The 144,179-nt window shown below is 39.6% G+C and overlaps 2 protein-coding genes across 7 annotated transcripts; both read right to left on the reverse strand.

The window, feature by feature from the left end:
• Positions 1-43,696: 43,696 nt before the first annotated feature.
• Positions 43,697-98,818, reverse strand: SLC16A9 (solute carrier family 16 member 9). 3 transcript variants are annotated; one of them, XM_019444220.2, is made up of 6 exons: positions 98,135-98,816; positions 74,243-74,475; positions 62,255-62,398; positions 49,686-49,781; positions 46,225-47,142; positions 43,697-45,825 (listed from the first exon to the last, which is right to left on the reverse strand). In XM_019444220.2, exons 2-6 carry the CDS (start codon positions 74,436-74,438, stop codon positions 45,647-45,649), a joined length of 1,533 nt encoding a protein of 510 aa, XP_019299765.1. In that variant the 5' UTR covers positions 74,439-74,475; positions 98,135-98,816; the 3' UTR covers positions 43,697-45,646. The 3 variants fall into 3 exon arrangements, with proteins under 3 accessions (XP_019299765.1, XP_019299766.1, XP_019299767.1); XM_019444221.2 differs by lacking the exon at positions 62,255-62,398; XM_019444222.2 differs by lacking the exons at positions 49,686-49,781; positions 62,255-62,398 and having other exon boundaries at positions 98,135-98,818.
• Positions 98,819-117,407: 18,589 nt separating this feature from the next.
• On the reverse strand, positions 117,408-129,101 carry MRLN (myoregulin). 4 transcript variants are annotated; one of them, XM_019444223.2, is made up of 4 exons: positions 128,734-129,057; positions 123,581-123,634; positions 119,195-119,306; positions 117,408-117,645 (listed from the first exon to the last, which is right to left on the reverse strand). In XM_019444223.2, exons 3-4 carry the CDS (start codon positions 119,271-119,273, stop codon positions 117,485-117,487), a joined length of 240 nt encoding a protein of 79 aa, XP_019299768.1. In that variant the 5' UTR covers positions 119,274-119,306; positions 123,581-123,634; positions 128,734-129,057; the 3' UTR covers positions 117,408-117,484. The 4 variants fall into 4 exon arrangements, with proteins under 4 accessions (XP_019299768.1, XP_019299770.1, XP_019299771.1 ...); XM_019444225.2 differs by lacking the exon at positions 128,734-129,057 and adding an exon at positions 126,141-126,675; XM_019444226.2 differs by lacking the exon at positions 123,581-123,634 and having other exon boundaries at positions 128,734-129,101.
• Between the last annotated feature and the right edge of the window lie 15,078 nt (positions 129,102-144,179).

Below are 144,179 nucleotides of genomic sequence, written 5' to 3' on the forward strand. Positions count from 1 at the left end.
ACCTCCAAGCACACTCCAGTGTCAGTGCCTTTTTCTTGCTGTTCCTTCTGCCATAGAAATTCCTCCAGATATCCCATTGTTCACTCTTGACCTCCTTCGGGTCTTTCCTTAAATCTCCCTGACCATACTATTTAAAAATAACAACTCACTCACTGCCATGACTCTTACCTACTTACCAGGCTTTCACCATCTCACATTCTATGTATTTGTCCATGTATTTGCCCAAAATAAATCCATGAGAGGAGGGACTTTGTTATATTCACTGCTGTGTCTTCAGCCCCAAGAACAGTACCTGCCACATTGTAGGTCATCAATAAACATTTGTAAAAATAAATTAATAAAGAGTGAATGTATGATTTAGGTTGGTGGAAAAGAGGATAAAAATTTGAAGGGAGAGTTCCAACTTAAGTTCCAACTTAAAAGTCACAGGATAGGACTGTGAGTGATATGGGGAACAGGTGAGAAAGAACATGTCTACAACGTGGTAGAAAGTTTACATTAATACACAGTTGGACCTAGTTGGGTTTAAAATAAAGCTCTAATGAGATATATTGAGGTGAACACCATCTAGATTATCAGGGAAGATTATCACAAGATACACATCTGAAACAGAAAGGATAGTGTATGATATGCATGATCATAGAAGGAGAGAGAAACCAGCAGAGTATTAATAATACTTACCTCTGGTAGGTGGAGTTATGGGTGGTTTTAGTTATCTTCCTTTACTGTCTATGTTTTTCAAATTTCCTTAATTAAGCATGAACTAATTTTACAACTAGGAAAAAAAACATTTCTAAAGTTGCTTTTGTTTTCTAAAGTACTGAAAGATAAAGTTCTCTGGAGAGTCATTATTCTATGTATGAAATATGACCATTTAGTGAATGCCACATATATTTATTAAAAGCAAAGATGGAAGAAGAATTGCAAGAAAAAAAAAGATTTCAGGATTCTCCAAGAAATGACTTTTGAGCTAGACCCCAATGGCAATATGAGTCAGCCATCAAAGGGTGAAGAATTTTCAAAATTTTTTTGGACAGAAGGAGTAACAAGTACAAGGCTCCAAGGTGGAATAATCTTGAGGTGTCTGATGCTCAGTGAGCTTACAGGATCTGATTTACATCCTTGTTCTGCTATGTGGAAAAAAAAGGTAGGGGTGGAAGTGGGAAGGGATGAGAGGCAACACTAGAAGCATGGAATGCAGCTCAAAAGGCTAAAAACCTAAAAAGATGACTTGGTCTGGGCTAATAACAGTAGGGATGGAGAGAAGTGGAGTGTTTTGGGATATATGTTAAAGGCAAAGCTAATCAGACTGGTTGCAGGAGGTAAAGAAAAAACTGAAATGAAAAAAATTACTGCCATGTCATATGGAATCTGTCCTAAGCAACCAACAGCCTCTGGAGGCATATGGAGTAATGTATGGATTAGAGCATGACATTGAAGCTCCCACATTATTCTTCCAAAGGCAGCTACATCCCAAAGAGAGAAATGTCAGTTACTCACTGTCATCACATGTCCAGGTGCTAAAGCCCTGCTGGGAGGCACAGTGAAACACAGTGTAAAAGAAATAGAATGGATGAATCTTTTTCTCTTAAAGTTTATGAATTTATAGGTGAGACATAACAAGAACAAAGATATATATAAATGTGACTTTTTCACATGCTTTAGCATTGGCATGAGCACACATTCTGACTAACCAAAGAGGCTGGTGTGCTTATGGTAATTTCATCAAGAATTATGGCTCTAGTAAATTACACTAAAAAATCCAACTGTGGTTTATAATTACGAGCTCAGGAAATGATCACAGTTAAAAATATTAATACATAAATGGAAGTCAGTTCCACATGCCCATCTTTAGCCTTCATATTTATATAATGGCATGTCACTGTGAATGACAGGATCATGAGTCTATTTTATTCTACAGCTGGATTGACTGAGCACCAAAAAGAAAAGACCATCTGAATGATGGGCTAAGTTGTCACTTGTCACACATCTGTTTTGGATTCTGTAATATAGACAGAACAGAGAAAAATATGAGAAACTTGTCTTCTAGGGAAGTTACTAAAGACAAATTTGCCATCAAAATAAATCAAAGGTAGAATTGGAAGAATTTTTGATAATTAGGTATCATCTGGAGCTAGTCACTTGTAAACATAAACTCAGAATAGAAAAAAATAAAAAAAAACCCTAGGTAATTATGGTATTGTTTCTAAATTAAGAACCATTTGATACTGATAACTCATTACATTCCTACAAAATTTCACTTGTGCCATTATAAAACCAGAGAATGAAAATAATCATCAGATCCAGCAGATTTTTTTATTCTACATAATTTACACTTACTGAATCTCAACAAGCTTCAGCAAATGACTAATCAGTTAATAACTTTTCTTTTTCTCCCTCGTGATTAAACTATGATTGCCAATTTTATTTTTCACATTTTCATGCACTACCAGGAAGAGTAAGAATTTGTCAACTTGTTCAATTGCTATAGAATACGGGCCAATGGATTAATGTCATTGGGAACATTTCCTTCCTTCCTAAAAAATGAGTGTCATATAGCCTTTGAAGTCTGGAAGATCTAAGTATGCCATTCTCTCATATGGAAGCTGCTAACAAAGGAACTGATGCAGGGCAATAGTTAAGAGCACGGGAATTGGAGTCAGATACTGAGTTTTAAGCCCAGGTACTGTGTGTACTTAGAATGGAAACATTGTCAGGTTACTTAAACTCTCAGAGGTAAAGTGGGAATTCTAAAACCCAACCCATAGAGATTAAGTGAAATAATGTATGGCATACATAGAGCAAGTGTTCTAAATTGGCTCTAGTGATTTTTCAAGAAACTCTCAAGATATATAGTTTACCATTACTACTGCCTTCTCCTGGCTACCACAGCTCTTAAAATATTCTCATCCCTGCTCCTTTGTTTATGCCTTCACTTATTCAACAAGTGTTTATTGAACAAATACTCATGGCCAGATGTTGGGCCAAGTGCTATTGACATAGCAACCAACAAGATACGTGAGTTCTCTGCCCTTATGGTTTTACAGCCTACTTAGGGTTGGGGTTAATACGATACAATATTTGCCTTAGTGTGAGAAATTTAGGCTATACTTGTATCCCCTGGCACAGGTAAGGTTGAAACCTGGACTTGAGGGCCAGGGATGATTTTCCTGTGGACAGTATAAGTTGCAAATAAAAGGGGAAGAAGGAATAAAAAGCAGAAAAGAAAGAAAATAGTATTTCAGGCAGAAAAATCAATATGAGCAAAAGCCCATGGATGAAAGACGTTAGTGCCATTCACAGAGGTAAAAGTGCAGGAAGGACAGGGCAGGTGGCTCTGGAAAGACAGCAGAGCCCAATCATGAAGGCACTCATTGTTCTTTTCTACCACCCACCTGCTCCCCACCCTACTTACATGGTTTCCCTGGGTCTGCCATGTTTTGACCAGACCCCACTCCCTGTCCACATATGATTGGTCCAGAAGTAGGCGTCTGACCTGAGTTGGGCCAGTCACCGCCTTTCCTAGGGTTTTTGGTCATGGAGGTGATCAGAGTAGTGTTATTCTTTCTCTGCTGGATGAAACAGTAAGATAGAACTTCAGGAGCCACCAGCTCGTGTTTTATGCCACGTGGAGAAAGCCTAATCCTTGGCAAGACAAAAGGAAGCGAGCAAAGGGACTCAGAGATGGAGCAGAAATGAAGGCTTGATTATGTTCTAGCCCCAGTTTCCAGCTATCACATCCTAAGGCTCAGTGGCATCTCTCTTATCCACATGGATTGCTTTTTTCATGAGTAGCCACCCCAATATCTCCCAATAAATTTCACTTTTTACTTAACATACTTTAAATTGGGCTTCCAACAGCAAACATCAGTTAAAAAAATAAATAAAAATTGATTTGAGGCCAACGACGGCTAGGACAGCCAGGGCTGTGCCAACACATGCTGCAGCCGGCTGTCCTCGTGTCCCGGGAGCACAGAGCGCCCCCTGGCGGGGCGGAGACGCCTCCCCACGGCCCGAAGACCAGAAAGCTAAATACGTATTTGTCCTCTGCCTGCTCTCCACATCCCTCTTGGGGGCACAGATCGCGTGTGGGTCCCTGGTCCCAGATGCCCAACCCCACAGAGAAGCTGTTCAGAAACGGCGCACAGGGAGCGGCAGGATCCCGAAAGTCCAGTGGAGAGCTGGTTCTTGCCTCCTCTGATTTTCCATTGTCCACTTTCTCCACCAGATTTCCCTAGTGATATGGACAATATAGAGCTTAGGCCAGCCATTTCTGCTAACCCTGGGCTCCAGAAAGGGAGCTAAGGTCTAACCTTGTGTCCCTTCCTAGGCAGTGCATCCTTCTGAGGGCAATGATTCCTGTAGTGGCTGCCGCTTTATTATGGGGCCCGATCTTCAGCCTGTACTGGCCCTTGGGCACTCAGGGTCCACTTGTTTTGTTTGGAACTTAAATGTTACTGCAGAAAATAAAACTGAGCTTCGCTTAAAAAAAATTGATGAGAATTTTTAAATCCACTCAGTTCTGTTTCAAAACAGGTCCCATTTTGTATGAAAGTCATGGATACTTCTTGTTCAATAAAGGAATGTTGGGAAATAAGCTCATGGACCCAAAGGAGGAATGGGGAGACTCGGAGCACAGTGAAGTGAGGCTTTAATCAACTTCTTGCAAGAATGGGTGTCTGATGCATAGGCACACTGGGGGAAGTTACAGCAGAGTATTTATTTCCTACATGCAAGTCCCTCCCCTGGTTCCTCATTGGCTGAGTACTACAGAGGTTACAGGCGTATCCCAATCTTGCCTATGCCCATGCAAGGCAAAAAGTAGTCTGATTGGAACAAATGTACATTCCCTGAGGTGACACACAGACTTACTGTCCCTCCTCTCTTTGTGCTTTGGCACATGCTCATGGCAAAGCCCTCGAAAATAAGCCCGCAAAATGAAGACGGGAAGAAGAATCAGGAAGTGAAGTGAGGTGAGTCCTAAGGGTTTAGGACTCCATTTTGTGCACGGTATGTTGGGGGGGGGGGGGGGGTTCGTACATAATTCCTATAGGTTGTAAACCTACTGTTCACTGGACAGCACAGCTTTTATTTGGTATTTCTGAAAATCATCTCCTCTACTTCTCAATGGAAGTATTAGACAATAAAAGGACTTTTCTCTCTAGCCTGACTTATGAAAATAATGGAGATCAGACCAATCTCCCCTTCCCATCCTCTGAAAACATTTCTCAGGGTGAAGTATGTTAGTTTGTGTAAAACCAGCTAAAACTATTTCCTTAATTATCTAAGTCTTTGATGTATGAATTCGTTATGAGAAAGGTTGCATATTGATTAAAAGATTTTCTGACAAATTGTACAGTATTGATATCAGTCATCACAAATTAACTTTGAAAAATAAATCTTGTTGGAAAAATATCAGGAAATACATTCTGAGAGTTTGAAGTTCTAATCATTTTTTTTAAGTATTCAAACTCCAATTAATGGATTTTCCTTACTTTTGTGCTTTAATTTTATAAAGATCTTTATAGACATCTGTAAAAATTAATTTTCTAAAATGCTGCAAAATCAATTGTTTCAATCCCATCAGAACTCCTTCAAAGGAAGAGGAAGGTGAACCTTTACAGATTTCCTGTCATGTGTCAGGCACCCTACTCAGGGCTCTCACAAATATTATTACACTTAATCCTAACAGCTCATTTATAGAGGAGGAAACTAAAGTTCAAAGGCATTAATCAGCTGCTGAAGGTCATTCAAGTGTTTAAATGGAGAAGATAAAATCTTTCAGATTCCAAAGCCCACACTTGAAGTAATAAAATTTTAATTCACCAATCATCATTCAAAATAAATGGGTCAGTGGTAGGCCTTGAAAATATTTAAAAATAAAAATGGTATAATATTCTTCAGTAAAATGGGAAGGCTAAAACATGCACAATTTGGGGGTGGCTTATTAAGAGCTGTAACTAATAAATCAGAATCCTCCCAAAATGAAGGAAATATTTAACTTACTTAATGATGACTCTTCTTAAAATTGAGGTATTGAGAGACAATGCTAGTGATAGCATTTTTTATCTTTATATTTTTAATCTTTTGTAGCTTGCTTTGTTTTAGGTTATGATATAAGCTTTATTAAATCTGCTTTAGGGACAAAGATTTAATCCTAACAAACCACAAAATTAAATGTGTTCATTCAGCTTCTATTTTACTTCCATCTGCTCTGTGTAAAAGCATTGCTGTCACACTGGGAAAGGTGAAACTAACATTGTTTAGAGGGAATTGAAGCCAGAGAAAGATAGAGAGACTGTAATTGGGGACTCAGGTGCTCTAAATGGATTTCCAGCTGGACAAAAATAAGTGCAGGGATTGCAGAGAGAAGTGCTGTTAGTCATCTTTGAGGAATCAGAGAGAAGGAAATTGTAATTGTAATCCCCATTCTCACAAAATAAAAGAAGTGGATTCTACAAGCTCTAAATATCCAATCAGAAATAGAAGGCTTAGTGAATCTACCAATGGTGCTAATGGATATGTGGCTGACTGGGAGGTGACAGAAGAAATCAAACCCTTTCCTCCCCCCCGCCCCCCAATTAACTTCACTTTTGTGCTTCTTGAACAAAAAGCAAGGGTTTGGAGCAAATATTCATAAAATGAGTCCCTGAAACTCTCTGGGAATTGAATGATTACAAGCATTGAGTCCCAATCCTTTATCTATAAATAAAGTACCCAGTAGATGAAACACTTGAAAAATCAGTTTTTTATTCACATGTATATCCCTTCCTGCCAGTATCCTGCTTTGGATACTGAGAATAAAGGTTAAACACTCCCAGTATACAAATCTGTCAGCATGCTGCATGGGAACATAATGGAAGGTACATTACAGGGCAGTTTGATGCAAAATACCCCTGAAAAAGAAATTTCAGGAAGAATACATTGGGTATGGATGAAATTAAGAGGAAGATATTATTGTCAAGTCACACGGCTTTTGGGTTCACTCCTCCAATAAGCGGTCCCAAGTTCCATGTGTCATTTGTGGTAGTGGGTGTAAGACATTTATAATGTGTGAGATGAATTCTATTGTGTTTCTGCTTCATGCTGGAGAACTGTCAACCCTATTTCAAGGGAGCACTGGCACATGGAATCTGACTCATGCTAAGAGAGTTGAAAATTAGAACCTTTCAGCTGCACATTAGTCTTCATTTCCCAATTTATTTGTAGCATTTTCAGACTGCAAGGCATTTTTACAGCATACATATATTACTGTAGTTACATAAAAGTCACATTTCATTCTGAAGCAAAGAAGGATGATAGATAGGCTGTCATTCTCCATTCCCCCAGAGAAAACAGATTGTGGAGTATGAACTGAACAGTATAATTTGAGATAGCAGTTGAGGTGACATAAAGGGTAGTTTAGGGAGTATCCGAATACTAAACAGGAATCAAGAGGCACGGTTGTATTCCTAAAATTCACAGTGTAACCTTCAACACGTTAATGTTTTATTATTCATCTTCTTTTGTGATGAAGTTAGAATGATATTCAAATTGTAACTCTCTCATGGGGATGTTCCGATGCTGCAGATGAAACAGAAGACAAGGGAGTCAGCAGAGATGCTCAAGGTCTCTGCCTGTTTCCTTCACTTGCTCATCAGAATAGCAATTTTCTCTTCGAGGCTCCTACGGCTCTTACTCTATGCCTTGTATTTTCTCAGCATTTTCTCAATGACCGTGCATGTTGCTTTTATGATTTTTACCAATGAGCTTTTTTTTTTTAATTTAAAGGGGAAAACATAGATCCTAGCCATGTCAGTTTATAAACAGAGTGTAAGGAAAAAAAAGTCCTGGAGTTAGCTGATGCAGAAATCCACTGAACTATAACCAAATAGTTTCTAATTAGTGGGTTTGTCAGCAGCGTGGTTGAAGGCCCATGCCCCATGATCCCTTGGTGCTTACCACTTCTGTGCATGTCTGCCCAAATTCCCACTGCCAGTGCCTGCAGCTCATTCTAAGGGCTTTTCCTGACCACAGGAACACAATCTGCTCCTGCTGTGCTGACTAGGAATACCAGGGAATTAGTGCTTCCCAGGACAGCTTCAAAAAATGACTGGCAGGAGCTGATGAATAAACACTCCACTCTGGCCAGAATCAGCTTTCACATCCAGAGACAATCAACTGAAGCCACTGAAGGCAATTTCCTGTGACACCAGAGTAAGCACATACAGGAGAGCTCCCCTAATTCTACCCCAAAAGGAACTCTAGGCATATACCCATGTAGTTGTACACTGAGGAGAAAGGGATGACCAGGACAGTTGAGGGTTATTTGGTGCAGGGTCTAAGCAAATCATTGCACAGACTCTATGAGGGTGGCAAGGGGTGAAGACGGAGCAGAAAATGGAGAACCGGCCCAAGTCTGTCCCTCAGGGGACGTTTTCTCAGTTCTTAATGCATAATTAAGATGATATTCTTACCCCAGGTGGAAGGCCTACATTGGTTTGGATCTGGAGAATAAGAATGTGGGTGGCCCTATGATGAGTGAAATGTTCTACCTGAGAAAACAGTTAAGGGTTCTGCTGAAATCTCTCACCAAGGGCAGGTCAGAAATCACGTCTCTGATACAAATAATTTTGTAGCTATATAATGGAGCAAGGAGGAGTAGGTCTGGAACCCAGAGAATTCACGGAAGCCCCTTTTCTTGATGCTTCCATGCTCTCCAGTAACTGTACATGTGTAACTGTAACCACTACAGCATGGCTAAAGTACTAACCAGGGACCCAGGCCCCATGGAGATGAAAGGGTGGGTTATCCTACTGAGTTAGCAACTTCTCCATGTGAATGTGCTAGCTGAACGTGGAGCGGGGCGGGGGGGGGGGGTATCTAAAATGGATGGAGGAGAGAAGAGGTGAAAAATATCAATTATGTCCTTGAAACCAATTACAACTGTGGGGGACTATAGCTTGTCTACTAAGGCCTTGTGACTGGACACAAGCTTGAAAAATAGTATGAAATAAAGTGAAACTGGGGCACAAGTGGATGTGTGAGGGGGCAAGGAACAGACTATAGCAGAAACTATCAGCGACTTGCCTCCATCCCCTCAACACTTACTATTTTCTTTGCTCAATTTCCACCTTTAACTGGTGGCTAAGGGCTCTTTTTGTCCTGGAGCTGAAGGGAAGTGCCAGGGAATTAATCCACCCCACCCTGGAGCACCCATCCATCAATGGCAAGGGGAACTGGTAGAGAAGTACCAGGATCCCTGCCCCCTGCAGTGAGATAACTCTGAGTCACATCTCCTACACTGTCTCCCAGACTTCTCAGAGGCATGAAACTCCTGTTGCCATAGTGGTAGTTAGTTAGTAACACATCCTTTCCTGGCTGCCTTTTCTTCCCCGTTTCATTTGCCTACTCTTGTACAGTGTTTTCTTTGACCCTATTTCAAATAAACTTGCATTGCCTCAGATTTATTTTTGAAGAGATATAACTTATTGGAGATGTGTTTTCTGCTATACAATTGCAAAGGAAGAGGTATTTACTATGTAACAACTCTCCCATAATAAGCAAAGGTGTGCTCCTCTCCCAGGCACAAACCCACTGTTTTTATGCCATTAGGGGACCAAAAACAGCCAGTGCTTTTTCCTTTAGACATTCATGTTCTCCTTAAAGAACTTGATAAGGGGAAATGGGTGGCTATGGAACTTTAAAATTCTTTGCTTTAGGTGGAAATAATATGAGAGTGAATGCATTCAGAAATGAAAAGGTTATGATATTAGCAGGTGATATTTATTCAGCATATCAGTATACCAGATCTTCTATAAAGTGCCTTGCATACACTATTTCATTTTATTTTCACAGCAACTTTATGAAACTTAGGATTGTTATCCCCATCTTCCTGTTGAGAAAATGGAACATGGAGAGTTCCTACAGCTTAGGAGATACACGTTTGGGCATGGCTGCCTTGGAATTTCATGCATGTACTTTCCTGTCTGTTATAGGAACTCCCAGCAATAAAGTAAAACAGACTTTGTACATCTCCTGGGCTTGGGGCTTAGAGTACATACCAACTAGTGCAATCCCCAAAACCAGAACCATTAAAAAGCCTGAGAAAGAATATCAATTGTGAGAACGAGGAGAAAAATGTCTTATTAAATGCGGTTTGTGCTAACCGGGACTTCCGTTATCACCTACACTGTTCAGCTGTGAAGCAAATAGTCCAAGTTCACCCTACATGAGTGAATTGCTCTAAGTATAAAAACATTGGGAACTCACAGCGGTGTTCTTCTAAAAAAAGTTTTCCTTTTAACTGCAAATATGCACACCTTGGGAAAATAGAAACGTATAAAAATAAAGTGAGACACCAAAAATATCATTCTTGAGAGAAGTAATTGATTAAAAATTTGAAAATGGACTTCATCAAAAGAAAGAAAAGAACCTAACTTTTGCTCTGTGAAATATCCTGTGAAAACCATAAAAAGGAAAGCTACAGACTAGGAGAAAATACTTAAAAACCACGTATCCAGTAAAGGATTGTACCTGGAATATACATAGAACACTCAAAACCCAACAGTAAAATAAATCAGAAACAAACAATTAGAAAATGGACAAAAAACATGAAATGATATTTCACTGAAGAGGATATATAAGTGGAAGATTAGCACTCGAAAATGTTTAACATCAGCCACAAAGGAAATGCAAGTTGAAACTTCAATGAGCTATCCATTATAGTCTTATCAAAATGACTAAAATAAAAAATAGTGATCACATCAACTGCTAGCAAAAATATGGAGAAACTGGATTGCTCATACATTACTGGTGGGAATGTAAAATTTGTATCACCACTCTGGAGAAGAGTATAAAACCTTCTTATAAAACTAATCATGCATTTACCATGTGATCCAGGGATTACTCTTGGGCATTTATCCCAGAGTAATGAAAACTTACATTCACACAAAACCTGTACACAAATATCCCAAGCAGCTTTATACATAATATCCAAAATTTAGAAGCAATCCAAATATCTTTCAATGAGTAAATAGTTAAACAAGCAATGGTACATTCATATGATGAAATAATATTCAGCAATAAAAAGGAGCAAACTATTGATACATTTAACAACTTTACTGGATGTCAAGGGAATTACGCCAAGTGAAAATAATTTCTAAATTTATGTATGGGTCCATTCATATAGCATTCTTGAAATGACAAAATTATAGAGATGAATAACAGAGTAGTAGTTGCCATGAGTTAGGAAGTGGGCAGGGAGGAAAGTGGCCATAGCTATAGAAGTGTAGCATAAGGGTTCCTTGTGATGAAACTGTTCTGCATCTTAAATATGGTGGTAGTCCCACTATGCTACACATATGATAAAATGCATGGAACTAAATCACTCATTCACACCACACACACACACACACACACACACACACACACACACACACACAGGAGTGAGTGTAAAACTGTTGAAATCTGAACATGTCAGTGGATTGTATCCATGCTAATTTCCTGGTTGCAACATGGTACTAAATTATGCAAGACGTCACCACTGGGAGAAGCTGGGGGAAGGGTTTACCAAATCTCTCTGTAATATTTCTTACAAGTACATGTGAATCTACAATTGTCTCAAAATAAAAAGTTAAAAAAATTTTAAGTACAGTGGAACTGGATTATGTAATATGGCAATTTTTATGTTTGCTTATATATTGATTAAAATGGAACTTTACTTTTACAAAATGATGGGTGCAGAGCTTATTTATGTTTTTGGTGCCAAGGCTGATCACTTATTTCTTTTACGTAAATAAAGAAAAGAGGTCCAGCAGTAAATTAAGGCATACTTGGATCACCAACAAGAACTCTTAGTTTTTTGTACTTCTCATATCAACAGAGTGGTAGAGATGTGTTCTAGGTAGTTTCACCATATGCGTCTTTGTCAAAAGCATTTTTGCTACAAACATTTTCTCCACAAAGCTAATTGACCATGAGGCAATTTTGCTGTAAAAGATAAAATTAAAAAAAAAAAAAGAGGGACATTCATTAAAAAGGACATGATGAAATAGGGGAAAAAAATGAATAACAAAATTAAAAAGATTTGATTGCAAAATACAAGATATTTGAACACATTCAAAATTTCTAGTCTAAATTCATGGCAATACTGCACAATAACTGATTTTATTTATTTTACAGATTATACCTAAGTACTCGCCCTTAATGTCTTTCATTCACAGTATTCTTTTTTTTAAATTTTGTTGTTGATTCATCTTTTCTTCCACATTGTACTTTTTCTTTCATTGCTAAATGTTTTTCCTTCATTAAAAGAGGTGTCCATTTCCATTACTAGGGTACATATTTCTAGCTGAGCTTTGTACTGCGTTGTGAAAACTGTTCTTGGCATACTGTCAGACATCTGTCGATACACATTCCAAAGTTGTATGAGAAATGTGGGTTCAAAACTCTGTGCCACTGTATAGACCATTATGAGGGCTAAGACTTATATAATATAAAGATTGAGGTACTGCATTCAGGGAGAAATGAAACAAAACTGTCAACCAGTTGATGAAACCAACAAACTGTCAAACCAAACTGTCAACCATTTATTTTTTTATCATTTATGACAAAATTGCCTTACAACCAGTTAGTTATGCAGTGAAATGTTTGCAGCAAAAATGCTTGCGGCAAAGAGACTTATGGTCAAAATACCAGACACAGTGGAAATGATCCAGTCACAGTAGTTAGGAACCCTATGCCCTAAGTCTGGTTTTGCCTCTTTCAGAGCATAAGCCAGTTTGGCCTTTAGTAATAATAAAACACAAATATAATTTCCTTTAAAACATCAGTATTTGGAATGTCTGTCCTTGCTAAAAACTCAATGATACTAAAGTATCTTAACTTCAAGCAGGCAATAACAATTTTTTTTCATATTTCTCCTACTTAACTTATATACCTTTTTTTAAACAAATGGATGAAGGACTTCGATCATATTCATAACATTTTAGACCTCTGTTCTAATAGCAAAATGTATCCAACCCAGAACCTCAGAACCTCTCAGATTTTGTGGCAGACCTCATCCCTTACACACACTGCTGATATCCTGGTGGAGCAGACTTTTCCCAATAACTCATGCCCTCCTCAGCCAAAATAAAACTTGAATTCATTCCAAATGACTGTCATTAGAAAAACATTTGTGGGGCGCCTGGGTGGCGCAGTCGGTTAAGCGTCCGACTTCAGCCAGGTCACGATCTCACGGTCCGTGAGTTCGAGCCCCGCATCAGGCTCTGGGCTGATGGCTCGGAGCCTGGAGCCTGTTTCCGATTCTGTGTCTCCCTCTCTCTCTGCCCCTCCCCTGTTCATGCTCTGTCTCTCTCTGTCCCAAAAATAAATAAAAAACGTTGAAAAAAAAATTTAAAAAAAAAAAAAAAAAAAAAAGAAAAACATTTGTTAGCTCTGTGCATTGATCTAACTCTAACTTTTGACAAGAGCACAGTGTGATTAAAATAGCCAAGGAGAAGCATACTGACATGGTCTCAGTGTGTTTTTGTCTTTGCCTTATACCTGGACAAAAAAAATACGAACTTTAAAAATGTAAATCTGTGACTTTATCTTGCAATTACTGTTGCTGTGTTCACATTCTTTTTTTAAGGTTTTTATTTAAATCCCAGGTAGTTAGCATACAGTATAATATTAGTTTCAGGTGTACAATACAGTGATTCAATACTTCCTTACCCCCAGTACTCATTACAGCAAGTGCCCTCCTTAATCCCCATCACCTATTTAACCCATGCCCCCACCCACCTCCCCTCTGGCAAACATCAGTTTGTTCTCTATAGTTACGAGTCTGTTTCTTGGCTTGTCTCTTTCTTTCTTTTTTCCCCTTTGCTTGTTTGTTTTGTTTTTTAACTTCCACATATTAGTGAAATCATATGGCATTTGTCTTTCACTGACTGATTTATTTCTCTTAGAATTATACTCTCTAGTTCCATTCATGTTGTCACAAATGGCAAGATTTTATTCTTTTTTATGTCTGAATAATGTTCCATTGTTTATATATACCACATCTTCCTTATCCATTCATTGGGAGATGGACACTTGGGCTGTTTCCATAATTTGGTTATTGTAAATAATGCTGCAGTAAACATCTGGGTGCAGGTACCCCTTTGAATTAGTACTTTTTTATTCTTTGAGTAAATACCTAGTAGTGCAATTGCTGGATCATAAGGTAGATCAATTTTAACTTTTGAGGAACTTCCATACTGTTTTCCACATGGTTGCACCAGTTTGTTTTCCCACCAACAGTGCAAGAGGGTCCTCCTTTCACCACATCCTTGCCAACATCTTGTTTCTTGTATTGTTGATTTTAACCATTTTGACTGGTGTGAGGTGATATTTCATGATAGTTTTGATTTGTATTTCCCTGATGATGAATAATGTTGAGCATCTTTTCATATGTCTGTTGGCCATATGTATGCCTTCTTCAGAAAAATGTCTATTCGTGTCTTCTGACCATTTTTAATTGGGTTATTCATTTTGGGAGTGTTGAGTTCGATCAGTTCTTTATGGATTTTGGATACTAACCCTTCACCAGATATGCCATTTGCAAATATCTTCTCCCATTCCTTAGGTTGCTTTTAGTTTTATTGATTGATTCCTTCACTGTGCAGAAGCTATTTATTTTGATGCAGTCCCAATAGTTTATCTTTGCTTTTGTTTCCCTTGCCTCAGGAGACCTAGCTAGAAAAGTTGCCACAGGTTATGTGGGAGAGATTACTGCCGGTGCTCTCTTCAAGGACTTTTATGGTTTCCAGTGCTGTGTTCATGTTCTAATATATATCTGACTGATACTATTTTTTTCTTTTAAATGTTGAGTCACAATGTTGCAATGTCAGGGAGATGCATTATAATATGGGGCCCCTATCCCCAGTACACCTCATTTATGATTTAAAATAAGGTAAACTTCAAAGAAACTTCGGAAAAAGGGATGGCAACCTCTGGCAAATATAGGCAATAAAAAGAGAATATGGTAGAAATCTCTTCAGATTATTTTTCCAAGAGAAGATATGTATTAAAATAATTTGTAGCAAATATTCTTAAAGATGAGGCAGTCTTTGAATTAAATACCATTTGAAACTTATGAGTAAAAGGTGGTGTATATATAAAGTGATCATTAAATTCTGAAGATCAAAACCAAATTTAAGATTGTGTAGAATTGTATAGACAACATTTTAAAGTTGCCATCACAAAACAAACTGAGGGTTGATGGAGGAGTGGGAAGGAGGGGAGGGTGGGTGATGGGTATTGAAGAGGGCATCTTTTGGGATGAGCACTGGTGTTGTATGGAAACCAATTTGACAATAAATTTCATATATTAAAAAAATTAACATTAAATTAAATTAAATTAAAATTAAAAAAAATAAAGTTGCCATCATAAAAGAAATCAAACTTTTAAATTATAATATGAGATCTGAAGGGTCCAAAACACAACAACAACAAATTTCTTGGTGCATTGGCCAAGAATGGGCCTAAAATTTTGAAGGAACTAATACAAAGCAAAGCAAATAAATAATTACCCAGATATTTCCATGCCACCATACCCCCCAGGTAAGTCGAGCCTGTTTCGGATTATTACTTCCCTGGTACAGGCTTCCTGGGGTTCTCAGCCCTGGGACTGAGAACCCCCTCAATCCCTGGGACTTTATGGGGTAAAGGGGCAGACATGGTCATGTCACTAGAGGAGATATTTATGTGTATATACATTTCTGGTCATTCTTATATAATCTTCTCCTCATCACTGAGGCTATCACTCCTCCCACCACCATGTCAAAATAACAACTCATAAACAACTAAAAACAGGAGATTGGGCGAAGAAGCAAAAGAAAATAGTTCCCTGGCATTGAATATATTCCATATGTTGTGTCTTTCATTCCCAGGACTTATTCATTCCATAACTAGAAGCCTGTATCTTCCACTTACCTTTGCCCACTTTGCCCACAATCCCCCTTCCTTTTGACAACCATCAGTTTGCTCTCTGTATTTATCAGTCTGTTTATGCTTTTTGTTCATTTGTTTATTCATTTGGTTTTTTTAGATTACATATAAGAGTGGAATCATACGGTATGTCTCTCTTTCAGTGTGACTTATTTCCCTTAGCATAATACCCTCTAGGTCTATCCATGTTGTTGTAAATGGCAAAAATCTCATTCTTTTTTATGGCTGTGTAACATTCCATTGTAAATATACCACATCTGACTTATCCATTTGTCTATCTGTAGACACCTAAATTGCTTCATATCTTGACTATGGTAACTAATGCTACAATAAATGTAGGGGTGCATATATCTTTTCAAATTCGTGTTTTCATTTTCTTTGGGTAAATGCCTGGTAGTGGAATTATTGGATCATATGGTATCTCTATTTTTCATTTTTTGAGGAACCTCCATGTTGTTTTCCATAGTGACCACACCAATTGACATTCCCACCAATGGTGCACAAGGGTTCTTTTTTCTCCACATCCTCACCAACACTTGTTATTTCTTGTCTCTCTGATTTTAGCCATTCTGACAGGTGTACGGTGATATCTCATTGTGGTTTTGATTTGCATTTCCCTGATAATTCGTGATGTTCAGCATGTTTTCATATGTCTGTTGGCCATTTGTATGTCTTCTTTAGAAAAAATGTCTATTCAGGTCCTTTGTTTTTAATTAGATTGCCCATTGTTTTTAATTAGATTGCTTTTTAGGTATTGAGTTGTATAAGTTCTTTATATATTCTGGATGTCCTGGCTTTATTTCTTTTTCTGGAGCTCCCACAGTTGGGAACTGCACAGAAATGCCCGCAGCTAAGCACAAGCAGGGACCGGAGCCACAGTGCTGTCTGTAGTATGTTCCCTCTTGTTATCCTCTAGACCTTAGCAAAGTCTCCTTCTGACTTCCCCAGCTGTCTTATAGGCACCGTGAGAAAAAAGGGAAGTGTCAATTGTCTAAGGTGGGCCCGAATTCTAAAGAGAAGATGGAGAGCATTGAGAGGGCAGTGCGAATTAGAAGTGATCCCAAGAGGAAAGTAAACCTTAGGGAAGAGTTGGGGTAATGTGCTGCCACACCACTCCATCTAAAATATTTGTTATCTGATCTTTATAAATATTTTTCTGCCCCCTGGTATAGACAGTAGAAATAAGAAAATAAAAAGAATGCATAATTCATCCTGAACTTTTTAAAGCTCCTTTCATACATATAGCCCTATTGAATCTATCAATATATTTGCTTTGGTTTTCCCACAATAACCTTGAGATGAGGAAAACATGGTTTTTTTAAATATCAAAATAAGAACAGGACTTTAGTACAATGTGTGATAATAATCTATTTACTATAATTTCCACACATTCCATTTGCTAGGAAGAGCAAATGCCAATCATGTAACTAGTTCCTGACCTTCTCAGGTCAGGGGTAAAACTAAGTGCAGATGATTTAACCAGCAATTGTCCCCCTGATGCTAAGGATGTGGCAACGAGAGCTAGAACTGACACCTTTTGACACACTGGTGGCTGCAGGCCATTTTGTCGACCCCCACCCTTGAGAAAAGACACATGTAGCAGCTACTTTAGATGGAAATAGTCTACGAAAGAGTTGCAGCTTCCAATCAAAAGTCTTCAATGTCTTGTGCATTGAGACTTCCTTTCTTGAGATGGCTTAAAGTTTTTCTTCTTTGGTTTTTTATATTTTTCAAATTTTTGAAGCTATCTATTACGTTTGTAACCAGAAAAAAAAAAAGCTTTTTAAAAATAAATTATACAAAACCCATTGTTTTCATGTGCAGTATTTAGATTACATATACATGATCCCACAGGGCTAATCTTCTCAAGAAATAGCCATTGAATGTGACTGTGTTGCCATATACAGTGTTCTATGGCCACCAAAGAATTTGTATCTATTCCAGAGACGTTGGCCCCACGACTCACCTATAAGGTCAAATACAAGATCTCCCAGATATCCTTGGTAAAGAATGACTTTTTTAATAATAGTTTATTTTTAGAGTAATTTTATATTACAAAAAAAAAACCCCACCCACAGTTTCCTCTACTAACATCTTACATCAGATGCTTATATTTGCTACAATTAATAAACCAAAATTGATACATTAGCCAAAGTCAAAAGTATTTCAGACTTCTGTCGTTTTCACCTAATGTCCTTTCCTGTTCCAGGATCTCATTACATTACAGCTCCTTAGCTCTTCTTGCCTATGACAGTTTCTCAGTCTTTCCTTGTTTTGATGACCTTGCTGGTTTTAAGGAGTACTAGTCAAATACATTGTAGGATGTCCCCCCACCACACACACACACACAACTGGGATTTGTCTGATGCTTTTCATATGATTCCATTAGGATTATGAATTTTTTTGGAGGAAGATCACAGGGGTAAAGTAGCATTTTCATCACATTGCTTCAAGGGTATACACTATTAACATGATATATAACTATTGATGTTGACCTTGATCAACTGGCTAACACAGATTTTGGCAGGTTTCTCCATTGTTACTCTTTTTTCCCTCTCCGTTTCCATACAGTTCACTTTGAAAAGAGGTCACTATGCACGCCCACAGTTAGGGAATGGGGTGTTTTGTTTCACCTCACTGACAGTGGGGTATTTACATAAATTATTTGGAATCCTTCTGCATAGGAGGTTTGTCTCTTCTGCCCCATTTATTTATTCAATCATTTGCTCATATCCACATGAACTCATGGATATTCATTTCATATTTGAGGCTATACGATAATGCACTTGAGAAAGCTATAAAATAGTGTTCCAGAAGAACACAGGCCCTGCCTGTGTTGCTCAAATAATTGATGCTATTTATTGGAACAATCTATTTCCAGGTCCAGCTCTGTTCCTCTGGGGATGGTTCTCCTGCTATGGAAAACAGAAAGGATTAAAAGTGAAATGCTGAGCCCAGCCATTCCTGTTCCAGCCACATCTGACTTGCGGCTTCTGCCTACAACATTCATTCAAAAAGTACTTGCAAAATGATTAATCAATGAAAGAGTGAGCCCCTAAATCTTTTAAGAGGACTATTTGAGTGTCAGAGACATTTTCTCCAGGATTCACTGTGGTTCAGACTCTTCATAGCTTCATAGAATTCTTTCTCTTTTATTTTTCCACATGTAACCATTGGATTATTGTCTTCCCAGCAAAGAGGGGAAAGACACACTTTTTCCCCTGTACTTGAAATTTGATGTTGAACTAATAATTCATATCTATCACATGAAAATTCATATAAGCACATTTGGATTTTTAGTTCGTTGCTAAAAGACAAGGGTGTCTTGAACCCAGAGGACAGCCTTCCCAGAGAAACAAAGATCTCCTGTAAGAGGAGGTCAGGACTGTGGGCAGAAACAGCACCTGTGCCTTTAATACCACATACAGTAAGTGACAAATACATATATGATGAATGAATGAATGAATGAATGAATGAACAAAAGAACAGGGGGAAGGAAATCAGGAGACCTGTGTTCCTGACCTCTAACAGGTTGTCTGTCCTTGAGGAATCACTTCCTTGCTCTGGGCCTCAGTTTTTCTCGGTCTGGGATAGGGGAGGGCTGTTTGTTCCAACTATTAAAAAGCAAAAGCATTCAATACACTTTGTACGGGAAGTTCTTAGGCTTGAAAATATATTCCAGGAACCCTACTGAGAAACTGTCTTTGCTGGTGGAAGTAGCCAGATTGATCACAATTATGTGACAGTCACAAAAATATTTAAGGCAGCCACTTCCAGCAGCTTCAACAATTGCTCCTGGGATGGAGAAGGGAGTGAGAATAAACAATACCCCTATTCTTCACAGCTGTTTCTCTGGATCAAGCCGGATTTCAGCAAAATTGAGAATTAAACACTTGGTGCTTTTTCACTCTCTCCCCACTTTGTGTGTTAGGTTTAATAATTTTTAAAACAGTCTTAAAATAACCTGTTATTGCAGAAATAGGACATATGCATTGTAGAAATGATAACATGCTAATAAATAACAGTTACAAAATAAAAACATCGCATTTGTACCATGCTAAGATCTCCATTGTGAACACCTGTGCGTGTCATTCTGGGCCATTTTCTATGTATATATGTACATATGTGTGTGGGTTTAACAGAAATGAGACTGTATACTTTTTATTATCTATTTTTCAACCAGTAATCTCTACATTATCTCTACTACTATCCAGACAATATTCATATTTTCCCAACTGGCCCCAAAATGTCCTTTAGCTGGTTTGTTCAAACCAATATCCAGCCCATGACAATGATGACATTGCATCTTTTCATTTTTTCCCTTCAGTGTCTTTTAACCTTGTTCACTGTCCCCCCCCCCACCGACTTATGAGATAGGTGCCCCCAAAGATCCTGAAGAATGCCCCTCCTTCTGGATTTGAATTTGTTGCTCCCTTGCAGTGTTGTTCAGCTGTTCTCATAGAATAGAAATTCAGTCTAAAGTCTTGGTGGATTCAAGCTGCATCACATTAGAAGACGTAATATCTTAGCACACCATTGGAATGCTCAGCCTGACCCCTGGATTAGCGTGATGAAGCACTCATACCACATTGTGCTGGAAAGTGTTCACTTTGCATCTGAGTGCGTGACTATGTGGTATACCCTGGCACTATAGGGATGTTCAGTCATCCTTCAACCATCTGACTAGTGATTTTTAACTTGTTGGTCATGCCTACTTGGATCAATATTTTCATTATGGTTTCCAAAATGAGATTTTGCTCTTTTCTTCTTTATACATTAAGGGTTCATCCCCCTCTGAGCATCACTACTGTCCCAGTCACTTGTAGATTCTCAGGATGCCACATCAATGGTCCCTGTAAGCTTCCTGCCATGATGACCATACATGAAGGTACAAGTGTCCACATCTGCACCATGCTGTTCAGCATGGGGGAGGTTACCCTAGTCATGTCTTCAAGAAATAGTGCCTGATGCTTCTCTGTTTTATAACACTACTTGAAATGACACTCACGTAAGGGCAGTTGGGATGGATCATCAACTTCCTAAGTGGGATCATGAAATAGATCTTGGAAATAAGCGCACTCTTAAGTGATTTGTACATATTAGTAGGAAGCATTTAAAAGCTGGGTTTTTTTTCCCCTTGTGAAGTTTACTCTCTCCACTTCCCTCTTCCTCATCACTGACCTGTCAGGCTCCTCTGTGAGGTCTAGTAGGAAGGAACCAACCCTATCTAAGTCAAGTTCACTTGTCCCCATCAGTTGTTCTGTCCATCCCCCATGACCCAAGAACACATGACAGTTGGGACAACATGCTCCTGAAATTCTTGAACTTTGGATCCTGGAAAGGCAATAACACAGTTTTATTGAATTCATCTTGTATACCAGGCATCCTGCTAGCGACATAGCTTAGGTTGCTACAACCAAATACCATAGTCTGAATATCTTATAAACAACAGAAATTTATTTCTCAGTTCTGGAAGCTGGAAGTCTGAGAGCAGAATGCTGGTGTGGTTGGTTTCTGGTGAAGGCCCTCTTCCGAGCTGCAGACTGCTGAATTCTCACTGTGCTCTAATAGTGGAAGGAACAAGGGAGCTCTCTGGGGCTTCTTCTGTAAGGGCAGGAATACCGCTCATAAGGGCTCTGTCCTCATGACCTAATCACCTGCAAAGGCCCCACCTCCTAATACCATCACATTGGGGTTTAAGTTTCAACATATGAATTTTGGGGGAACACAAACACTCTGTGTATAGCAGAACATAATTCTAAAATACCAATTTATGGATGAAGAAACTGGGGATAGAGATATTAAGATTCTTGCCCTGTGCTTCAGACATCTAGTTGCCTATCTGACCACATTACCCCCACTTTGTCCCTGCTAATAGAGTCTGCCATCCATTCTATAGGCTAAAAATGTCACAGCTAAGGATTGGGCATGTGACCTATCCAGCCCAGTGATACTCAGGGAATCTTTAAGGGGCTTCTGAGATAAGTTTTCCTGCCTCATAAATAGAAGTACACAAGAAGAAACTGCCCCTCTCCCCTTTTTCTCCTTTTACTTATAATAATGTGAGTTAATACCTGGAGTTATGGCAGCCACCTTGCTACCATAAGAGAATATTTCTAAAGACAAAAGCCAGCACAGTGATGATGGCAAGAGCAGAAAGATAGACAGAATTGAGTATCTGGTAGAATCACTTGAGCTGCCTTAGTAGCCTTGGAACTACCCTGGATCCCAGTCCCTGTTACATGAGATAGTAAATATCATCCATATATCTTATTCATACACCTAAGAAAGCAAGGAGTGAAGATTTGAACCCCACTCTATCTCCTATGAAGATAGAAATTTCAACTCCCTGGTTCTTCTGGTTGTTTCTAGGCCCTTGAATTCAAAGGAGACCCAGAGACTGCTTCCATGACAAGTTCCACCTAGCTACCTACAAACATGTGGCATGATGCTCAGCTCTTCACATAACTTTGGTCTCTTCCCAAACTAGGATTTATTTTCCAATGATTTCATCTGTGACCTACTGCCAACACTGGTTCCAAGTCTGCCCTTCACCAAAGATGAACATGCCCTTAGGATCCAGCTATGGGAAACGCATCTCAAGCACTAAACTTCTTCATAACTGCAAGGAGCAGCAGAGGAGCTTTGTTGCTGCCTGGTAACCCAAGCCAAATAAATGCTGGGCAAATACTCTCAGTCTTCAGTTTGTCGGCCATGTAGCTATGCTTTCTGCTCATAGACTTGTCATCTATTCTCTATCTGTATGTCACTATCTATATAATTACAAATATTTCATATGTATCAGATGAGAAGGAGTTTCCTACCCTCTGCAATATTACATTTTGTCACTTTCCTTCTAGGTGCATACTACTTACCCATCAAAACTCACCTTCCACAAAGTCCATGTAATGTACTTTTATCCTAAGGTTAAAGTGGCAGATAAAAGCTTAAATCTACTCCCATAGAAGAATTGTACTTTAAGGATTTCCACTGCCTTCACCCAAAGGAGAAATCACACAGGAACTATAGGTGCTGAGGCCACCTGGTGGGAAGGAATTTTTAGTTCTGAGGCTCTTTTCCTGTGCCACTTACATCCCTCCCACAGACACAGTTATGACTGGTTTGGCAGTCCATATGCTTTAGCAAAAAATTAAAGTGAGCCAAGAGCAAGAGTCCATGGTGTTGCCTGACTCAGGGGCACTCAAAGTCAGGAGCTATTTCTATTTTTATTTAGTATCTGGAATTGTAAGTGCCTTCTGACCCTGTTTGGTTAGGGGTAAGGGAAGGCCATATATGTTTTGTGGCCCTGTTAATTACCACCATTGTCCCTTGCCCTTGTTGGAATAGGTAGTTGGAATCCTATAGGCAGATGTGCATTTCTTAACTTGGAAGGATTTCCACCCGGGGTCATGGGACCCCCAACCCACCCGTCAGACAGGATAGGGTCAGCAAAGCAGTGCTCAGCCAGACATCAGGAATTGGAGAAGCTTGTGCCCAGGACCCTGCACTCTACCCCTTTTTGCCCTCTCTGCTCTCTGTTCCAATCCTATCTATCTATTTGAGTCTTTTGCACTGTTTTTCTCCCCAGTAGTCCTTGTTAAAACATCCTTTCAGCTAAATCCTGGGAAAATGTTAAGACAGGATAAGAGCTTAATATGTTGTTCTCCTGAAGTCTTCTCATGCTTACCTTAGGAATGAAGTCCTTAGGGTGAAATCTCAGAAGGTAAGAACAGAGATGATGGGATCAGGACTGTCCAGCTGCTCCTCAGAATGTTTTCTAGGTCCATTTTGGACACAACAACATTAACACTCTGAATAATGCTGTTATGGGCTGAATGTTTGTGTCCCCCTCCACCTGCCCAAAATTCATATGTTAAATCCTAACCCCAGTGTGAGGGCATTAGGAGGTGCAGTCTTTGGGGAATGATTAGGTCATGAGAGTGGAGCCTCCATGATAAGATTAGAGTCTATATGAGAAGAGGAAGAAAAGCCAGCTTTCCCTCTCTGCTCTCTGCTCTCTGCCAGGAGAGGATACAACAAGAAGTCAGCCATCTGCAAACCAGATGGTCCTCATTGGAACCCAAGCGTGCTGGCACCCTGATCCTGGACTTCCAGCCTCCAGAACCATGAGAAATAGATTTCTGTGTTTATAAGCCACTCACTCAGACTATGGCACTTTGGTATAGTAGTCCAAAATGAATAAGGCAAAGACCATATACGTACTAGCTTCATCATCATCATCATCATCAGGAAGGCCAGGGAGGCACTCACTTTCAGAGTCATCTTATACTATGACTTAGTCCCAGGTCTGATTACTGTCATCACTGAATACTCAGTGGGTGGCAGGCCCTGTTTAAGACCTTTATATGTTATCAATTTAGTGAATCAGAAGGGGAAAATGAGTCACAGAAATATGATCAATAAACATTCTGCCCAAGCTACACAGCTAATAAATATGAATTGTTGGATTCATAATTGGATATGGATTATTGACAATAAACAGGGTCCCTAAGGTTTCTGTCCCCTCCCCAGCTTTATTGAGATATAATTGACAAATTCCAAATTATATATATTTAAGATGTAATGTGATGATTTGATATGCATACACATTATGAAATAATTACCACAATTAAGCTAAGCTTCTGATGTTGGGAGACTGGAAGCCTTAGGATATTGACTCTATCCATCACTCTGAGTAGAAACATGTCTCTGCAAAAATCTGATGACTTATTTTTAATAGGAAATTTGTGGGATGAAGCAATCATTAAACATGGTAAGTTAATCAATAAAGTTCTGCCAGTGACTAATGGTGTGGCTGCAAGCAAATCAAACAGCCTCTCTGAACCAGTAAGGAAATTACAAACTCATGCACCTTTCCAACAGAAGCAGCTGATAAAGGGATTAAGGAGTATGGGTGCAAGATAATAGGGAGGCAAGTGAGGTTATGGGTATCAGTAAAACTTCTGCCCCATCTATCAGTTGTCACTTGTTTTCACCCTATGCTGGCCAAGCCAACATGTCTATTGATGAAATTCAGCTGAGGGTTGGGTTGCAGATCCATGAAGTGAGTGCAATTTCCAGGGTATATCACTGATGGCCAGAAGCTAATTCCTAACTTGGAGTAACTGAAGGCATTAACTCAACATTTTACAGCAACAGCTGACAGAGGTGCCAAGCTCTCTGGCTGAGCCAAGTCATCTGTGAAATGTAGACACAATACAATTTAAATAATAGAACAGTAGCTGCCTGGATTTGTGTTTCTGCATGACTCTTTGCTTAGTTCACACTGGAACCACTACACCGCCTGATTTCTTAGCAGGCAGTTTAGCCTGTGGGAGACATTCCATATCCAGCAACAAATCTCATTTCCTCTCGGCCTGAAGAAGACACAGCAAATGCCAGATGGCCTTTCCAGGCTGATAATTATGCTCATGATCTCAAGATGGATGCAGCCTACTTCTGGACTTTTTCTTCTAAACCACACGGTGGGGCTAAAGCACAGGAAATGATTCTCAAGCTGGCCCGTAGTGCCAGCTGTGAGGAGGCAAAAAGAGAAGGCAAAGATCCTTTATCTCGGGTGGCTGCATAAGAAAGAAAAACACAGGCCTAGGAAGGCCCCTGCAAGGAAGGCCTCAGTGTACAGTGAATTCCTACTTACTTCTTGTAAACCCACAGATGCCCAAGGTTCAGGAGCTCGAAGCTGCTGGTAAAACAGGTCTGAAAATTCAAAAGAGCTTAAAGAGTGATTAAGTTACATTTTGGTTTGGTAATGAAGCCAGCACTAAACAATGGGCCAGGTAATTAATATAATTGAGCTCAGAGCTGAAAAAGCCACCAAGTCTGTGTTGTAAATTCCATAGCTATTGAGGATGATGTGTGTTTGCAGGTGAGCTAAGCAGTGAAGGAAACCCCAGGAAGATCCTGAGGGAATTGTAAACAGCTATTCACCTCCCCACAAAGCCAGGGAGCAGAGAGAGAGAGAGAAAACCATCCCCACAGTCTTTCTAGAACTGCATTGTCCACTTGTGGCTGTTAGGTACTTCCTGAAGAAAGATGGGCTGAAAGTTGAAAATACACAAGGGATTTCCAAAAAATGTAATCAGTCTCATTAATGGCTTTATAAAGTGATTATATGTTGAAAAGATAACATTTTGGATCTACTGAGTGACATAAAATATTAAAATCAGTTTCCCCTGTTTCTTTTTACTTTTTTATTTGGTTCCTAGAAATGTTTTAACTATATATGTGGGGGCGCCTGGGTGGCTCAGTCGGTTAAGCGTTTGACTCTTGAGTTAAGCTCAGGTCGTAATCTCATGGTTTGTTGGGCTGCGTGCTGACAGCACACAGAGGCTGCTTGGGATTCTAGGTCTCCCTCTATCTCTGCCCCTCCCCCATTCGCTTGCTCACTCCTGCTCTCCCTCTCAAAAATAAATAAATGAACATTTTGTAAAAAAAAGATAAACTGTATACGTGGCTCACATTATTTTTATATTGGATATTGCTGCTCTAGGAGCAAGGCACTGGCACAACCATATCACTTTTAAAATGCTGCAATCCTTCCATAGCAGTGGGATGATAACACTGTCTGAGTCCCCCGCCCTTCCTGTGTCCCCACTGCCCTGGCCACTCAGCCCCTGCTGAGGCTCTGTGGTGCCCAACATCCATCACTCCACTGCTCAAAATTCTTCCATGGAATGCAAAATGAAAACCTGGGAGTTTCTTATAACAAAAAAAATGCATTTCCACCTCACAACCCAGCTATTCTACTTCTAGGTATTTCTCCCAAGAGAAATAAAAACATGTACTCTCCAAAAGACTTGTACAAGAATACCCATAAGGGCTTTATCCATAATAACAAAAAACAACCTAAATATCACCAAACTGTGCTACATTCATACTACTGAGTACTACTCAGCATTAAAAAAAAGAACTATTAAAAACAAAAATGGATCAAAGTTACCAGATTTAGCAAACAAAAATACAAATATTGCATGGGGCACACTTTTGTTAAAAATTACTTGTTCTTCTGAAGTTCAAATTTAGCTGGGCATCCTATAATTTTTCTGGCCAAGTTAACATGACTTAATCCCAAAAACATAATGTTAAGCAAATGAAGTCAGATACAAAAGAGTGGATCCTAAATGATTCCTTATATGAAATTCATAAACAGGCAAAATTAATATTTGCTCATGGGGAGCACCTGGGTGGCTCGGTCGGTTAAGCATTTGACTGCAGCTCAGGTCATGATCTCAGGTTTGTGAGTCCAAACTCCACGTTGGGCTGTGTGCTGACAGGTCAGAGCCTGGAGCCTGCTTTGCATTCTGTGTCTCCCTCTCTCTCTGCCCCTCTCCTGCTCATGCTCTGTCTCTCTCTCTCTCTAAAAAAATAAATAAACATTAAAAAAATTTAAAAACGAATTCGCTGATAGAAATTAGAACAGTGGTTTTCTCTGGGTAGTGGAAATCGAGTGGAGTGAAGCCTCAGGGATATTTCTAGGGTACTAGAAATGTTGATTGGGCTAGTAATGACACAGATGCATACATTTAGCAGAACTCATCACTTTGTATACTTCATTTTACCTCAATGAAGAAAACAACTGTCTTCCCTGGATGTCCAATACCCAAACTCCTGATAATAGTATGCGAGGTCCTTCCTTCTCTTGCCATTATTTACCCATTATCTTTCCATTATCCTTAATGAGTTCTACAGGCCAAATGTGATGAAATTTTACTCATTATTTCACCCACCATTTTGACTCTGTCTCCTAGAAGCTGAAGACTTGCTAAGAGCTGTAGACCAATATTCTTCTCTGGTACATTATACTTTGCAATCTGCCTCCATGATACCACTGCCCCATTGCATTATTGTCATTGTCTACACCACACTAACCTGTAAACTCCTGGAGGGCAGGAACCTTTCCTCTTTGCATTTATGTGGCACAAGGTGAAGCATTTAGTACCAACCATAAGTGAAAGAATCTATCATCCCGTCTAACCTCTCTCCTTAAGTCCCTACCTAGAAGCACAGTATTTTCATGTCAACATTTTTTTTCAAACACAATATTAAATGCATATGCACATATAAAAAATATTCAAATGGTCAAGAGAGAATGAAGGGCACAGTTTCCCTAACCAGAAGCAACCACAGGTTTTATTCTAAATCATTCCATAAATGTTCTATGCATAAGCAAATGTATATTATTTGTGCATATATGTATATATTCCTCCCATTTATATAAGTGGAAGATACTGTGTCACTTATTCCCCATTTGGTACTCCCATTCCCTATTTTTTGTCCTATTCTTTGCCCACCAAGAGGTGGTCCCTGTATACCTCATTACCTAGATTCCCTTGCTGACTGGTTTCCAACTGGGTTTATCCAGTGAGAAACAATGGAAGGGGTTGGAGGGTGGGAGAGAAGTTTGGGTATCTCTTCTTCCTCTGCTTTGGCCCCATATCTCTGGTGGTAGCTGCACTCTTCAACACCTACAGCTCCTGTGTGCAGCCCCTACTCCAGGCTCCAGCACCTTCAGCCTCTTCAGGTCTAGAGATGTACCTTCGACTAGGTTTCCTGGAAACACACTGAGATGGAGAGATGAATGCAGATGGCTTATTGAGGAATGCTCTTTGGATACACACCTATAAGGAAAGGAGGAAAGCAGGAATGGCTAGGAGAAGCTAACATGAAATGCAGTTCAATGAGATCCCAGATGATGCTACAAAGAGCTCTGGAGCTGGGATGGCCCTCCAGAATTGTTCCAAATTGGAAGAGAGGCTGGGCTTTCATGTCCGTATGTCAGATAGTCATGGGCCATGGCCACTCCCAAGAGGGAATATAACCTGAATGAACCCATCCCATATAGAGGGTGAGGGCAGCCAAGTGAAGGACCATTTGTAAGCCAACAACCGCTGATATTTTCAGTCTCTGTGAATGGGTGCATCAGCCCTAAAAAGGAGACCTGGGTGGAGAACCTCAGTTTCCACTGTAGGATGGTAGTGATTTCCCACTGGTACTAGTGTCTAAATGCCTCTGACCACACTTCGGTACATGACCCATTCATTTGCCCATCTGGGACAAATTCTGTTCCTTGATGGGATCCTAACACATATACAATATATACATACCACACACACAGACACACACCCTTATCCCCACACTTAATGTGTTCTGAAACACATTCCATCTCAGTCGGTTATTGTCTTTATTGGCTGCAGGGTAACTCACTATATCAATATAATATAATGTAATTAAGTTCCCTTCTTAGACACTGAGGTAGTTTCCTGCTTTGCTCTTACAAACAATACAGCAATGAGCATTTGTGTACATTTTTGCACACATCTACAAGACGAGGATAAATTGTTAATAGGGAAATTGCTGGATCAAAGAGTACATACATTTTAATTTTGATGGATGTTGCCAAATTATTTATGAATATCTGTCATGGTGAGTATGTGAGAGTGCTATATCAGCACTTAGGCATTTTTTTCCTTTTTTTTTAATATGAAATTTATTGTCAAATTGGTTTCCATGCAACATTCAGTGCTCATCCCAACAGGTGCCCTCTTCAATGGCCATCACCCACTTTCCCCTCCCTCCCACCCCCTATCAACCCTCAGATTGTTCTCAGTTTTTAAGATTCTCTTATGGTTTGGCTCCCTCCCTCTCTAACTTTTTTTTCCCCTTCCCCTCCCCCATGGTCTTCTGTTAAGTTTCTCAGGATCCACATAAGAGTGAAACCATATGGTATCTGTCTTTCTCTGTATGACTTATTTCACTTAGCATAACACTCTCCAGTTCCATCCACATCGCTACAAAAGGCCATATTTCATTCTTTCTCATTGCCACGTAGTATTCCATTATGTATATAAACCACAATTTCTTTATACATTCATCATTTGATGGACATTTAGGCTCTTTCCATAATTTGGCTATTGTTGAAAGTTCTGCTATAAACATTGTAATACAAGTGCCCCTATGCATCAGCACTTAGGCATTTATGCCTGTTAACTGGATTCATGTTTAGTACTTTCAAAGCAGCCTGTTTGATTTAAGGTCTCCCTAGCACATGCAGTTCTCTTACCCTTCTCTTCCACCTCCCCCCACCCCATCCCATGTGCATGCGCGCGCGCACACACACACACACACACACATATACATACACACGCTTTTCTGGATACAAATTTATTGCTGGACTGGAGGAAGACCTCTCTTAGACTATGTGTGGCTTCACCACCTTATTTTCCTTCTGGTCTTTTTGCCTTTCCTTCACGTAGATTGTCTTATGATACTTGGCCCTCAGGGCTACAGTGGCAGTTGTGATTAGTGGGGGATTTTCTATCTGTTCACTCTCCCTCCTGAGTTCAGGATGTCCTAAGTAATTCCATGAAGTGTCTAGAACTAGAAAACTAGAAGTTAAACCTGTTGTATGTGAATGTTCTTTACTGTGTAATCAGTACTCAGGCCAGTGCCCCCCATTCTGCAGATGTTCAGACACTCATGTGTTTGCTGCTTGAGGATACTAGCAATTTCACCTTGACACCTTTTTAAAGCAATTACAACATCTCAAAGGAGGACCAATCAGCTTTCAGACAAAACTCAGCTTCCTCAATTCTGCCACCTCGGTTCCAAATTTCCCCTTTAATGCCCTCCCATCCAAGCATAACATATAGATATATTTCATTTGTTTTGACTAAGAACATTAGTATGTGGACCACACTTTCTAAAATTAGTTCTGGAACATTCTTGGAAATGGAAGAGAAGTTATATAATTTCAAGAACATAAAATGAAGGCACACCTGTCATTTCATCTAATGCTTTAATCTCTTGGTTTTAAAAGGAGCTGCATTTGATTTTAATAGAAGTGGAGGCCATCCAGCACAATCTTCTAGGCTTGTCACCTCCCATCAAACTGAGTCACAACCTGTGAAAAACAGTCCAAAAGGGCCCAAGAGAGGAGAGCAGAAGTCAGGCCAGAGTCAACTTCCAGAAACTGAGGTGGGGCTGGGCGCTTCTGGCTGTAGAAGTACCATGATGAGGGCTACATGCCATCCTTCTTTCCCTTCCTGTTACCAGGAAGACATGACCCAGGGCAGCAGACCAGCTGCTGCTCACTGGAGCCAAGTGCGGTAGGGCTGAGTTAGCAGCAGAATCTAACTGAATAGGAGATAGGTGGTCAGAAGTTTTATATGTCCATCCCAGCGCTATCCCCTGAAGCAGTCCCTCAGCCAATGGAATCCTCAGTTTCCTCCTCTGTAAAATGGTGATAGCATCATTGTCTGGCCTACAGCATATGGTTGTTATGAGGATCAGATGAGATAGTGGATAAAAATCACTTTGTAAGCCAAGCAGTGCTGTAGAATCAAAAGGGGGTTATTCTGTTCCACACTCACCTATAGCACCTGCCACCCCACAGGCCCAATGGGAATGGCTTGTCCCAATTTGCTCAATGCAGTAGAAATAACTTTTATAGGAAATAAAGCCAGGGATCATCTGTTAGACAAACATTTCAAGTTGTTTTTCCAGGACTGTGGATGAGTTTGTAGTGATCTGTCCACTCTCTCTCAGGCCATCCTCAGGGGTGATTATCCTAGATAATCAAAGTCAGTATTTCATTTTTGGCCAGGAGACAAAGCAAAACTAATTGTCCCTGTATTTAAACTTCCCACAGTAACATAAATAATGATTTGGGGCTAATTAGCACCGTCCCAAGTCAGTCAACACAGTTAACAATATTTTCATCACACATAAGAATAAAACTCCTCAGGAGTGATTTGCATTCCTGATCCCCCTCATGTTTCCCCATTCCCTGTTGAACCACTTGAGCAAGACACTCATGTACTGACTGCTCCTCCAGACCACTTATCAAGATCACCAGATGGTGTCCACACTGGGGAAGACGATAACATTTGTGGCCCTCCCCTTACTTGTTACCTCCCCTTACCTGTTACCATCAGTTAGCACAGGTGACTGTCCTTCTTTCCTGAATCACTTTCTCCACTGGGCTTCAGAGATGCCATTCTTTTTCCTCCTATTTATTCACTTGCTTGTTCCTTTTTGGCCTTTTTTCTTGGTTCCATCTTATCTTCCAAATTCCTAAATGATGGAATGCCCAGACCCAGTCTCTGCTCCTCTTCTTTTCTCTCTCTCTACAATGACTTCCTAGTGATCTCACCAGACTTGAGGTTTTACTTTCTATAGGACTGATAATTCCTAAATGCATGGACAGTGACCTTGAACTCCATTCCTGTGTATCAACCATCTGCCCAATATGTCCACTTGGATGTGGAATAGATATCTCAAACAACATTCCGTAGCAGAACTTTGATCTTACAACCTGCAAAATTTCGCTGATTTCAGCAAATGGCAAATCCATCCTTTCAGTTGCTGAAATCAAAAACCTTGGAATCATCCCTGCCTCTCTCTTTAATTCCCCATGTCAAACCTGTCAACAGATCTTCCTGCTCTACCTTCAAAGTATATCCAGAGTATGGTTACTTGTCACCACCCTTGATCAGTTCCAGGTCACCCTCATTTCCCAACTAAATTACTACAATAGCTTCCTGCCTTGTCTCTCTGCTGTTCCTCTAGTCTTCCTATAGTCCATGCTCAACACAAAACCCAGAATAATCCTCTTAAAACATTAATCAGATATCCCTTCCTTGCTACACTCCTTCTTTCCTTCACTCTTTCCTTTCTTTCCTCCTTCTTCCCTTTGTTCCTTCCTTCCTTCCTCCCTCCCTCCCTCATCCTCTCTCCTTCTCTCTGCCTCATCACTAGGTGCTGTCAACCTCATTTAGAGAAGAGCCAACATCCTTGCAATGGCATATAAAGTCCCATATGAAAGCCTATAAGCACCTTCACTCTCTGCTTTCTGGTCTCATGTTCTCACACACTCTACTCCATCCACCAGTGCCAAGCACACTCCTGCCTAAAGGTCTTGGCACTTTGTTCCCTGCCTGGACTGATTTCTCTTAGCCACATAGCTCCCTCTCTTGTTCTCACTATGACTCTATTCACAAGTCACCTAATCAGGGAATACTTTCCAACAATCATATTTTAAAGTTTATTTATTTTTGAGAGAGAGTGAGCAAGCACAAGTGGGGGAGTGGCAGAGAGAGAGGAGACAGAGAATCCCAAGCAGGTTTGCATTGTCAGTGCAGAGCCTATGTGGGGCTCAAACTCACAAACTTGCAAGATCATGACCTGAGCCAAGATCAAGAGCTAGATGCTTGACCGACTGAGCCACCCAGGCAACCCAAACAATCATTTTAAAAACTCCTCATACCCTGGCACTTGCATCCCTCTTAACTGCCTTTCATCCATTGTATGCATGCATATATGTACATGTGCACACACACACACACACACATATGCAGGTAGACATACACATGTGTGCGCATGTGTACCACATGTACCTACACATGTGTACACATATGTACCTACACGTATGTACACATATACATATACACACATATTTACACACAAGATATTTGCTTTTGTCTCTCATCCTTACTTAAAATCTATGCTTCTAAAGGATACTATGTGCCTGGAAGATAGTTGGCATTTGGTTATTTTTATAACAAATAAGACACAAGTATATTTAAGCATTCAATTTTCAACACACAAAAAAAACTGCTAGCATTTCTCACGACTTCTCAGCATTAGATTCATGATTTTTAAGTTGTATTCCATAGTGTTGTCTAGGCTTCAGATGGAAAGAGAAATCACATCTCAGGCTCTCACATGTGGACTTGGTAGGTGTGAGCAATCCAATTTCAAAGTGCCACCTCGCAGGAGTTTACATGAGATCATGAACTTTAAAGACTTGATCAAAAATTCCCATGAGATCAGCAGATTTTTTTCCTCAGTGTTTTCTTTTAGGAACTCTCATAAGAGAGCTGATTAAAAAGATATATTATTTAATAAATAGGACAGTTATTTAGCTGTCCTAGCTGTCCTAATAGCTAGTTATTTAGGAAAAAATAATAAGCTTGATCCCTAGCTCACTGCTTACATCAACATAAATTTTAGGTAGATCAAAGATTTATGTGTAAAAAAAAGAAAAGAAACTGCAAAATTACACACTAGTGATTTCTTCTTTCTCTCTTGCTCACAAAATCCAGAGGATGCTCAGATATGTTGTGATCATTTGCTTCAGGCCCTTCCCAAGTCCCAGGGTTAAATCTTCATTAGTCACTCCTACAGATTTGAGCTCCAAGGCCAGTCATTGCATTGGAAATGAGCGTAAGAGACTGTTCAGACTTGAGACTCACCCTGGGACTTCTGAGAAGTATTTTCCGTATTCTCAAAACCTGAAGTGTGAGGAGGGACCTCCAATGCCTACATCTGTAGTTGTTTGAATGTGATACCTGAAACAGGGGCGACCCTCTGAAGCCAGCCTGAAAGGTCAACTGTTATGATTGGGAAACAAAATGGTAAAAAGATTCTGTGTTTTTGATGACATTCTCGAGCCACAAAATTAATGAATGCTGGGATTTTCATACCTCCAGATTTTTTGCTATGCAAAATAATAAATATTCTTAATATACTCACAACTTTTAGTTTGATATTCTATAGCTTATAGCCAAAAACATCCTGATGCATTTTTCTATCCTCTTGGAGTTGTGAAAGCCTTCCTAAGCATGACACAAAACTCACAAATCAAAGTATTCATTAAGTTCACTCCATAACATAAAACTTTATATTATAATTATAAGAAGTTAATACATGTTTAAAAGCATGCACATAGCTAATATCTAAAATGTACAAATTTGTATTTAAAATAAGTTTGGGGCACCTGGGTGGTTTAGTTGGTAAGGTGTCCAATTTCAGTTAAGGTCATGATCGCAGTTTATGAGTTTGAGCCCTGTATCGGGTTCTGTGCTGACAGCTCGGAGCCTGGGGCCTTCTTCAAATTCTGTGTCTCCCTCTCTCTCTCTGCCCCTCCCCTGCTCATGCTTTGTCTTTCTGTCTCTTTCAAAAATAAATAAACATCTAAAAAATTTTAAAAATCAATTTGAAAACATTCAATAAAAAAATCTGTCAAATACAAACATAAAAAACTTTCAACAGGACAAAAGATATCATAAAGTACAAAGGCAAATGACAAACTGGGAAAAATCACTTTAAACTTATAGTACAAAGGGCAAAAATCCCTAATATATAAAGAGTTTCTAAAAAATAGAGAATAAAAACACCAATACCCTATAAAAAAACAGTTTACAAAAAAGAAATTTAAATATCCCTTAAATACATGAAAAGATGTTTAACCTCACTCATAATAGGAAGGATGCAAATTAGAATGGCAGAAATAAACCCAACTGAGTAGCAAGTTGGTGACTTCACACAGAGAGGAACTATTTCTTTCTTTTTTTTTTAACATTTATTTATTTTTGAGAGAGAGCGCACAAGCTGGAGAGGGGCAGAGAGAGAAAGGGAGACACAGAATCTTAAGCAAGCTCCAGGCTCTGAACTGTCAGCACAGAGCCCCTCATGGGGCTCGAACTCACAAACCGTGAGATCATGACCTGAGCCAAAGTTGGACACTTAACCAACTGAGCCACCCAGGCACCCTGAGGAACTATTTCAAAGGACTAAAATATAATAATCTGAGCACACATCTTGAATAGGTTACTTTAGGATGAAATGAACTGAAAAGCAATTTTAAAGTGTTTCAGTAATCATGTTACTAGTAATAATAGTAACATCATTATTTTGAAAATGTTATACACATGATAGGATAGAGCAAATACTATCATTAGAAAATCAGGGTTGTCAACATCAAAGAAAAGAGTTTAAGTATAAAATCAATGAAGTTAGGTAAAAAAAAAAAGTGATCCTCAATTTAAATTAGAATTATCAGTATTAACACATGATCCATTTCTGTTGAAAAAACAAAAAAATATCTATTTTGTAGAAACAATCCCCAACCCACTAGCGATGAGAATCCCAAGTGCCCAGATTGTGGTCTAAAAACCATCCCCTTGCTGTCCTTGGAGGAATGGCTAATTCCAGATCTGGGGTAGAAAATGTATGAGTGTGGGGTGCCTGGGTGGCTCAGTCGGTTGGGCGTCCGACTTCAGCTCAGGTCACGATCTCGCGGTCCATGAGTTTGAGCCCTGCGTCGGGCTCTGGGCTGACAGCTCAGAGCCTGGAGCCTGCTTCCGATTCTGTGTCTCCCTCTCTCTCTGTCCCTCCCCTGTTCATGCTCTGTCTCTCTCTGTCTCAAAAATAAATAAACGTTAAAAAAAATTTTTTTAAAAAAGAAAATGTATGAGTGAGCCTAAAACATTTTGTCATATCAGAGGGTAAAGAAACTGGCAAAGACTACTGAGCTTGTGTTGTTAGTGCTTGTCAACTTGATGGGAAAATCTAGGCATCAAAAAACCTCTGTAATTGCTGAAACCTCCCCCTGACACCCCAAAATTTAAAATCCATAAGTTCATAATGATATATTCTCCCAAAGCAGGGAGGGGACTCATTGGTGACATTTGGGGGATGCCAGAAAAAAAACAACTTATTTTTCTGAAACTAATAAAGAGAAAGAATTAAATCAGTAAAATAAGTATCTTGCTCTTCTTGTATCCACTATTCCTTGGGGAAAGTGATAGTTGACAAGAGGAACCTTGTCTTTATAGAAGTAGGTCAGTTAATGAGTGAAGGAATGATGGAATTAGAATATCACCATTTGCAACCTCTAAGTACTAATGGACATAGGTAATGCTAATAACTAGCTACAAAAGTCATTAAATGAAGAAAACATGGGGAAATTTATAATGGATAATCACCCTGCTCAATCTTAACACCAAAAAAAAGAAAGAAAGAAAGACAACCAGACATCTAGTGTGTCTTGATGGAATTACACATCCACCAATTACTTTTTCTTTCCAAAACAATAAAACCTAAATGTGATCAAGCTCTAGATATAACTACTACTTTCCAGGTAATACAGGGTAAATATATTAAATGATACCAGGTGGTTGTAATAAACCAGAATAACTCTGCAGGACAAATAATCTGATTTTTTTCAACAAATAAATCAAAAGAAAATCTTTAAAAGAGACTCAAGATTTATATCAACTAAGTATAATGTGTGTAAAAATGTTTAAATGTGTTTTTGGATAGCAATATCTACAATTGCACTGCCCAATAAATATATAATATGATATATAATCTTAAATTTTCTTATAGCCACATTAAAAAAGTAAAAGAAACAGAGAAAGTTAATTTCATTAATATATTTAACCTAATATATCCCTATTATCATCTAATCATAAAATAATCATTAAATATATAATCAATATTTAAAATTATTCAGTTATTTTACTTTCTTTGTACTAAGGCTGAAATCCAGTATACTGTGTATTTTATACTTAAAACACATCTCAATTCAGACAAATCACAGTTCAAGTACTCAGTAGCCCCACACGTTTTTAGTGCCTACCCCATTGGTAGAAAAAAAAGAAGGTTCTTGCTAATAATAAAGTTCTGGTTACATATGAAATGAATGTTCTAAAGGGACAGGAGTGGTGTCATGAATTTCTGGGTTTAAATAGTGATGCAGAAGAGCTCTGTTCTGGACCCTGGCCCACAGTGTTTTCTTCTGTGAGGTCATGGGGTTGGATCGGATAATTTCCATATGCACAGTCACTTCCCCATCTCCATAAATAGACAGGATCTGGGCCTGGGCCTGAGACACTGGCTGGGTCACCTTGAGCATATTGCTTAGTGTGTTTGATTCCTTGGTTTCCTCATCTGTCTCATGGTGATGGTGACTCCCTCAGCAAAAACCTGCCCATGTAGACTGCCTTCTGAGCAATGTCATTTGCAGCAAGCCTCTGAGCAGACGTTTGCCAGTGGCTCTGACCAGTAGCATGTAGCTGTAGCCTGATTAAATTTAGTAACATATTGGGGAGAGAACAGGGTCACTGTGGTCAGCCACAGTGCATTTGTATGAGGATTGCCATGGGGGCAAATATTGTCTGTGCCCAACTATGCACTGTCTAGAGGCAGTTCCTTAGAGTGGCAAAGTTTGAATGAAGCTGTCTTCTCATGATGCTGTTAAAAACTCATACCACTGAGTGAGCCACCACAGCCTCATCCCAGGAACCTCAAACACCTTCCAATTAGTGGTATTTGGCTTCCTGTGACCTTACCTACAAGGAAAGGGATATGACCAGGTGAACTGGAAAGTCAGGTACTCCTGGCTATTGTATTGCTCATATAAATCAAAATAATTGGCATTTTGGCTTCTATATTCATTCTTTTGGGAATTTTAGCATGAGTCAGAGGTAACAACTCAATTGTGACAACGCTGAAGGGCCATCCCAGCTCCAGAGCTTCCCATAGGAGCTGAGGCTTCTGTTGCAACTAGCTTCAGGCCCCAACAAGCTCCAGGAGGACAGGAACCTTGTCTATCTTATACACAGTTACATATTTGGTGCCTGAGAGAGTGCCCAACACATACTAGGTGCTTGGTTAATGTATGATGGATGAATAAGAAATGAAGTACCTGGACTTCCCACAGGAGAGCCATACCTGAAATGTCCCAAGATAAAATACAGCTTTGTGCCATTTTTGATAGTCAAGCAGCCAGCCTCACCTGATGACATCCAATCTTTGACAGAGTCTGGAAGTTAAATAGGACAATATATAGTTGCGAAGTACCTGAAAGAATACCAGGTATATATACAAGCCCTCAAGAATCATGTCTCTGAGGCCCCCATGTGCAGGGCATTATCCCACTGTATTGAAATTACAGGTGTTTTCAGTCAAGTTTCCTGATTAAAAAAAAAAACAAAAAACAAACTATGCAATGGAGTTTGCATGCAGCAAGTTTACTGGGGAGTATTTTCCAGAAAAACACCTGTAAGGAAGTAGGGGAAGTAGCATGGGACAGAGGGAAAAATTGAGATCCTACAGGAAGTTCTAGAGCTGGGATGGCACTCTGGAGTTGTCCTCATTGAGTCAAAGAAGCCATTCATCAGCCAATGAGGCCAGAGTCACTGAAGTCTAGCTTTCCTAGAGGGGGTAGAATAATACCTTCACCTGAAGGCAGTTCCCAGAGCAGGACTCAGCTGTGAGCCCTCAGCAGCCAATCCCAGCCCATGGAGGACAGAGTACCCAGGTCCTGAAGGGCATCTGGGTGGCACGCTACAGTATCTACTATAACAGCAAGCATACATGTATACCTTTTCCTCCCCTAGGACAATCTCATAGAGAGAACTGACCTTAAAGCACAAATACTAGAGTACCATGGGATCTATTTTTTGCTTTAAGAAATCATTGTGGGAACACCTGAGTAGCTCACTTTGTTGATCATCTGACTCTTGATTTCAGCTAAGGTCATGATCCCAGGGTTATGGGATCAAGCCCCACACTGGGCTCTGTGTTGAGTATGGAGCCTGCTTGAGATTCTCTCTCTCTCTCTCTCTCTCTCTCTCTCTCTCTCTCTCCCTCTGCTCATACCCTCTCTGTAAAATAAAAAAAGAAATTGAAAAAAAAGAAATCATTGTGAACAAAAGGACCACATTTGTCTTTCATATCACCATTACCTCAATACCTGTGTATCTGCCACATGGTGTGTGCTAAATGAAAATTTGTTGAATGAATACATAAATTAACAAGCAAATATTTAAAAGTGAGTTCTGCATTTATACTTACTTCAATATCAGTTGGTCCTACTGAACTGTGAGCTTCTCAGGGTAAGAGACTTTCTTATTTATTCTTGTATTTCTGGAATTTAGGACAGCTCCTAGGAGTGATACACTGTTGCCTACCACACCACCACTATGCACACAAATTATTTGCAGAATAGTTTGACAACATGCCCACAACATATACCAGTGAGATTAGAATCCAATCTACCATATATGTTGTGTATCTACTATTTTACCATATGGGATTCACTTTATGGGAGCAGAGGTTAAAAATAATTTCCATTTTTTTTAGAAACACTGGACATTTTGCATCTATTATTTCTAAACCTTCCAGCAATATAGTTCACCAATAACAAAATTGAAGCTCAGAGAATTTAACAAATAAAACTAAGTTTACTCACCTAGTAAGACAGTAGCTAGAGAATCTAGGAAGCCAAGCCTGCTTTGTTGGACTCCAGATCCCATGCTTTCTCCTCTGTGCTGGGCTATTTTCTTGTTAACATCCATCCCTGATGTTCAGCTTATCAGGCCCCAGATAGTTACAACAACCCTTGGTTCTCCACAGATTTCCTGGGGGTATGCTCCTTCTCCCAGAACTGTTCTAGCTGACTAAGCACTGAACTGCTGTCTCCTCCATCACTGAGTCCCAACCCTTCCTGAAGATTTCTCAAGGAGGGTGGAGTTGGGCAAGTTCCCCTAAGGCAAAGTCAAGAACCCACAAAGGAAGTTTACCTCTAGCTTCCTGATGAAGCCCAGCTGAAAGGAGGCTTCCTCTTGCCTAAAAGCAACCTGAAGCTTTTCAATTTTCTGGAAAGACTCGGATGCTTCACATCCTGAAACAGGGCTTCCTGAGATGTTTCATAGCTGTTGCGTCAATGGGTTGTAGGTTGAGGTAATAGGAGAATCTCTCTCTCTGTCTCTCTCTCTCTCTCTCTCTCTCTCTCTCTCTGGAACACCCACAGTTTTAGAACTCTCTGTCTCTCTCTCTGTGTCTCTCTCTGTCTCTGTCTCTCTCTCTCTCTCTCTCTCTCTCACACACACACACACACACACACACACAAATGCACACAGTTTCTCTCAGGTTTCTCTGGGGCATCCATTCCCAGTCCCAGCTGCCTCCTGGGGTTCCTTGATGCTTCTGTTGTCACCTTTCCTTGGTTCACACCACTTCCCAGGGCTTTGAGAACAAAGCCCAGGCCCAGCTCTTGTCCCTGCTTATGCCTCTCAGCTAGTGACTGCTAAAATGCCCCTTGGAAATTAGAACTGTTTCCAGTCTTGAGCAGAGGAAAGTCCCATATATTATCCCATTTTATCTGACAGTCTATAGTTCCGTCCAGGGACCTGAGCTCATCCTGACTCTGTTTCTCACTGGCAGTCTCAACTGTGCAGCTCAGTCTCAGTGCAGCCCTTGTTCATACTTGAACTTCAGGGAAAATTTCCTTCAGGAGGGGATCCTGCCCAGGAGTTCTCAAAATGGCACCCTCCCAGCAGCCATAGAGACTATATGAAAATGGACTGTTGAGCCTGGCCTGTCATCTTTTAGAGGTTGATATAGCCAGTCGCATCTGTTCTTTGTTGTTACGGTCCTAGAGTCATTTGAGCTACTAAAGCTGTAGGTGGTGAGGGGTTTTCAGATCTAAGCTGGAGGAAAAACAACTTGCCTTAGCACATTAGGCATTTTCCAGGAAGGAAAAACAGTCATGTCCCTGTGACTTTGTAGTTTTAATGTGACCTACAGCAGGACAGCACGTTGACCACAGTTAATTATTCTTTATTGAGAATATGCCATTTACCAATGTTTGTAGACTATCTCTTAGAAAAAAACTATAAAAATTATATATTTTTTTAATTTTTGCAAGGAGAGAGAATAAAAGTAAATGACTCCTTAAAACAAGGAATCCATACAGTAAGAAGCAACTAATGTGACAGACCTACTAGGAACAGAATCCCAGATGAACTGGAATCACACTCTCCCAAGAGTAAGTCTGAAGGATGTCCTGGGAAGGCAGAGGGATGTAAGGGCCCTGAGCCGAGGCCAATTAGCTCTCAGTAAACAAATGAGAGCACTTTGCTTTCTGCCTAATTTTAGGCCCGCCTTCCAAACAGCTCGGGTGATGAGTTCTTAAGGAAATAAATAAAAGTCCAAATTCCCATAGCAATTCAATTTACAAAGTGAGTTCTATTTGATTTGTGGAGGAACAGCTTGTGTTTTGTTTTGTGTCAGAGCCTCTGAATGGCAATTCCAGAAAAAATGTGCTGAGTCATGAATCCCTAAGGATAAAAGATTTTGACAAGAACATGCCTGGGGGAGGGTAATAGCTGTGACAGCTGTACAAGTTAGGGATAACAGAAAGCTCATTCTTCTTCTTCTAAATAAGGCCCTTCAACACAAACATTTAACCCACACCTGTGCCCAGGAACACTTGACACGTCCTTCGGATACTGAGAGGGAGGTGTCACACACTAAGGAACAATGATAACAACAAAAATCATAATAGTTAATATTTACTGAACAGGTGCCAGTAACGTGTATGGGGTTATCTTATTTAATTCCCATAACAGCCCTATGACATGTTTGACAAATGAGGAAACTAAGGCTTTGAGAGGCTAAATGACATGTTCACAATCACCTAGCCACAGGAACTGAGCTAGGATTTGAACCCAGAAACCATAACCTTAACAAGTATATATACTGTATCTCTGAATATTATCCATGTATTTGTACATCTCCGATCACCTTTACTGATTGTGCAAAGGGGCATTTTATTTACCAGCATCCTTCAGCCACAACTGACAGCAGAGCAAAAGGTCCCAGGATTGTTATTAATGAAGGAGAAATTGTGTGGCACTGCTAATGTAAACTGTGTATTTTATGTGTTTAAAATAATACTCCTAAGTAAAAGAAAAAATGAGACATTCTTTCCTTCAAAACAGAGCTCTCCTTTATTTTCCAGAACGTCCTGAGTTAAGATAATCTTAGATTGATTGCTAGAAGTTGAGGCTATCTGAGATCAGAGGACTTTCCAGCCAGCACAACACAACTGACCTACCATGTGGTCATGACCTCCCAGTGCTGCAGCTGCAGGTTCTTGGAAATTGTTCCTCATGGGGCCTTTAAAAGTTGGTGGCTGAAACTTCTCTCTTGATGACATAGTCACCCTCGAGAAAATGAGTTCACCAACTGGCTCCTAGGAGGCTCATCAGAGAGAGAGAGAGAGTGAGGCACGAGGGCTGAAAGGAAGAAAGAGGGTCCCTAACAAAGTTTCTTTCCCCAACTCAGCTCCAGCTGCTTGGAGGATCAAGAAATGTCTTTTGAGTCACAAAAGAAAGATTATGTCCTAATCAGTATAATTTCATTATTAAGGATGCTTTTAAAATGCTAATTCTTGGGGCACCTGACAGGCTCAGTGGGAAGAACCTGTGTCTCTTGATGCTGGGATCATGAGTTCGGCCCCTCATGTAAATAAATAAATAAATAAATAAATAAATAAATAAATAAATAAATAAAGTTTAAAAAATGCTAATTCTTAGGAAATGGGCAAGCCTTGAATAATTATTCACATACACGTGACTTCTCTATTCACTAAAGGATTGACTCTATAGCAACACATCCTCCTGAGCCCCATTTCCCAGCCATGTTAGAAACCAAAGCATTCACTAGACACTTTTTCATTCGGCTTTTGGAAGTTGCTTATATATTTTGTCCATATCATGACAATTATGTTTTGTACCATACAATGAAGATTAGCATCCTCACCTCACAGAGCTATTATGAAGGATAAATAATATAATGTGCCTAAGAGCATAGTAAGAATTCCACCAATGATTGACAAGATCATCATTAAGGTTTGCAGAGGAATCTGTCCCCTTTTTCCTCAAAAGGATTCTGTAGGATTGACATGTTAGCTTTTTGGGAGCCAATAGTCAAAATAGTTTAGCAAATTTGACTTTTGAATATGCTGAGGTCCAATCACCAATTCGGGGGTCTGAAGTGAACATGTGATCATTTTTTTTACATTCAAGTGAAATTCACTGTAATTCAGAGAAGGAGGACTCGTTAAGAGAAAAAGCAGCCAAACCAATGCAAAACAAACAAAAAAATATTTTATTGCAACTTAAAATTCATTCCCTAGACAATTGAAAATGCACACGCTGGATGGTATTAGTAGACACGGTGAAGATGCATTTGGACAATTATCAACGTTGATGAACATGGGGATGTCAGGAAAGTTACTTTTTCAGGTTATTGGACTTCCTGAATATAATGTTGGCAAAAAGGAACTTTCAACATAAAAACACTTAGTTTAGCTTTTTAAAATGTCACTTCTTATATTTATTAACCTTGACAGTGACTGAAGAATGAGGTACAGAAAACTTTCCAGAAGTCTGAGTATGGAGAAGTCCAAGGCACTTTGAAGCCCCATTATTGCATTATTAAGTAGGATTAACTCAGTTATGAAATTCCCCCACACTCCAGGTTTATTGCATACAAAAGATCTATTTACGGACCTCACTGAGGTGTTGTGGGGCTTCATGCTTATAAAGTGCTTCAGGCGCCTTTGAAGAAAGGCAACATACAAGTATAAAATCATATATTTCAAAAGAAATGAAGAGACAATTTTGGCACAATAGGAAGAGTGCGTCCTATTTAAAGAACCACAGTTGGCTATTTATAAAAACCCCTCACCTCAATGGTTTATTGTTTTTTTGTTTTTTACTTAAGAGAATGAATGTTTTCTGTTGCCAGTCTTGTAACCCTCATTTTCGACCTGGCTGTGTCGTCAGAATTCCTTGAAGAGTTCGCTAAAAATACAGATGCTTGGCCCATAGCCAAACCTACAGAATTAAAATCTCTAAGAGTAGTACTCAGGCAACCATATTTTTAAAAGGATCTAGAGGATTCTGACACACAGCAAAATTCAAAAAATATTTCTTCAGAAAGATGCCCATTTATTAAACAGTGATTTTCTTTCAAAACATTTTTCTTAAGATTGAATACAGTTGGATCAGAGTATCAATTTCTTATTGCTTTTTTGTCTTCCCATGTCCCACACAGACTCGGAGTTCATCACACACACACGCACGCACGCACGGGCACACACACACACATTTTAGTTCTGCCCTTGAATTAAAATCTGATAGTGGTAAAATCTCATAGTAGCAAATAAATGCTTCATCAAGAAGACACACAGGGACTTGCAATTCATCCCCACTGTGCCCAATGCAAATGGATGTTTCCCATTTGCCAGAACGGAATGGTTTACGCATTTCCAATTTGGAAACAGGTAAAATCAGCACTTCCTGGGAAACATCAGCTGAGTGGATGCTGACAGAGAAGAGTGAGTGTGCTTTTGGCAGCCAACCGTGAAGCAAGTCTGTGGTGAGTGCTCCAGTTTGGAGACTGCCTGCCTCTAGGCAAACACCTTAGGAATTGAAACGATTTAAGCGCAGTGGATACCAAACATGGGGTGCTGCCTCAAGGTAAATAAAATCAAATAGTGAAAACCAGTGACTGTAATTTAAAATATCTTTGAGGAAAAAAAAAAAAGATCAGCTTGCTCCACTGCAATTCTTAACGCCATTTTAGTAACCACTTTCATCTCCTGACTGGCCTGAAGTCTTCAACATACTAGCTAGTCTAACATAGAGAAGAGAGTGATTTCGCCCCTGGTGGCCTTCACATATATCTCATCATGCTGCCTACATCAGGTTTAAAATAGAAGAGCTCCCTCTGGGTGCCTTTCAGTGGAACTAATGGATCCTACAGAGAAATTATATTTCTTTACACAGAGAAAGCCTTTCGGGGCTGGCCAAAATGTTTACAATGTCAGGAACTCACGAATAAGGGTAAAACAGAATAGTCCCACTTCTTGGAAAAAGAAAAAAAGGGGGGGGGTTGGTAAATACAGGCGATAGAAGCTACATATACAGTACAAAGAGAATAGGATTTGTAACAAACAAAAAATTCATTCAGAGTCAGCCACAGTGAAATTTCCTATGAGAAAACAGTCTGTAGTTCCTTCCAGTATCCTCTAAACATTAGAGGTAACTTTGTACAGAAAGGTTGTTGGAGCTGGCTTGGGCAGCAGCCTGCTGCATGTATGCCAGGAGGGTAAGGCGGCCAGAAGCAAGATAAAACCTCCCAGCAGGACACAGAAGCCACTGAAATAAAATGCAATGTCATAGGTCTGGGTCCAGTCATAAAACCAACCTGAAAAGAGAGAAAGAAAAAAGTGAATTTGATAGAAATAGTAAGACTTGGAAGCCATCCTCTAATTTTACCAATTTTATATACAGTAAGGATTAGGATAGATAAAACCCCATGTACTCTATAGCAGACTCTTAGGAGTTAGCAGAGGAGACTCTCCCAAATAATCTGGACAAGAATAAGCAGGCATTTTGAGTTTCTCCTGAACACAAAATGAACATAAATCCCTGAGCAAGTATACTGGCCTTTTTATCAAACTGATTATGAGTAAATCATTACCATCAGACATCTATGCAGATTTACTTTGTGCTAATCTGTGCTACTATTGTAATCTGGATTTCTATACCTGGAGATGTTACAAAGAAGAACAGTAAAAATGGGTTGCTTTAAGAAATATCTTACCAACAATTGGTGGTCCAAGGCTATTCCCAAGTCCAGCAAAGAACATTAATATCCCATAGGCATGGGCTAATTTTTCAATTCCCACAGTCTTTGTGGTCACATATGGGAAGATGGACCAGTTACCAGTAAGAAACCCTAGAATCCCAGAAAGTATTGCCAATGTGACATAACTTTTGGCAAATGGAATTGCACACAAGGCCAGGCCCATGATTATTAAGGTAGCTACGTAAAGATATAAGGTATTAATCCACTTGAAGTCAGCCAGTATCCCTAGAAGGAGTTTACCAACTGCTGTCATAATGCCAATAATGGAAATAAGAGGCATAATGAGTTCTTCTTCTTTCACATTTGAACTTCTTGCCACATCTTCCATAAGTAATGAAGGTGGAAATCCTCCAATGTCAAAAAGAAAGATAGCAATGAAAAGTGCTAAAAATACTTTGTTTTTAAAAAGAGCCACAGTCTCTCCACAGTAGTTTTTATATAATTGCCACTTCCTCTTGGCAAGCTGTTTGCAAAAATATGTCTGTTCTGCAACTTTCTTTTTGTACGTTTCAGTCTCTTTTGAATGTGCTATTGTTGTTGGGCTTTTATGAAGTAGGCTCTCCTGTTTCCGGCCACCACTGCCAAAGGTGCTCTTGCATGTTTCCTCAGCACTGTAGCTCTTTCCAAGAATGTTTGTGTTTTCTTCCAGGTCCTTCTCTTTTTCACTGTAAATGGAGTATCTATCTGGTGCACTTTCCAGAGCTGTTTTTTCAGGCAAAGGGCAATCAGAGGGCTGGAGGGGTCTCATCAGGCTGCCACAGGCTAATATATTTAAAGCTAAGGCACCCACAATCAGCAGGCATCCATCCAGCCCATAGAACTCAATCAGCAACCTCTGCAGAGCAGCATATATAAAAAGTCCAACACTTGAACCTAAAAAGAAATGGGAGATGTTCAATCTTAATCTCTTATAATTCAGGGTTCTCAGAACAACCATTATTGATATCAGCCAAAGAAGAATTGCAAAGGAAGGAGCATGGTTATATTCCAATTAACTTTTATTTATGGACATAGAAATTTTTATTTCACATAATTTTCAGATGCCCTGAAATATCCTTTTGATTTTTTTAACTGTACAAAAATGTAAAAATCATCCTTAGCTCATGAGCTCTCTAAAAACAGGCAGTAGACCAGATCTGACCCATGGACCTTAGTTCACCAACCCCTGTTAACCATGGAACAAAATTGCTTCCCCCAAAACCTTTGTTTCATGCTCACGTTCCTTTTTTTTTTTCCAGCAATGTCAGAATATTTCATGTGGGTTTTTTTGTTATTTCTTTTCAATTTTTAAAAAATTCTACTGTGAGGTTTTTTGTTTTTTTTTTTTGCTTGTCCTCTTTTTCACTGAAGGTGGATGCTATAGGCTGAATGTTCATGTCCTCCCAAATTCACAGGTTGAAATTCTAACCCCCAATATGATGGCATGAGGAAGTGGGGCCTTTGAGAGGCAATTAGGTCATGAGCCCACTGAGCACTCATGAATGGGATTAGCACCCATATCAAAGAGACCCCTGAGAGCTTCCTTTCCCCTTCCACCATGCACACATGCCACACAGCAAGAAAATGGCAGTCTGCAGCTTGGAAGAAGTCTGTCACCAGAACCGAAGCATGCTGGCATCCTGATATCAGACTTCCAGCCTCCAGAACTGAGAAATACATTTATGTTTTGTGGAAGTCACCTAGTCTATGGTATCTTGTTACAGCAACCCAGAAGGACTAAGTAGATCCACAATTGTCCTTAATTTTGCTTCACCTAGCTCCCTGTGAGTTGAAACTGAAAATTCCTTAATTCTGCCAAATCTTAACTGTCCAGAGTCGATCCATTTTTATTTCAGTGTGCCATGATCCAGTCTCTTATGCCCTCCTTTCTAGGCAGAGTGAAAGCATGTAGCATACAACTTCTGGCATCTTTGGCACACATACAAATTTGGACATTAAGGGAAACCCTAGTTCATAATGATAATATCTCATGCTTTTAGTACCCTGCTATGTGCCTTACATGTATGCTTCTTTAAGATTCCCAATAACTTGATGTGATGAGTACTATTATTATCCCCATTTTACAGTTCAGAAAACTGAGGCTTAACTCAATAGTTAACAGGACTGTTAGAAAGTCTGTCTATTTCCAGACAGCAAGTGAGTGACACAGGCAGGATTCAGACCTAGGTGGTCTGGCTCTGGCGTCTGTGCTTGTTGCTACATTACAATGCCTCTACAAAAATGTAGTGTAGGCAAGACCTATTGTCCTTCAAGCTCATGCCTACCTTCACACTAATGCCTACCTTCGCACTCCATCACACTCACACACCTGTGGGAGATCCTGTAAGGTTCTTTGAACTGCATTCCAACTGCTTTGGATTCTCTATCTCCTGTTTTTGCTATTTCTTCTTCAGTTCTGCCTTAGCCCAGCTGTGTCCTCAAGACTCTGGCCCCATCTCCTCTTAGATCATGATTCCTATTTCCCCCCTGCCAATACTTCCTTAAACCACCTTTGGGAAATATCCAGTTCAACTTAATTCAATCTGGAATCACTTTGTTGCCACTAGATTGATCTCAGGAATAAACATTAGTTTGGCTCCTGCTGCCAGACAAATCATTGTATTTACTCCATTTACCTCAAAGTCTGACCTCCCAGGAACACCGGCTCATTAACAAGTAGCATATGTAAATGTGCCACTTTCACTAAACTTGGCAGCTCTATTTCCTAAGCAAACTGGTAAAATACTGGCCACAGAAAATTTTGATAAGTTCTCTAAGGAAAAGTTTGATAAGTTTGATAAGTTCTCTTAGGAAACAAATCCATCTGAAAAGTGAAATGACACTTTAAAACATCAGAGGAAGTCCAGAAGGCTTTTATATTTACATTTCCCTCAGTGATCATCTCTTGATTATTAAAGGAATAACAAGAGTGAAGAGTCTGTCGTTTAGATATGCACATGGCCAGGGGAATGCATTCATAAATAAGTACTTTAGAAAAATTGTACATTCCACAGTAAATGGAGATGGCAAGATGCCAACAGCAGGCTTTTCAACAGAGCCCTGGAGTCTCCATTTTCCTGGCATTTCTCCTACCTTTCTCAGGGAGAAGGCGCCTTACATAAGTACAGGCTGCTTCTTTTACTGAAGCTCTCACCAACTTGTGACTCTCAATGTACGGGTCCCAAAAGCTTTTCTTTCCTTTGGTATATTGGCCATTGAATGCCCCAGATTTTTTATGTATGCATCCTAGGGTTTTCTGGAAGCACTACTCTTATTTACTGTGGAAAATAAAATTTCCTTCTCAGGCTAGAGTAAAAAAATATGCTACCTAAGTGGTAGCTGGGAAGTGGTTGGTTAAACATATCTGTGTTCAGTAACTTTTAACTTTAATTAGAAAACTGAATAGTGACAATGCTGTACTTATTTTGAAAATGTACCTGTTGAAATTAGGCCAAGAGCAAGGCCTCGGTGGCTGTCAAAATACTGGCACGTAATGGTCACTGTTGCAGTATATAATAAACCACATCCGAGTCCTAAACATAAGAAGACATTACATAAATCAAGACAGATTATACTACTTCAATGCAAAAAAAAAAAAAGAAAGAAAGAAAAAGAAAAAATAACATCTCCAGTAGGTTGTTCTGTTACTGATTGGCTATAACTCTTCAGAGTATGGACTCGTAGGTTCTTTGATGTCACTCGTACAGCTCCAATGGACATATCTGTGCAGGCTCAGTTTTCACTCCACACCCATAGGGTTGGAATCAAGTGAAAAAAAAGTCCAATTTCTGAAGCATGAATGAATAATGCAAATTTAAATCGCGACATTACAGGGAGATAGAGATAATGGTTAAGTCACCAAATAACACCAAATAGTAAAATTTAATCAAACTTTCCCATTCAGTCTCACTTCCAAGTTCTTGCCCTCAGTTCAGTGTCCTTCCTCCTCAAAGTGCTCTAAATAATTTTAGAAAGTTCCCTTCATTATTCCATGCTATTTTGTGAGAGCTTATAGCTTGCACACCCCCAGTCTGCAAAACAAAGGCCTCTGGGGTTCTCAGGTCATCGCATCACAGTAAAATATATATTTGTAAGTTTCCTCCTTCAGAGATGCAAACTACCTTATTTACAGTAAAATGTATTTGATTTAGTTTGAAATATGTTTGCAAAAAAAAGGAAGCAAATACACTAAAATCTTAACAACTGTTAAATTTAAGTGGTGAGCATACAGTTGTTTGCTATACTATCCTCTACTTTTCTGTAGATTTGAAATTCTTTTATAACCCAAAAGAATACCTTACTAAATTTCCTTTTTTTTAAAAAAATTTTTAACATTTATTTATTTTTGAGAGACACAGAGAGATAGACCATGAGTAGGGGCGGAGCAGAGAGAGAGAGACAAAGAATCTGAAGCAGGCTCCATGATTTGAGCTGTCAGCACAGAGCCCGACGTGGGGCTAGAACTCAAGGACTGAGAGATCATGACCTGAGCTGAAGTTGGACGCTTAACCGACTGAGCCACCCAGGCGCCCCTAAATTTACCTTTCTTGAGACCCAAGGACTATATTCATCTCCAGATCTTCTCCAAGGCTTTTGTTTGTTAGCTTAATCTTTTCTTCCCTATTTAGCACCTATTAAAGCCAGTTGGTTTTTCATAAAATTTTCCTCTAGCTTCTAACTCATGACTTTTTGCCTTTCTTCTGCAATATCATCTGTTCTTGAGGATCATTCTATAAACAACACATAAGCCATAGTCTAAAAACTGGATTTGAAACCACAGCCCATTAAATGAGTTAAGATCATTGTCATTGCCTTTCATTGGCACCTAAACTATGATTAGAAAGAATACATGGGCTTAACAAATATATTACATAAGTGTTTTAGTAAATTAATAATTTAAACAACCTAAGACTCTGAGGATTATGTGTGATTCCATAAAAAGTCTTCTTAAAGAAATGAGATAGACTAAAACAATTATATTTTAAGTAAAAAGATTTTTTTCTCCTTTAAAAAAATTTTTTTTTAATTTTTTTTCAACGTTTTTTATTTATTTTTGGGACAGAGAGAGACAGAGCATGAACGGGGGAGGGGCAGAGAGAGAGGGAGACACAGAATCGGAAACAGGCTCCAGGCTCCGAGCCATCAGCCCAGAGCCTGACACGGGGCTCGAACTCACGGACCGCGAGATCGTGACCTGGCTGAAGTCGGACGCTTAACCGACTGCGCCACCCAGGCGCCCCTAAAAATTTTTTTTTTAATTTTAGAGAGAGAGAGAGAGCATGAACAGGGGAGAGGGGCAGAGTAAGAGAAAGAGAGAGAATTCTAAGCAAGCTCCATGCTCAGCATGGAACTCAACCCAGGGCTCAATCCCACAACTCTGGGATCATGACCTGAACCAAAATCAAGACTTGGATATTCAACTTACTGAGCCACTCAGGCACCCCTAAATAAAATGCCCTTCATGTTTGATTTAAGGGAAAAAATATTATCTCATGAACTAAAACATGAGTTGCACTGATTTATACAGTTGTCATTACTATTCATATATAGGACTCTTCAAGATATGAAACAAAACTGTTTCTGGGGCACCTGGGTGGCTCAGTTGGTTAAGTGTCCAATTTCAGCTCAGGTCACGATCTCATGGGTTCAAGCCCGGCATGGGGGACTGTGCTGACGGCGCAGAGCCTGGAGCCTGCTTCAGATTCTGTGTCTCCCTCTCTCTCTGTTCCTCTTCATGCTCTTTCTCTCTCTCAAAAATAAATGAACATTAAAAAAATTTTTTTAAATGTTTCTGAATAATCAATTTTGAAACCAAAAAATGTCACCCTTGACTAAGACTGTATACCTCAGAAAGCCTTTGGAGGCAGAATGAATTTACTTTTCTGTGATTTGGTTGTCAGGACTCCGTAAAATGTTAGGCATGAGAGACAAAGGGGGAAAAGACATTTCTGATTACTAAATGTCAATGTCAGAAAAGTTGAAACAGCAACTTTTAAATTTTTAGCCTGAAACCAAAAAAAAAAAAAGACATTTTAAAAAATTATTTCAAGGCCCTTCGTTTAATAGTTAATGTTATTTCACTTGTTTTTTTTTTTAATGTAGCAGAAATTTGAAATGCTTTCTCCTTAAACTTTTCAAAAAGGTACTACATCTGCATCAGGACAACCTTAAACTGGAAGTTATTAGAGAGGGGTCCCTTGAATCCCCACGATCTCTCACAGAGTCTGTAAATTCAAAACTATTTTCATAATACACTAGTCCCCCACTTTTCTGCAGTTTTGCTTTCCATGGTTTCAGTTACCTGCAATCAACCACGGTCCAGAATGCTCAGATGATCCTCCTCCTGACATATCATCAGAAGGTCAGTAGTAGCCTAATGCTACGTCACATGCCTATGTCATCCATTTTGCTTCATCTTATCACTCAGGCATTCTACCATCTCACATCATCACAGAAGAAGGGTGAGTACAGCACAATAAGATATTTTGAAAGAGAGAGACTACTTTCACATAACTTTTATTGTAGTATGTTATTACTGTTCTATTTGATTATTTGTTATTGTTGCTGATTTATTATTGTGCCTAATTTATAAATTAAACTTTATAACAAGTGTGTACATATACATAGGGGGTGTACATATACATAGGGTTCACTATTATGAATGCTTTCAGACATTCATTGGTGGTCTTGAATGGTATCTCCTGTGGATAAGTATCCCATGGATACTAATATGTTCTCTGCTTTTTTCACTGTGTTTACAATTATGCTGATGGAGCAAAAGAGATGGTGATAAAACCAGAAGTGCCTTAGCACAAATCAAGGTATTGGTACCAAATTTTGGTATCAAATTATGCTACATAATCATACACTCATAATAAAAACAAACAAAAATATTTTAAAAATTCTTCATTTGGATTACAACAGTTGCTGCAAGGAAAACCCTTTACACAATTATTTTAGTAGCCAGCTAAAAGAGCCCCCTTTTTATCTTGTGACCTTATTTTTATTTGAAAGAATATCTGACAGACAAACTAGGGTTACCCAGACTTGGGTATTTGGTAGACACTTTTTTGAAAACAAACTAAGAAGGGAGAAAACTGGCAGTAATTGTTAACAATAATAAAATCCAAAGTTTCCAGAAAAAGAATTTTTGAAAACTGATATCCATTACTATGATTTTGACAGCTTTCCAATAAATAAAGATTTTCTGATGAGTCTGCTGGTGAAAGTAACAAAAGTGATTTTTTGATGTTGTATAATGAAATTTGCCAACATTTAGAATTCTTTCATAACTTAGTGAATCAGTATTTTTCAAATAACCAATTCATGATATTACAAAATTAGGTTTGAATGAAGATCCATTCAAAGTGCAGAATAAACAAATATAAGAGTATGAAAAGTATATTGATGTAGTACCAAGTTCCATATTACAATTAACTTTGGAAAATCATCACTCATCAAGTTTTTGTAAAGTATCGAAGAAGAATATCTACAATTACCTGAAAAGGCTATTAAAACTCCTTTCTTTTCCAACTACATCTTTATGTGTGACAAGATTTACTTCATACATTTCAATTAAAAAAAAAAAACAGATTGCAACAGATTGTGTACAGAGCAGATACGAGAATCCAGATGTCTTCTATGAAGCCAAACATTAAAGAGATTAGCAAAACTGTAAAATAATGCAACTCTTCTCACAAAAGTTTGTTTTCCTTTTGGAAAGTAGAGCTATTTTTCATAATAAGTACATTATTTATGTTAACATATATTAGGTTTGTTATTATCTTTAAATGAATTACTCAAATATTTTCAAATTTCTTAGCTTTTAATAGTTAAACTTAACAGAACAAATATCAGTAAGTATAATCCATATATTCAAAAGCTCCTCGGGGTCCTAAACAAAAGAGTGTAAAGGGTCCCAAGGCTGTAAAGTTGGAAACCACTATCTTTTTTTTTTTTTTTTTTTAATTGTCAAATTGGTTTCCATACAACACCCAGTGCTCATCCCAAAAGGTGCCCTCCTCAATACCCATCACCCACCCTGCCCTCCCTCCCACCCTGCCCTCCCTCCCCCCCCCCCCCATCAACCCTCAGTTTGTTCTCAGTTTTTAACAGTCTCTAATGCTTTGGCTCTCTCCCACTCTAACCTCTTTTTTTTTTTTTTTTTTTTTTTTTCCTTCCCCTCCCCCATGGGTTTCTGTTATGTTTCTCAGGATCCACATAAGAGTGAAACCATATGGTATCTGTCTTTCTCTGTATGGCTTATTTCACTTAGCATCACACTCTCCAGTTCCATCCATGTTGCTACAAAAGGCCATATTTCATTTTTTCTCATTGCCACGTAGTATTCCATTGTGTATATAAACCACAATTTCTTTATCCATTCATCAGTTGATGGACATTTAGGCTCTTTCCATAATTTGGCTATTGTTGAGAGTGCCGCTATAAACATTGGGGTACAGGTGCCCCTATGCATCAGTACTCCTGTATCCCTTGGATAAATTCCTAGCAGTGCTATTGCTGGGTCATAGGGTAGGTCTATTTTTAATTTTCTGAGGAACCTCCACACTGCTTTCCAGAGCGGCTGCACCAATTTGCATTCCCACCAACAGTGCAAGAGGGTTCCTGGGAAACCACTATCTTAAAGCATCCCTTGACCAAGGGATTTGACCAATCATTTTTGACCATTTTTTTGACCAATCACTTTTTATCAAACACCTATCAGTGGAAAAAATTCTGACCATCAGCCTGCAGTATAAGCATAATGATTATTAAACTAAATACCTATATTACTAACAATTCAAAGCATAAACATTAGTATAATATTATTGTTTCCCTTTACTTAAATAAGTAAAAACTAAATATTTTTACATGTTCTAACATTTCCTTTCCACATCTTATGTTCCATTTCACACATCTCTGGGCAAGATCACAACTTCAGAGGCCACTATTCCCTCATCTCTGCCCATCAAACCAGGCAGAAGCTCTTTATCATACCAACTGCCTAAATTATCAACCTCCCTCCGTCTTTGCACCACCACTGCCTCAGTTCATCTCATGTTTTCTGAGCTGAACTCTGGCTTCCTGATCACTGTCTCAGCTTCCAGTACTTTTTCCAAAAATCTATCTTCTAAGCTGCTGCCATACAATTCTCATCACATCATGCTCCTACAGTAAAGTCCATATAAAAACATTTTGTCATCTGGCCTCTGTTGCATGCCAATCTTTGATGTATTTGCACCTATTCACATGACTTCCTCAGTCCTTAAACAAATACCTATAAAAATACTGTTATCAGGGCATCTGCATGTTCAGTGAGTTAGTGTCCAACTCTTGGTTTTGGCTCAGGTCATGATCTCACGGTTCATGAGTTTGAGCCCTGCATCAGGCTCCGTGCTGACAGCACTGTTATCCATGGCACCTCACACCTCAGAGCATTTGAGCTCCCACAATGTCCCCCTCCCACCCACTCAACTCCCCTTCAAAACCCATTCCCATCTGACCACATCCTACCTGTCCTTCCAGACTCAGCTCAAGCATGAATTCCTGCATGAAGCCTGCTTCAGCACCCCTCTTCCCACAGATATGTGGTATATCAGCACAGGATGTTGGTCTCATTTTATCAATGCATTTATTTTGCTGTGTTACGTGTTATAAATTTACACGTTTATTCCTCCAACTAAACAGCGAGCTCTGAGGGCAGGTGGCGTCTTATTCATCCAAGTATCCTGGTTCCAGGTCTGAGCCTGGCACAGAGTGAGTGTTCTTAAAAGTCTGTTGAATGAACCTCCCCACAGAAGTTATCCTACTGCCATTCCCCGTAAATCTCATTTGAGTTCTTGCATTTTTCTCTTCCTGTCTATGTCTCTATTCATATAACAAACACACTTATATGTATGTATGCGTGTGTGTATATATATTTTTAATAATATCTTTATACCTACTCCCCACTTAAATGATGCTAATTTTTTTACTTTTTACTTTAGCCAGAAACTAAATCTTAGCTTTAAAAATATTAAAGATTTTTTAATTTCGTAATAATTTACGAAGATAACATCATTAGAAAGACAGAATTAGAATTATATGGTTTGAAAAAAGATACAACTAATTTACAAATTCTATGCATTATAGGAGGATGCTTTGGGCAAATCACACTAAACTTCCTCATTTTCTCATTTTTTCTCAATCTTTACCGATAAATCAAAAATGCGTAGATCAATTAAACTGGTAAGACAGTTATAAGGAGAAAATGTAACTGAAGTAAAACACTCTGCTATTAAAAAATGCTTCTAATTTAGAATACATAAAGCAAGCATCTCTAAAGAACTAGCATGTGAATAAAAGCATGCAAAGTGGAACTTTGATTTATTTTAGGAAGACAAGCATTAAAACATTTGAAATCGTATACATATTTTTAGATGTCTATGAATTCTTTTAAAATACCCTTTATTATATACATATATTTGTGTGTAAGTGAATAGATATCTATCAAGCTCCTACATCTGTATATGAAACTTCTCCCTGAATATTATTTTTAGGAAAAGGAAACATTTAGTAACAGTGCATCTTAGCATGGCAATCTTAAAAAGCAATATGGGTGAAGCTATAGAATCCAGATTCTGTGTGGGGTGGGGATAGGGTACTGCCCAGGACATTCCCGGTTTGGCCACTAAAAGTATCAGATCCTGGGAAACCTGTTAGCCCTGGGAAAACGAAGACAGTGGTCACTGTAGTGTGGGGACCTGTCTGTCAGTCATTTGGGAGAATTCCCCTTATGTATGTTTTAAAGCAAGTATTTGAATCACCTCTTAGAATAGTTGAGTCAATATGGTTTTTTAACCTAAACTTGGGTTAGGATAAGCAATTACATATAGTATTCCAGAAATATCTACTTCTAGAAATGAAATTGTGGGAAGGTAACTTAGGATGCCAAAAAAAGGTAAGTAACTTTAGCATATCCAAATGCAGTTACTTTTATGTTTCTAGCTTCAAACATCTGCGTGGAGAGTTAAGAAGTGCAAGCAATTGGCTAGCTTTTTTAATAAACTGGCTCTGACTTTTGTATGCTTAGCATGAGTACTCATGAGTACTCTGAACATGACATTGACTAGTTAAGAGCACAGGCTTGGAAATCAGGCTTGGATTCAAATCCCAGCTCTATCAGTTACTGGCTAGATGACTTTGGGGATTAGAGAGTTTACTGAAAGTCTCTAATTCTTAGTTTCTTTATCTTTAAAACAATCTCACAAGACAATTGTAAAGATTAAGAGACATAAGTGTGCCTGGGTGGCTCAGTCGGCTAAACGTCCAAGTCTTGATTTTGGCTCAGGTCATGATCCCAAAGTCATTGGATCAAGCCCTGGGTCAGGCTCCATGCTGAGTGTGGAGTCTGCTTGGAATTCTCTCCCTCTCCCTCTCCCCCACTCACTCTCCCTCCCTCTCTCTCTCAGAAAAAAAAAAAAAAAAAAAAAAAGATTAAGAGACATAAAAAATGTAAAAGATTTAGTATCTGTGCCTGGAATATAATAAGTACTAAAAAAAAATAACGATTATATTGATATATGTTTTCACTTTTCACCTGAGTATTATGACATTATGTCGATAATAGCTTCAGACTAATTAGAAAATCATAGTTCCTTATTACAATTGAACATCTATGAGAGAAAAAAGACTTTCTTTAATGATATAACCATTAAAAACAAAACAAAACAAAAAGGCTTATAAAACTCTAACTGCTAAAATGAATGCCAGGAAATGACCTTTATCTCATTTGCCATAATTGCAGTAGGAGAATCAGACTCTGCAAATGTGTTTTTTTTCCTCCCAGTCTCAATACACTGTGCAGATTCAGTCCATAGGCAGATATTACCATGAAAACAAAGTTAGAGAAAATTGAACTTTTCCAAAATCCAAAAGGGAATAGCAAGCAAACACTAACCAGGTAGCTAAAGAATAAAGTCTGAAGAAAAGAAAATGTAAGACATTGATCTTGAGTTGTGCTTTCCAGAAAAGCAAAAGGAAATTATTGGGGAGAAGCCTGAGCTCATTAAGCACTGATTTCCTGCTGGCCCCCCTGCACTCCAGCCTCCCACATCATACTTTCTTTTTCCTGATTTGGTAAAGTAGTTGAGAAAATAGAAGCCTGAATTACCAGGATTGGCAGTGTGGCTTACAGTCCCTTGAAAAAGGGGAAACTTCCATTTTATGTTAGCTACAAAAACTGAACAAGATAACATCGTATTTTCAAGATGATACTTTTTAAAATATCAATTAAGGGGTAAAACAGAATTATGCCAATTAATAAACTTTAGTATTCTTTTTGATATTGTGTATTATAACTAAACATACTAAAAAGCTTTAATTTCTCTTTCTATCTTCCCAATCTGTTATACAAATATTGCTGATTCAATAAAGCTTCCTCATTAGCAAAAAACTGCTGCTGTGGTCTTGAACTAAGTGGTCAGCAAGGAATTTAAGGGAAGGGAAAAACATGTATGAAACACCTCTTTGTGCCTCTGTAGATACATTTGCTCATGAATGGGCATGATAGCTCTGTGAAGTCATATTAGTCCCATTTGATAAAAAATAAAAACAGAAGCTCAGAGAGAATAAATAATTTTCCAAGGACACAAAACTAATAATAATGGTAATGCTAGCTAATATTATTGCATTACTTCATCAATGCACAAAATCCCAAGGTGGATGTCATTATTATATGTAGTTTTAAAAATGAGAAAACAGAGGGGCACCTGGGCGGCTCAGTGAGGTAAGCTATGGGCTCTTGATTTCAGCTCAGGTGATGATCTCACGGTTTGTGAGTTTGAGCCCAGCATCAGGCTCCACAATGAGAGTGCAGAGCCTGCTTGGGATTCTCTCTCTCTCCCTCTCTCCCCCTCCCCCACTCGCACTTTTTCTCTCTCTCTCAAAATAAATAAATAAACTTAAAAAAAAAGGGAAACAGAAGTTAAATAACTTGTCCCTCTGCATATTGTCTATCTTAAGACACCATCTAGTTCATTCTAGACAAATGAAAATGCTTAGTATACAATTCAGCACAGAAGTGGTGCTCAGTGAATGTTATCATCAGACTGAATCTTTCTTGCTATTTCTAAGAAATTCAATACTAAAGAGGAAAATGAGTTTAGACAGTAATAATTTCCTGTCACTTCCTTTTCAACTGGATACTCTAAAATGGTGACAGAATGGAAATATCATTGTTCACTATTATCTCACTTATTTATCCCACAGATATTGTGAGCCTTGTATTATAAGCCGAAAGAAAGATGAGAGAAGAAAGAAAGAAAGAAAGAAAGAAAGAAAGAAAGAAAGAAAAAGAAAGAAAGATGACGTCAACCATGGTAATAAGTATTAATTGTCTGCTGGCTAGGAGTAGCTCATGGGGCCCCAATAGATACCAGAGAGAGTGATTTTTTTATTAACTGAAATCCAACTCAACTCTTTTTACTTATTTTTTTTTTTTTATTTTGCTTGACTTCATTTTGTCCTCACAAAACCTGTGTGAGGTAGGTTTCCCAGCCTGCTTTCATAGATGAAGGAACACCATTTGTGATCAAGTGTACTCAGGCTCATAGAATCTATGTCTTCTGACCGTAAGCCCAGCACTCTCCCTTTGAGCTCACAATTTCTTCTCAGCTGCAGGGATTCAGAACCTATGACCAAATCAAAGTCTTCAAGAGCTGAGTCTGTTTTCTGACCTACAATCCACTAAGTGAAGGAGAGGCTGGGATTCCAGGAGGAAGGACAAACACTATGACAAGTATATGGATAACAGTACCCTAAACATTTCCCCAAAGACAACTATGGCCACTTATTTAGGGAAAGTGGGATACCTTTAGAGCACTATTGGACACAGAACATGAGCTGGCATTATTAACTAAGGGCCTGAAGCATTTACATGCCCTTCCCTTAGAGTGGTCATATGGGGGCCAGGTAATATATAGGATCATGCCTCAGGTCTGGCTTACAATGGATCCACTGAGTCCATGGATGCATCCAAGTTCCTGATATTTCATTGGCTCACATATACATGGTGGTTGGTATAACTCCCTACATTGTTCCTTGGCCAGGGTGAGAGTTATCATAGTGGGGAAAGCCAAGTGGAAGGCCTGTAACACCACCACCATCACCACCACCACCACGAGCCAAAAGGGTAAGTCAGACCAATCTCAAATCCTATCTGATTAATTAAAGATCATGGATTCAGGAGGTCAGGAGTCATGGTTAGTTATCAAAAGGTTCCAACAACATAAATCAAATCAAAATTAACTTCACAAGTTGATAAAGCTCCCTCCATTGATACAGAAATTTTGAAACTTAGTTTTGGGAGTTAGTTAATATTGTCTTTTTTTTCTATACATCCTTATTCTTCCAACACAGTCAATTGTATATAAATCCTAGACATTGCAAGCCAAATTTTTCTTCCTAAAAATTCATTTTTATATATAGGTAATGCAAATGCTATATATCACTCACTGCTCATCAATTTTTAAGTCGGTAAAAATTTTGTATGTCTAGATTAACCTTGAAACCAGGTGAAGCAGTAAAATCTTATGCAATTTTAAACATGTAGTCCAGAGTTTGAACTAGATCATATCAATGGCATAATGATTCAATTTTCTATGTAAAAAGGGATTTGTCCTAAAGGGAATAATCCAATATTCATGCATAAACACAGATACCTACATTTTTATTTTTATGATTTTAGACAAGAATGCAAAATGATTATCAAATGAAAACTCTCAAGTTTACACCAGAGATTAATGTGTTTGTACCCACAGGTCCAAAACTGTATTAAGCACCACAGGGAATATAAAATATCAAACATACACTACATGCTCTCAAGGAACTAACATGGGGCTTGCTTATTTAGATTCAGGTCTCAGCAGTATTAGGGTATGTTGTTGCATTTAACAAGACACTTTAAGGGTTCTAAAAGCACCAAAAATAACTACAAAAATGTGAAAGAGGTTGGGATCTGACTCAGGTCAGGTCAGACTGCTCTGACTCAGGATCTGGTGTCAGACTAAGTGCATTCAACCCCAAATCTCCTTTGTAGCTTCAATCCTCTGAGCTTCACTTTCCCCCTCTGTAATATGGGTTCTTGTGAAGATTAAATAAGGTCAGATAAAGCATTTAGCATAGAACCAAGCACATGGTTAAGTATTCAGTGCATATTAGCCACTATTATTTCCATTAGGTATTATTCTGGAAATAGTCCCAAGCGAAAAAGAGGAATATTAATAGCCAACAAAATTAGGTTCTTCCAGACGCTAAGAAAAACTTGGAAAGCTGGAATCATCTGTTTCAAATTCCCCACCAACCGCCCCTAAGAATAGTCTGATCATGTCGAACACCAAACACAATTAGTACAACACATCACAAAGGCCACAAAGGCATCTACCCAGAGCCGTCGGTGCTGTCAGTCACCCTCTACTTTTCCTCTCGTGTAACCAGGATCACCATCAATTATCCCCACCACTCAGTTTTCTTCACCTGTGCCTTATCTTAAAAAAAAAAAATAATGATTGTGTGTTTTAAAATCTACTTTTTAATTCTGCTGTAATTTTGTGATGTGGGCCCTAGAAGCACAGGATGTTTAGAACACAAACAACCCAACAGAGCCCTGCTTAGCCAGCCAGAATGAAAAGGACCACTTCTTAAGTCAGAGAGAAGTGACATCAGCCTCAGACTCCCTCCTCTTTCTTTTCCTTTGTGTGCATTAGAGACCAGCACTGAAATGAAAACCCTTCTTATGCCTTGTCGGAGAACTCAGTGTGTGTTGATAAAACATGTTTATCCTTTCAAATATGTTGATTCGCTGGGCAGACATGTTACTAAGGCAATAATTTTTGGTGAAGTGGTCATTGAAAGCAAATTATTTTTTATCATTTTCACACCTTATATTAACTGAATAATAAACCTGACATTGATAAAATGATGTTTAACTCTTGAAGCTTAGAAGAATTATAGTGACCAGATTTCTTACCTACAACAATGCCATAGGAAAAAAACAGAAAGTAGATATTGGGGGCAAAACTGCTCAACATCAGGCCTCCAGCTACCATGAAGCCACTGAAGATTGTCACAGGTCTTGCTCCAAAAGAGGAGACACAGAGGCTGCAGACAGGACCTAAAATAATAAATGAAACCTTCACTTATTTAACAGTAACCTCCTTCCCACAGTCCTAGGATCCATCCCATCATAAATTTAAAATGATTCTTTCCATCATACAATAACAACACTAACAGTAAACATCTACTGTGTATTTACTATGTGCCAGACACTCTATGAGATACTTCATAGAAACAATCTCATTTCATTTTAATCTCCCTGCAGCCCTGAAAGGGCTATTAACCTCACTTTTTGATAAGGAAATCAAGGTTTCAGGATGGTAAGGCCATGTAGGTAAGAAACAGGCATTCTGGAGTCAGGCTTTATTCAAATTCAAGTTCTACCACTTGCTGGCAGTTCGATCTTAGGCAGCTTATCTGATGTCTCTGGGCTTCAGTTTCCTCATCTGCAGATTGGAATAATAATCATACCACCTTGTGGTGCTACAGGCAGGACAAATGAGAGCACAGGTGTCAAGCTGATCACAAGGCCTGGGACAAGGAAGTCTCTGATCGGGTCCAGCACCTCAGTGACAAGAGCAGCAACAGCAGCCACCAGAGTGGTAACAGAGAGAGAAGTAACAACCCAGGCAGTCTGACTCCTGAGCCCAGCGTCTTAACCACCATACTATTCTGAGGACTTTTCCTCCTGCATGTTCCATGCATATTTCCTCCCCAGCGCTCCTTCTCAGCACGGAGCCGGTCAGGTAATTGATGAGGAAAATAAACTTGATGACTGACTGACCACAACCAGTCGCCACCCTGTAGAGTGATGATGTGGGGGTGGGGTGGGACCAATGGAGGTGGGACCAATGGAGAAGCACCCTACCCATTCCAGCACGGGTCTGTCAGTACCACTGTCCTACATCCTACATGTAATCTGGAATTTGGGGGGTGAAGTGCACTGTTGAGTGGCAGGCTACAGTGACCACTACCTGGATCTGTTCTATGCATACGTGGGCAACTGCCCATGTAACGGGATTTAAGTCATAGTGAAATTCTCTTCCACTAGCAGTGTACCTACAAAGCATGTAACTACAAAGCATGCATATCAGAAACAAAAGGACATTGGGGATTATTCAGCACATTAGTCTCATTTACACGAAGGAAACTGAAGCTCACAGAGGTTGTCCATGCCCACGGTAGAAGGAAGAGCCCAGGTTTCAAAAGCAAAGAGAAACCCTAGTTAAGTTGACAACCTTAAGTTGACAACAACCTTTCAAGGTACAGATTATTATTCCCAATTTTTAAAAAGTATAATCACCAAGATGGCTAAAGGCAGACAACAGTGAGTGTTAGCAAGGATATGGAGCAATCAGAAGTCTCCTAAACTGCTGGTGTTTTCTCCTAAAGCTGAACACAGCACATGGTTCAGAAATTCTGCTTCCATGTATACACTCAATAGAAATACCTGTACCAAAAGTACATAAATGTTCGCAGCAGAACTACTCATGGTAGCCTAGAACCCCAGACGTTCATCAGCAATACAATGTGTAAGTGAATTCTGGTGTAGTCACACAGTGGACTATTGAGAATGAAGGATCTATTGCTACACATATAGAAGTGTCTCATAAACCTACGTGGAGTGAAAGACAACATGAGAAAGTATACATTACATAATTGCAATTATAAAAAGTAAAAAAACAGGCAAAATTAATCTATGATTAGAAGTCAGAATAATGGTTATCTTTAGTAATGGGTAGGGAGTTGTAACCAGAGGGAGCCCAGCCCAACTTCCTAGGTAGTGCCAATGTTCTGTTTCTTGATGTGAGTGTGCTTAGTACATGGGTATAATCTGGTTTGTGAAAAATTCATCAAGTAATACTCATGATATGTACACTTTTATGTATATATCTTTTTTAATGTTTATTTTTGAGAGTGAGGGAATGAGCACACACATGCGTGAGTGGGGGTGGACAGGGGCGGGGTGGGGGGGAAGAGGATCCCAAAGTAGGGCTCAAACTCACGAACCATGAGATCATGTCCTGAGCTGAAACCAGAAGCTCAACTGACTGAGCCACCCAGGCACTACTGTATATATCTTTTATTTAGATTTTAAAACATTTTAAGTAACCTCAAACTGGGAAATTAGTTAGTAAGTGATAGAACCAGGATCTAACCACCCAAGTCCAACATTCCTGCCAGGACCAGAGAAACTCTCAAGTGCATTCTTAAGACCAGGTTATGACCACTAAGATACTACATAGCTCTCAACATGCACAACTCTCCCACATTTCTCCCTGGTCATGAACTGGCCCCTGACATTTCAGGCCTTCTATGTGAGCCAATACAGAAGAGCAGGCTGATATATTTACACGATAAACAGAGGGGAATATTCTGTGCCAGTGTTTTAAAAGGAAAATAAATTTGAAAGACCAAACTTATCATCCAAATGTTGAGCTGCCTATATACCCAATTAGAAATACTTAGATACTTCAAAAATATAAGTGATTTTAAGGGCCAAATTTCATAAATGGATATCTGACATCATAAAGGCATGACCCTTCTGTGTTGTTTACCAAACTGCACTGACAGAGAATCAGCGTCAACAAATTTAACAGGCACAATAGAATTAAAACAGAGATTATTGCTGGCATACCTGAAAAGTTTCAAGTTTCACCCTCAAAGTAGGACTTTAAATTTATGCTCCTTAATGTATAATTATTCCACAAGGAGACGCAGAGTTTGGGAAGCTAGGGGTAGGGATGGAGGGTCATAATTTTCATAGCATGTACAATAACACTGTAACTATTACATGCTAAAAAGTACATAATTATTATCAATTACATGATAAGTTCATAAATTATTTTGTGTAATACACAATTCACAGAAAACAATCAAGCTTAAAGAAGAAATGAGCAGAAATTCTTTGACCAATAAAAACAGTAAATTGAAAACTCTTTTTAAAAAATTCTCTACTTTCATACTGCCATCTGCTGCTTACTTAGAGAAAAATATCTTGATGTCAGAGATTGAAAACAAAGAATTTTAGAGGAAAGAGGCCTTGGAGAGGGTCCAAACACCTCATTTTAAAAAGATAAAACTGGAAGTCAGAAAGATCCTACTATTTGACCAAACATTCATAGCCAATCAATGACAGGGCTAAGGCCAAAGTCAGCTTAGCATTCTTCCGAATAAGAACTATTTCAATTGATGCCTTAATTTTTTCCTAAAAATCAAAATATTAGTAAAGAACACCAATGTACTTTTGTTAATATGTTACAACTTAAGCAGTTTTATGAATTGATAGCAAATGAAAGTATAACATTCAAGCTCATCTTCATGTTTAAAAGTTTAGGGCAAATAATTTTTTTCCCATCCTCGGAACCAGAGTATTTCCAGATTGTATTTACATAGATTCAAACCACATTAGCCCCATATTTCATCAATAACAATTACGGCAAAGTATAACTGGAATTGACCATTAAGTCACATTCGTAAAACGTGACACATTCACATGTTTAGCTCTTTGTAATAACAGGCAAGTTTTCCAAGATGATAAACCATGGAGTACTGGACTAGTTTCAAGAGATAAATTCAATAAAAAGACTGCTCTCAGAGGAGATTTCATATAATGCTTCAGGTCTTATGCTTTGCAGAAGGGGCTTTTGGAACAAACATTAGTTAACTCATAATAAGCCAGTGATTCCACTTCTTGAAAGCTGTAAAATTTTAGAAAAAAAAAGCAGAGGGAAAGCTTCACCATCTGGTTGCCAGGTTTTTGTTTTAACAAGTAAGGTCATTCTTTGAATGTAACAACTCTACAATATCGCTGCCGTTTCATTAAAGAGCAAGAAGGAATATTTTAATAAGGAAGTAATGAGCAAGATATAATTTCAGAATAAAATGTAAGATAGTAAGAAGATAGTGGGAACTTTATACACACACACACACACACACACACACACAGTATCATTGCCTTTATATTAATTTCGCCTTTAGTGAAAACTTTTCTTGAAATTACAGTTGTAAGTATATTGGTGTTTGGGAGCCATTATTACTATTACTACATTCTGTTGAGAGATTAATATTGACTGGTTGGTTGAACTGAAAGTCCTCAGCTGAGTGTTAAGTAGCAAAGCTTGCAATAAGCACAGAAGAAAGCTCTAAGGATGGTTAGATGGCAATGTGGGGCACTAATTGCTGAACAGCTCTACCCTTTCCAGGTTATGGTATGCAGACCTCTTAAGAGATATTCTGTTCTCTTGCACGGGGGCCCTGGCAACATTTTTGGCACAATGGGGACACATTCACTCAAAAAATGTAAGAACCTGTGTGTTAGGGAATAACTCTACAAACCAAAAGAAGGAGCAAAGAAAGAAAGGAAGATAAGAATACGATTTTGAGAACTGCAACCTCTTAAATACAAAATGAAACAAAAATATGAAATAGTTTCTTAATAATCATCTGCACATCAGACTGATTGGGGTAATTTTCATCCAATGAAGGGAATAAAAAGGGAAATGAAAATGAACATTCTAACTGAAAAAGTGTTTTGTTATGATCATGGGTAAATTTAAAAAATGAGAAGAATGAGTTGTTACAAGGAAGTCAGAATGATCCACAAGTAAGTGATGAAATTGTTTCCTTGAGCCCTCAGGGTACTGTAGGAAGAAACAACAGAACTAAATTGTTGCTGGCTCTTGAAATTAGCATGGAGGAAGAATATACTTCTTAAAATTTAGAATTTGTTAGTAACGTTCTCTTTAGGTCTGCATTAAACAAAAAACAAAATATTTGATCACTGTCATTCCTTCACTATTGACCAAGTGTCCAGTAAAGCAACACTCCACAATAGAAAATACAAGGAGTTACACATGTGATCCACATATGGAATTCTAAACTCTCTAGTAGGCACATTAGAAGAATAAAACAGGTAAAATTAATTTCAGTGATACATTTTATCTGACTCAATAAGCCCAAACATTATCATTTCAATATCATTAATGAGATATTTTACATTCTTTTGTGAATGAATCCAGTATGAATTTGTTGCACTTCTAGCATGCCTGAACTTGAACTAGCCACACTTCAAGTGCTCAATAACCACATGTGACTGGTGGCTGTTGGTGGGACAGCATAGCACTAGAGTCTCACTCATATCATGGTAGAAGACAGAGGGCACACAATCCAATACCTAAATCGCAAGGCAAAATAAACACACAAGAGTTAAATTAAAACCCAAGAGGCACCAAAAGAAAGGTTCAAATCATATGTTGCCTCACGGGCAAGAGGCACCAAAAGAAAGGTTCAAATCATATGTTTTGAGATTTCAGAAAAGGGAGAGCACCACGGGTCAAGAAACTGCACCTTGACCTGATGGACCATAAAGGGTGGTTATATCAGTGAAAGGAATGGAAATACATTCTAAATGGAAACAGAAACATAATGTGGTTTTCCCCAATTTATAATTATTATAAGATAGCTTTGGGTAATTATTATAAGATAGCTTTGGGTAAGAAATGATGGAAGGGGCATGCCCCTTCATGCACTTATGTCCCCTAAAAAGTTTCAGAATCCCAAGAGTGGTAGGATGGCCAGGCCTACTGCACTGAAACCATAAATAGGCTGACAGTACAGTGAGAAATAAAATATAGCAGTAACCAGGTTGTATGCCTGCAGCACAGCAAGAATTTCCTAATAGAGCAGATGATGGGGCCCATGAGAGTCTTAACTCTCTACCCACAATGCATGGAGCCCAGCGAACCCTTGTAGATTCCTCACTCCTTGCTCTTGCTGAGACCAGAATTTTAAGTTCATCTCCCTACGGGAAGAGAAAGGCCACACCCACTCAGTCCTTGATCTCATGAATATTGACTAGCTTGCTTGTTGGTTGGTTTGGTGAGATATAGAGAGTAGGGAAAGCTTAACCAAAACCCAGAGTTATTCTCACCAATCCTGGAAAAGCCTACCACACTGGGAACTGGCCAATATGCAACAGAATCCTTGTAGGAGGCAGAAATTCAGTCCTACTTGCAGGAGTTAACAGGACTTGAGAGTAAAATTGTACAGATATCCTCAAATACAATTCTGCCAGCACTCACAACTCACCCAGCAAGCCCAACTGGCTATAGTGACCTACTCCATCAGCCTGGGGATAGATTTATTGACTCATTATCAATTTGAAGAACTTTGGAGGAATTAAGGAGAAGGGGGGCACTGTTAAGTCTGCTTATAGTACAAAAATATAGAACAAAGGGTCTGCTTGTTTCAGCAACTCTGTTATCTGAAAAAAACAGCCCCACCTTTCTTGAATTTGAAGAATGACATCTAACTGTGCTTTAGCTCAGCTGAAAACAATGCAAGGCCACGACAGCCCGTGAGTTCACTTAAGTTCCATCCCTCCTGTATCAGTCACATTTCAACCAGAGAAACAGACCCAGAAGTTTTGTGTTAAAAGATTTATTGCAAGGAATTGGCTTCTGCGATTATGAGACCTGGCTAGGCAAGTATAAAACCCACAATGCAGCCTATCAGGAAGGGCAGGTTGAAACTCTCTGGCACAGGCTGACCATACAGCCAAAACATGGAATTTCTTCTGGGAAAGCTCAGTTCTGCTCTTACGGCATTTTAAAGGATTGAATAAAGTTCACCCAAATTGTCTAGGATAATCTCCCTTATTTAAAGTCAGTTGATTATGGACCTTGAGCACATCTATAAAATATCTTTACAGCAACACCTACACTAGTGTTTGACTAACTGGGGAACATAGCCTAGCCAGGTTGACACTGACCATCACATCTCCCAAAGCAATGCCTCCTTCTCCAGCCAGATATACTCTTCCAGAATGCAACCCTGTGGTGCAGGCGCCAGGCCTTTGCATGGTGCCTGTTCCCTGATGGTCTACCTTGCACAGCCCATCCTCCCATCTAGCCCACCTCACAACCTATCTCTATAAAACTCCAGACATTGCTTTCCCCTTGCCTTTGTGAAGTCTCAAATTATCAGTAAGTCTTTCTGTCTCTTCCCTGAAACTAAAATCCCTTGTAAGCACAGATGATGTCTTCTGTGTTGGAATCCCAAGCACAAAGGACACTCTATGGATGTATGTAATGTTAACTTATATAATGATAGTGAGCTTGTATAACCCAAATTCCCAGCTTTATTCATCCCAAAGATCAGCTGTATAAGCAAATAATTCAGACAGAGGAAGAAGTATTTTCTCTTCAATTATTCCAGTTTCAAAGAGAAGGAATGAAGAATTAAGATTATGAAGACTATAAAGTGAACATATGCATGTCTTGCATTGTTTGCACGTTACTGTGAGCTACCATTCAAATCTCAGTTTGCCAGAGACCAGGGGTGTGCCTTTAAATTCGAGATGCTTAGGCACAATCTCAGTAAAGTTCTAGTTTTCCCTCCAGCCCATCCCCCTAGAAGTATCTTTGTCTTTCATTCTGAAAGGTCTCATTTTTTTGTGGATTCCACAGTTTGGTTGCAACTGCTTGGGAAAGTAATTTTATTTGTGGGTGATTCTTGTTCTTTAATAGCTAAGGTTTGTTGAGCACCTACCATATAGCAAACACCATCTCAATTACTTTATACAACAATCATATAAGGTAGTACTTTTATTGTCTCCAATTTAAAGATGAAGAAACAGGCTTCTCAGGTTAGAGAAACTGGAGCTTGGGTGCCACTTCTCCTCTTAGAGAATGTGCTTTATCTTGGGCTGCGTCTTCATGTGGGCATCCTGGGCACTAAACTTGAGGACAGTAATGCCTACCTCAGTGCACTGTTGTAAGGACCATACAATCTGTATGCTGCTTGGAAAATAGACTTACTCTTCCATGCCTTGCTCAGTTATAAAGCTCCAGAGTTTGGATCACAGAACTGAGACTCCTACTACATCTTCTGTGAACAAAACTGGGTAAAGACAATAACTCATGTTTCTCAGATATAATACAGCCTACCTGCATCATAGTCATCTGGGCAGCCAGTTAAAATGAAGACCCCCCCCCATCCCCACCCCACTGCACTGATAGGTAGGAAATTGTCTTTTTAGACAACCTTGAGTAATTCGTATATAGTCCTGAATGTAAGAGCAAATACACACATGCACACACACATGCACATATACATCTATATGTGTATATACGTATGTATAGGGTATATACATATGTATATATTTATATATGTATGTATGTATACATATAAAGCTCATCTTTATCAAAAAGATGTATGAATATAGATATATATACACATATGTATAAACTATATTTTATCAAAAAGATGCAAAGATGTCCACTTATGTGGTTTTTTTCCACCAGAATCAGAGTCACTGGACACTATTTTTCATGTTTTACATGGCATGAGCAGTGCTACAACCAAGCCAAAAAAACCTACAGCAGTCCCTTTTACAAGTGAGTCAAAGCAAATCACACATTGGAGAATTATCGACAAGTGCAAGATTAAAATCTAAGTCAAGAGGTAAGCCAGTGGTGGTTCCCAACTGAAAATCACTTTTTGGGCTTTAAAAAAATTTACATATGTGGGCCTCTTCATAGACCAACTGAATTAGAATGCCTGGGGTCAAATAGAGGCCTTTAGATGCTGAACTGTTTCTATAGATGATTCTAACTATCTTCCCAGTTAAGAATTGCTGATAACCATTTGGGTCACCAACATGAGACCTACTTTTCCCATTTCCAAGGTAATATTAATCTGTTTATTTCTCTGCAGAACAAAGTTGTCAACAAAGGGCTGATGTGGCTCACACATGCTAGACACATCTTGCGAATACTTCATTACCATTGTTTTCAGGATCTGTCTTTTAATTTATGCTATGAAGAGCATAGCATATGGGAGGCCAACATCACACGTGTTCAGCACACACATGCACGCGCACACACACACACACAAACACCTATAAGTGGTAGCTGTTCAGCCATCATTTCTTTCCTATCACTTTCTCCTTGTTTAGCCCTCTGTCTCTTTATTCTATGGTCATCTTCACAAAGGGTTTCATTAGCTGGGTGCAAGAGCCTCCTCGTCTAGCAGATGAAACTGAAGTTAAGTGACTTATACAAGGTAACTCAGCTAACTAATCTTGATGCCAGGACTTAAATTAGCCTCTAACTTCAACCCAATGCTCCCCCCTCCCCCAGTACTTGTTCTCCCCCTCTGAACTTTGGTGAGATGCTCTATTTTCCCAGCCCCTGCAAGCAGAGCTGGTTTCAGGGCTTGAGTGCCACACACTTGATTTACTGCTCTGCTGTCTCTGTCTTAAAATTCTTAAGTTTTAACAAGGGTCCTTGCATTTTTATTTTGCATTGGGACCTGCAAATTATGTAGCTGGTCCTGCTACAAGTTAAGGGGGAAGCTCCTGGTCCTTGAAGCAGTGGGAACTTGGAGAAAGTGCAAGCTGCTGTTCAGACCACCAATGTCCCATCCATCCCGAAGGAGCTCTCAGCTTCTCTGAACCCTCAATGCCCACCTGGACGGACTTAGTGATAAAGTTTGTTCTCTGAATATGTGCTATCATTTCAAATGTCCTTTGACTCTTGCTGGAAGACAGGGTAATTACCTTTCTGTTTAAGTATTTGCTAATAGAAATGGTGACTAATTGGAGGACATTTAAAAAGATTCTGTCTTCTTTGTACCACATCATTTTGTAGAAATCAATGCTTGCAAACTCCTATATTAACATATCAATTATCCATTTGTACTTTGACAGCTTTGGAAACAATCCACATTTTGAAACACTCTTTGAAATAAGCCTTGAGCAAACTTTTCCTGTTTCTCCTGAGTTCCTAATGACAGTATTATTTTCATTTGTTTAGTTATGTTACTTATCTTATCTGACATGGCCACAGTATCCACTATTGTGTTTTCAAGTCTTGCTTTTAATTCAGCAAGATAATACATCAATTGCACATGAAAAGATGCTCAACATCGCTCCTCATCAGGGAAATACAAATCAAAACCACACTCAGATATCACCTCACGCCAGTCAGAGTGACCAAAATGAACAAATCAGGAGACTATAGATGCTGGCGAGGATGTGGAGAAACGGGAACCCTCTTGCACTGTTGGTGGGAATGCAAATTGGTGCAGCCACTCTGGAAAGCAGTGTGGAGGTTCCTCAGAAAATTAAAAATAGACCTACCCTATGACCCAGAAATAGCACTGCTAGGAATTTACCCAAGGGATACAGGAGTACTGATGCATAGGGGCACTTGTATCCCAATGTTTATAGCAGCACTCTCAACAATAGCCAAATTATGGAAAGAGCCTAAATGTCCATCAACTGATGAATGGATAAAGAAATTGTGGTTTATATACACAATGGAGTACTACATGGCAATGAGAAAGAACGAAATATGGCCCTTTGTAGCAACATGGATGGAACTGGAGAGTGTGATGCTAAGTGAAATAAGCCATACAGAGAAAGACAGATACCATATGTTTTCACTCTTATGTGGATCCTGAGAAACTTAACAGAAACCCATGGAGGAGGGGAAGGAAAAAAAAAAAAAAAAGAGGTTAGAGTGGGAGAGAGCCAAAGCATAAGAGACTCTTAAAAACTGAGAACAAACTGAGGGTTGATGCGGGGTGGGAGGGAGGGGAGGGTGCGTGATGGGTATTGAGGAGGGCACCTTTTGGGATGAGCACTGGGTGTTGTATGGAAACCAATTTGACAACAAATTTCATATATTGAAAAAAAAAAAGATAATACATCAATTGGAAACAAATGATTTTGTTTTGTCTTAAGAAGTCCCCTTTAGATATCAAGAAAAGACAGCATACTTAAAAGAAGGAACAGCTAATGTATTTGTGTTCATGAAATCATTTCAGAGCTGAAAATTACCTTTCAAATCATCACATTCAATGTCCTTATTTTCTCCTTATGTTCCTACGATGTCTGTATATCCCCACAGAATAGAGATTGTGATTTTCTCAATGAAGCAAGCCAACCTCATAGCATACAGGAAAAGACCCCAGGGATACTGACCCTAAGAAGTCACCATCTTAGCACACCTGTGCTTAAATAGTTTCAAGTAAATCAGATTGATGGTCACTAAACATTACTGCAGATTTCAAACTATTACTCCAGAAACTGAAGTGCCATAATGATTTTCATCCTTTAAAGGTAAATGAAAACCCCTCTACTCTTCTTTCTAAAGATGAATCTAAGATTTCATTCTAGATTCATTCTAAAGATTCTTTCTAAAGAATGAATTCCTACTCCATCATATGTAAACATTTATCAAGAATATTACTTATGGAGATATTATACAAAGGCCACACAAAATTCATCACATCTATACTATACATAACACTGCATTAAAATTCTAAATAGTGTCATCATTGTGAGATGGGACTACCTTTGCCATGTCAAATTTTCCCCATGAAGGTGACACAAATGTAGTTCATGCAATTTGATCACAGTGGACCTGAATCAAAGAGGAGTAATTTCGAATCGAATAGGAACTGCTTACAGGACAGTGAACATCGTGTGGTCCTTTGCTCACCAGCATACACTGGACATGCCTGGTTGGATGCCTTCATCTCCCTGTATCAGTCTTACTCATGGAAGCATGGGTGTCTCTCACTAGACTGAGTCTCTTAAGGCAGGTACAGCGTGTTTACTGCTCATCTTTTTATATCTAGCATCTAGCACACTGCCTGGCACACAATGGCAAATAAATGCATCAAGAAATGAATGCGTATCTTATGGAACCCTGTATTTTCACATAGATTTATTATAATCTCAAGGAAGGCAGGAAAATATGTGCTAGTTAAAAAAAAAAACAAAAAACAAAAAAAAAAACAATAGCCTCCTATGCCTTGCACAGTGTTGGCAATGCAACAAATCTAATTTAATGATAAAGGAATTAGGAGAAGCATAGATTTATCCACTTACTTGCAAGCAAGCCAACTCCACTTGCAAGGGACCCGACCCAGGCTGTTTTTCCTTTTCCTTCACCAAAGGCATCCAGCCATTCTATGTACAAGACTCCAACAGCCAACGGTGATCCGTAACACAAAAACTGAGTGAAAAAGGAGACAAGCACGATCACCCAGCCCCATCCACCATCAGGTGACTTTTTAAATTCCATCGTAAGGTGAGATCAAGGAGGTGTTCCTCTGTCGGGCCTAAGCAAAAACAAAAGGAAAAGAAAAGCATATTTAGAGTGTGGTGGGGCACATTATTTTGGATTAAAAATATCTTCTAAATTAAATCAAAAAGCTTCTCTAAAAATATACATGGAGAAGCATAAAAATCACTGACATATCAAGTTAACTTTAAATTTTGTGCTGATGATTTGAGTAAGTAATATTTCCACATGGATCAAAAAAAATTTTTTTAATTATAAAAAGGCACAGAGTGAAAACCTTGTCCCCATTCACTAGGTCTGGTTTCTTGTCACATGTTGGGTTCCCCGGGAGGCAGACTATTAGTAAGAAGGAGGTTTATTAGGACTGTTCTCTTCCTATGGAAGGTAATAGGGGAGAGAAAAAGTAAGCTGCCACGTGGTATTAAGGAAGGGGACTTCTAAAGCTGGGATGGCCCTTCAGAGTTGCCCTGAGTTGGGCATGAAGAGTTGCCCTGTCTTCCCCCAAGTTGCTCTTTCACTGGATTTGGACCATCCAAGAAGAGTGCATGACCTTAGGTGAGGCTGTCATTCCTGTAGGACAGTCAGCTGAAGCCCCAGCACCCCCCACCCCACCACCTGCCTTGGCCAGCACTCTCAACAGCTGGGGCAAGGAATCTCTCATTCCCAAAGGGGTCTGGGGGGGAATTGGCAGCACATCACCATGTCCACCAACTTAAGTATCCTCCCAGACTTTGTTCATGAAGGTACAAGCAAAACCAAGCAAATAGTCTTAGATTTCCCTCTTTCTTAAAAAAAAATTTTTTTTTGACATTAATTTATTTTTGACAGAGTGAGACAGAGCACAAGTGGGGGAGGGGCAGAGAGAGAAGGAGACACAGAATCTGAAGTAGGCTCCAGGCTCCGAGCAAGCATTCAACACAGAGCCCAACATGGGGCTCGAACCCACGAACCATGAGATCATGACCTGAGCTGAAGTCGGTCACTTAACCAACTGAGCCACCCAGGCGCCCCTAGATTTCCCTCTTTTTAGACAGAAAGTAGCATATTGTACAATCTATTCCAAACCTTGTCTCATGCATTTAATACCCCCAAGATTTTTCCCTGTCAATACACAGCTTCCTTAGTCTTTTTTTTCTCAATAAGCACAAAGTAGCTCACCATATGGCTGCACACATGTTCGTTTATTCATTTATTAAATAGGCAAAATATTTACATGGTTCAAAACTGAAAAAGAAGGACCAAAGGTATACAGTCCATACCTATTTCCCACCTAACTCCCATATCCTCCACAGAAAACCAATACTTCTTGTTTCTTTTATATCTTTCTAGAGTTGGTTTATGTATACATTGTTCACTCAAATATAGATTTCCTCTTATTTTTTACACAGAAAAATATTCTGAATGCATAGCGACCTTCCTCATTCTCTTGTTTGTGCTGCATTGTGTTTCATTATAGGGCTTTCTCTTAATTCAACCAGTTCCCTGTGACTTACAGTGAAAAACAATGCTACGATGAATAATCTTACATATCCATAGACCTTTTTGCACATATGCATATCTGTTAGATAAAACCCAAACGAGGAATTGCTGAGTCAAAAGGTAAGAACATTGTATCTGTAACTAGTATTATGAAATTGGCATCAAAGGATTAAACCAATTCATATTATCCCCAGCAATTTGGGGTGTGTCATAAAGCTTTTGCATTTTTGCCAATTTGGTAACGGTAAAACAGTATTTCATTATAGATTTAACTTGCATTTCTCAGCTTTCCCTGAAAGTTGTGTGTCATTACATAGATAAAAAGCCATTTGTAATTCCTATCTAATTCTTGGGTATATATGTGTGTATTTCTGTAATTTCCATTCTGTTCCATTGATCTGCCTTTCACTCAACATTACAATAGCTTAATTACTAAGTCTGAATTATATTTGTAAGTTGACTTAAGGAAAATTGATCCTTTTGTGATGCTGAGTCTTGCCATTGAAGAACATGGTGTGCTTCTCCGTTTGTTCAAGTCTACTATTCTTAATAGAAGATATTAAGTGTTCTTTATGTTTAAAGTTTTCCCTAACATTTCTTTTTATTTTAAGTATTCTATCCTTTTTGTTAATATTAAAATCAGGGTTATTTCTTTGTTTTGTTTGTATGTGTAAAAGTTATTGATGTCTATAAGTTAATTTTGTATCCAATTACCCTACTACATTCTCTTGTTTGCAGTAGATTTTTGGATGATTCTCTTGAGTATATAAAATATATAATACAATAAAGTTACACAATCATCTACAAACAGGGATAATTTTACGTTCTTATTTTGAATTTTTATACTTCAAAATGCTTTCTTTTGTATTTGCATCTAACAAGGCATACAGAATAATGTCAAATAATAAGAGTATATGTCTTTGGTTCCTAACTTAGAATACCTTCAAATGCCAACGTGCTGCCTCTGGAGCTTAGATAGATTTCTTTCACAAAGAAAACATTCACATTACTCTATCTTGAGTGTTACCATAAAAAAAATGCTTACTACATTTTAAAAGAATTTGAAAATATTACTTTTTTTGAAGATCTGAAACAGTTTACATGGCAATAGATTTAGAGGCCCAAGCCTTGACCTTCCTGCCCCCAACAGGGCCATCCACTTAATGTATGCTTTTTATATCACTACATCATGTCAGGTGTACAATCAGTTTTAACTGAGTCTTCTTTGACCTCAGATTTTTCCAAGCCATTCCCTTGGCTGTGGTTTTATCAAATAATAGGTAAAGACAGTAGAAAATGTCATTCATCTGTTCATGCACATCTCTAATTAGATGACGGAGCACTTGGCTACCTTAAGAGAGTCATAGTTACACCCATCAATTTATATGGGCTTCACTGAATTTCTTCACTTTGACATTCAGAACGCTAAGGCAAAATCATGTCATGACCTGCCACGGGCCTTTAAAGTGTATAAATTAGCTTTCAGTATTTCATAACTGACAATTGAAAGAGGTTACAATTTGTACACAGAACTATAGAGTCTAAAAGCCAGTCTTTCAGACCAAATGATTGTGTTAGCAGACAGAATACTCCAAATTTCCAAATATCTAAGTCCTTTGAAATAATCAGCTATGTCTCTTCTTTAGAAGTCAACTCTCTCCAGTACCTACCCTAATGTAAAAGTAAACAATATCATTTTGGTCCTTCGAATGACAATTTAGTCCTTTGCAAATTTCTTGTTCAAAATCCCTTTTAAAGAAAATATAGTCTTAATTCCCTAAACTAGATTACTATACGATAGCAACAGCCAAACATCTAAAGAGACTAAAAGGCTGTATAAGAACAAATGCATATAAGATTGTCCTTCAACTAAATCTTCAAATTATCGCACTTCAGGAAAAGTACACATTTATATAGGCAAAGCACCAGAATCATGAAGAAAGCCAGTATTTTCTGAAGGGTCAGGGGAGGAAAAGGGTGAGGAGTATCTCCCTTGCCAGTTTGCAGACCTAAGTAGACAGAAGTGCTTTTATACACAAAATACCTTGGCCTTGTTTCACTTTGCCTTGCCTTGGGTGACATTTCAACACACAGGACAGGAGCCAGAGAAATTCTTCTCACAGTAAATATTTGGGAGAACAAACCTTTGAAATACAAAGTTCCCATATATATCAACTCTGACTAGAAAGACAAGTTTTTATAAAGAGTTGGCTAATAGCTTCTAACTTTTAATTGTCTCACAGTTTGATGTACATGTAGTATACATAGAACATGGTGGAAAATACCATTTAGTGATGTCTTGTTTTCTGTCAGGGTAACTAATACCTTTCCCCTATAGTTTCTTCTATTCCTTGTTTCTCACCTGCTATTTCTCTGACATTATATATTCTCCAAGGTGATTTCACAAATAGACTAATCTTCATTTTCCCCCTTTTGTAATGGTACCCAATTTCCTTTGGGGGACTTGGGTCTTCTCTATGAGTGGATAGGTGGTAGGACTGTTGATCAAGTTTCTTTAATCTTGACCCATAGAGTAGTATGTGATACAAGCAAAGCCAGCAGGACCTCTTTCCCAGGACTCTGAATTTTGACTGAAATGCTATAAGGAAATATATATTTGAAGTTTACTGATTTCAATGGTAGTACATTGAAGAGACCACCTTGACTACCTTGGGGTATACCCAAGATGGGTTTCTCCAGCCTTTCATTTCACAAACCTGTTTGTTCCTGTGAACAAACCCAGGAAATTATTTTGTTAATTTGTTTTTGTTTCTTGTACTTGGAACAGAATAAAATTTGAGTGTGAAGTAATTTAAAGTTGATTATTTTACCTTTCTATACCCCACTTGGTCCCATTTGGGCCAAAAAGGTAGGTTTAGGAGCACAGTCTATGACTGCACAATATGGGAAATATAGAATATGCCATATCTCTTTTTCTTGAAATTTCTTATTATCCCTCCTTCTTCACATCTTATGATTCAATATGATAAAATCTCTTCTCTGGCATTCTTTTAACTAAAAACTTCAAATTAACTGAAATTTCCACTAAGTCCACTTATACTAATATTTAGAGAAATACAGCATTATAAAAGTGATCTTTATTCAAGTTTTATGATCACTTACAAATTAAAATATATTGACTAGATACCAAGAAGAAGAAGAAATAGCAGAAGAAATAGAAAGCATGGCTTTTGCTCCCTAGGAGCTTATAACCCAGTTAAGATGTAAGATAGCATGCGAATGAGTGCCAAAGAGGTGGCTGGATGTGAAACGTTTGAGAGTCAGAGGGAAAGGAAAGCAGGAGTGGAAGGCCCTGTGAAGTAGGTTGGTCCTAATGAACAATGGAGAGATTCAGGAAAGCATGGCTCTAGTAAGAGAAACAACATGAACATGGGTGTGGAATCAGGATAGGCCTGCTAAATTTGGTGAAAGTAAAGAAGGCAAGTCTTAGAGGGATCACAGAGGAAAACAAGATTGGAAAGATGGTACTCTCAGTTGAAATTTAAGAAGAAAATGTCTCAAGAATCCTATACTTACAACGCCAAGATATATTATCTAAGTGATGGATTTTTCTTGTCCTAAAAAATAACAAAATCTGTAAGTATCAGAAAGTGTTGTTTTGTTTGGACTAGTGTTCCATGAGTATACTCAAAATTGGGGGCTCTTAATCATATAACTGTATAAAAATATGCTTTTAGGAAACATACACATTCTGGTATATTCTGGTACATTCTTTGAAATTTTGGAAACTTAAAAAAAAATTTTAACATTTATTTATTTTTGAGAGAGAAAGAGAGACAGAGCATGAGCAGGGAAGGGGCAGAGAGAGAGTCACAGAACCTGAAGCAGGTCAGGCTTTAAGCTGTCATCACAGAGCCTGATGCAGGGCTTGAACTCATGAACTGTGAGATCGTGACCTGAGCTGAAGCTAGCTGCTCAACCGACTGAGCCACCCAGGCACCCTGGAATCTTTTTTAATCAGAGTGTTCACAAACCCAGACTTTGCATAATGAGACATCTTATCAAACTCAAAATTGCAAGCCATTTTGAGAGACCATTTGAAGAGCCCTATAATTTAAGGGCAGTTCTGTCACAGCACAGGATCTAATGGAACATTACAAAATTAACTTTAACTTATAATTTAAGTGCATATCTTATTTTTAACCTAAACATTAAATATGTTCTACATATTATAAACCTCCCTTGGAGTGGGGAGAGATATCATTACTCAAGCAAATGAGATTATCACAGTATGAAGGATAGCAGATCTCTTAAAGCTAGCATTTGTTTTGTGAAAGGACAAATTACAAGACACTTTCTTTGGAAATGTTGATAGAAGTCTACATTTTACTGTTGATTTACAAAGTGATTAGACTCCAATAGTCTATGCATTTACTTCTGCTCAAATAATGCCAATCCTCTGTTATTTTCTCAAATCTACACTGGCTAAAAATGTCTATTCTCCACACATAGAATGCTAGAATTACATATTTGACGTTTATGAACATTCAGTGTTGACACAGAAGTTTTCTGTCTCTGAGGTGTATACATACATATTACACTATTTTTTGCCAAATTGGGAGTGATTTACAGTTTACCTTCCTTTCAGTTGATGGTTCCTCTTGCCTTTTCCCCCCAATAACAATCATTCTCTAATAACCCTTTTTGACTGTTACCTATATCTCACTAAAGATTCCTAGGTGCATTTTTCACTTGAATCATAGGAGGTAAAAACAGAACTCTTTTTTTTTTTTTTTTTTTGAATCTCAGTCACTGCCAAATTATCTGGTGCTTAAGCACTTTATTTTTATGTCTTCTCTTTTTTGTGTGTTTTTATTGAAACTCTAATTAGTTAACATACAGTGTAATATTAGTTTCCGGTGTATAATATAGTGATTCAACACTTGCATACACCACCCCGTGCTCATTACAAGTGCCCTCCTTCATCCCCATCACCTATTTAAACCCTCCCCCCACCCACTGCCCCTCTGGTGACCATCAGTTTGTTCTTTATAGTGGAGAGTCAGCTTCTAAGTTTGTCTCTTTTTTTTTTAACCTTTGCTCACTTGTTTCTTAAATTTCACATATAAGTGAAATCATCTGGTATTTGTCTTTCTCTGATTGACTTATTTCACTTAGCATAATACTCTCTAGTTCCATCCATGTCATTGTAAATGGCAAGATTCCATGCTTTTTTCTTAATTTTTTTTAAAGTTTATTTATTTTTGAGAGATAGAGACAGAGTATGAGCAGGGAAGGGGCAGAGAGAGAGGGAGACACAGAACTCAAAGCAGGTTCCAGGCTCTAAGCTGTCAGCACAGAGCCCGATGTGGGGCTTGAACCCACAAACTGTGAGATCATGACCTGAGGTGAAGTTGGATGCTCAGCCAACTGAACCACCCAGGTGCCCCAAGATTCCATTCTTTTTTTTCTTCTGAGCAATATCCCATCAAAGCACTTTATTTTAACTAAGGGCCTAGGATCATGTGATTACATCCTGGGGAGGTGGGGGCAGGAAATGGTTGATTCCGTGTTGATTTTGTCTTGACCTGGTCATCCACCAGGTGTGTCAAAAGTCAAAATCATCCTGGGCTTTGTGAACTTCCTTCAGTTACATTTATGTATCCTGTTAAATGGAAGGTTCCAAACCAGAGGCCAAGCTGAAGAAAGCTGGAACGCTTGTGTGCTGCTGGTGGGGATGAAAACGTGGCAGCCACTCTGGAAAACAGTTTGATAGGTGGGCATGAATACGCACAAGGTTTTTGTTGAGGTAACAAAAAGGTTTTTAAGTTATTTTTTATGGTACAGTTTGCACAACTCATGAAAAAAAAAATCCACTAAACCGTTCAGATTAAATAGGTGAGCTCCAGGGGCACCTGGGTGGTTCAGTCGATCAAGCGTTGGACTTCAGCTCAGGTCATGATCTCGTAGTTCGTGGTTTCAAGGCCCGCGTCAGGCTCTGTGCTGACAACCCAGAGCCTGGATCCTGGTTTGGATTCTGTGTCTCCCTCTCTCTCTGCCCTCCCCCTGCTTGTGTTCTGTCTCTCTCTCTCAAAAATAAATAGACTTAAAAAAAAAGTTTTTTAATAAAAATAAATAGGTGAACTTCACCACATCTGATTTATATCTCCAAAAAGTTGTTAAAGTAAAATGCATTCAAAAGCTACTGGAAATTATGTTTTGGTTCTGACTCTAACATGGGTAACAAGTTTTATAAACTACAGAGCTGACCCATTCTGCCAGAAGCAGTTCTAGCACTGATACTGCTCTTTCCCTCCTGTGACACTTGCCCTTCCAAACATGTATCATGCATCCTCCACCGCTGACTGCGGTTTGGGTCAAGGGATGCTAGGAATTGAGAAAAAACTGGGAGGAATTCTCATTTAAAAATGTAAGTAAACAAATCATTCTTTGTGAAAATAAAAAATAAGCAAATAAGTATTTGGGAATTCTAATAAAATACAGGTAAAAAAATACCCTTTAATACACACAGAGACTCATGATTCAAATATAAGTTAATTAGATTGCATTTAATGGGAGACAAGCAGCATAGAGGCCGTTCTGATGTACAAGTAGCCACAGCTGTTGCGGGGGCTGGAGTCCGCCTCTACCACGCTACCACTCAGCTGGTACTTTCACTTTCCTATGTCTGGAGGAGCTGCGTTCCACAGCGCGCGCCAAGTAAAAAGTGCAACACGTGCGGTCACTTGCCAAAGAGTCAGCATGGCTGTTTGTTGACCATTTACGGGTAGCTTAAAGCTTTATAACAGTGTCAGTTCTCTCTGGGTCAAAGATACAAACTTCCAAGTGAATCTGCTCCATTTGTTGTTTCGGATATTGGAAAACACACTCACATGAACACCAGTGTTACTCCTTTAAAAGTTATAGACACTGGATTAATTTTGTCCTTTTCCAGTGATATTATTTCATAATGAGTAGAGTTTATGATTTCTCTTCTGAAGCAAAATAAATTTTGGTATAGATCAATGTCATTTTTAAAGGAAAAGAAGAAGAACCCAGCCCCTGTCCTTCTTATAAACTATTAAAACTCTTCACAAAATCACACAAAGAAATCCTTGTTTTATATGTATACACACACACACACACACACACACACACACACACACACATATATACGTATACACATATACGTGTGTATATATATATATATTTTTTTTTTTTTAAACCAGTTTTTGTTTTAGAGAGAGAGTGTGTGCACACAGCATGGGAGGGACAGAGGGAAAGAGAGTCTTAAGCAGGCTTCACACCCAGCGTGGAGCCAATCTCACAACTGTGAGATTATGATGATCAATAATCATCATAATTCTAAAACATTTTCATCATCCCCAAAAGAAACCGAATACCTATTAGTAGTCACTTTCCATTTCCTCCCAAACCTCCTAGCCCTAGGCAACCACTGATCTACTTCCTGTCTCTATAGATGATCTATTCTGGAAGTTTCATATAAATGAGAATCATATAATATGTAGTCTTTTGTGTTTGACCACTTTAATTTAGCATAATGTTTTTAAGGTTCATCATGTTGTAACATGTATTTGTATTTCATTCCTTTTTTTTAATGCTTATTTATTTTGAGAGAGGTTGAGGTCACCATGTGATCACCATGTGATTTTGAGCCAATTACTTAATGTCTCTAAACCACACTTTTCTTGTCTTAATATGGGATAACAGTGAATTTCAAGTGCAAAGCTCAGTGCCTTGCACACAGTAAAAAGCTTTAATAAATGTTAGTGGGGCACCTGGGTGGCTCAGCTGGTTAAGCATTGGACTCTTGATTTCAGCTGAGGTCATGATCTCACAGTTGTGAGATTGGCTCCACGCTGGGCATGAAGCCTGCTTAAGACTCTCTTTCCCTCTGTCCCTCCCATGCTGTGTGCACACACTCTCTCTCTAAAACAAAAACTGGTTTAAAAAAAATAAATGTTAGTTATTACTTTAAAAACCATAAAGGATTTCTGGTAACTTGATAGCCTCTTTAAGAAGTAGTTACTACTCACACCAGAGTTCTACAGCAACTAGTTACTGAATTATATATAAACCTAGGGTTTCTAAAACCTTTTAATCTTTAGTTATTTCTTAATATTTAGAAAATGTAAACCAAGATCTGGATATTTCCAGATTCTAGTTTGGAATAACTCAAAACTCATGTTTACTGCTAGATTTGGTTTCCTTTTATTTTGGGTTCAAGGCTTATGTATTTTTAGTGTGTTAGGAATCACAGAAATCGGATTTTTTAAGAATCACCCTGTGATTCTGACCAAGGTCATCCACAGATACACTCAAAATGGTTGCCCAACCACAATGGTTCTCCAGCCTGAATGCGCTCTGGGGAGCTTAAAACATCTCTGATCGAGGTCCCACCCCAGACTGCTCTGGGGTACAGCCTGACCCTTCCTGTCACTCGAATGTGCAGCCAAGGCTGAGAATCACTGTCCTACAGGAGAGAAGGACCACCTCTGACTAACTGTCACATCCTCTTTCCCAGTGGAGAAGGGACACAGGTGAGGAAAGGAAGAGGCTAAGAGTTGGGGATGAAGTGGGGACTGGAGCATGTGGGAACTCATCGCCCTGAGCCCACCCACCCCAGTGCAGCTGCCAGCACTGTGCTGTCCTTTTAACTCAACCCTGTCATCTATAATATGGTCAAGGACAAAGCTTATTACCCCTAAATCTCCACTGATCAAAGCAAAAATTCCTATAGGAGTGATAACCATGACAAAAGCTATTTTCTTGATCTTCTATAAAATGAGAAAATGCAAAGGGGATCATTGCCTGTGATACAAAATTTAAAAGATGATTATTACATCAATTTATCTGAAGATTTGCAAAAGTTGTTTTTAATGCAAATAGGAGAAAATGGTGTCAGAAAGTGTATTAACTCAAAAAACAACTTGCAACATGGTAATGTGCCCTAGTGAATTGGAAGCCTATAGAAAAGTAAGCATCTCTCTCCAAAGAATCCTAACTTTACAAAACAAGAGGGCAGAATAAATGGACCTTCTCAGAAGAGCATGACTTTTATTTTTCTAAGCACCCTGGAGCGCAGACAGAAAACAAAGGAATGGACGGTTGCCTGCTCCCTCTTCATTTGTGACATTTGGCTATATCCCCACTGGTGGTGGCAATGCTATTAACCCCACACTTTGATGTGGCAACCCCCCAGAATCTGTTGGCTGGTTTCCAGCTGGAGAAGGAGCCCAGTTCCACCCCTGTGGCTCCAGAGAGAGCAAGTACACACCATTGCCAGCCAGAGGAGAGAAAAATCTTTCCCTGTCTCTTTTCCATTGTCCCTAATGGCCAAGCCTAGGCGCTCTACTTCTAGAGAATCATCCAATCGCCCATAATGTCATCCTTCTGCTGTACAGCAGCCCAGGAAAAACCTGGGGAGAAGCAGCTCCAAAAATCTCCAGATAGTCAATGCTAAAATGGTCACTTCACCTCTCCAGATCTAGGTCACATGCCCCAGCCAGCCTCCATAGTCCCCAGTGGAGCAGGCATGCAGCTGGCAGGTAAAACTCTAAGAAGATTTTCATGATCATGATAATGCTGCTGCTGATGGTGATAATTATAATTATAATAAAGCTGTCAATATAATGATGGAGCCACCTATTAATTTGTTCAAACTAGCCAAACAATCTCTGAGTTTGGGAAAGGTAGTGAAAGAGAAGTCAGGATTTTCTAGTAATGGTATTATGTGGTCCCAAAGAATGGTTGATAGGGTTTCCACTTTTTTGTTATGTCAAAAGCTATAGTTTCATACAAGTACATACACAGATATTTATATCTATAAATATGTGAAGATATCTGTTCTAAAAAACTGAGCATAAGGAATAAGAGTATGAGCTTGGGTCCTAGATAACCTGAGTACACGTCCCACTTCTGATACTAGCCAAGCATGTGACCTTCAGCAAATTACTGCAATATCTCTGGGCCTCACTTTCTTCATCCAAAAAGTGAGGGAAATGATATTACTTACCTCGTCAGACTATTGTGCTATTAGTACAGTGCCTGGCACACAGTAATTTCAGTGTAAATTATTTCTTATCCTTTTAAACATAATTGTCATAAAAATATTCTTTTTATCTTGGCAGAGATCCTCTCAAAATCTCAAACTACCCTCCCTACAAATACAGCTGGCCAGAACATCCACGACCCCCCTCCCTCCCTGCCACAACAGTGTGCACACGCACACACACCTACACACACACATACTCTGCTATGAAATTCCTCCCTCCAAAAAAAAAGGGGTGATATGGAAGTGACATTTTTCAAATCTCAGATAATTTCCTGATAGTAAGAAAAAGTAAATGGGAAGAGGGAAGTCTCAGTGAGGAAAGAACATAAGGACAAGGACAGTCTACTCTTAGGTCACCAACAGTCAAGAGAAGACAAATCCAAACGAGGGTTGCTTTCATCTTGCTTTGAGGGTTGCTTTGTTCTCTTTCTCCCTTTCATTGCCATCCTTCCTTTTCTTCCCAACTCAGGAAACCACACAGCTTTCCAGCACCTTCCTAGCCACCGGATGGTTCATAGGGTGCCCGTGGGTAGAACGGTGGTGAGCATTGATCATCAGAGTTAACAAGGGCTACAAGTGTCCTTAAAAATCAACTACTTTGTCTCTTAAAGTGCTACATGAACTCAAGCTTCTTTCTCTTTGTATTTTTCACACCCCAGTTTTCTAATCTTCCCAGTTCAAAGAACCCCTTTCTTATTCCAAAATCCCCGAAGATCTTCCTTTCTAAACCAGTTCTCAAGAAAAGGTGGTAACTCAATGTGCATCAGAAGGGCAAATGAAAAACCCCGTTTTAAGGTTGTATCTCCACATGAGCTTGTTTCTAATCATCAGAGCATATGAAGCACGCTTCCTAAGCACATACTTCTATACTAAGCACTTAGCACACTAAGACTTGCAGGGGATTGCAAAGTGGATTACACGGTAGAATCAATCACTTTGGGAGGTTAAAAAATCCCTGATGTCTGGGTCTACCCTACAGCAATGAAAGCAGGATGTTTGGAGGGGAGGCCAGGCTATTAGAGCACTCCAGATGATTTTAACATGTGGTTACTGAGCAGAAGGGGACAACAGCACTACAGGTCATCTTAAACAACTTCACATCCTAATATACAGTCATAAATTGAAAGACTTGGCTGCCCTTAGTTATTTAAATTAATTCTCTTTTTTTTTACCCACTCCAATCATGGCTATAGAAAAATATTTCAAGTGTCCTTAAACCCCAATAATGATGTCATGTTTTCTTAGGAATTCCCTAAACAGTAGAATTAAGAAAATTTTCTAAGGTTTAAATGTACTGTTATTTAGCCATATCATGAATAACTTCTAATTACCATTTTTTATGAACACTTTCTGTATATCAGACACAATGCCAAGGACTTTCAAATGTTATCTTTTTAATCTATGTACAACTCTACATAAAACCTAGGTAGGTATTGATAATTCTCATTCTATCCCTGTGTCCCTAGGCTTTTTGTTAGATTCTACTTCAAACTCTCTCCATGTAACCCAAGGAGTGACCACCTAATGCAGGTTCTTTCTTAAGTGGTCTGTATAGTTGCATTGCTTTACTTTGGGAAGTTGATGGTAAATTTTTTTAATGGATACCCTTTCATTTTAAAACTTTTTTTTAAATGTTTTAAATGTTTTTATTTACTTTTGAGACAGAGAGAGACAGAGCATGAGCAGGGGAGGGGCAAAGAGAGAGGGAGACACAGAATCCAAACCAGGCTCCAGGCTCCAGGCTCCAAGCTGTCAGCACAGAGCCCAACACGGGGCTCGAACTCACGGACTGTGAGATCATGACCTGAGCCGAAGTCAGACACTCAACCGACTGAGCCACCCAGGCACCCCCATTTTAAAACTTTTTAATGGATATACTTTAAAATGACTGAACTTGCTGACGTCACCCAAGGGCTTATACTAAACAAACTGATATCTAAGTAATAATATTTTGACCACCTCAGGACCTTTGAGAAAAATACACAGAATATCATGGTCTTAAATCTCCTTTGACCTTTATTCTTTTTTTAATTTATTTAAATTTTAGTTAATTAACATCCAGTGCAATATTGGTTTCAGCAGTAAAATTCAGTGATTCATCACTTAAATACAACACCCAATGCTCATCACAAGTGCCCTCCTTAATATCCATCACCCATCTAGCCCATCTTCCACCCACCTCCCTCCATCAACCTTTGGTTTGTTCTCTATCATTAAGAGTGTCTTGTGGTGTGTTTCCCTCTCTCCTCTTCCCCTCTTCCCATACGTTCATCTCTTTGTTTCTTAAATGCCATATATGAGTGAAATTATATGGTGTTTGTCCTTCTCCGATTGACTTATTTCACTTAGCATAATACATTCTAGCTTCATCCACACAGTTGCAAATGTCAAGATTTCATTCTTTTTTATGGCTGAGTAATACTCCATTGTGTGTGTCTGTGTGACACAACACACATAAACACACACCACATTGTATATATATATATCCATTCATTAGTTGATGGACATTTGCACTCTCTCTATAGTTTGGGGCCTTTATTCTTAAAAGTCTTTGCCAAATACATTTCTATTAATTTCATAAAAGTTTTTTAATGTTGTCAAAGCACAAAAACACTAAACACTACTAGTCAAATCAATATACATTTAGAGCCAGCATTAATCACTCTATGCACCCATGATATATTGCTTATACCTCTCTTTTCTTATTTCATTCTAGTATGCATTATAATTAGGCATTTACTTGCTTTCTTCCCATCCTCTTCACTAACAGAAAATTCCTGGGATCAAGGCACATCTTATATTCTTTATGTTCTTTCCACATCCATGCATATAGTGGGCACTCAAAAAATGTTTTGTTGAATGTAATAGAAAAGAGTATTAAGCTCTAGTTTGGGAAGCAATGCAAAGCAGTGGGCTAGAGCAGTGTTGTTCAAACTCCAATGTATCATGGGTCATGAAATCAACTGTGGATTATGAGTAACATTTTTTAAAATTGGAATTTAGAATAGAATAAATTAGATAAGCACCAAAAATATAAGAATACTTCCTGCATGGTCATAAGGCTTCAGTACCATTGTGTGAATCTGTGCTTCAGTGTTTGTATGTGTGCCTGTGTGTGTGTGCACGGCCAGGTTCACAAACACATATTACTGCACGTCATATTCTAAAACACTGAAAGTCCCTGGTCTACAACATGAACCCTGGAGTCATTTCTCCTGGGTTCATGATCGAACTCTGCCATCAGCCGTGTGCCTTTCAGTGAGTTAACAACCTTCTCAGTTTCTTCATCTATAGAATGGAAATAGTAAGAACTCCTTCCTCTTAGGATTTTTAGGAGGAATATAGGAAATCATCTCTATGAAACACTGGGCATGGTGCTCAGCCTAGAGTAAATGCTTGCAGCTGCTGTTACTGTTGTTGCATCTTTCAAAGGTCTTAGAAAAACTTGCAAGAACACTCTCCCTGCCTCTGTTTTCTCACATCCTGACGATTCCTCAACTGTTCTCTGGTTTCCATGCATCCAACAAGAGAAATGTTCTTATTGTGGAGCCCCCACTGCCTTATCACTGAGTCAGTTCAGGCCTGCATTCAACCGCCATCTTGACACTGTTCACCTCTCTCTTCTCTGCAAACCAATGGCCCCCCGTGACATTCCTGAGCCCACTCCCACAGGACCCCACCAGCTGTCTCTAGCCTCACCAAGTGATTGCATGCATGCAAAGGAACGAGTCCCAAGTCTCCATCCGCAGGCCTGACCTCCCCTCAGAACTCCAGACCCATATGTCCAACCAATTTCTTACTAATTTTTATGTCAAGATCCCACCTGGCTGTGCTCAAGACCCTCACAATTAACACATCCATAATTCCTCCTCCTAAATTTCATCTGGAGAACAAACACAACCAGACCTGCAATTGCCCAAGCAGAAAGCCCCTCTCTCCATCCCCTCCCTGTTCCTTCTTCCCAACACCCATGTCAGCCAGGACCAGGGTCCTGACAATGAGCTCTGCAGTCTGACTCTTCCTCTACCTCTTCTTTGCAAATCTTTGCACTATCACAGCCACCTACTCATGGACCCCTCTGCTTATGCTCTCTTCCTGCTGCCATTCATCTGGCAGGCTGCTGCCAAACCATGCTTCTCATCTTCTCCAATTCCACCTCCATTTTTCAAATCTCTCAGTGGTTCCTCACCACCCACAGTGTATCCACTAGCAGAGGGGAAGTTTAATTCATTATTATAAGCGTATAAGAAAACCAAAGATAATTTTTCCTGCCTCATGGAGCTTATAGTTCCCCATCAATAATGTTATTCAAAAATTATAAATGAAAATGAAAAATTGGTTTTACACAACCATGTTTTGTCTATATATTCAATATTTAGATCTTTAAATACCCAGCAAGTTATTGAATTCTGTTTTTTTCTCTAAAGATCTGCAACAATCCAGCCCGCAACTACACCTCTGTAGGATGTCCCAGCAAACCTGTGGTCCCCAAGCCACTGTTGCAAGTCAACACGTGAGCCTAGGGAGAGATTGTAATGCCTGTCTCCAACTTGCCTACCGACAAACTCCTGCTTTTCCTTTAAGACTTAGCCTAAAATGTCTCCTCTTACTTGATGCCATCTTGACTCTCCAATGGTCAGTCATTCCTCCTCTAAGATCTTACATCAGTTTGGGCAATCTTGCTATTATAACATTCATCACAATATATTGCTACTCCTTGTTAAGGTGTCTAACCTCCAAGCCCATCTCACATCCCTAACACTAAGAATTGTGTTTGGTGCATAATAAGAGCTCAATAAATCTTTATGAAATTAATGAATATTGGAAAAGCTACTTACCTAACTCTCCTGTATATTAAAATGATTAATCAAACATCTCTCATTCAACCAAATGAATTAAGTGCATTTAGAAGGCATCGTGCATTTTTTTTAGAAGAAAATGAATGGAATGCACTTAGAAGACAATGCGGTCCCTACATTCGCGGAGCTTGGAGCCTGTTTTCATCATTGAATCGGAAGGACTAGCCAAATACATGGGTAAAAATACAGAAGTAGAGTTTTTTTATTCAAATTTTTTACCAGTATAACATCAAATGGTATGTCTTTAATGGTCAGACAGTAACCTGGCTCTCTCAGATTTGGTTCTAAATGTTAAACATCCAGAGATGCTTCACACACTCTCTGAAGTGCGGGGAGGTGGGGGGAGGCAGGAGGTTGACTCACTACTGGAGCCAGAACAAGGACAAACTGTGGCTGAGAATTGTCATCCAGAGCCTTCTGTTCATTCTCTTGAAATCAGCTCAGTCTCAAGAAGATATGTGGTTTCTCTAAACATGACATTCTTGTTTTATATATTCAGACACTTCCTTCTCATTGTCAACATCTGCTCTGAACTTTTCAGTTAGAGTCAGACTCACCTGTTTGTAAAACAGCTCATTGACATAAAGTGAGGAACACATCTTAGCAAGTCAAATTCAATAAATGGAGCTTTTAAAAAAATTATACTAAAGAATTTCACTGCGAAAGAACCAGTGTTATTAAAAATAATCTGGGGTTGGGATCATATGCAAATCTGTTACTTTGGGGCCCATATAAGTATGCTTTCTTAAAAAGAAACCTAAAGTCCTGTATTAACACAACTCAAAAGCCAAACCCTTAATTCAGTTTGCAGTTCAAGAATGTTTTTCCCAGACACTTCCAAGTTTAAAAAGAGAGAGAGACTCCATGGTGAAATCTTGGCAGGGTAAAGACGATGAAGATTTCTTTGAGCACCATAAGTCAGGCTACAAATATACCTTGTCCAATTGGGAACCAGGATCGATTTCCCAACTGGTTATTATCTCCTACTGGGGTGAGAAGGAAGAGCAGAAAGGAAAGTGTTTAGAGAAATAATTCTGGGCTCTGGAATTGAATCACATTAATTGTCCCTGAAAGGGATAATTAACACAAGTACTTAATTGCTACAGCCTATGAATTATGAAACCAGCATGGCCATCAAAAAAGGACATCCTTTGACCAATTAAGGCCTTACAGATCTATCATAGTTCAGCGCTTGCCAAAGAACTCCTCCAAAGCTAAGTTATCCCCAAAGCATAACTTAGATATGGTGAGTACCAGGCTATGGTTTAGCAAAGTAGAAGAAATAGGTTAGAGATAAAATGGATTCAGTGTAGGATCATAGAAGCCTGAAGCCAGAAGGAGGCTTGGAAATCATTCAGCAAATTGACAGCTCTCAGGCCAGATCTGATCTTTAGATCAGTAGTATTCTGTTCGGCCTGCACAATTTTTATTTTATTTTATTTTATTTTATTTTACTTTTGGCAATTTTGAATGAATTGCCACTGATTTAACACTGAAAGATTTCACATAAAAATCTGAATTTTTTGATTCTTTTAAAAAAATCAGAATCTGGTGACACTGGGCTCTTGTTCTTACACAACAATTGGCTGGAACTGAGTAACATTCACCCTCATCGAATGGACATGTTCTCTCCAGTTCCTTCTACTCCCTAAAATCTCCCTGACACAGGACCAAGGTTGACCTGCATTTAGAGTTTCACCTGTGCTCTCCCTTCCCACCACCCCTTATTACTTATTTATGATGCCTGTCTCCCCCGGGTGAACCCTGTGAACTTGCACCACTGATCTCATCAATGACTCAGTTGCTTCGTCTATATGAAGACACTGAGGTTTAGAGATGTCACTCTAGAGGAAAGACCAGTACCAAGGTCCCTCACTGACCAATCCAGTGAAAGGTCATTTATTTCTAGTCCTGTTCTCAGGCTCAGAAGAGAAAAATAGCAGAATTTGTAAACCACTCAGAGCCTGAAAAAAGATGAAAACATCTAGGTTTAACAATTAAATATAGGCAAAATGAGGGCCAGACACTTCAATACAAGTTGGTATAATCATTTCCCTGCATCCATCCCATACTCTTGCCACGTTCCCTATGCTGCTGGGCTCTTGCTTCAGCTATTCTCTCTTCCACACAAACCATATCACTCACAGCCTGGCCCAAGTAGTAGTGTTCTGAAAGAAATCTATGATGATGCCATCTACACTGGTGTGTTCTTTTGCTTAGTATATGTTTTGCATAATTTGTACATGATTATGTGGAGTCTAGTTTGTTGTCTGAACACACACGAGTATATTGTGTCCAAGCTAGTATATTGCTATATTACTTTCAGAATAAAAAGACACAAGGCAACATTTCCAGGATGCTGGAATACAAAAAGATCTAGTGCATTTGGGGGTGGGGGTTACTGGGAATAATGACAAGAATATTTGAAATTGACACCCTTCCAGAGAATCTGGAAGATCTAGCCTTTGTATTTGATGCTGTCTCTCTCGCTAGAGTTTTTCTCATCCATATCCCATCCCTTCTCAAAAAGCTGAAGAGTTTCTTTTGAGTGGATACTAAAAGCACAAGATCATATAATAGTTTAAAGATGTGTTAAAACATTTACACGTCTCATTGTTGATTTGTAGTGTGAAATTAATCAGAATGATGGGTAATGTACAATATGAGGACTATAGTTAACATATTATATCTTATATTTGAAAGTTGCTGAGAAAGTAGACCTTAAAAGTTCTCAATACCAAAAAACAAACAAACAAACAAACAAAAGCCTGTGTAGTGATGGATATTAAGTAAACTTATTGTGGTAATCACTGCACAATATATACATATATCAAATCATTACATTGTACATGTAAAGGTAATACAAAGCTATATGTCAATATTAACTCAATAAAAAAAATAAAATAAAACTGGGGCACCTGGGTGGCTCACTGAGTTAAACATCAGACTCTTGATTTCAGCTCAGGTCATGATCTCATGGTCTTAAGATCTAGCCCCATGTCAGCCTCCTATCTGGGCATGGAGCCTGCTTAGGATTCTCTCTCTCCCTCTCTCTCTGCCCCTCCCCTGCTTGCACCCTCTCTAAATAAAGAAACAAACAAAATCAAAATAATGGGAATGAAGGTGAAAATTTAAAAACAGAGAAACACTTCTACAGTTAGCAGGCTCAATTTCTAACTTCTTTTACTTTTTTAAAGTTTATTTATTTTGAGAGAGAGAGAAAGCAGGAGTGGGAGAGGGGCAGAGAGAGACGGAGAGAGAGAGAATCCCAAGCCCAATGTAAGGCTCAAACTCACAAACTGTAAGATCATGACCTGAGTCGAAGTCAGATGCTTAACCAACTGAGCCGGGTGCCCCTATAACTTCTTTTAATTTTTTTTAATGTTTATTTATTTTTGAGACAGAGAGAGAGAGAGCACAAGCAGGGCAGGGGCAGAGACAGAGGGAGACACAGAATCCTAAGCAGGCTCCAGGCTGCAAGCTTCAGCACAGAGCCTGATGCAGGGCTGGAACTCAGGAGCCATGAGATCATGACCTGAGCCAAGGTTGGACACTCAACAAACTGAGCCACCCAGGCACCCAGCCCCTCTAAGTTCTTTTAATAAGTTGTCATGTATTATGCCCTTGTTACATGATAGCACAATAGTTCAAAGAATAAGCTTTTGAGAGACACTTCTTGGCTTCACATCCTGGTTCCATCATTTACTCAGCTGAGTGACCTCATTAAAATCATCAGCCTAAGATCAAAATGATGCCTCCCTAGATGAAATAAGGCATGTGGCTTATATGACATATCACATTTAATAAACAATAATAATAGTCATTATTATTATTGGCAATTGAAACAGAAGACAGTGGCTCTACTCTGCATATTGCCCAGGAATGTGGAGGTGTTTTCCTATACAAAGTTTTCATCAAACTAAGAGTTGGTATACCATAAGACTAGTATACCTTAAGTCCATAACACTGCAGACTTGGGGGGAAAAAAACTGTTGGACTTAAAGCATTAAAGGCTATTTGAAATACATTACTCTTTTACAGTAATGTTTACAGGAAGCAAATACCATTGAGATTTTATCCATTTATTTATTCTAGGATATAAACAGGGGCATCTGGGTGGCTCAGTTGGTTAAGCATCTGACTTCGGCTCAGGTCATAATCTCACTGTCCGTGAGTTTGAGCCCCGTGTCAGGCTCTGTGCTGACAGTTCAGAGCCTGGAGCCTGCTTTGGTTTCTGTGTCTCCCTCTCTCCCTGCCCCTCCCCCACTCACACTCTGTCTCTCTTTCTCTCTCAAAAAAAATATTATTTTTCTTATTTTAGTGTATAAACAAAATTGAACTTTAAGGTATAAACTACAGTTAAAGATGCTGTAACATTGGTAGTATAAATACAATAATAACGTTCAAGCACATTTTTAATTTCTTCACGTGGCTTGTTATATTCTCCACAATCTAGCCCCATCCTACCTCCCAGCCTTATCTATCTTAAATTCCAGGCTCTAGCCACTCCAAACTATTTTGCTTCCTTTGGACACATCAGACTTCCAGGACTCTGTGCTGTTTGCTTCTTCCAGTGAGGAGCCTTTCCACGGAGGAAATCTCTTCCTTCTTCAGATCCCAGGTCAAATGCTCCACCTGCCACATAACTTTTTTTAGTTCTTAACCTTGAATGAACCTCTCCTTTTCTCTGCCATTCAATAGCACGCTATTGGTGTTACTGCCATATGACTCCATCTATATATACTATCTTGTACTGTAGATATTTGTAAACATACCTATCTTTCCCACCAGACTAAACTCTTTAAAAAAATTTTTAAGGTTTATTCATTTTTCAGAGACAGAGAGAGACAGAGCATGAGCAGGGGAGGGGCAGGGAGACAGAGGGAGATACAGAATCTGTAACAGGCTCTGTTACACTGAGCTGTCCACAAGAGCCTGACGCGGGGCCCAAACTCATGGACTGGAAGATCATGACCTGAGCCAAAGTCAGATGCTTAACCAACTGAGCTACTCAGGTGCCCCTAACTAGACTAAACTCTTTAAAGGTGGGGACCATGTGTTCTTTGCTTGAACTCACTTGTAAATTCTAGTTCAATCTCATTATCTACAAGGAATACTTCGGTATCTGCAAAGAACCCCCCAAAGAAAAAGCCAACTAGCTCAAAATATATGCATTCTTTCAATCTTTAATTAAAAGTGAAGTCACTAGGCAAACTTTCTTGAAAAACTATAGTTATACAAGCAAGTCATTGTGGCTTTTTGCACTTCCCACGGTTTTTTATACTCAATTTCTTTCTATAAATTAAATTGAAGAGATATCTCACTTGAGAAAAAGACCACAAAAATTAGGGGTCAAAATATTGGAGTGAGGAAATAAAACTTGAAAATCTGGGAGCACCCGGGGAAGGTTCAGTCTGTTAAGCCTCCAACTCTGGATTTGGGCTCAGGTCATGATTCAGGAGATCAGGCTCCTCCTGGGGCTCTGCCCTGACATCACCACACCTGCTTATGATTCTCTCTCTCTCTCTCTCTCTCTCTCTCTCTGCCACTCCCATGCTCTCTCTTCCTCTCTCTCTCAAAATAAACAAACATTAAAAAAAAAAAAACCAAGAAAATCAGACCACATGTTTCTAACTGTCATCATCCTCTAGCTCCAGTTTCATGACCAGATCCAGCCCAAAAGCACTGTATCAGTCTGCTCTGACACAGATTCAGCCACCACCCAACACACACCATCACCTCCATCTCTTTAGAGTCACAGCCAGGAGCTGGAAGAGGTTTTCTAGTGTCCTGATGCACTTCCCCATGTCACCTGTCCTTCCCTGTATTCATCCTATACATAGGAAAGGTCCTGGTTCCCCTTAAACACAAACGGGAAGCAACAGAGAAGGATGTTCTCAGTCAGTGGTGCTAAAATTATGAGTTGTTGCAAAATGGCAGGTTAAACTATTTTATTATGTAATTTCCATTTTCTAGGGTCTTGAAACAAAAAACTTTTTTTAGCGATGGTATGGATACTAACCCTGTTATCTGCATTCACATGTTAATTAAAAGAAGGTGTGATCGGTCAATGAATATGGGTACTCTCACCTCAGAATCTTCTCTGGCCAGAACAATTTCCCAGAGCTAAAGCCAACCAGAATCAAAGAAACTGTTAGGACTACCACCTGAACACAATGTGATGGAACAACTAAATATCCTACTCCGGGAGTATAAATCCATCTATAGTCTGAACTACTATCCAGATAATCCAAGATTTAAACAAAATAAACTACTATCCGGATAATCTATCTGATAACAGAAAAAAGAAAAAAATACACTACTATCCAGATAATCCAAGATGTTAAAAAATACACCCAAATTGTAAGCCAGGAAATTGGCCCAAAAAACTGTTATATCAAATAACTTACTGTGTAAGTAACATATTTAGTGTAAAGCCTGCCTAAACCTGCAGGATGGATTGACCTGTGCTGAATTAGACATGGGACCCCGAGAAGCATTGCTTTGTTTTTTTGATGGTCGAGCTTTTAAATAGTTGTCAGCTCTTTCCAAAGCCTCTGGGTGCTGCTGAAGCCAGAGTCGGCTACCTGGGACGAGCCACAGCTGCAGCGTTAAGCACCAAGTTCTCCCGAGGTCCTGCTCGGCGTCCAGGCGGCCCAGGTGCCCGTGCCTCCAGAAGCGGTCGCCCGGACTGACCCGGTGGTGCTGAACCTGGCGCCGCGGCTCAGAGGCCTCTAGCTCCGCGCGCCGCCTTCCTCCCAGCCCTGCAGCAGCGGGGCGCCCCAGCCGCGACTCTCCCAGGGCAGCTGCGCGCACCGGCTCCCCACCCGGGCACCTGGAGGCCTCGCCGCCCTCTGAGGAACAGGGGCCCACCTGGTCGCACTCCCCACAGCCCCGCTCTGCCACCAGCAGCCCCAGAAGCTGTCTTGGGAGTTCCAGGACAGACCACTGCCCCGAGCCCAGCCCGTGGGTACCGTCCTCCCTCTAGGATCTCCTTTCTCTCTCTGTATCTTTGTCTCTCTTTGCGCTCCGTGCAAAATGCCTCCCTCGGATTCCTGGGGAAACTTGCCCACCGCGGAGAGGCACCCCATCAAAAGGGGAGGGGGGTGTCCAGGGATGGGAGCACCGAGGACGCTCTCGGCTCCCGGTACACAGCCCAAACCAGAAACCCGTTCCAAAGTGCTGGCCGCCAGTGACAGCGTCGTCGCCGCCGCCGTCTCCCGCTGCTCCGAGCCCAAGGAGTCACTTCTCGCCTCCGGGAGGCGAGGCAGCGCGGGTGGCCGCCCAGCGTCGGCGCCCTCCCGCGAGCTCCAGCCCTTTACCTGGGTAGCGGCCTCGGCTGGGGGCTCCGGGGCGCAGCACCGGGCGCAGTGCCCCGGGCAAAGCCGGGCGGGTGGTGCGGGGAGGACCGCGGCCGCAGCTCTCCCCTGCTCCTCGGGGCCCGCCGGGCTGTATTTATCCGGGGCCCGGACCTGGCCCCGGCCCCTGCCGGAGTATTGGGCAATCGGTCCCGCTACGCGCGACCCCGGGAGCCGCCGCCCTCTGCCCCCGCCGAGCCCCGCGGCGGCGGCGGCGGCGGCGGCGGCGGCGGCCGCGTGCAGGGAGAGGGGGATCCGGCCCCCTCCTCTGGGCTCCACCTTCTCTCCCTCCTCCTCCTTCCCGGGAAGTTCTTCCCCGCGGTCTGGCCCCTCTCTCTAACTCCTTTGCGGGGCACCCTGGCCAGTCTGAACCGGTTGTGACTGCGCGGGTGGCTGGGGGGAAGGAGGAGGAGGCGGAGGAGATGGAGGCGGAAAAGCGAGCGGTAGGGGCGCTGCTCCCGCTCTCGAGGCTCGGGCCGGGCTCCGGCCGGCGGGGCGGAGGGAGGGCACTGCCGGGGCCGCGGTCCCCGCCCGGCCCGGGGCCACCGAGGCCTCAGGAGAGCTGGGCACCGCCGGCCAGGCGCCCTGTTGGTGCGCACACGCGCGCGTCCCCCGGCGCCGCCGCGCCCCTGCCGCCCACCGCGTGCCCGCACCAGCTCGCCAAAGACCCAGCGCACTTGGTTGGGAGCCGGGGTGTAGAGATGAGTGCGAGTCGCCCCCGGTCTCCCAGGCTCCTGGGGCCGCCGGGCGCCCTCCTGGCCGGAGCTGTATACCCAGCTGGCAATGATCCCAGAGAAACAGGCACCAGAACTTTGTGTAGCCGGTGCTCCTGGGCTACAGGAGTGAGGATGCCAAGTGCTGTCCTTTGTGACAGCTCCATGGGAAAGGAGGGCGCTCCGCAGTGCAACACAGCGGGCCGAGAGGGAGGGCGCATCTAAACACAAGTTCACACTGTCGGGCATGGGAGCTGAACTGGACGTGTGCTGTAACCCCACAGAGGGTCACCTCGGCAGACTGGGGACAGTTTGTAGGTACCAGAGGCTCACTGGGTGAGGGGACGCTTAAAGTGATATGCACTTTTGGTGTTCCCATGTCTGTACATGTTTCTGGGAAGGGGCACCGTAGCTGGTACTAACTTTTCAAACAGGCATAAGGCCATCCAACACTGGAATGAGAATTCCGTTTATAAACCGAGGCCTCTGGTGCTGACCTAGACAAAGACTCTACACCGTGCATACAGTTGCTTTCTGAAGTCCAAATTAAGCTAACCTTCCTGAACCTCTGTTTTCTCATCTTGCCTGCATGGTAGAGTCGATGTGAAATGAGAGTTCCAAAAATCTTAAGGAGCCTGATCACGCATGTCAAGTTTTCTTACAGATATGAAAACTGTGGTTCATCCCCTTCTACCCAATTTACTGACTTTCAGGTTATGGGAAAGGGAATGGCCAGAGCTAGTTGATATTACATATTTTGTTTTGTGTTAAGAGGAAGAAAGATTTCGGGGTGGGGGGTTGGTGGGGATGAAGGTACAGTAAGAATGAGAGGGAGGTGTTCCCAGGAAAGGTTTCTGGAAGGAAAAATGGAGGGGTGATGCTGTCCACGCCATCAAAAATTTACTTCTGAGAAGGACAGAAGATAAAAAAGGAGGTTCTCATTATGTTCTATTTTTGAGCTAGTTTGTGGTTACTCGAGTGTATTCGCTTTGTAATGATTCATTGACCTGTACACTGATAACTTGTGTTTGATAAGAGATATTTTAGAAAGTTTTTTCTTTGATTCAAATACTCTCTAACCACCAAAGCAAGTGTCATCTTGTCAGTTAGTTTGGTCAAACCAATCCATGCATGTAAAATTATATTTTGAGGACAAGGAATCCCTGCTTGAAAACTACTTGTGTTCACGAACTGGTTTCTGAAGGTGCCTTGTTCCTGTTCTCGTCTCCACCAAGTTTCCCCAGATTTCCTTTACAGATGGTATATGACCAACACTCCCGTGTCTGCTCAGGCCAGTTCACACCTATCAGTTAAGAACAAAATGAGTTCATTCTTAAACACTAGGGTATGGTCCCAATTTTAGTGTAGGACTAGAGCCCAGGGGTCAAAAACTCAAATGGCTAGGGGTCCAGACTCATAGTGTAATGAATGAAGTGGGCAGAAGGCAGCCTGGAGAACTTAAGGAGTGTGTAAGGTGACTCTGGGAGCAGTGGCCACCTGGCTTAGGGAATTGCTTCCTTGCTAGAATGTGAGAATTGCCCCTACCCCCTTGTGAAGTTTCATTTATCAGTCACACCTCAGCAGAGAAATTAGACATGTGAGAGAACTCAGAAATCTAATCCAGCTCTGACACTTTACCTATGAATGGAATTTGACCTAGAGAAGCTAGGGATGTTCTGATCACCTGGCTCCCACACCACCCAGCCCACAGCACAGAATGGGGTAGAGAGCAGGTTGACAGAGACAGTATTAAAACCACCTTGCTACCATCCAGAGTTTTCATCCCCAATGACAGGAAGAAGCAAGATTTGCTAGCAAAGTGAGGATCAGATAGTTTAATATTGCTGGCCTTATAGCTCTGTGTAACCCGTGCCCTTTGGGTCTCTCTTGGGCCCAAAAGTATATGTACTTTCAAGAGAGAAAGAAAAAAGTCATTAAATAAGCTGGATTTAGGGGTGCCTGGGTGGCTCGGTCAGTTGAACATCTGACTTCAGCTCAGGTCATGATCTTGTGTCCATGGGTACAAACCCCACATAGGGGGTCAGAGCCTGGAGCCTGCTTAGGATTCTGTGTCTCCCTCACTCTCTGCTCTTTCCCTGCTTGTGCTCTGTCTCTCTCTGTCTCTCTAAATAAACAAACAACTGTTAATTTTTTTTTTAAAAAAATTAAGCTGGATTTAATGAGACTCCCTTGGGAAGAAAGAAAACTGAATGTGCATTTAAAGGAAAATTGATGCAGAAGTGATGCCTTGGCCGAAGAACTTCATTCCTTGCCTTGTATTATTATTATTGTTATGGAGCATTTATTAAGAACTTTGTGATTTGTGAAATAGCTTAAGGTCCACCCCTTCTTAGGCCATTTGCTGACTCAATCCTTTAGAGAAAAGACAGAGAAGTTAACCTAAAATTGCTCTGAGGACCTCATCCTAGCCAGGAGGCCAGAAATGAGGAGGGCAGGTGAAGGCATCAGTTGGTCAGGGGAGGGTAAGACATTTCCACAGCACCTGAGTCACCACTCCAGTGCCTGCCCAGCTGAGCAGACTTTCCTCCCTTACTACACCAGGACAGATTTCTTTCCTTTCCACATGCTGTTCTTCCCCTCTTTATGAGTGACAGCATAGCTACGTGGACACTACATTTTAAAATAAAAATAAAGAAAATAGACATTAGAGTTTTTATAGCAGTTGGCTCAAATCTAAAGCCATTAATTCCATTTCATTCATTTATACTCTAACAGATAAAAGACCAAAAAATACTAGAAGTGGATAAATCGTTCTCTCTTATACTTACAGAGATATGTTTAAAGAGACAAATTTTCAAATGTTAGACATGAACTTAAAGACATACTATATCATATTTTTGCTTGTAATTCTCCAGAATGTTGTTTCATCTTTTTCTTCCCTTTACTTTTGTCATGTTATTGGGCTGAGATGTTTTTAATCTTAGGAGATTATTTAACCCTCTTAGGGTTAAGAGGGATAAATGCTGTTCTCTGAGTGTCTGGTAATTGCCAAGAACTATGCTATCTCCTGGCGTTTGGTATTGTTATCTTCATTTCACAGATCAGAAAACTGGAATTCGGTTACTTGCTTAGTGGGTAAGTGATGGAGTAGGGCTCAGGCTCTGGTCTGACTGATTGCTAAGTCTGTGCCCTTCCCACTCTACCTTAGAAAAAGGATTCAAGGCTGGTAAGAGCTAACACTACCAGCTCACTAAGCTCACTATGACCCATAATAAACCTAAGAAGCAGGTGCTATGATTATCATCCACATTGGCTGCTGATGAAAATGAACTAGAGAGAAATTAAATAACTTGCCCCCAGTCACACAGTTCACAACAGGTAGGCTAGAGTTCAAATCCAGACATCCAGGGTACAGAGAACCATGCTCTGCACTAACATTTTATATTCTTAAGAAAGTGGAAATAAGAAACATAAAACTACATGGAATGTGTGTGTCCTTCTGTGGTGTGTGTGTGTGTGTGTGTGTGTACACATATATATATATACTTTCCACCTTGTATCCTTCTGGCTAGCATTGCACAGTTCCAAGGCCATAACCAAAAATAACTTGCATTTTTATATGTACCAATTTCCAAAGCACCCAGCATATATCCACGTGTAGGACTCCCAACGTCTATAATGTACTCATTATTTGTTTGCACAGAGAAACTATAAAATCTTGGTAGCAGGTACTTGGTTGGCCTATCCTGTTCATCACTACTCCCTAGAGTACAGTGGCAACAATAGAGTAGAAGTTTGTTTAATGAACTTTTGTTGAATGAATAAGTCACCAAAGGAGCAATGAATGCATGAATGCATGCTCAAACATTTTTTTGTGAAAAGTAAGTGACTTGCTGCATCAGACCATTAATACTCTTCAATTGCCTTACTCTGCCAAGCTTTATTTTATTCTATTTTTTTAACTGGAGACAATTGACGTATAATATTGTATTAGTTTCAGGTGTACAACATAGTGATTCAATATTTATGTACATTATGTAATTGGCACACAATAAGTCTAGTTACCCTCTGTCACTATACAAAGTTGTTACAATATTGTAATAACTGTGCTGTATACAACATCCCTCGTGTCTTATTTATTTTATAACTGGAAGATTGTACCTCTTAATCCCCTTCACCTATGTCATCTATCTCCCACCCTCTTCCCCTCTGCCAACCACTGGTTTGTTCTCTGAATCTATGAGTCTGTTGCTATTTTGGCTTTTCTGTTGTTTTTTTAGATTCCACATATAAATGAAATCATTTAGTATTTGTATTTTTCCGTCTGACCTATTTCCGTTAGCATAATACCCTCTAGGTTCATCCATGTTGTCACAAATGACAAGATCTCATTCTTTTTTATGGCTCGGTAATATTCCATTATGTATATATGCCACATCTTTACCCATTCATCTATCGATAGACATTTAGTTTACTTCTATACGTTGTAAATAATGCTGTGATGAACACAGGGGTGCGTATATATCTACCTTTTCAAATTAGAGTTTCCATTTTATAGATGGTAAACTAAGGCCCCATGAGGTTCAGTGAGCTGCCCAAAGTCGGAGGGCAACAAAGCAGCAAAGATGGAAGTAAACAGGCAGCATGAGTGCAGGGGCCATGCTTATGAGACTAGGCCATACGTCTGCCTATAGTGTATTGAAGGAGGGAAGAGAAAATCCCCTCCTATGTCCAGGACAGTTTCAGACCATTTCTTACATTTTAATCCACTCATGGAATTGTTTATGTTGCAAATTCAGCTCATATCATCTAGGATGTAATCAAATTGGATAATAGATCACCAGAGAAGGGTTTAATCCCAAAGGCAGGCTATCAAGTTCAAAGGTACCAGTGAATTCAATTTCTTTTTTTTTTAATACAGGTGGAATTGATTATTATTTTAAAATAAACATAAGACCATTGAATTGAATATTTTTTGTGAGACAGTGCCAATTTTTTTAATGTGCCTCTGCCTGAGTGTCTGACTTATGTGCAGTATATAACAACATTTCAGACAACCCCAAACAATATTTCAATTCCAAATGTTAAGTTTTAGCCTTCTTCTCTTCTCTGTTACATGATGTAAGTGAAAAAAGCCTGACTTCTACATTGTGCACAGGATCTATACAGTCCAAAATCTGTGGACAGTCCAAATAGTTTGTCCCATGGTTTCAGCGAGTAAACATTTTTGTTTTTCTTTCTTTTTTTTAAAAAAACATGGTCACCTTAGAACTAATCAGCATGCTGCAACCTTGGCTTATTGAGCACAATTTTGAAGATGATACCTAACCCATGAAACTAGAAGTTATAAAGAAAAAAATCCAGTTTGGACATGGACTGGGGCCACTGCAGACAGAATAAGCCCAACAGTGCTAGTATATTTTCCCCCATCGACCAACCCCAGGCTGTGCTCACATAAAAAGGTGCTCAGCTCTCTCCCTCCCCCCTGCACACTGTACAGCTTCTTTAATTTTCCATCCAAGTACTCAACAGTAATTCCAAACCACAAGCAAAACAACCAGCTATAGAATTGAAATGTGTTGGAGGTCCTCTGCTTTCCTTTAAAGATGTATGTGAACCCTGCTTTGACTCAATAGCCATAAGTGTTTTCATATCATAACAATATTCAGTAGCAATAATTATCTATTTTATTTAATTTAAATATTTCCACTAATAAAATTTAATATTAATTTTTTAATTTAATAATTAAACAGTTAACAGAGCCAGGAGCCTGCCTCAGATTCTGTGTCTCCCTCTCTTTCTGCCCCTGCCCCCCATCTCTCTCTCTCTCTCTCAAAAATAAATAAACATTAAAAAGTTAAAAAATAATACTAATTAAACATTTAATATTTATAATTTACTATAATAATGGCTCACATTTCTTTGGATTGTTTTAAGTTTATTTATTTATTTTGAGAGAGAGTGCACAAGTAGGGAAGGGGCAGAGAGAGAATCCCAAACAGGGTCTGCACTGTCAGCACAGAGCCCAATACAGGGCTCAAACTCATGAACCGTGAGATCATGACCTGAGCCGAAGTCAAGAGTCAGATACTTAACTGACTGAGCCACTCAGGCACCCCAATAGCTCGCATTTTTAAGCAATTTATATATATAGTGTATTAGTCAAGGTCCAGGCAGGAAACAGAATAGGCCCAACCAAGATAGTCTTAAGGGAAAAAATAATTATAGCAATGTGGGTAGGATTAAAGGAATAAACAAGAAGCAACCAGAGACTAGACAGTGGGAAGTGATTACTACCTCTGGGCTTTAATAAGGGAAGACGTAGTATTACCAGCACCTAGGACAGCAGAACGTGCAAAGGAGGGACCCCCTGAGGGGAGATGGGATTGGGAAGAGATACAGTTTAATTGCCAGACACAAAGTGCCAAAATGAGTGTGGAGAGAAGTCCCCTGCCTCTCTTTCTGCTCTCCAGTCTTTTGATGGTGCTTACCATTGGCCAAGGCCAAGCAGAATCCAGGCACTGAGGGAGCCCAAGAGGTGTTGCCCACAAGAAGTCAGCCTCCCAGGCACAGAGCAGGACAAAGATGGGCAGAAATTGAATTGGGTTGGAGAGAGTGGCAAACGGAGATGACCAGAACCTCTAGGCACTGTGCTAAGCACTTAAGGAGTAGATACCGTTTTACAGATGAAAAAAACAAAGATATGGAATTCAAATCCAGCCTGATTCTGGAGTCTGTGCTCTTAAGTACACACTATTTAACCAAGCTGTATTTAAAATGATGTTTTAAAATTACTTACTTAGTTAAAAAAAAAAAAAACACAAAAAACACTTCACTAGTTAAACAAATGTCCTGTGTTTGTCACAAAACTTAGTGATCACCACAACCCTTAGTCTCATAAATTTGCCTTAATCTCATCAGCAATTTATCTTATGGTTAGTCTCACGCAATTTATGTTGATTTTATGATCTACAATTTGCAACCCATTTCTTGAAGTCTGTTGTCTATAACATAAATCCCCATGCATGAACTACAAAATATACTGTCAATTGTTATTTATTCTTATTTACTAATTCATCTAATATTTCTTAGTCATTTATTTTGAGCCAGACATTATATGAAAACAAAGGGTCTCACCATCTATGAAGGAATACTGACAGGTAAATAGTTACTGGAATGTGCCAAGTACCTTAGTCAAGGTACTCATGCCACTTTAACAGAACACAGAAATAGAAACAGCTTGGGTTGAGAAGGAGGCATCCCAAGACAGAGTAAAGAGCATTTGCAAAGCTTTAATGTCATGAAAGCTTCTTATGTTAGGCTAGGGAACTACAATGGATAACTACACAGGATTAAAGATAAGGGTATTTGTGAGAAATAGAAAGTAAAAAAGAATAGGGCCTTTGATTGCAAGCAATGGTTCCCATCTCTGGACAGGATTGCATAAATGGACAACCCAAGAGGACATGGGTCCACTTAGAGATCAAGTTGGCAGGGACTCATAGTCTTATCAGCAAATGAATGGGCTCTATTTTCTCCATTCTTACAGGCTTTTGTTCAAGATTCAGAGTCCCAAAGGAAAGAGTTAGTGATCTGGCTTGGGCACTATAACCATTTCCCAAGGGAACATGGGGCACTTTGAGAGCACTCAATGAAGGAGAGGTAATTCTCCAAAAGCAAATTGGGATGCTAACTAGCCAAAACACACACACACAAAATGTCTTCTCCAGTGGGTTAGACCATGTGAGTTCTTATCTCTGTATGAAGGCTTTAGCAATGAAGCATTGAAAGGTTGAAGGAAGCATTGAAGGATTCCAAACAGCGGGATGACATGGTAGGATTTGTCACAATGATCACTCTTCAAAACCACATTGGAGGGTACACTGGGAGGAAAACTAGTTAGAAGGCTGATCAAATAGCCAAGGAAAAAACTTATAAAAATGTAAAACCTCTAAAATTATTTAAAAATTAGGGGGACCAATTTGAGAGATTACAAAGTACCATACAAGGAAAAGAAAGGTTGGTAAAAAGAAAGGTTTGTGATGGCGTCCAGGTTTCCCATAACGGCTTTATAGGGAATGGTGGGAAAATTAGGGAAGTGTGCCTCTACACTGCAGGATCCTCCACAATAGTCCAAATTTCAAATACTTTATTCATTGTTCCAATAAGACCCCCAAAATTCAAAAAAAACTCCAAATCTAAAGTAGATCTCCAAGATTTATTTCACAATTTGAAACGGTACAAAATTCTTTTGTCAGATTCAAATTTTCAGATTTGTGGTCTGGATAACATGACGACAAATGAGTGAGCACATGCAACAGAAACAGAAACTGAGGAGTCTATTCAGTACCAGTACCGTGAGTAGTGCTGTCTGCAAAGTAAATACTAAAGTTTCACTAGAAATAGAACTGACTTGAGCAAGAAGAATCAGGGTTGATTATTAGGCTAAAGAGACCATAGTGGCAAGCCAGATCCTTTGTCAGTAACAGGCAAACATCAAGCAAACACCAGGTGTACAGCTGGCTCAGACAGAGGCATGCCAACAGCCCCATTACCCACAAATCCAGCATTCTGTACTTAGAGAAAAGTCATTACATCTCTAACCTGAGAGTGGTATGACCCACAGTACAAATACTTGGATTCATCACATAGACTCTGGCACCCACCAAGGAAAAGCTGAATTAATTAACTCTCAACACTATGTACAATGATAATGATGGGCATTTCCTTCCCCTGAACCTGGTCCTTCAAACATCCTTGGAGGCTTGAAGTGGCTGCTTTTGAGTATTTTAGCATTCCCAGGCTACTTCACGGCTTGATAATTTCTCTTAGCCACCCATGGTCATGAATGCTCCTTTTGGGACTGCTGGATCTGAACAAGAGTCTTAGAACTGGAATGGACCTTGGAGATTAGCAGGTACAACCTCACACTCAATGTAACACTTACTCTACTAATTTTTCAGATGAAGAAACAGAAGCTCCAAGGGGTTGAATGATAAAAGGCAGAGGGAATAGAGGGTAAGAGCACGAGCCAAGACTCCCTGTTACTTTGTAACCTTGATGACACTCTTTATCCTTTCGTGCTTGTTTCCTCATCTACAAAATGAAGAGAATAATTTCATATGGTAGTTGTGAAGGTTCAGTGAATGAAACCAAATTAAATGCTTAGAATAAGCCTAGTACATAGTAAGTGCTATTTGAGTACTTGTTCTCATGTGTACACCAAAGAAACCCAACAAGAGTTCAGATCCCACGTCTCCTGCACAGAGTTAGAAGAGGAAACTTCTATCCATTAACAAATTTACAATGGTTATGAATGGTTGTCATATATAATATCTTTTAAGGTGCCTCATCAAAAAACCTGCATCTCAGCTCTTGAAATTCATTTAAGAAGAGTTTCTCTAGTGGCAGTCAGGTATGATAACCACTCCAGGGAATCAACAAAGTCCAGCGACTAAGTCTGAAAATTAGCCTTTTAACCAAGAAGACTTGAGTCATTCCTCAGGTGTCAAGATGGGTCCATTCTCTGTCAACTGTGGTCTTAATGAACTCAAGGGCTGGATTCTGGCTTAGATGTAATTCTTGGAAAGGCTGTTAGCTCAACTTTTCTTTGGAAGGTCAAGATTGTTTTTCAACAGATTCTTTAGCCAATAGTGTTACAATATACCACCAAAAGAAATGAAGATTGCCATGGGGTGGATAAAGAAACACCTATTAGAACTCTTGTCACGCTGGAAACTATAATCTGCAGTCAGTTTGACTCACTAAGTGCAGCCCAAATAGTATATTTTATAAAAAGCATGCAGCCAATGAATACTGAAAGCCAAGAATTCAGTCTGCAAAGGGTCTGCTTATGGAAAATGAACGATAAGAATAATTTGTACTACACAGTATTCCTCCAACCACACAACTAATAAAGTGAGGCTTCTGAAATAGAAAACAGCAAGGAAAATATCCAGCACCGTGAACGTGACTGGCTTGAAGTAAGTGTCCAAGGAATAGTAGTCAAATAAATCTAATCTCCATCAGTGAAAAAGTGTCTCATGTTAACTTGGATATTTTTTATCAGACCTAACGTACTCAAAGGAAATGTGAGGAATTTTTTACATAATTAACTTCTTGAGATGAAATGAGTAATAAAGAACCCAAACAATAAGCTGTAATTGCCAGAGGGATAAAATAGAGATTTAAAGAAAATACTTGAGGGTTTTGAAACTCAAATTAAGAGGAAGGGGAAAATGGTTTCATCTTTAGCCTTTATTTTGTAATCTACCTAGTTCATATTTGAAATCCTGAGGATTATTAAGGTGACAAAAATGTTCTTTTTCCCCCTACATATCAAGACAAAACTTTTTCAAAAATGGTAGATGTGGGGCAGCTGCTTTGTTAAATAGTCTGGCAGTTCCTCAAAAGTGTAAAAAAAGTAAGAAAGTAAGAAAAGTAAAGAAAATTAAAAGAAATGAGAAAAATTTAAAGTAAGAAAAAATTAAAAGTAGAGTTATCATATAACCCAATAATTCCACTAACTGATATATACCCAAGATAACTAAAAACATATGCCCTCACAATAAATGTATACAATTATAATTGCCAAAAAGTGGAAACAATCCAAACAACCATCAACTGATGAATAAACTGTGATGTATCCATATTATGGAGTATTATCTGGCCAATAAAGAAGCCAAATACAAAAATACTATATATTTTATGATTCTATTTATATTAAATGCCCAGAATAAGAGATCTACAGAAATAGAAAGTCTATTAGAGGGGCACCTGGGTGGCTCAGTCGGTTAAGCCCCCGACTTTGGCTCAGGTCATGATCTCAGGGTTCATGGGTTCCAGCCCCGAATCGGGCTCTGTGCTGACAGCTCAGAGCCTGGAGCCTGCTTCAGATTCTGTGTCTCCTTCTCTCTCTGCCCCTCCCTCCCTCTCTCTCTCTCTCTAGCTCTCAAAAATAAACGTCAAACAAAATTTAAAAAGAAAGTCGATTAGAATTAAGCTGTTATTAAAAAAAACTACAGTAGATGCAATTTTTGCTCTGCTTATGTTTTTTTTAATGTTTATTTTATTTTTGAGAGAGAGAGACAGAGTATGAGTGGGGGAGGGTCTGGGAGAGGGGGACAAAGCATCTGAAGCAGGCTCTGCACTGTCAGCACAGAGCCTAATTCCGGGCTTGAACCCACAAACCACAAGATTGTGACCTTGGACACTCAACCCACTAAGCCACACAGATGCCCCTGCTTATAGTTTTTAAAAGCTGTCTGGGGCACCTAGGTGGCTCAGTTGGTTAAGTGTCTGACTCTTGATTTTGGCTCAAGTCGTGATCTTGTGAGTTTAAGCACCTTGTAGGGCTCTGCACTGATAGCAGGAAGCCTGCTTGGGATTCGGTCTCTGCCCCTCCTCCCACTGCTTGTGCATGCTCTCTCTCTCTCTCAAAATAAATAAATAAACTTAAAAAAAAAAAAGCCATCCTAAAAACACAGCTTTTAAAATTAATGAGTAGAGCAATGAAGCTGCTTAATGTTGTGACAAGTTAAGAGCAGACACAATCAGCCTAGAATAACCATGGAAAAATGGCAATCCCCACAGAAGGAAGGATTGTTGTTTAATGTACACTGTGATGTGTACCAGTACAAAGAATGCAGAATATGACATATGCTCACATTCTTTCTATAGTTTGCCATGAGAAAATTTCACTAACCATCTAGGTTGTGCGACAAATATCAGAGAATTTAGGTAGAAGCTGATTTTTATCAATGCTGGAAAACTAACTCCCTACTTCGTCTCTAATCTGTAGTCACACTGGCCTTCCTGACTTCTACCTGCCTCAGGGCCTTTGTACCTACTGTTGTCTATACCTGAAGTCTTTACTCCCAGCTCTCCATCTAGCTTGTTTCTCATTAACCAAGACTCTGCCCCAATGTTGCTTTTTTTTTTTAAGTTTTATTTATTTTGAGAGAGACAGAGAGAGCCAGTAGGGAGGGGCAGAGAGAAAGGGAGAGAGAGAATCTGAAGCAGGCTCCACACTGTCAGTGCTGAGCCTGATGCAGGGCTCAAACTCATGAACCTGTGAGATCATGACCTGAGCTGAAATCAGGAGTGGGTTACTTAACTGAGTCACCCAGGTGCCCCTCCAATGTTGCTTTCTCAGGAAACATTTCTTAGATCCTCGTAGCTAAAGTACTTTTACCCCACATAAACCCTCTTTCTCATTGCTTTGTTTTCTTCACAACACTTAGTACTACCTGAGATTCTCATGACTTTATCAGATTGTTGCCTCCCTCCCCCACCCACCAGAAGGCATGCTCCATGAGGACACGGCCCACAGTCTTTCCCTGTGCCTACACCACCACCAGATAGGCAATGAGTGCTTGCTAAATTTTTATTGAGCAGATGCTCTCCATGGTGCAAGTCATAACCAACTTTGTAAACAACACCCAAAAGGTCAGTTCCTGTACCTTGAGGTCATACCAGTCCAGGGACACTGACCATCCAGAAAACAGTCTGTAACAAGCTCTTGGCTGAAACAGCAAATGGTTCAGGCTGGAAACCCAGTTGGCCATCAAGGACTTCCCGTGCTCTTTCACTAATCTTCTCTCGCCATGGTCCCAGGTCAGAAGGCAGGAGCACACTCAAAGGGCCTTTCCTGTGGGTTTATAAATAAGTCTGGGCTCGTTGCTGATCCTAGACTGACCTACATGGCAACTTGCCTTCCGCCTGCTCAGCTCAGTTAGTAGGACTGCTCCCAGGAAGCTTAGCAAATAACAGTCATGCAGAGAGCAGCCCAGAACAAAAACCTGGTCTATGTGGTCACACAAACACCACACAGTTAGAAAAAAATTTTTTAATGTTTATTTATTTTTGACAGAGAGAAAGAGACAGAGCATGAGTGAGGGAGGGCAGAGAGAGAGGGATACACAGAATCTAAAGCAGGCTCCAGGCTACAAGCTGTCAGCATAGAGCCTGATGTGGGGCCTGAACCCACAAACCATGAGATCGTGACCTGAGCCCAAGTCAGACAACTAATCGACTGAGCAACCCAGACGCCCCACAAACACCACACATTTAAGATCTTCTCTCAAATCTTCACCCCAGGCTCTACAGAAGCAGATCAGCCCAATCCTACCTCAGAGTTAGCAACTGTCCACTCAAATTCAGAATGGCCATCTGGCTTATTTTGTGTGTGTGTGTGTGAGCCATCATTCAAGTGAACATTTAAGTGCTGCATACACTGTAGACTGCTTGTTACTCAAAAGATGCTATTATTAAGCCCCAGAAAATGGCACATTTATCAAGATATCACTTTTGTGAGTTCTTTGGGAACAAATTGCTCAAAATGGCATTTGAGACTTGTCAGTCATTACAAAATTCACATTAAGTGATTTTATGGACACAACTTAAATTTCTTTGTATGTTGAATGCAGAACAATGATCCGAGACTCCCTTTTATAAAGACTGACTTCATATTTGGTACCATCAAACAGTGGAGTTCAACCACTGGAGAGTGAGCACATGTGCCATTTTACTACAGAAGCCTTAGGAAAGAGAGTTACCTGTAAGATGGATAGTCATTGCAACACAATAGCTTATATGCAACAGGTCGTATTTTACTTGTATGATTGGGACACTTCATTTAGTGCACACCTCTTGCCCTTCCAAATGAAGAGCCAGTGAGGTAATTAAATTCTTTTGTTTGACCTGAGGCATATAACCAAATGGTCAAAGCAGGGTTCTAGCGGCAGATAGTTTTCAGTGGAGGGTCGTGTTTCTTTCACTTTTAGCTCTATCACCACAATCACGATATCCTATGCGAACTTGGGCCTTTAATTCCTCTGAGTATGTATCTCCTCATCTGCAAAATGGAAATACCTCATTGATCTGTTAGTGCAGACAAAATTACATAATGTATGCAAAACACTCAGCACAGTGCATTCCAACTCCAGGTATTGGCATTTATAAATTATGAGGACCCCAGCAGGCAACTTCTGAACTCTCCACTCAAATTCTTCAAGGGCCACAGAACTGGGAAGGATGCAAGGCCATTTGCATTGATATCAAGAGAGATTATAAAATTAACAGCATGGAGGCACCTGAGTTCATGTATGGCCAGAAAATTCATATGTGTTAATGGCAAGTTAAAAAAAAAATCCAGTTCAGCAGGAGGGTTGATTATAACAGTGCTTGTGGACCTTAAGTTCTATGAAACTCCACAGAAATGCATCCAGGAAAAAGCATGTTACCTAATCCAGGCTACAGAACACATCCATGCTGTGGATACTGTTGCCATTGATGAGAACCATCCTTTTCCAGTTCTCCTGAAGGGAGTTACAGATCCCTTACCTCACAGAGCGCCTCCTGTCTTCTGGGTGCTTATAACAACATCTTAGATTTATATAACTATTTTCTGTTATGCATTTCTACGTGTTTCAGTTCAGTTCGCTTAAAGTTCACAAAATTTCTATGTGATATGCAAAGTCGTAGTGTTAATGCCATTTTTGGGTTTTCTTCATTCTGTTCTATTTTAATGCAGGAGGAGTATGAGACCCAGAGAGTTTAAGCAACTTGCCCAGAGGTCACATGTCTTTCCAGTAGCCAAACAGTAGGAACACTTAGTCCAGTGGGCCTCCCTCCACATAAGTGCTTGTCAACCTGTAGTGTGCATATGAATCACCAGGGATCTGATTACAATGCAGCTTCTGAATTCAGTAGGTCTGGGGGAAGCTAGGGTTCTGCATGTCTAACAGGACCCCAGGACTTGCTGTTCCTGGCAGTCCCCAGAACATACTCTGCCACACCTTTCATAACAGCCCAGGCATGTCCTCCTGCTTCCTCCAATTTGGAGTCCCATCATCTGGGTATCTACTCATTCCCCCCTCCACCACCACGACTGGACTATGAACTCCCTCAGAGCAGAAACTATGTTTTGGTCGTTATTTTGACATGACTGTTCAGGACCACACCTGGCAAAAAGGAAATGAATGAATATTTTTGAAGAGTGAAAAAGAATGTGTTGTATTTCCAATTAAAAAACCCCAACTCTTGCATATTAAGGCTGTGATTACTTATTGCAAAAAGATATTTATCAATTTCCTTCATTGTCTCCAGTTGTATTATATCTAACTGTATTTGCCAGGTCCCAAATAACATAACCAGAAGGAGCCCTGCAGGGTCTACCAGTTAGACCTACACCTTGGGCAGAACTATGCTAGGGTCCAGTGGAAAACCATCACAGTTTCTGGCTAAGGGAATGGGTCCATGTGAGGTCATTCCAAGGGCAAGGGGGAAGTGTAGTACAGGCAGGTGACTGAGATCCACTAGCCTTCAGCTTGAGGAAGCCATGTCATCTGTGATCCCAACTGAGGATGCTGATAACACCAAGTTACGGTTGCAGGTTTTCCATATGGCAAGCACTGTGCTTAGCACTTTATAGCAGTCATCTTTCATCCTCTCTACAAACCTACGACATAGGCACTTACTTTGTAGGTAAGGAAGGGGACACATAGGATTATTGAACTGTAAGAGGTGAAGCCAAGATTTGGACCAAGCCAGTCTGGCTTCAGAGTCAGTGCTTCCAACCATGTCCTAAACTGGCTGGAACCAAACGGCGGGAGGCGGGGACCAATTTTCAGAAGATGGAGTGATTTTACTTTCTTGCCAGAAACCTGATAATAGACCCTAACAAATCCCAAATAGAAGTGGGGAGAAACACATCACATCAACAGGACGTGACCCTTATATCCAAAAGGAAGGGTGTGAATATAATGTAGAAACAAACAAACAAAAAAACCCCAGGATTTTCTGTTACAGCAAATGTTCAAATAGTTTGACTCTATTTGGCTTATGGTTAAATATACAACTCCACTGAAAGGTTAAGTAAGAGTCAGTTAAGTAATAAGTCTCAAAGGTCCCAGATTCCTTTCACACTTCATTAGGCCTCTTATGAAATCTTGCATTAATGATTGGGCCAAATCTGAGAAAATTGTCATCACATGAAAGAAATCAGAATTTTCTGAAGCATCTGTGTCCAATGTAAAAAGTCAGAAAGTCTAAAGGACAGAGTGACCTTTGCTTTTCAGAAGCTTAAGAAGCAGAAATCCAACAGTTATATTTTAACACTGTCAGAAAATGAGGAAATCAAAGAAACAAGTGAAGAGAATGCATTGTCAAACAGGGTAAATGAGCTGTCTCTTCTTTCATCAAAGATTTTTAAATGTGGAATAAGAAAACAAACAGGGGCAATGCTCAAATACAGCCCTAGGGTCTTGAATAAAACATTTCCATGAAAAAAAGTGGAGCCTTACAGATTGCTTTTTAACCACACTTGTCTTATTATTGACCTTGGGATGGCAACATGACATGGATTGCCAAGGTCCAAGACCTGGTTCTGCTGCTTCCTGGTTTTGGCCTCAAGCAAGCATATTTCTCCCAAGATTCTCTTTTCTCTTCTGTAAAATAAGGGCAACAAACCCTCCTCCTAGGATTGTTGTGAGCTTTATGTTGAATGACACACTGGGAGAGTTTAGACCCAAATAGAAAACCAATGTACATTGCACCTGTTTTCTCTCCTCCCTTATGAGTTCTATTTTCTTAAAACAATCTCCTTTAAATATTTTTATTCTTAAGTTTTTGTTTATAGAAACATAAAATTGTCCAAGGTTAATAATACCATATCTACACCTCCATGCAGATGCAATATGTGTATAAGAAAATGAGTATAAAGTGTTGGGATATCGTATGGAAAGCTTATCATATGTTAAGCTTGGTGTGTTAAAAATAGAACCATATAAAATTCCACATAGGCATGCATCCTGAAAAAGATCACTCGCAATTACACCTACAAATTTTGGTCAATCTACGAAATTACAATCATATTAAAAAATCAAGAAGTTTTAACTTGTATGGAACCGCAAAAGACCCCGAATGGCCAAAGTAATTTTGAAGAAGACCAAAGCAGGAGGCATCACAATCCCAGACTTTAGCCTCCACTACAAAGCTGTAATCATCAAGACAGCATGGTATTGGCACAAAAACAGACGCATAGACCAATGGAATAGAACAGAAACCCCAGAATTAGACCCACAAAAGTATGGCCAACTAATCTTTGACAAAGCAGAAAAGAATATCCAATGGAAAAAAGACAGTCTCTTTAACAAATGGTGCTGGGAGAACAGGACATCAACATGCAGAAGAATGAAACTGACCACTTTCTTACACCATTCACAAAAATAAACGCAAAATGGATAAAGGACCCGAATGTGAGACAGGAAACTATCAAAACCCTAGAGGAGAAAGCAGGAAAAGACCTCTCTGACCTCAGCTACAGCAATTTCTTACTTGACACATCTCCAAAGGCAAGGGAATTAAAAGCAAAAATGAACTATTGGGACCTCATCAAAGTAAAATCTTCTGCACTGCAAAGGAAACAACCAACAAAACTAAAAGGCAACCAATGGAATGGGAAAAGATACTTGCAAATGACATATTGGACAAAGGGCTAGTATTCAAAATCTATAAAGAGCTCACCAAACTGCACACCCTATAAACAAATAACCCAGTAAAGAAATGGCAGAAGACATGAATAGACACTTCTCTAAAGAAGACATCCAGATGGCCAACAGGCACATGAAAAAATGCTCAACGTCGCTCCTCATCAGGGAAATACAAATCAAAACCACACTGAGATACCACACCTCACGCCAGTCAGAGTGGCTAAAATGAACAAATCAGGAGACTATAGATGCTGGTGAGGATGTGGAGAAACGGGAACCCTCTTGCACTGTTGGTGGGAATGCAAACTGTTGCAGCTGCTCTGGAAAACAGTAGGGAGGTTCCTCAAAAAATTAAAAATAGACCTACCCTATGACCCAGCAATAGCACTACTAGGAATTTACCCAAGGGATACAGGAGTGCTGATGCATAGGGGCACTTGTACTCTAATGTTTATAGCAGCGCTTTCAACAATAGTCAAATTATGAAAAGAGCCTAAATGTCCATCAACTGATAAATGAAGAAATTGTGGTTTATATACACAATGGAATACTACTTGGCAATGAGAAAGAATGAAATATGGCCTTTTGTAGCAACGTGGATGGAACTGGAAGGTGTTATACTAAGTGAAATAAGTCATACAGAGAAAGATACCATATGTTTTCACTCTTACGTGGATCCTGAGAAACTTAACAGAAGACCATGCGGGAGGGGAAGTAAAAAAAATAAAGGTTAGAGAGGGAAGGAGCCAAACCATAAGAGACTATTAAAAACTGAGGACAATCTGAGGGTTGATGGGGAGTGGGAGGGAGAGGAAGGTGGGTGATGGGTATTGAGGAAGGCACCTTTTGGGATGAGCACTGGGTGTTGTATGGAAACCAATTTGGCAATAAATTTCATATTTAAAAAAAATCAAGAAGTTTTATGACTCAGTAATATAGCTTTTTAGAAACAAAATACCTCCATGTCAATTTTTATGATGTTTTATAAATCTTAAGGTAGTAAACAATACACAGTATTATTTTTATTGTAATGTCCTATTGGCTTCTAAAACAATTGGAGATCAAAATCACTCAACATATTAAACTCCAAATTTTTATTCACTAGAATTAATGTGAAATTTACATGTAAAGTAAGGAAAGTAGGCTCTCTAGGAAGTTATAGCAACATATATAATAGACATACAGTCAACAAAGATAACAAATAAAATTTTTAGGAGTCTTCCAACAATTTCATTCTCCAGACTTGTGGGAGGAGTAGTAGACATTAATATCCAGTTTTTACACGTCATATCCAGGCTGCTCTTGCTCCCTAGGGGAAAGAAAGAGAAAAATATCCTCCAATAAATATATTTATAATCTTGATCCTTTAAACTCAATTGAATATTTGCACTGTAAAAAAAAAATAGTAATGAGGAAACATCCATACACATCTGTAACCCACTAATAAATTAAAATACTTTGCTCCCTAATGAATTAAAATATTTTCCATCCATTCATTTTGGCCATTTTATATCATAATCATACATTTCTCTACATGGCAAACATGCCTTTCTTTCTAAAAAGAAACAGCTCAAGGAGCTATCAGAATGACCACTTTCTTATCATGTTATCAGTAGTCTAGTCATGAAATCTTCTCTGCAAAGTTATTTACAATCATTTATATTGGCATTGGTGAAATTGCCATTCTTCCAACTTGTATGGACAGTATTAAAGGGAAATGAGAATTTGGACACATGGAAAAAGGTAGATGATAAATTTTTTTTTAATTAAACAGCAAAAGGTCTTTTTAATTTTCTTGATCTTTCCTCAAGATCCTCTCTCTCATTATTTTGGTCACTTAATAAAACATCAAACATTTAATTTCCTCCACATTTCTGTGTTAACCAAATAATTTTTAAAAATAAAGTATTTTACTTTAAAATGCTTTCTAAAAAGTATTATGGAATTTTAAAAGGTATTAGCATGCTCTCTGTTTAGCACACTGTTAGAACATCTTACCAAATGCCTGTCAAGTAGGGAGTTTAGAACCATTCTGAACTCCTTTTTCAGGAATGCAAGGTCAAATAAATGAAGTGATTTTCAAAGCCTTGCATCAAAGTTCCTTTTATATACTCGACTTAAAAGGAGCATCAGTACTTTTTAAAAGTGGCAATATTGGGGAGGCGCCTGGGCGGTTCAGTTGGTTAAGCATCCCACTCTTGGTTCCTGCTCAGGTCATGTTCTCACTGTTCGTGAGTTCAAGTCCTGCATCCGGCTCTATGCTGACGGCGTGGAGCCTGCTTGGGACTTCTCTCTCCCTCTCGCTTCTCTCCTCCCTAACTCATGCTGTCTCTGTCTCTCTCAAAATAAATAAATAAACTTTAAAAAAAAAATTTAAAGTGGCAATATTGGGGTAGGAAAATATTTTTTGCTATTTTTACTAAAAAAACAAAAGGCAGGTTGAGTTGCAAGAGAGAATGAGGGGGGGCGGTGGATAAATGAGGTTTGTGCAGTGTTACCTTCTTCCATCCTAGCAGCCTTGGTTAATTTCTGTAGTAACCAGCCCCATTCCTGGAGGAGGGAATGGCATGCTCCAAATTACACAGCAGTCACTAGCAAAGTAAACACCTAGAATTTCCCCGACATTCAACAATTCCTTTTGCCTATGTTTCAGAAACAAAGGGTGAGAATAATATATGGATTTACAAAATGCCTTTCCTTCCCTCCTATAGCCATGGCCCCAAGCTTGTACTTCTTTAATCTGTGTTCTGAGGGGCACCTTGAATTTCCTTCAACAACAGCAAGAGACCAAAATAGGAAGTGAGAAAAAGACCAGACAGCTGGTGGGGACTGAAGAGTGAGTAGAAACCTTTTCTCACCTGATTTAATCCCGGGTAGTGGTAGATAACACGGCTCCTTGGTTTTCTCTCTGTAAGCTTTTGCTAGAACAAAGTGCATTCAGCACAGGTGGTCTCTTAGCAACCTTGGTTCCTGTGTCAAAGCACATTAAAAGGTTTTATTGGATAGTGAGGTTGTGTATGAAGTGGAGGACCAGGGAGCCTACTTGGAGAAACTCTAAAATTACTCTCAAAGAAGTCAGAAAGGGGAGCTCAAAGAGTGGACTTTGGAAAATATGACAGTTAAAGTCTAATTTATCACAGAATTGTACAGCAATTCTGTACAGGAATTGGCAAACATTCACCATACTTTTTAAACAACAATTCTCAGGGGGTGGCAGAATGGCAGAGATGTTTAAAGATAAATACTTGGAACTACTAAGTAAGTTCGGAAACCTAAAACACAGTACAGTGATTATGGACAATAAAACTATATTATAAACATTAAACTTGCTAAGAGACCAGGTTTTAATTGTTTTCAATACTAGAAGAAATGATAATTATGTGATGTGATAAAGGTGTTAGCTATTACTACTATGGCAATCATACTGCAATTTAAATGTATCAAATCAATATGTCGTACACCTCAAACTTATGCAGTGTTATAAGTCAAACACCACTCAATTAAAAACTTCCCTAAAAATTATTCTAAATATATTTGTTTCAGTATCTTCTATGACAACTCTTTATGTAAGACCATAACCCATGCACTTGTGTGTCTGCTATAAATTCTATAAGTTTTCAGACTTTGTATTACTTTTATGAACAAGTTAGAAAGTGGAGGAGTACATTTATTACAAAAGACCAGGCTGTAAAATTTAGGCACAAATGAAAGATTATGTATCCAATGAAATGATGGTTATTGCAACTATGAGATAATAAAAATGCTACTTAGAAAATTATGTTTAAATATTTAAATAACATTAAAAGCCATCCCTTATGACCACCCATTACACTCCTAGACATATACCCTAGGCATGGATATCCTGCACCAGGACACAGATCCAAATATTGTTCACAATATTCTCCACTTAGAAACAACCCAAACGCCCATTAGTACATAAATAGATAAATTCATATAATGGAATATTATTCAATAATGAAAATTAAGCTACAACTAACACAACAGCAGGGGTAATTTTACAATCACAATATTGAAGTTTTAAAAAGCAAGGCACCAAAGAAATACACAGTGTACAGATACATAAAGCAAAGAAACAGCTAAAAGTGCACAGTTTAGGGGTGCATATGCAGATGGCAACAGTGTTGGAGGTAAATTTATCAAGAAAAGCAAGGGATTGGCTACCATAAGTCAGGATAGTGGTCAGTGAGTGGGGGGAAGTTGTGGCCGGTTGAGACACATCCAGCACCGTTTCATTTCTTGCCCTGTGTGGCGGTTACACTGGCAATCACTTTTTAACCACTTGACAAACAGTACATGTAAGTTTTATGTGCTTTTCTATATGTATGTTAGACTTCACAAGTGAAATAATTAAAAAGAAAAGAAAACCGAGAAAGATCTATAAATGATCACAGAGCCTGAGTTTGGAAGGAAGGACTCTGTGATTTTTTATCCGTGCTTTTTCCATTTCTCACATTTTCGTTTAAAAGGATGTTGCTTCCCTTAGAAAATAAGGAAAGTAGTTTCAAAACTGCCAGTCTTCTTCCTTTTCCATATAATGAAAAGTAATGTATACTGATTTTTTGTCAAAACAATCACTTAAACAAGTATGAACTTGGGAAAATTAGATCTATCAGTGAAACATTTTAATGACAATATGCAACTTATGTGAAAAAGTACAAATAACATATTTTTAATTAAAATGTTTCACTGACAAATTTAATTTTCCTTGAGTTCATTCTAAGTCTGTGGCTAAAGAACATGTTCTTGTCTCAAAGTGCTCATGATAAACAGGAATATGGGCATTTCCTGTTTGGTTCTTCTGCTTGATGATAGATCTGTTTCAAGATCTAAATCAGTGGAAGGATGCAGATTTGTAACATCGCAAGTTTACTGATGCACTCAGATTTTACTGTGGATTAAAACTATGAGTGTAACTACTCTTTGATTTACATTTTGCCTAATTGGTTCTTACTTACCTAGAAGCTTCATAATCAGATGTTTTTTTTCTCCAGGATTGGAGGGACATTCCTTTTGGGGGAAAAACTATTTAACAGCAACTTTCAGGGGGAAAAAAGTGATTGCTAGTGTTTTTTATTGGCTATAACATGCACCCAAAATACAAATTTCAAACAAATTAGGACACTTCTAGAAGTATGCTATAACATATTGAATGTGACTATCTCAAGACCATGGTCTTATCTTGAACGTGGTATTTAAAAATCATAATTAAAATAATATCACCTCCAATTTCTGATGTAAGACATCCAAGATTATCCTGGGCCAAATATATTTCATGTTGAAATTTCAGATGACTCCAAATTATTTATCATCTCATTTGAATGCCTCTACCTACCTTTCTTTTCCCTATTTCCAGAAGGAAGTGGGAATCAATTTATTATTTTATAGAATGTTGTACTGAAAATACTCTGTTATCTAGTTTTTTAAACTTGTATTTATTTTATCTTCTGACCCCACTAATAGTTCAAATAATCTAATTCAAATTGACCTGTTCATTGTTTACTGAATGGTTGAAAAGTGGTATCCCACAAAGTAAGTTAGACAAATGAAGAGTAACAACAAACTTTGGTCTCTGGAAGTTGAATTTCACTGTATTCCTTGTTCTTCACCCTGCCATCAGCTTGTACGCTCTTGCCTTTAAAACCTTTACAGTCTTGTTTTTAAATAAAATGGGGCTTCTCAAATCAACTCTGACTTCTATGACCACAAGAAGAATGCATTTGCTAAATGGCTTGGCCCTCCAGTAAGGCTCACCATTTTTTCAACTTCTTTCAACCTCTACTATTTCCCCTTATTAGGCACGGATTCTTGGTCAAGACAAAGAACAGAACATACTTTGGAAAGTCTCATTTTCAATCAAAAGAAAAACACTTTTCATTGGATTAAAGTTTATAGTCTTAAACTCTTGAGTCATGTTTCAAAAATATTTCCTTTTTTGACAAGAATTTGCTAATCCTACTCATGTTTCCATCAGTATCTAATGGTCAAGATAATATTGACCAAAGTTCCCTGGAGATACATGTTGAAAAATGACAAATAATGGAAATCTGTCCATTTTTATTTAATAGGTCACTTAAGTAAAATACAATAATTACTATTTATTGAGGGTCTAGCATGTGCCAGGCTGTGATTATGTGCTATTAGGAGATGTAGCAACTATCCAAGGCCACGCAGTATTGTGTGCTGGATCCTAGATTCTACTAAGCCAGGACTCTAGTCCCCAGATGGCACCATCTTTCAACTACACAGATTTGTTAGTGTTTTCAAATGAAAAGTTACTTTTGAGGGGCACAAGGTGGCTCAGTCAGTTGAGCAGCCAACTTTTCATTTCAACTCAGGTCACAATCTCACAGTTCGTGGGTTTGAGCCTTGCATCCAGGCTCTGTGCTGACAGCTTGGAGCCTGCCTGGGATTCTCTCTCTCCCCCTCTCTCTCTGCCCCTCTCCTGCTCATACTGTCTTTGTCTCTCTCTTTCAAAATAAATAAATAAATAAACATTAAAAAATAAAAAAGAAAGACAAGTTACTTTCGAAAAGATATGTATTACAATGGAAATTGACCATACTGAAACGGAAATACCCACACGTAATTATTAATGACTACTCTTCCTCTTTGGTCCTGGCTCCTTTCTGTGTATAAACTGCTGGTCGAATAATGGGCTAGACAGTCTTGCAATTCTGAGAATGAGAACCCTGAACTTGCCAAGATATCTATACAACAGCCAGTTGTTCATTTATTCACATCAAAATAATCTGGTCTTTGTAAGCACTCACAGACTACCAATGTGAGCTTACTGTCTAGCAACCAGGTTTGCTGAAAGCAGAGGTTTTGAAACCTATTTTATTAGCTCTCTTATTTGCAATTTTATTCTTGTTTATTATTACTTTGCTATCTACACACTGATCAACTTGTGACTGACAAGCGTTTCCCCATGACCTCCTTAACATTAGCTATACAAAGAAATAACAAGAATGTTTTCAGCCCATAGTGGTTGAGAGACGGGTCTGAAATCACACTGATGAGGTTTCATTCAAATCTGCTACTTACCATGAGACCTTGGACAAATTATATGAACTCTGTGCCTTAGCCCTTCTATAAAAAGGGGATGAAAATAATAGTACTTATTTCTTAGGGCAGTATGAGAATGAAATGAGATGATACTTATGCCTGGCAAGTACACATAACAAGCAGCGATAACTATTATTAATTATATTCTAGCATATTACCTCCTAGATGGTATCCCTTGAATGAATCATTCTTCTCAGGTTCTCCTTAAACACCTAAACACACAAAACCATGGCACGTTTACTCATCCTTTGAAACCCAGCATAACCCCCTCTGTGATCCATCCTGACTTCCTCAGGCAGAATTTAAGACAGGTCGTCTATGACATTGCACTTCACTACCTAGTATTATATTCATTTGTTTGCATAGACCACCCCATAGGCTGTTGCTGGCTTCCTAGCAAGTGAAGATGACGTTACCCACCCTGGATCCCAGTGCCTTGTAGTATATGACACCAATTCATCTTCAACAAATAACGATTTAATAACTGCACGTAAAGTAGAGGCTTTTTCAGAAGACTGAAAATTCACTTTGTTTAAATGACAATTACAATAAGAAAAACACATATATTAAGTGTACCTTTCCAGAAAATATTTTAAAAATAAAATCTCAAAGTTGGGTGTCTTCTGTTTGTCTCTAAATGGAAAATATCTTTCTCATAAAACTTATGTTCAATAAAATTATCTTTTAGAAACTTGATAAGTCATATGGGAGCTATGTCTTGCTAGTGTTTTTGCTTCTGTATTTGTTTTTTGCTTGTAATTAGGGAACCAAGTCAAGTTGTTGGAAGGCAACAAAAATGTGGCACCAGCAATATGGGATTTTAGGATAGGAATGACTTGTTGGGATGGCTACCATTTCTACAGCATAATGGAGATTTGCCCCTTTAAGACTCCAGAAATGGATGCTGGTGTGGCAAGCAACTCTTCAAATTTGAGTCTTTCAGAAGTTAACTAAAAACTCAGGCCTAGTCAAATGGATTTTGTGTGTTAGGTAAGTTTCTAAAATTTGTGTTCAAGTTGCATTTTCTGAACTAGGTAAGGCTCAATTAGATTCTGCCCAAAGCTGAATCATGTAAGAAAGGAAATTGAACACAAATCTGAGAAATTAATTCAGCAATGATGAGTCTTGTATGAGACAAAGCTTGTTGAATGAGAATCATAATAAGCAGCATATGGATTTACACTTAAATGTTTGCAGGCACAATTGTTGTTCCTTGTTTCCTGATTAAGACAGGATTTCCAACAGATTTTTCTCTTTCCAGCTAAGAAAAACAATAGTAGATAAAGGCCTGAAATATGCGTGGAAATGTTGGCACTGGAAGAGATTTCTGAAATTCCGTAAACTTCCCCTTGGACAAACGAGGCCCAGAGAAGTACAGGAAGTACAGCAGCTTGCCTGAGGCTCCACAGATACTTTTGTTAAGAAGTACTATCATAATTGTCTCAGCAGTTTTCTGACATTTGAGATAAATTGGATTCTGCATTTCACCAGACTTGGCCACTTAGAGAGGTTCTACCTTCATTACCTCCGAAATTCTTTGATACAGGCCAAGGTAAGACCAGAGAGTCTAAAACAAAGTAAGTCACAAGTGAAAACTGGAACACTTGGCAGGTCAGACTCATGAGGCCAGAACTTGACAAAGTGGACTTCAATTGAAAAAAAAAAAAAAGTACATTTTGTCACAGATGGTCAGTCAACAGAGGAGAGCGAAGACAGAGCATAGGTTTTAGAGCCAGACGGAACTGGTTTTAGATCCTGGTTCTGGCTAGTATTACCCTGTAGCCTTGGACCTGGCATTAACCTCATCTGCTACCTTATCTGGAGAGCAAAGATAACATCTGTCTTGCAGGGAGTTGAAAGGATTTTATTTGTAACTATCTAACTATTGTTAGGAAGGGCCTGCAAATGCTTTGATTTAAATCTCATAAAACCTTATATCGTGAGTAATTAGCACTCCTATTACCTTAGTTAGGGAAACTGAAGAGCAGAGAGGTTAAATAAACTACTCAAGGTCACACACCAGGGACAACCAGATATTTGGATGAAGGTCTGTCTGGCTCCAAAGCTTTAGCCACTGCAGTATCTCAGGACTGGTAAAAAGGTAAGCCAAGAGCCCAGCATGCCACCTCGCACTTGATACAGTAGAGGTTATTACAGTGAAGCAGCAGAATCAGAAAAATGGCCACTTCCCCACAGCCCAACTACAGGGAAGAGAAGAGTGACTCAGATGAATGAGAGGAAACCAAAGGACCTAGACAGGAAAGGCCCAGGAAGTTGAGGCAGGTGTGCAGACATGTGGGCAGCAGGGTGCTGGCTTGCCTGGCAGCACTCACGATGGTCCACCTGATCCCCAGTGGGGTGGGGGCAGGTGGGATTCCCAGATCTGTGAAGTTTGGGCCTTCCTGGGCAATCCATGACCATTCCTCAAATGTTTTAAGTACATATCTTGGCCCTAAAATGAGCTATTTTTCTACACACGAACCAACATCTCTTGCTAATCATCCATTACAAGACTTCTGAAGGTTGAGATTTCCCACTGCCACATTCCTGCCCCAAATAGGAGTTTGTGCATGGCCCCTAAGAAGACATAAATTGCCCAGTTACAGGCATTTAATATGAAGAAATCTTCTGGAACCAAAATAATCAAAATGTTATCAACCTTCTCCCTGCCAAATTCCCCAACCCTCTTCATGAATCACTGCTGTAGAGCACACTTACCAGGCCCGATGAACTGCCCAGAGCCTGGCTGGGGGCCAGCCCTGCACCGTTTCAGCAGGAAGCCCCAGCACAGCAGTGCATCCAATGTGTGTCCTGCCATGATGTGAGGAAGCAGGAGTGAGACCGGGGATGTCTGTTAGGTCTGTGTTTTTCACCTGCAGAATTCATAGAGCCAAAGCAGTGCCGCTCCGAGTCGGGGGCTGGCAAGTGGAGGAGAGTGGAGAATGTCTGCGCCTGTGGGAGTTCTAAAAAGCATCTGGCAAAACCTTTCAAACTACTTTCTTGGCCTGCAACACACACTCTGCATAAATTCACTGGTGGCAATTTTTTATTCATTAAGGTACAGATTTGATTTCAGAAACCAGCTAAGTGCTTTTCGGAGTCCAGTTTAGCTGAGAAGGTAAATGGCTAGGTTGGAGAACAGAATTTCAAGTTAAATGAAAGTCTGTGGCCTTTTTTAAGGCAGAATTATATTTCCAGCATTTAGCACAGACCTGAGAGAAAAATAGGTGCTGAGTTAAGAAATGATCAGGGAGTGGGGCGCCTGGGTGGCGCAGTCGGTTGAGCGTCCGACTTCAGCCAGGTCACGATCTCACGGTCTGTGAGTTCGAGCCCCACGTCAGGCTCTGGGCTGATGGCTCAGAGCCTGGAGCCTGTTTCCGATTCTGTGTCTCCCTCTCTCTCTGTCCCTCCCCCGTTCATGCTCTGTCTCTCTCTGTCCCAAAAATAAATAAACGTTGAAAAAAAAAAAAAAAAAGAAATGATCAGGGAGGTGGGGGGGTAGAGGGGTGAGGATGAAATGCAACTTTAAGGTGCGACTCTTCTATGCCTTTCCAGCTCATTACTTAGAAGTTGAACACAAAGAGGAGCCCTGAAAGCCTCTGAATCGCTTTCCAAGAATGTACAGCCTTCCAAGGCGATGTGCAACCAATAATGTCTGTTTTTGGTGAATCAGTTTTGCATGTGAAGGCCCTGTGGAGTCTGGGCCCTGTCTGTATTCTGCGTGTACTTCTCATGTCCCATGAAACAAGCCCATTCTGACTGGTAGCAAAATCACTCGTGAAATGACTTCTTTCTTCTAGTACCATCAGAGCTCATTGAAGCATTGTAACCTGGCTCTATGTCTTGCACACAATAGGAATGAAATAAACTTGTGCATAATGAAAGTCCGTAGAGGAAAGAAGAAACCTCATACCCTGAGTTACAAGGGAACACTTTGGGAAGCAGGTACTCTTTGAGACAACCTTTCTTTCTGTCTCATCTAGTCACAGAATCGATCTAGCAATGGGGAAGAACTGGTCCCTTCAGACCACAGAAGTACATAACCAAAGGAAAAATTTTAGAATGCTGGTTAACGTAGATCAGGTAAGTTTATGGAAATAATAGCCTACATGTGAGGTTGTTTGGGGAAGTTTGTTGCCATCATTGATCTTAGCTAGAGCCTAATGTCCCTAACAGCTAACCATATGCCATCTTCAACATTCACATGGCTTACCCATCCTAAAGATGAAGTTCTTAAAAACAGTAAAAACAAATTATTGTCTCTACCATTTAGATTAGTATTTCCCACCAAAGACCACACTGGGGGCCCTAGACCTGAATTTGAAACAAACAAGAGATATAAAGAAGATTCAGGACAAATTCAAATGAGGGATTTCATAAATAATGTTATAATACTTGGCCATTTATATACATTACGAGTAAACCCCACTCCCTTATAAAAGAAGTTATGACTCTCATTTTATGAATGAGGAAACTGAGGCTCAGAGAGGTTGAGTACTTGCTTAAGCTCACACAATTTGTCAGCGATCCAAGCCAGGGTTCAACACCAGGCCATCATCTGCCTCCTTCCAATTCACTCTTGTGTCTTCTTTACACATTTTATTTAGAAGCCTGATACACATGTTAAAGGACACTGAAAATATGTAGCCAAAACAAGAAACTATATTAGTCCGTGGTCCTGAAGAATGACTGGATTGTCCAGTTTCAGGTCGGCACACAAGGACTGAGAAGGGCATTGGCCTTTCTGAGCTTCAAGGTCCTCCTTTTCCAGACAGAAAACACCGTGACCTACTTTTCAGGACTCTCAGAAGCAACCATTATAAAGGAGGCTGCAAAGACAAAGCATTTGGCTAAAACAAGAAGGCAATGAATCGCTGGAACAAGACAGGTGCCGTGTCTGAACCAAATCTGAAACATGGGAAAATGACAAGACCCATGTCTCCCGTCCAGCTCTCCCTTGCACACACTTCCCATATGTGAGGTTCCACTTCGAAACCACCAGAGCTATAGGAATACCAAACATATCACAAGGTGTGGTTGAATAATTTAGGAATTATTAATCCCTTTCTTCTTGCCCTGCCTTTTTTTAGCCAGAAGGAAATGAAAGGAATACAATTCTAATTCATTAATCTACAACAAGCTGTCCAAAAATTGGAGAGCTGTTGAAACAAAGTGAGGGGAAATGGTCTTTAGGAATCCCAGTTTTAGCTTTCTGTATTGTCCCCCTACGAGAAGCAAACAGGGGTTACACTAAACTTCCCTCCTACATCAACATTTTCCAATGCCGTATATTTTAAAAACCAAAACTTACTGTACAGGGTCTCAATAGGTGAAGTCCAAAGTCAAGGAGATGATCTCTCTTTTGTGAAAAACACCATATGCTCTTAGGTGGATCAGAAGGCTCACTGGGCTGTTATTAATAACTGGCTTAGAGCTTTATGAAGAAACATGAGCCAAACTGTCACGGGAGGAGGCAAATGGGAAGGAACTGACAGGCACAGGTGGATAACTTATAACAAAAATACACTTAGGCCCACATAAGAGCCGGAACAAACCATTAGAGGGGAGAAGCTCCCCGACCCCAGCAATCAATAGACCCTTATGTCAAATGTTCTATGAATTAAACAATAACTAACAAAAATAACGTCTTACTCTCTTGGAAAGCACAATGACTCATTTAATGTTACGCTGTCCTTTGTTCTTCTGAGCTATTCTTTTCCATGGATATCTGAATGCCCTTTCAAATTTCTACGTTTTGCCTTGTTTACTTTGACTTCCCCCTGTTTTGAAAATACATAAACAAATGGATTTTCAAATGCACATTATCATTATGAGATTTGCTTATCTGTAAGCATATCAGTCTCTCCCCCTTAGGAACCCAAAACAATTCCTGAAAAAGTGTATGTATGTGTGTGCCTTGTGGGGGAGGGGCGGAATGGATCTTGGAATAGTATCATAAAAGTGAACTCATAGATTGAGAGTCTGAAGAATGAAAGCACAATCACAGCCTGGTCACTGGTTTGTAGGGGTTCTCCTCTTGAAAAACTATATTTCAAAACAGGCCAAAAAAGATATGTCTCCCCCACCCCTAGCAATGGATGTTAAATTCTCGGGATCATTAACAGCATGCCTTCAGACCTAAAATATATTAAACACTGGCTCTGCCTATCTGTCTGAAGTTTTAAAAGAAAACTCATCATTGGACAAAGTTATTGAAATATTGAAGAATACAAATTAAAGGGAAAAAATCTTGTCAAATTGCCTTATAAGTGTTCTAGGGGCCTGTCATCTTGGCTCAAGCCTGGTAACTGTTCTTTTTTCAAACTAAACCTTTCTCAACTAAATTCTGGGGATGGGAAATCAAAATACCTCACTACAATTAGTGGAGTGTTATTTTGCTGAGGTAACTGCTGAGAGAAGAAGTAGTATATGGGTAAAGGGAGTACAGAAAGCACAGGGCCTTAATTTTTTTTCCTGTACTGATCAGTTACAATTCTGGAGTGCCCACTGAATATATGTATCTTTATAGAACACATTCATGTACTATTGTAAATACGTTATGCACATCATAAAACACAAGTGAGAATCTTTAAAAGATGAAATTTTGAAATAGACATTCTAATATTCCCTTAACACACCTAAAGGGTCACTTTTACTGATCCCTGGGGCATGAAGATCCCCCTCTGCAGATGACTAGGGAGTGGTACAGAGCCCCAGCTTCATTGCTTATTAACTGGTGTGGGTTGAATTGTGTCCCTCAAAAAGATACGTTCAAGTCCTAACTCTCAGCATCTGTGAATGTGGCCTTATTCAGAAATAGGACCTTGCTCATATAATCAATTTATTTTTTTAAGTTTTTTCTAATGTTTATTTTTGAGAGAGAGACAGAGAGTGAGTGGGGGAGGTGCAGAGAGAGACAGAGACACAGAATCTGAAGCAGGATCCAGGCTCTGAGCTGTCAGCACAGAGCCTGATGTAGGGCTCGAACTTATGAGCCATGAGATCATGACTGAGCCGAAGTCGGGCGCTTAACCGACTGAGCCACCCAGGCCCACCTCATATAATCAATTTAAGATGAGGTCATACTGGATTAAGGTTGATAATACTGGGCCCTAACCCAATGACTGGTGTCCTAGGCAGAAAGGGAAATTCAGACACAGACACACAGTGATAACACCGTGTGACAAAGGAAGCAGGCACTGGAATGATCTGTTTGCAAGCAGCAGAACACCAGGAATGGCTGATGACCACTAGAAACTATGAAAAAACAAGGAAGGATCCTCCCCTAGTGACTTCAGAGAAAGGATAGCCTTGCAGACACTTGGATTTCGGACAAAACTGAGACATAAATTTCTGTTGTTTTAAGCCCCCAAGTTTGTGGTCATTTGCTCTGCAGCCCTAGGAAACAAATATATTAATTATGTGCTATTAGCAATGTGACATTAGTAGTGTCATTTACTCTTCTTGTGCCTCAGTTTCTTCCTCTTTGAAATGGTAACTAAAACCTCTGCTCACGCAATCAGGTTATTTTGAGAAATAAGTGACATAAGGCATATCGTGTCCTCAGCGTGGTGCCAGGAACATGCAAACAATAGCTCACACTTATCGAAGCTTTATGAATGACGATGGGGCTAGCCAGCTTTGGTGGAGCACTCCTTTAAACACTCACAACTCAGAAACTTGTGTCAGGTGGAAGAGCGAGAGCAGGTACAGGGCGTGATAATGTTGAGTTCCACCTGAATCCTGTGCTCCTGAAAAACAGAAATTACTCACCATTCTGTGCTCCAGGAAAAGGTTTACTGCAAAAAACCAGCCTTGTTCAAACAAGACTTAGCTGAGACTGTTGGGTAACTCCCTTGTTCACCTACAACAGGGCCAGACACAGACCTCTAAATTCCCATTCCGTGTCTCATAAATGGTCAGCTGAACTGTTTGTTACCACTGATTAATCTGGAGAAAATACCAATGTGTCTTAACCAAACTCTATTCAGGCTTCTCCTCTCCAGACAAGCCCCTGAACTTTGACCCGTCTGAATGAGAACACAAGCCCTTCCTTCATGAATTCTTCCGAAAATGAGCTGACCACAGACTTTCTCTGATCAATTGTCCAATGACACACCCTCTCACCCAATTGTGGACATGCAGTCCTTTTAGCTTTGTTTACTCCTCTTTATAAAAGAAAGCCATTTTCCGCCTGACCTTTGAGATGCTTGTAGATCTTGTGGTGAGAGTGTTTTCTGAATTGCAACAGGACCCCTCCCCATTTATGCCTTTCCTCTTCTTTTTAACAATTTTCAGAATTTTCAAAATTGTGGTCAAATCTGTACATCATAAACTTCACCATCTTAATTATTTTAAGTGTGCAGTTCAGCAATGTTAAGTATATTTACATTGTTGGGCAACAGACATCCAGAACGTTTTCATCTTGCAAAACTGAAACTCCATACCCCTTAAACAGCAACTCTCCACTCTCCCTTTCCCCCAGCCCCAGCCCCTGGCAACCACTTACAACAGTCTTTTCAAATATAGTCTCTCCTTACCTGAATCTGGATTTGTTTTTCTTTGATAGTTTTCTGGTGCCATATCTCATATGGAGTGCTGACAATCCCTCTTGGACCCAACTGTCTTCACCCCACTACTTGTGCTGACTTCTCAGACCCTCTGTGTCCTGGGGATATGGGATCCACAATAGTGAGTGGATCCTGTGCTCTAGATCCATGTCTTTTGTAACACGTTAAGGCATCACACTGATTATTTCAGGCAAAGAGAGCTTTCTGGCTTTTCTTCACGGCTTCTGTTTTTCCTGTTTCTCTGGTGGTTTATTTTGCAAGGCAGTTCCCTCTGTTCTTCCACTGAAAATTGAATGAGGGAGGATTGGGATTGCACAAGGAGAATTGGAGGAATAACACAAGGAGTAGTGTCTTTTCTGCCTTCTTTGTCTCAGACATGGAGGCTGGAAGTCTGAAATCAACCTGTCTGTGGCTCTAAGAAAAGATTCCTCCTTGTCCCATCCTGGCATGGCGTGATTGCTGGTGATCCTTGGCATTTCCTGGCTTGTAGCTGCAACACATCAATCTCTGCCTCTGTCACCACATGGTCACCTTCTGCCTGTGTGTCTCTATCTTCTCCTCTTATAAGGACCCCAGTCATTGGATTAGGGCCCACCCCAATGACCTCATCTTAACTTGATTACACCTGCTCCTGTAATCTACATAAGGCCACATTCACAGGTCCTGGGGTCAGGACATCAACATACCTTTAGAGGGGACACAATTTGATCCAGAACAATAATTCTCTATCTGGCACTCCCCTCCTCTTCTCCCTCTCTCTATATGCTTTGCCACTATGGCAATAATTCAGTTCAATTTCTTCAGTAATGGCCACATTCTCCTAAAGACCACTTGGAACTTCAGTAGCCTGTTGGGGAAATGAGACAAGTCCTCAGTCTGGCTCTCACCTAGAATCTTCCTTCCTATCATTTCCTGTCCCTCACAGCTCCTTCTTTCACCTTTTTGCTAAGTCTGACACTCCCTTAAACTCCCTTGAGTTGTTTGACCCATTCCCCTTCAAAACCTTTCCCTCCTCCACCCCTCTGTCTACCCTGCCTCACCTCCCCCTTCCCACTCTGGCCCCTTAACCCCTGTAGTCACTGGAGCCTTAGGTGGCTCTCCCCTTGTCAGGGTTCTCAAGGGACTCAACAACCCCAAAAGCAACACCTGAGTCTGAAAAAAACTAATTGGAAACTGATTAGATATTTAATCCACTTTAATGGGCTTTGAAGACATCCAGAGGGCCACTTGGATGCCCTTTGCCCAAATTTACTCCACAGCACAGAAGATCACTTATCAGGGTAAAGGAAATCTTAAAAAATCTCCTCCACAAATATTGGTGGGTACGCTTTCCTCCTTCATGTTGAGCAGATAATCTCAACTTGCCCCATCTGCCAGAAACTCAATCCCTGTAAAAATGTAACAGTGGGATAAAGATAAAAGCCAGCTCTCTTATGTGAACCAGTGAGTTGAAATTTTATAACTGAAGCTACAAGCCTTCTATTTTTGTACCTATCTGTGTATATGTATGTATGTTATGTAGGTGTAATGTTTTCCTACTTCCAGATGATATTATCAAATTAGATTCTAAGATCCTTTAAAGGAGCTTTATTTTGATTGGTTTAAAACTAAATAAGCCCTTACATAAAGTAAATATTCCTAAAATTTCCAGAAATTAAGAAAATTGTATTTATGATACTTTGTTTTTTTAATGTTTACTTATTTTTGAGAGCGAGTAGGGGAAGAACAGAGAGAGGGGAACAGAGAATACGAAGCAGGCTCCATGCTGACAGCACAGAGCCCAATGTGGGGCTCAAACTCATACTGTGAGATCATGACCTGAGCCAAAATTGGATGCTTAACTGACTGAGCCATCCAGGATCCTGTCCCTTGTATTTCTAATATTTTAAAAAGGATTCTAATAAAAACAAGACAAAATGTTTTAAGAATTCAAGTTTACAAAATTTAGGTAAATATTTGGAAAATAAGACTAGTTTAATAATGTTGGTTTAATAAAAAAGAGCCATCCTCTGAGTTATTAGAGCTAAGTATAATACAAGCACACATCTTATTCTATTTGGGCATATTCTTCCTGAATGTATACAGGTTTACTGATCAAATAAATTGCATTATATCTACTAGATGTTCAGGATTATAAAAACTATAGATTTGTGTTTAACCAAATTACATCATTCAGACAAACTTTATTTCAACAGTAACTATGTTTTCTAGTATGGGTTAGCTTGAAGAGAGTCTCTAAGATCTTCATTATTAAGCATAATTTTAAGGTTCTCTATATTTTGGTCTGTTAATGAATGTGTTAATTTTTGCCCACATTGAGAAGTTGTACTGTAAGGATGTATATGGCTATAAAAGGTTATGAGGTATATGTTCATAAGCTTTGCTACAAAATGTTGGTGTATAGAATGCTGATTCATAGGGGCACATGTAACCCAATGTTTATAGCAGCACTATCAACAATAGCCAAATTATGGAAAGGTCCCAAATGTCCATCAACTGATGAATGGATACAGAAGATGTGGTGTATATATATATATATATATATATATATATGTATATATATATATATATATACATATATATATATATGATGGAATACTACTCAGTGATGAAAAACAATAAAATCTTGTCATTTGCAACAACATGGATAGAACTGGAGGGTATTATGCTAAGTGAAATAAGTCAGTCAGAAAATGACAGATATCATATGTTTCAGTCATATGTGGATCTTGAGAAACTTAACAGAAGACCATGGGGAAAGGGAAGGGGAAAAAAATAGTTACAAACAGAGAGGGAGGGAGGCAAACCATAAGAGACTTTTAAATACAGAGAACAAACTGAGGGTTGATGGGGGTGGGGGGTGGGGGTGCAGGGAAAATGGGTGATGGGCATTGAGGAGGGCGCTTGTTGGGATCAGCACTAGGTCTTACATGTAAATGATGAATTTTGGGGATCGGATTCCTGAAGCCAAGACTACACTCTATACACTTTATGTTAGCTAACTTCACAATAAATTATTTAAAAAAGAAAAAAAATGTAAATGTTAATGAATGACAGAGAATTCACAATTATCTACCTCACAGTTATCTCTGTGAAATAGGAGTCCCTGTGGTTGAGAGTTTTGGTCAATATATGTGAGTGAGTCTCTGGGAGGAACAATTGCAGAGAGAAATAAATTTATATGCAAGGTATTCAGGATGTGCATTTGTTAAGGGAAAGGAGATTTGTCCTAAAGTAATGACTGGTCGTTTAAGAATGAGGAAGAGGAATGTGTAAGACAAAATCTGAATGAATACAGAATGTTGTAGAAGTTTCACGGAAAGGGAATTTTATTTGTCACGGTAAATGTTGGCTAAAGTTTAATGGGTTTATTTATAAGTTTTTCTTTAAAAGTGATTTAGCATCAATTATTATACTGATGATGGGGTGCCTGGGTGGCAGTGTCAGTTAAGCCTCTGACTCTTGATTTTGGCTCAGGTCATGATCTCACTGCTTGTGAGATTGAGCCCTGCATCAGGCTCTGCGCTGACAGCATGGAGCCTGCTTGAGGTTCTGTCTCTCCCTCTCTCTCTCTGCACACCTCCCAACTCACACACTGCATGCTCTTTCTCAAAGTAAATAAATAAGCATTTTTAAAAATATTATACTGATGCAAAACTGAACTTTTATTTTGTCTCTGTTAAATGAAAAAAGTGTTCCTACTTTAGGAATAGCCAAGTTTCTTTATGATCATATTACCTCCCTTTATTATTTTTTAATCCTTTTTTTATCACTTTGATTTTAGACTGATTTTGTTTTGTTTTGCCTGTCACTGGAACTACCAAATTTCCTTGTCAATTTGCATTACTTTTTTTTAATGAACTCTTATCAGATGTTCTGCTTTTGAAAGTTATCATTAATAAGCTAACCACAACCATTTTAAGTCTTTTGTGACCTACAGATATTTCGTTGTTTTACTCTGATGCTTCTCTGAACATGTTTGCAAGTTGCAAATCATCTACAGGCCAGAGTGCCTTTTCTTTTTCTTTTTTTTTAAGTTTATTTCTTTATTTTGAGACAGAGAGAGAGGTAGCATACCCATGAGTAGGGAAGGGGCAGAGAGAGAGAGAGAGAGAGAGAGAGGGAGAGAGAGAATCCCAAGCAGGGTCCACACTGTCTGCTCAGAGCCTCATACAGTTTTGATCTCATGAACCATGAGATCATGACCAGAGCCAGAATCAAGAGTCTGACACTTAAATGACTGAGCACCTCTAGAGTGCTTTGGCTCTGACAACAGATGGTCTCAGAGCCACACAGGAAAAGGCTCAGCCAAGTACCCTTGAGCACAGGCTTCTAAGGTCATGCCTTAAACAATTTTGAGACAATACTACTGGACTGAGTCAGGATTTCAGCACTAATGAAGAAGCTAATGGGTTCATGGGACTGCTATCCCAAGATGGAGCAGAATAGGAATTACATAGAACCGAGTGAGCTGTTGAGGGATGATTTGAGGTTTTGGGGGGAATTTTACTAATACCTTAATAGTCTGTTCTCTGGATGTAAGCAACTCCTTTCCCTTTTCTCTTAAGCTATCTATAACCATTTTTGAAAGCTGTTTTTGAAAAAATAGAAATAAAACATTTATCTTTTTTACCTTCTCTGATTCCTCCAGACTTTGGAAATTCATATTGAATATTCGTATTTTCATGGCAATATAAGTTCAACAAGAATATGACCTCCTTTTTAATAGGCTATAATAGAAAATATGGGTTATACAACAAAGGCTTTGTCCAGAATGTTCTATTTGAGAATGAATTAGGTGTGGCCAGTTAGTTTTTAAGGAAATAAGGTTGAGTTTCTTGAGCCAATGCTTTCTTGAGAAAACCAGCATGGTATGTAGCTTACAGGGTTCCCAGACTTACAAGGGAGTAAAATGTTCTTTTCCTGGCAGGCCCAGGATACGGGCTATTGGAAGGACCTCAAGAAGAGAAGAATTCACCCAAACCTATGAATAATGAAGGTGTAATCTGATGATAAGTTCTGGGCTAGACTTCCTAAACTTAAGAAGCTTTTAAAAGTCCATTCTGAGATTTCTTATGAAAACTTCCAGCCAAGCAAATTTAAAAAGGCCTATACGTTAAATCATCATTCTTACTGCTCCTGTGTAAATAATCAGGTCATCTAATAAGACTAGTTTTATTTTATGATCAAGAATCATCTTTTTTGTGATTATCTTTGATCAAAAGAGGGATAACTGTTGAGACAATTTTTGTGTTACGGTGGAAAACAGTAGCACAACCTGTGAGCTATCAGCCTCTGGCCCTGTTCATTGTTCCTGAGCTAGTTTGAGACTCTTTGCAAACTTCAGGAAACTGATGGATATGAACACCTATAAACTGGACTAGAGCCTATCATCCTACACATACTGTCAAACTTTATTAAATTTTTTATTCTTTTATCTTCCTTCAGTATCTGTCTACAACCATCCAAACTAACATTTCCAATTCTTCTCCTTCTCTCTTGCCTTGGCATCACCAAGATCTAAAATATGACTGACCAGATCCTTCCGGGGACTTTAGGTTGCCCTGTAGTTGGCTTCCTGCCCCCCAGCATCTAAGAAAGTATTGCAATCTAAAGCCTCTGTAGACCTCAAAGGACTCATCCTCACAGCAGCAGAGGCCAGATTTCCCCCTGGAAAAGGCACTGTCTGGAGTACCAAAGAAGTATGGTAAAATGCTCAGGTCAGGTGTGCCCCTATATATGGGACAACCAAGGCCACAAACAGTATTTTCAAGAGCACTGACATCTTAGCCTCAACAAATTCAATGAACGATGCTGTATTACCACCTGCCTCTTGGAATCCACTGGACTAGACACTTCCAGGGTGCAACTCCTGACTCTCTGCCTAAAATAACTATTCATATTAATATTTCTCTATTTAATTCTGGTCATCCCTCTTTTAAGGTGTCTGAGCAGTAGGATCCTAAATCAACTGATCATAGCCACTACCTGTCAATAGATGATTTAACTGATTTTGAAGAAACAACACCAACAAGAGGTCTCAGGAGATTATTTTTTAGATGATTTTTCCACTCAGGAGATTTAAGATCACCTCTGAGCTGTTCAGTAATGAATGATATTTGTTTATCTTGAACAAAAGAAGGGACTGACAATGTTGAATTTTAAGGGTTTTTTTTGTATTATAGTAGAATACACACAACATTAAATATACCATCTTAATCATTGTTAAGTGTACAGTTAATGCTAAGTACATTCACATTGTTGTACAACCAATCTCCAGAACTCTTTTCATCTTGAAAAACTGAAACTTCATACCCATTCAAAAATAACTCCCCACTCTCCTCTCCTCCCAAACTCTGGTAACCACCATGCTACTTTCTGTTCCTATGATTTTGACTATTCTAGATATCTCATGTAAGTGGAATCATAAAGTATTTGTCTTTTTGCAACTGGCTTATTTTACTTACCACAATGTCCTCAAGATTGATGGGCGGGTATCGTAGCATGTCAAGAGTTTCTCCTTCCTTTTTAAGGCTGAATAATATTCTATTAAATGCATATACCACATGTTGTTTATCCATTCACCCATCAGTGGATGATAATGTTGAAATTTAACTGAGCCCTATGCTCCTAGAAAACAGTAGTCAAGAAATCCGCCTACCCTTTGGAGTTCAAAATGGCTTTTTGCAAAGAACCACAGCTCATGTGACTTAGATAAGACCCATGGATGCCCCTTGGTTACCTAAGACCAGACCAGACACAGACTGTCCAAGTCCCACTTCCTTGTGTCATAAAATGATTATATGAATTGTTTGTCCCCACAAACCAATCTGGACAAAATACTGTCTAACATTATTAGTATTATGTCTATTATTACTGTCTAACATGACTTAACCTCATTTCCACAGACTGAAAGAGGTTTCTTTAAGCTCTGGGTATTCTGTTTATTTTTTTTCACTTTGGATCCATTTTCCTTTTCTTAGAATATTGGAGAATGTCTTCTTCATCTACAAACATTGACCAGGATTGGGCATGTTTGTGCTGGAAAGAGCACTATTTTGTATGAGATCAAAGATAGCACTGGATTCCCACTCTGTCATTGGTTCTGTGACTGTCAGCATGTCCTTTGACCTTCTTATATCTCCCTTGCTTTGCCTGTAAAATGGGACTAAGAAATTGTTGTCTGCATAAATGCTGGGACCACACCCATGGTCCTCAAAGTTCACATCTAATGGTACACCTTTCAGCAGTTTCTCACTAATCCCTGTCAAATAAAGACAATAAACATACTATTATTCAGAGGTGGCTCTAGCAACATCACTTACATTTGGCAGAGACTCAGAGGCAAGCAGAAGACTGGGAAAGTCTTATAGTGGAAAAAAAGAAGGCTTCAAGTCTGACCTGATTGGAAGATGCAGGCATGGGGCAGCTCTACAGAACCCCCCAGGGCTTACGGTTTGGCTTCTTGGACTGCTTACTATTGTTAGCAAGGCTGCTGGCTACAGTAGGTTGTAGGTCCGAGTCCTATTTTTACAGATAGTCTGGCCATTGTATATTCATTCTGTCAGGAATCTCATTTATAAGAGGCCTTCAGACATCTGACCAGCCCCACAGATGACCCCTCATTCAGACCAGGGATGGCAGCAAGATGTTTTTCCCTTCTGTAGGAGAGAAAGTATGTAGCGGCTGTTTGCCTCAACTACCTTCCACTAATCATTTTTTTTTCTCTAAAAGGTAAAAATCAGGGCCTGAGCATCATCTCTGGATTTCCAGGGCTCTCAGACAATTCAGAGACTAAGGTCCTCCTACTTGGTTTCTCTTCTTTATGTGGTTCACAGAAGCTCAGAGAATCCAAAGGACTTCATCAGTCTCCTTGCATGGCCCTTAGATTTAACAGAAAGGGAGAGAGAGGTCCAGAGATTACAGTGTTTGGGTTCTAGTCAAAACTCCTTGAGACAAGTGAGGGGACTGGACATCCCCAAGGACCTCAGCCTGTGGGTGAGATGAGTATATAAACATACTAAACATGTCCCCAGACCTGCCATGCGCTGTCTCAGCTCTGATCTTGTAAATGCTGTTCCTTCTGTCTAAAAACCTTGCCCTTCCCTAATTCATTAGCTTTCACTGCTCAGTTCCTAGTTACAACATTACCTCTAGGAATACATTCTGCACACCCCATATTCCTCAACCCACATATGTCCCCACAAAGTGCCCTGTGCTTACCTTTCCTGGACTGCTCATGCTGCTCTGCTCCAGGGTATTTTGCCTCTTTTCCCCAAATAATCATAAGAACCTGAAGACCACCCCTACATGTAGTTTCTGTTGTCTGTCTCCTTCCTAACGCAAAGCAGCCCATCAGACATTTGGAGTTGTGCAACACAGAAGGGGTGTGAGGTGGAAAGACTTGACTGATGGAGAAGGGGCGCCAGGACCAAGTCCGAAAGGAGAAATAGGAACTTGCCAAGGAGTCAATGGGGGAAGGCATTCCAGGCAGAGCTGTCAAGAGGAGACAAAGGTTGGGGAGGACAGGGAGTGTGTATGGGTAGGATGAGAATGGCTGGCAGCTTGCATCACTGGAGGATAAAGAACAAGTCAGAGGCTGCCAGACATAAAACTGAGACTTGAGGGGTTGGATTGGCACAATGGGTGAAGGGGAAGGGGAGGCACAGGCTTCCAGTTGTGGAACAAATAATTCACGGGGATAAAAGGCACAGCATAGGGAATATAGTCTGTGGTGTTGTAATAGCATTGTATGCTGACAGATGGTAGTGACACTTGCAGTGAGTATAGCATAACATACAGAGATGTCGAATGTTGTACACCTGAGATTAAACCAACATTGTGTGCAAACTATACTCAAATTTTTAAAAATTGAGACTGAGCCAGGGGTCTGTAAAAACTTTGATGTTCTGCTTCATCACATACTAGCAGTTTAACTCCAAGTAAGTGATTTACCCTCTCCATGCTTCAATTTTCCCCCTCATAAACTGAAGGTCATAACAGTCATCCTCACGTAAAGTTGTTGTGAAGAGTAAGTGAGTTAACATGCATGGAACACTTAGAAGAACTATGAACATGCCTGCTAGTTGTTTTTTTTTTTTTTTTAATTTTTTTTTAATTTTTTTATTTTTTAATATATGAAATTTACTGTCAAATTGGTTTCCATACAACACCCAGTGCTCATCCCAAAAGGTGCCCTCCTCAATACCCATCACCCACCCTGCCCTCCCTCCCACCCCCCATCAACCCTCAGTTCTCAGTTTTTAACAGTCTCTAATGCTTTGGCTCTCTCCCACTCTAACCTCTTTTTTTTTTTTTTTTCCTTCCCCTCCCCCATGGGTTTCTGTTATGTTTCTCAGGATCCACATAAGAGTGAAACCATATGGTATCTGTCTTTCTCTGTATGGCTTATTTCACTTAGCATCACACTCTCCAGTTCCATCCATGTTGCTACAAAAGGCCATATTTCATTTTTTCTCATTGCCACGTAGTATTCCATTGTGTATATAAACCACAATTTCTTTATCCATTCATCAGTTGATGGACATTTAGGCTCTTTCCATAATTTGGCTATTGTTGAGAGTGCCGCTATAAACATTGGGGTACAGGTGCCTCTATGCATCAGTACTCCTGTATCCCTTGGATAAATTCCTAGCAGTGCTATTGCTGGGTCATAGGGTAGGTCTATTTTTAATTTTCTGAGGAACCTCCACACTGCTTTCCAGAGCGGCTGCACCAATTTGCATTCCCACCAACAGTGCAAGAGGGTTCCTGTTTCTCCACATCCTCTCCAGCATCTATAGTCTCCTGATTTCTTCATTTTGGCCACTCTGACTGGCGTGAGGTGGTATCTGAGTGTGGTTTTGATTTGTATTTCCCTGATAAGGAGCGACGTTGAACATCTTTTCATGTGCCTGTTGGCCATCCGGATGTCTTCTTTAGAGAAGTGTCTATTCATGTTTTCTGCCCATTTCTTCACTGGGTTATTTGTTTTTCTGGTGTGGAGTTTGATGAGCTCTTTATAGATTTTGGATACTAGCCCTTTGTCCGATGTGTCATTTGCAAATATCTTTTCCCATTCCGTTGGTTGCCTTTTCGTTTTGTTGGTTGTTTCCTTTGCTGTGCAGAAGCTTTTTATCTTCATAAGGTCCCAGTAATTCACTTTTGCTTTTAATTCCCTTGCCTTTGGGGATGTGCCGAGTAAGAGATTGCTACGGCTGAGGTCAGAGAGGTCTTTTCCTGCTTTCTCCTCTAAGGTTTTGATGGTTTCCTGTCTCACATTCAGGTCCTTTATCCATTTTGAGTTTATTTTTGTGAATGGTGTGAGAAAGTGGTCTAGTTGCAACCTTCTGCATGTTGCTGTCCAGTTCTCCCAGCACCATTTGGTAAAGAGACTGTCTTTTTTCCATTGGATGTTCTTTCCTGCTTTGTCAAAGATGAGTTGGCCATACGTTTGTGGGTCTAGTTCTGGGGTTTCTATTCTATTCCATTGGTCTATGTGTCTGTTTTTATGCCAATACCATGCTGTCTTGATGATGACAGCTTTGTAGTAGAGGCTAAAGTCTGGGATTGTGATGCCTCCTGCTTTGGTCTTCTTCTTCAAAATTACTTTGGCTATTCGGGGCCTTTTGTGGTTCCATATGAATTTTAGGATTGCTTGTTCTAGTTTCGAGAAGAATGCTGGTGCAATTTTGATTGGGATTGCATTGAATGTGTAGATAGCTTTGGGTAGTATTGACATTTTGACAATATTTATTCTTCCAATCCATGAGCAGGGAATGTCTTTCCATTTCTTTATATCTTCTTCAATTACCTGCATAAGCTTTCTATAGTTTTCAGCATACAGATCTTTTACATCTTTGGTTAGATTTATTCCTAGGTATTTTATGCTTCTTGGTGCAATTGTGAATGGGATCAGTTTCTTCATTTGTCTTTCTGTTGCTTCATTGTTAGTGTATAAGAATGCAACTGATTTCTGCACATTGATTTTGTATCCTGAAACTTTGCTGAATTCATGTATCAGTTCTAGCAGACTTTTGGTGGAGTCTATCGGATTTTCCATGTATAATATCATGTCATCTGCAAAAAGCGAAAGCTTGACTTCATCTTTGCCAATTTTGATGCCTTTGATTTCCTTTTGTTGTCTGATTGCTGATGCTAGAACTTCCAGCACTATATTAAAGAGCAGCGGTGACAGTGGGCATCCCTGTCGTGTTCCTGATCTCAGGGAAAAAGCTCTCAGTTTTTCCCCGTTGAGGATGATGTTAGCTGTGGGCTTTTCATAAATGGCCTTTATGATCTTTAAGTATGTTCCTTCTATCCCGACTTTCTCAAGGGTTTTTATTAAGAAACGGTGCTGGATTTTGTCAAAGGCCTTTTCTGCATCGATTGACAGGATCATATGGTTCTTCTCTTTTTTTTTGTTAATGTGATGTATCACGTTGATCGATTTGCGAATGTTGAACCAGCCCTGCATCCCAGGAATGAATCCCACTTGATCATGGTGAATAATTCTTTTTATATGCTGTTGAATTCGATTTGCTAGTATCTTATTAAGAATTTTTGCATCCATATTCATCAGGGATATTGGCCTGTAGTTCTCTTTTTTTACTGGGTCTCTGTCTGGTTTAGGAATCAAAGTAATACTGGCTTCATAGAATGAGTCTGGAAGTTTTCCTTCCCTTTCTATTTCTTGGAATAGCTTGAGAAGGATAGGTATTATCTCTGCTTTCAATGTCTGGTAGAACTCCCCTGGGAAGCCATCTGGTCCTGAACTCTTATTTGTTGGGAGATTTTTGATAACCGATTCAATTTCTTCGCTGGTTATGGGTCTGTTCAAGCTTTCTATTTCCTCCTGATTGAGTTTTGGAAGAGTGTGGGTGTTTAGGAATTTGTCCATTTCTTCCAGGTTGTCCAATTTGCTGGCATATAATTTTTCATAGTATTCCCTGATAATTGTTTGTATCTCTGAGGGATTGGTTGTAATCATTCCATTTTCATTCATGATTTTATCTATTTGGGTCATCTCCCTTTTCTTTTTGAGAAGCCTGGCTAGAGGTTTGTCAATTTTGTTTATTTTTTCAAAAAACCAACTCTTGGTTTCGTTGATCTGCTCTACAGTTTTTTTAGATTCTATATTGTTTATTTCTGCTCTGATCTTTATTATTTCTCTTCTTCTGCTGGGTTT

Source organism: Panthera pardus, unplaced genomic scaffold, assembly GCF_024362965.1.
Source record: "Panthera pardus isolate Hobbes unplaced genomic scaffold, ASM2436296v1 HiC_scaffold_22, whole genome shotgun sequence".
Lineage (NCBI taxonomy): Eukaryota > Metazoa > Chordata > Mammalia > Carnivora > Felidae > Panthera > Panthera pardus.

What these genes read in the sequence shown, in the direction of transcription:
- SLC16A9 (XM_019444220.2), bottom strand. Translation starts at nt 74,438, where the DNA reads ATGGAATTTAAAAAGTCACCTGATGGTGGATGGGGCTGGGTGATCGTG. An exon ending in TGGAGTTGGCTTGCTTGCAA is followed by an intron (nt 62,399 to 74,242) that starts GTAAGTGGATAA and finishes TTATTATTTTAG; the next exon opens with GTCCTGTCTGCAGCCTCTGT. An exon ending in TTCCTATGGCATTGTTGTAG is followed by an intron (nt 49,782 to 62,254) that starts GTAAGAAATCTG and finishes TCTTATGTTTAG; the next exon opens with GACTCGGATGTGGTTTATTA.
- MRLN (XM_019444226.2), bottom strand. Translation starts at nt 119,273, where the DNA reads ATGCACTTTGTTCTAGCAAAAGCTTACAGAGAGAAAACCAAGGAGCCG. An exon ending in ACTACCCGGGATTAAATCAG is followed by an intron (nt 117,646 to 119,194) that starts GTGAGAAAAGGT and finishes TCTTTCCCCTAG; the next exon opens with GGAGCAAGAGCAGCCTGGAT.